The 144179-nt window shown below is 37.5% G+C and overlaps 1 long non-coding RNA gene across 1 annotated transcript; it reads right to left on the bottom strand.

Annotated features, from left to right (window-relative positions):
* Positions 1 to 74322: 74322 nt before the first annotated feature.
* LOC144456689 (uncharacterized) lies at positions 74323 to 143667 on the bottom strand. Its single transcript, XR_013485708.1, has 3 exons — positions 143514 to 143667; positions 138028 to 138104; positions 74323 to 74549 (listed from the first exon to the last, which is right to left on the bottom strand). It is a non-coding gene; the product is annotated as an uncharacterized LOC144456689 (long non-coding RNA).
* Positions 143668 to 144179: the final 512 nt, after the last annotated feature.

Genomic DNA, 144179 nt, shown 5'->3' with positions numbered 1-144179 from the left:
TTCATTTACTCCTTCATACAGACCTCCTAGCTCACGAGGTCATTGACTTAGACCCGGAAGGAACTTTAGAGGGCAGGAGTCTCACACTAATATATTTAGCTCTTTTGTCCATCCTTGATATTTATCATTCCTCTCATCTGGAATGCCTTGTCCTCTTTTTATCAAACCTCCATTCTCCTATTTAAAGCCAATCGACCAACAAGCATATTAAGTACTTATTATGTGGTAGGTCCATATTCCTAAGCGCTGGCAATATAAAGTACTAAGTACTGGTGATGTAAGGACAAAAATGGAATAGTCCAGTTGGCACCAGCATTTCCTTCAAATCCTGAATATGATGATCTAGGATCTAATTAAGAAATGCATATACCAGAAAACCTTCTACAGTTAGTATCTCCTAGGTTGAATCATTCCTCATCTCTTTGCCATTTAAAGATAATACTTACAATCTGTTAATCTGCTTCCATGTTATAGTCATTTTTTCATATCTTCTTCATTTATATATCTTGTTTCTACCATTGAAGGGCTAAGCTCCCTGATGCCAAGTAATTTCCTATTTCTTTTGTATGCAGTGTTCTGTCCACAGTAGAAGCTCAATAAATGTGGTTCAAGGATGAATAGAATAATTCACCAGGATTATTGTGATACAAAATTATTAATATGTATGCTATGGAAAATCTCTTTTTTCATATATTTTTTTAAAAACTGAATATACATGGATTTAATCTTTCTTATAAATAGATAATTCAAAACCAACTCTTGTGTCTACTAAGGTGATACCATTGTCACCTAATCCTGAGGGATTTTCTGGTTTGTGGTAAGATAAAAATTCATTGTAGCTCATTTAACATGCTGATTTAAAATATAATCTTCCCAGTGGTTGCCAAATAAGAACTTATGAAAGTCATATTACTGCCTCCAATGGTAATTATTATAATCCTCATCATTTTCCTAACATGAAGCTATATGCCCTGCCTGGCATCTCAGAGTACTTTGCTAGTTCTCTTCAGAAACCTATCATATTTGCTGATGTAATATAATGTGAAAATGTTAACTCTTCTCCTTGAATGCAAGTTTCATAAGGGAAGGAACTTCATGAATCTGCATATTCCACTGTTTCTTTTTAATTCTTGTTTTTGGGGAGAAGTTAGGAAAGGAAGAGTACGGTATCTGATTCTGTGATGTTTTTCAATAACACAGAATTCCCAGTGAAGATGCTCCATCTATCAATGCAGATCCACAACTGTGCAGGAATTTACAGCCTTAAAGAGTTCCCTAGAAGCACTGATAGGTAAGATTCTTCTAATCAGGTTCCTCTAGTCAGTATGTGTCAGCAATAACATTTGATCTCAGATGTCCCTGATTCTAAGTCTTTCTCTTGCTTTGCATATAACCAATCCTCAATAAATATTAGCTGAAAGAATAAATCAATACTCTGGAGCTCAATCCATGAAAAGCTATGCAAATTGCTGGGTCTTTTACTTCCCTCATGTGAAAAAAAACAAGGATGATAAATTGGCCTGTCCCAAAGATGCTTTCTGGATTAACCAACTAATGATGAGAACACAGTACAGTCTGGCACAGAATGAAGAGTTAGTTGTAATAATGCCTCAACTATTGATTTCCTTTATGACTTTGAATAACAACATGATTGTCTTTTTCATTTTCTAATCATCGGAATGGAGATGCTCTGTTGCACAGAGATATGATTGGGAGTAGCTAAGCAATCCTTATAGCTTTGCCAAGTGGGAGAGGTGAGCAATAAGGTAGAAGGGAGGGAGACAGCCTTAAAGAAGACAGCCCCTCTTTGTTCTAGTCAGCTTTACTTTGCAACTTACCACGGATATTGAACTCCTGCTAGAAACTTTTATATGGGAGCTCTGAATGTAAATTGAGCCTCTTCCCACATGCATAATATTTTTGTCCACACCTGTGGATAGAGATAATGCGTAGTGAGGATATAGATAGATAGATAGATAGATAGATAGATAGATAGATAGATAGATAGATAGATAGATAGATGTATATTACTGTGGTGAGCACCGCTTTCCTCTCAGTCCCCCAGGCTCACAACTTAAGTGTCTTCAGTTTCCCATTCTCTGATTCCACATAGCCAATAATTTGCCAAGGCTTGTAGATTTTACATTTCTAACATCTCTCACTTACACCCTCTTCTCTCCTCTGACATTGCCACTATTTGGGTGCAGACCCTCATCACCTCATACCTGGACTACTGCATACCTGGATTATTACATACCTTTTCCAACCTTCTGGTTGGTCTCCCTGCCTCAAGTTTCTGCCCAGTCAGCTATCAAAGTGATCTTCCTAAAGCACAGGACAGACCATGCCATCTCTCTTGTCAACAAATTCCAATGTCTTCACATTTCCTTAATGATCAATTATAAAATCTTGTTTTTAAAGCTTTTTATAACATGTCCCCTTCCTACCTCTTCAGTCTTCCTCAAACTTACTCCACTCCACACATTGATCCTGTAACACTGGTCTCCTCGCTATTTCTTGACACACTCTTTCTTCTGACCTTGTGCATTTTTCCTGTTTATACCCACTGCCTGCACCTCTCTCCTGCCTCACCTATGCTTTTTGGCTTTCCTGGTCTCCCTCAAGTCTCAGCTAAAATCCTAACTTCTTCAAGAAGCCTTTCCTCTAAGATTATCTCCAATTTATCCTGTTATCTTATTTGTCCCTAGTTGTTTATATTTTATCTTTCCCCATAGGTTGTGACCTTCTAAAGGCAGAATGTGTTTCTGCCTTTCTTTGTCTCCCTAGTGCTTAGCCCAGTGACTGGCACAGAATGGGTTCATAACAACTGCTTGTTGACTTGACAGTTCCTAAAGGTGTAGACATGTAACTTCAATAGGATTGATGAGCAACCTAGCCTAAACAATTTATTCACTCCTGGCCTTCCTCTTCATTTTAACCAAATCCCAATGACCCTAACAAACTCCATCACTTTTCTCTTAGTTATAGAGACTCATTGATTTTCAGTTCGAAAGTTTCTAAGAGATCCTCTGAGGCAACGGCTTCATTTTACAAATGTGAAAACTGGGGCTTTGAGAAATAATGGAACATGTCCAAAGTCACTCAGCCAAAAAGTACAGTCTCCCAAAGTCAGTCTAGTGGTCTTTCTTTTTGGTGTTATTATTTTTCACTTAACAATTAATCAATTTTTTCTTCCTCCCCTCACCACCATATTGAAAAGGAAAAAAAGGAAAAAGAAAAAAATTGTATAACAAGGATGCATAATCAAACAAAACAAATTCTTGCCTTTATCATGTCCTATAAATATATATCCATATATATGTATATACATACAGATATATGTATATAATTCTACACCAAGTCTATTACCTTTCTATCATGAAGCATACTTAATCTTCAGTCTTCTAGAATTATGACTAGTCATTCATTGATCAGACTTCTTAAGTATCTCAACCATTTGTCTTTACAATATTGTTACTATATAAATTATTATTATCCACATATCACACTACCTGCCTTCCTACATTTTACCTTATTAACAGTTAGCATTTACATAGCATTTTAAGGTTTTCTATCTGAATGTGCATGGCAACCTGCCCTGTGGAATTGTGAAGAAAACAATTTCTTTCTCTACTTTCTCTCTCTATCCCTCAGCAGAGCCAGGGATATGTTGGAATTCATATGAATTTCTTCATTAATTACTTCATAATCCTTGTTTTTTTTTCTGAGCTAATAAAATATAAGAGGGCAGAAGGGTACCAATACGACTTTTAGCCTAGACTTCATTTCCACACAATGTCTCATAACTCTACTATTCCCGATTCAAAACTATTTTACAGAACATAAATACTTCTCCTTTGTGTTACGTAGAGCATAAGAGCTGAGGATCTCCTCTCCACATTCCAATCTACATGTAACCACACCCTACTGCAGCAAAAGCAAAAAAGTTCAAATGGATGAATTACCTTTGGGACAGGGTCCAACCAAGATTGCTTCAAATAGCTCCTGTTGTGGTTACTTGCCTTTCCTGTATTTCATCTTCCTCTCTATTTGATTTCTTCCATTCTTTTCTCTTTAGCTGAGGAAATCTGAATTATTTCTAGAAAGTCATACTTGGTGGGCATAGGAATTAACTTTTTTTAAAATCAATGACTAAAAATAAACTATCATTTATCATCAATATTTCAAGTCTGTGCCTTGACTTCTCAAAATCACCAGAATCCTCTTAGGGTGGCTTCTTTAATGTGATCTTTTTTTTTTCTTTTCTTAGTCCCACCCCTTAAAAAGTAGAGAGGGAAACATTTTGAACTCTTTAATAAAAAAAAAATGAAATCATTGATTTCACAAGAACCTCAGGAGGCTGCCTGAACACATTTTAATGCTCCAATTTCAATAACAAATTACCGTACTAAGTGAAATCACAGCATGGATATTAGCTATTCCCATGAGAGTCTGACTTAACTACCTGTCTTGCCAGAAACCAGTTGGTCTGTTGCTGGGTAAATGAAACCAGTTGGGACAAAAGGTAATCATGGATAGCAATATCTTTTGGAATCATATATGTCTTCAGTGGAGTTCTGATGACTTTATATGGGAATAAGTCTTAGGTTATGTTTATATATGGTCAAAAGAAAACAAACAAAAACTAGGTACCAGCTATTAGGAAGTCCTATAGGTCAGTTCTGTAGCATTCATGATCAAATACGGATGATGGCATGATTGCAAAAAATAATTATAATAAGAACAATAATATTTATTGTTACTGATCATGAAGATAGTGGCAGTGGTTGGACCTTGCTAAGAAATAGGCCAAGTCTCTTTTCAATATTACCATCACCTCATCCATCTGAAGTGCCTTGACAATGACCCATTCACACTGGTCTTGCTAAGGTATTTAGTAACTCATGATAGCCTATATAGCTCAAGGTATTGATCCTTCTCAGGAATACTAAAGTCACCAAAAATGAAACTTTATTACAAAATTTCAGGACAGGGGAAGTGTTTGGAGGCAGGGGAATCTTTCTGGGGACTCTATATTTATACCACACAAATGATCAACTATTTTTTAAACTCCAAAAGCAGACCTTGAACAACAAAGACCCACATCATAGTCTATTGGGTGAGTTGGGTATAGACCCTGCTCAGTTCTCTGAGATACTGCCAATAATCATTCTACTGAAAAATCAGATTCACAGGCGAAAACAAAACTGGCATTTTCCCAGGTTGTCACAATGTACCCATTAAGAAAGGAAGGAATTAAAAAGTTACCCATAAGAGTGACATCTGGTAGCTTCCCCAAAAAAATAGATACATACATCTTCTAAGTGGAATTAAAAAAAAAAAGGAGAAGGAGTAAGATTGGGAATAGAGTACTAGAACAGAGAAAATAGAGCTTTAATACAACCTCTGGAGCTGATTCATTGGATGACATCAGATTTCATAACTGTTTTATCACATTTTACCCGTTAGTAAATTAAAAATAGTACTTGCTTCATAAGTCACAAGGGATAACTGAAATGACATTGTCTTTGAACTGATCAAACTGAAAGTTATAGAAATATATATCAAAATCAAAAGGAAAAATTATTTAAAATTTCAAAATGAATGTGGAACTGATACTTCCTGCGTAACTTTTTTTAATTTTAAATTTATGGAATAAAACAAGTATTTTCATAACATGGTACAAAAAAGGACAATTTTACATGAAACTGCAGATCTACTATGCACAACTTGCTATTCCTTTCAAATATACAACAAAATTATCATGTAATCTTTTTTCTTCTTTTCCTTCCCTTCTCCTTTCCCCAGAGATGGCTACCATTAGACACAAATAGGTGTGATATGTGTCTATGTCTGTATGTCTGTGTGTGTGTATACGTAAAATTATTCTATACATACCTTTATCAGTTCTTTCACTGGATGAGATAGCATCTTTCTTCAGAAGGCCTTTATTTAACTTATCTATTATTGAGAAATACAAAGTGAAAAGTGAACTTGAATATTTATTTCAGCTATTTTTATCGTATGTGTGTATTAATCACATGTGTGTGTTAATCCACAAGCATTTATTAAGCACCTATTATGCACTATGTGCAGTCACTGGGCTCAAATCAGAAATACAAAGGAAAAATATAGTCTCCACCCTTATGAAGCTGTCATTATCTTAATGGGGGAGACTATATATAAATGAATAGGTACATAGCCAATTATATACAAAGTAGATGGCAGGTAACATGAGAAGGGAAGGCTAGAGCAATTAGAACAACCAAGAAAGCCCTCCTGAAGAAGGTAGGATTTGAGTTGAGTCTTAAAGGAACTCATGGAGTTTTAGAGGTAAGTATGAGAAGAGTGAGATTCTGAGTCTAAGGGATAGCCAGTGCAAAAGCACAGAGACAGAAGATGAAGGGAGAGTAAATAGGTTAGTATAGCTGGACATAGAGCACATGGAAAGAAATAGAAGGAAAGAAGAGTGGAAAGCTAGGAAAGGACCAGACTGTGAAAAACTTTAAATGCCAAACAAAGTCCACTATATTTGATCCTGAAGGTAATAAGAAGGCACTTAAATTTATTGAGTACAAGGTACAGATGTACCAAGAAATAAGCAATGAATAGTTTATGAATTTCCTTGATAGCAAACGAGATCTAGAGCACATTATATTTCAAAGAGCAAAGGAGCTGTGTTTGCATCCAAGAATAATTTATCCAGCAAAGTTGAGAATAATCCTGAATGAAAAAAATAATGGACATTTGATGAACTGAAAGACTTTCAGGTATTTGTAACTAAAAGACCAGAACTCAATGGAAAATTCCTTATAAAAAATCCAGAAGAAATATAAGGAAAGCATTAAAGATTAATTATAAGGCAATAATTAACATCAAACTGTTTATTTATGACATATGAAAATGCTATCAATATTAGTAATAATTAGCAATTATTAGTAGTAATAGTATTCTTAAAAATGTTATCACTACTAAGGTAGTTTGAAAGAAAGGTTGGAGCTGAGCTGTGTATGATGAGGTGATTCTAAAAAACAAAATTGGGAAGGAAAAGGTTAAAAGGACAAATTATCTGATGAAAATGGGGCATGATAGGAAGATTAATATAGAGAAAACAAGTGGGGGTAGAGACGTGGTAATATTGGAATCTAACTCTCATCTGGGTTGAAGAGAAAAAAATGCATACATCTGAAAAGGTTTAGAAGTCTTCTGAACTTCTAGAGAGATGAGAAAACTGGGGGATAAAATGGGGGGGACTTTTAAAAAGGTATATAGATGAAGATTGGGAGGGTAAGGTGAATAGATAAGGGAGGAACTTTTAGAGGGATGGCTAAAATAAGGAATAAGAAGGTGAGGAGAGAAAGTAACAGGGATTGGAGTAAAAAGAGAGGCTAAGAAAGAGAACAGTGAGTAAAAATAAGATGTTTCACAAATTCATAAATAGCAATTATAACTTAGAATGTAAACTAGAAAAAAAGTCATTTGGAAAACCAGAAAGTCAAGAATATCAAAGGAAATAATGAAAAAAAGTATAAAGGAAAGAGGTTTAGCAGTACCAGATCTTAAACTGTATTATAAGGCAGTAAATATAGAAACTATCTGGTACTGGCTAAGAAATAGAAAGGTAAATCAATGGAAGAGAGTAGGCATACAATTTACAGCAGCAAGTAAACATAATAATTTTGTATTTGACAAGTATAAAGACTTAAGATTTTGGGATAGGAATTCAATATTTGGTAAAAATTGTTGGGGAAACTGGAAAGCAGTATGGCAGAAGCTGGGCATAGACCAATATCTTACACCATTTACCAAGATAAAGTCAAAATGATATGTGACCTAGTTACAAAGAGAGATTTACAAGAAAATTAGAAGAACACAGAACATATTACTTATCAGACTTAGGGATAGTGAACAATTTATAAATAAACAAAAGACAGAGAACAAAGTTAGGTGTAAAATTTATAATTTCAATTACATTAAATTAAAAAGGTTTTATATAAATAAAACAAATGTAGCCAAGATCAGAGGGAAAGCAAAAAATTTGAGGAAAATTTCTATAGACAGCTTATCAGATAAAAGGTCTCAATTCTCAAATATATAAAATGTCAAATCTGTAAGAATATCAGTCATTCCCCAATCAACAAAATGCATGCTCTAAATCATTATTGATTAGGGAAATGCAAATCAAAACAACCTTGAGATATCATTTTACACCTACCAGATTGACTAAAATGATGTAAGGGAAAAGTGACAAATGTTGTAGGGGATACGGAAAAATTGGGACACTAGTTCATTGTTGGTGGAATTGTGAACTGATCCAAACATTTTGGAGAGCAATCTGGAATTATGCCCAAAGAGTTATTAAACTACTTATACCCTTTGACCCATTTACCTATTTCTGAAGATAATTATGGAAAAAGAAAAACAACTTATATGTTCTAAAATGTTTATAGCACCTCTCTTTGTGGTAACAAAGAACTGGAAATTACAGAGATGCCCATTAATTGAGGAATGGCTAACCAAGTTGTGATATATGATTGTAATGGAATAATACTCCACTGTAAAAAAAAAAAAGACCTGCATGAAATAGTGGAGAGCATAATGAGTGGAACCAAAAGAACACTGTATACAGTAAAAGCAATATTGTTTTAAGAATGACTTTGAGTGAATAAGTTATTTTGACTATTATAAAAACTCAATTAATTATAAAGGACATATGAAGAAAGACACTATCTGCATCCAGAGAAAGAACTGATAAAATGAAGTATGTATAGAATAGTTTCATGTATATATACCTATTTTGGTCTAATGGTAGCCATCTCTAGGGTGGGTGCTGGGGGAAGGGAAGGAAAAAAAGAAATTTACGTGATAATTTTGTTGTATATCTGAAAGGAATAGCAGGTTGTGCATAGTAGATTTGCAGTTTTATGTACAATCATCTTTTTCTTTTACTGTGCTATGTTATGGAAAGCATACTTGCTTTCTATTCTATAAATTAAAAATTAAATTAAATTAAAAGATTTATGTGACAATATGGACAAAAGCTGCAGCAAATATCAAACTTGGGTAGATTGTGATTTTTACCTTTGGAGGGAAAACCCACATCAATCACAGATCTGTGGAATTATCTTTACAATATCCCTGTAAAACAGGTAGAGGTGTATGTGCTATTATTCCCATTTTACAGACTAGGAAACTAAAACTTAGAATAAATAATTTACCTAAGATCATAATTGGCAGCACAAGCTGCACTAGAAAGTACAGTTCTTCTGAGGGATGCTCACTCATTAGACATTGGTTACAGTAGAACCATCACATAGCTAGCTCTTCATCGGTGTTGTGCCATAGAAGGAATTATTCACAAGCCATCTACAGATCCTTTCTGATTTGTGACCTCTGAAATATGGGAAACAGTGTCCATTTTTACCATTAGAGACTTTCAGTCAGAGGCTGGAAGACCACTTATTAAGAATGTTATTCCTTTTGAGGTATGGGTGAGATGGGATGGCCACCAAGGTCCTTTCTGACTGATTCTGTGGCCTTGCTTTTTTCTAGTTTAACATCATGACTATGATTTCAGGCACAATCAGTTGTTCCATATGGATCTCTGCAATCTCAAACCAGGACTATTGATTTAGATCATTCTTGATGCTGGCCCTAGTCCTCTGAGTGGTAACCCCTGCCAGCTTTGGAATCAGAAAGACTTTTGTTCAAATCCTATCACTGATACTTATACATTATATAACTACTATCATGTCACTTAGGCTCTCTTAGCTTCATTTTTATCATCTGTAAAATGAGAGGGATTAGACTAAGTGACTGCTATGGTCTCTTCTGCCTCTATGTCTGTGAGAATAGATCTAGAACATTCTTTATGGAGACAGGATTGAAGATATGCAGCGGTTGGATATTTAAAAGACGCAGCTCGGTCTTGGCACAGACACCTCAGGTGACGACTCAGTCATAGATATGGCAGACATGTGTCTTTGGTTTCTCCTACTTCCAAACCAAAGTACATGGAAGCTGAACCAGTAACAGCTTTTGTCCTTTTACTTTCCATTAAAGATGCTATTACAGTTACCAGGTCTCTTCACAAATGGGGTGGAGAGGTGGGACAATGTCTCTATTATTCTGTCATTGTTTCTGATACTCAATCCTATGTGACCAATTAAAGACTGTTTAAGAAGCCAGAGGCTTCGATCCATAGTAAGGCAGTCTCCAAAAGCATCTGGCCTAGCTTCCACAGGCTCCAACCACAGGTGATAGTGATTGGGGTCAGGGGAATAGAAAATTCCTCACCCATGCTTCCATTACACACCCAGAGTACAGTTTGAAAGTACCACCAACATGCCCCCACGTCAGGCTAGCTGGTGTATTCTCACTGGGATGATGGGGCATCAAAATCCTTCCTTGCCAGTTGATGCTTTGCATCTGTATCCCTTCTAGGAGACAAGCTCCTTAAGGTAAGGAAGCGAGACTTACACGTCTTTGTTTCCCCTTCTAACGCCCTATACATTTTCAATTCAATTCATTAGTTCCTTGGCCTGCCCTTGTTTCATCATATCCTATGGATTATTTTTACAGTTGCAGTTTGCTTGACATTATGACCACCTCTTTTGCTTTGCTCCTTCAACTCATTTCCCTTGGCTTCCTTCATCTGCAAGGAAGAATTCCTTAAACAACCAGTCCTACCTCTATCCAGTGGGGAAAGGATCTTCCAGATAAGTCAATGCCAAAGCCTGGCTGGATGAAAAAGTAGTTGGGCAAGCCACTAACACAGCCCAACTACAAGTCCAAATGTTCTGAGATCCCCACTTGTCTGTTTGCTGTCATGGAGTCTCAGTCACCATGGGACTACAAATAGGGGAACAATAACACATTTTTGCTTTGTATTGACTACCCCTTTAAGAACAGAGCTTTACTCCAAAGAGTTAAAGGGGTCTAGTTCAATTCCAAATTTCTGTGACTGGTGATCTTTAGCCTTCTTTAAAGGCTAAGTGGCACAATAAAAAACATATCTAATACTCAGTCCAAGAATCAGGGTTCAAAGTTCCACTGTCTCTGCCTCTTACAACCTCTGTGCTCTTAGGCAAGTTACTACCCTTTTTTGGGAGCTCAGTTTCATTACCTGAAAAATGAGAGGACTGAACTAGATGGCCTGATACCTTTTAGTTCTAAATTTAAGATCCTATGTAATCACTGGCCCAATTTTCTAGGAAGTACATGGTTATTCAATTCTAATAGGTATGCTACATAGATTAGGAAAGACTTCAAGAAGTTATGAGTTTGCAACTATCCTAAAAGCAAAATAATTTTGAACATAAACACTGAGCTTCCCCAGGTGTTATTTTCCTTCTGTTTGTTTGTTTGTTTTCTTTTTCCTTAGAGCCGCCTTTCCCTTGTTTGGAGAATAGGCTGAAACATATGCTGACATTTTCTACCCAGCTTCATTTGCAAACTTCTTCATCAAATACCATATATTATTTTTCTTTTCATTGTTCAAAGGCTGCTCCAGAAGTTTGGAGAAGAAAAAAAAAGATATCTACTCATGAAACACTCTCTGTTTCTTATGGAAAACCAGACCCATGTAATAGCTATTTTAAGATGTCAAAGTTGCACAATCACATGCTTCAATTAACTATGTGAATTCCAATTTGAATTGAAGTATCATCTCTCAAGGACATAATCCATTCTACTAGGGTCACATTTGCTTTTCCATGAGAGCTAAAATGTCTCTCTGTCTCTTAAGGCCATTAAAGGTGATCTTATCCAATAAAAGTGGCTTTTTGTCTTTATCTAAACAAATTAAGCCTCCCTTTTACAGAATAGACCATTTGAAGTCATCAGTAAATAGAAAAATCATATCTGCAATTAAAAAAAACCTTATCAACTGAAAAGTCAAAATATTCAGGGAAGATTGCATTTGTCCTGATAGACCCTTTAAGGAACATGCCTATGTTTTGTTTTGTTTTTTAAATATACCAAATATCACCAATAGGAGCACTAGCTTAATGGAGTTGGTGTTGTTACTTTCACTCAAATGCAGCAACAATTTTTACATCATTTCATGGGACACTGTAATTTTCACCCTACAGTGCTCATGGTAAGTGTAAATAAACAGATCACAAGAAAGGTAATTACAGCTGAAGTACATGTAACTATTGCAGAAGATAAAGTAGAGGAATTCTATGAAGGCCAAGAGCCTCCAAATTAAGCCAATATACATAAGGACTTAATTGTGAAGATAAGCAAAGGAGGAAGTGGTAACACCGGGCAGTCGCTTGATTACCTCAAGCCTCATTTTGCTCTTCTATAAAGTGAAGCAGGTGGACCACATGTCCACCCACATCCTCAGCTTTAGATATCCTGTATTTGTGTTCCTTTGAAATGAAGAGGTTGAAGGGCCTTGACAAAGTTTATGGGCTACTCAGATGCTCTGCTACTATATATCAAGAATAATTCCTTCAAGATGACAGCTAGAAAGTGCTGCATTCAATAAGCACCAAATGCCATGACCAAAAAAGTTACTATAAACCTTTAATTTAATTTTAATTTTTTGAAACAGGATCTCTCTATGTAGCCCAGTCTGAAAGTAGAGCATCAGCTCAGTTCCAATTCACTCTGCATCTGTTGTTCTGTAAGTGGAACTCATTCCCTCTAATCTCATCACCATTCTGCTAATTCAAGCCTTGATTGATGCTACCTCCCTCAAGGCCCCTCTCCCATCTAATTGGAGGGCTGGAGGGTGGAATACCAATTCCTCCCACGGCCTTCCTTGATAGAGAGTAGACATTGGGCTTTAATTCACTCTACTATATCTGCCTCTCTGCCTGGTTTCAACTCCATGGAACAAGATGCCTCTCACAGGATAAGCTCATGACTTCTAAACTCACCATGATGCTACTAACTCAAACCTGGATTAACATTACTTCCCTTAGTCTCCTCTCCCCTTTGAAGGCTGGAAAGTAGAGTACCAAACTCCTCCCAATGCCTTCCTTTATAGAGACCAGAAACTGGACTCTCAGCTCACTCTTCTTTGCATCTCTACTTTGCCTGGTTTCAACTTTATGGAACATAATGCCCTCACACTAGGTCTCCCCTGCTCCCCCTTTCCTTTTGTGTTGTTTCCTCTCATTAGATTGTGAGCTCCATGAGGGCAGGGATTATGTCTTTCTGTTTATTAATTGCATCCCCAGAGCATACTTAGCACAGTGCCTGGCACATAGTAGGTACTTAATAAATGTTTGTTGGATTGGATTTGCTCCCACTACTCCTCCGCACAGCATCTTTGACCTACTCTATTTCTGATCCAGTTCCCCCCTCATTAGGCATCATGCTGGCCTCCTGCTCCTGGGGGCTTAATATACTGGGGCCAGACTTAGTACAGACACCTGACCATCTTTAGCCTGCTATAGCTCAGAATTCCCAAGCTCGAAAGATCCACCAACCCCAGCCTCCTCAGTATCAGGGATTATAGGTATGGGCTACCCTGCCGTCAAGAGGACTTTAAACAAATTAAAAACAAAAAAATGGAGAAGAAGGAAACTGCAAACATAAATAACAGAGAGCAGCAGCAGTTCTCACCTAAAAAGAAGAATATCAGTCAAGACAACAACAAAGAAAAGAGCCATTAATAAAGCCCATGGCTAGGGGCAGCCTAGATAGTGCAGTGGATGGAGCACCAGCCCTGAAGTTAGGAGGACCTGAGTTCAAATCTCATACATAATACTCACTAACTGTATGACCCTGGGCAAGTCACTTAATCCTGATTGCCTCACCAAAAATAAATAAAGCCCATGGCTTCAAGTTGTCTGTATATTCGTACATAACATATGCTTTATGAAATTCATAAACCAGAGATTCTAATGCAAAATATTTGACAGTTTCTTATGCTATCATAGAAGAAAAATAAAGATATGTGGGCTGGATGGAAATATAGTTAATATAATTAAGTTATATATTATATTATATATCATATCATATAATATAATATAGTTAAGTTAATATAATTCATTGTGACTGGTACAATGAATAGACACAAAAATAGTGATCAATATGTGGATGGAAAGGCTCTAAAAAAGAGTCCCAAAAACATGTTATTGGCCATGTGTTGTTCAACTGTTTTTAGCAATGCCTTTTATGAAGACATGTTTGCTGTATTTATAAAATGTACAGGTGACACAAGCAAAGAGGGAATGTTAATACACTGACTAACAGAGTTAGGGTTCAAAAAGATATCAGCCGTCCAAATTATTGATTAAAATCTAATAAAACAAAATTTAATAGGTAATTATGAAAAGTCTTGTGCCTGTTTGCAACAATCAGCTGTAAAACTACAGTAGATTAAACTCTTCTGGATAATAATAAGTCATGTGGGCAAAAATTTGGTTGCTACAGTAGACAAGAAGTAAACATGCAACAAGAGTGTGACATGGCAGCTGATATGCCCCCAGACTCAGGCCACTTTAATGAAGTTTGTCAATGTCCTTCCTAAAACGAACACAATGTGTGCAGCCCTCAGCCCCAGTCAAACTTCCTTTGAAGCACTGCCTGCATTTCTGGTTACTCTCTTTTAGGAAGATCATCGACAAACCAGACTGTATCTAGATGAGGGCTGCAAACTCCTGCCAGATAAGGACCAAATGAAGGAATTGAGGAGGTAGAATTAGGGATATTTAAAGAGAAGAAGGAGGAGGAGGAGGAGAAAGATGACAGAGGTTGTAAGAGAGCAGTGTTTAAGTATTTGAAGCGTAGATACCTGGAAGATGAATGAAGATGAATTAGGCTTGTTCTGCTTGACCCAGGAGGAAGATCTAGGAACAACAAGGGAAGCAGTGCAGAAAGGCAAGTGTAGACTTGATGAAAAGAAATGCTTCCTCGTAGTTTGATCTTTCAAAAGTGGAATCAGCTGTTTTAAGTGTGAGTCATTTTCCCTTTACTGAAGGCAATCCTTGACTGCACAAAGCCACTTTGTGGGGGTGCTGTAGAGGGAATTCCTATTCAGGTAAGTGATCTCTGAGGTCCTTTGGAAGATTCTTTCCATTTAGCAGAATTTACTCCTGAATTTTATCACTACAGAGTGAGCTGGTGATCTTTTGTTACCAAATGTCAATGTTTTATAAAACTCATTTTATTCCTTTCCTACATTGGTTGGAAAAAGAAAAACTGTTCAATTTTTCTCTGACAACTAGGTAGCTCCTGCTGTTGGTTAATTGCACCTTCTTCCCACCTGCTCATCAGAGGATTCATTGGATTAGAACAATTTGGAATTTAAAAAATAGAAGAGTGACTTTGGTGTTGAGAACACCCAGGAGCAGTTGGTAATCATCCTTACAACTGCCCCACAAAACTATATCTCTCTATTATAGTGTTTTTATTGTGTGGGAGAAAAAAAAATGAGCTTTGGTAGAAGGAAAAATTCCAGCAATTTATAAGATCTTCATGTGATCATTATCAATTGAGTTTTTGGTAATATATAGTAGATGGATTTTTAACACTCCCACAGGCACAGTGCTACCTAAACACTCACACACACACACACATACATACATACACACACGCATATTTCAGCAATGCTTAGGTTTGCTTTGGTTAGGACTGAAGAAATTGTATATACACACAGGGCCCTGAATTGCTAGTTTACAGTCACGAATACTTGCAAGTAGCATTGATTCTCAAAAAAGAATAATATTTTGAACCACCTCCAGTTTCTTAGCTACATTATCTCTTATGCATATATCTTTTTACATGTAGGTAACCACAGATGTACAGGTCATTTGGAATGATTATCTACCATATTAAAGTAAAAAGCATTTCAAGTTGCAAAGTTTGTTCATTTCCAGGAGAAATTCCAGGAGCTCTGATCTCCACCTGGCATTTATCAAGCACCTACCATGTGCTAGGTGCTTGTGCAAAGACAAAAAAAAACAAACAGATTTTAGAAACAGTCAAAACAAAAAATCGCCCATGACTTCAAAAAGCTTACATTCTCCTAAAGGGATACAATACACACACACACACACACACACACACACACACACAAAGATAGCTATTCTTACAGATATAAATATAGAAGCAGATATAGACATACATGTGTGCATATCTATACAGATGTAGATAATTGTGCATCTATAGCATATACATATATATATACATATGGAGGGAGAGAGAGAGAGAGGGAGAGAGCTATATAGAGAGCTATACAAAACAGCTATCATAAAAAAACACTCTGGTACTGAGCAACAGGGAATTAGATCAATGAAACAGAATTGATGGGATGGCCATTTAAGCAAATATGTTCCCAAAACTAGTGTTTGATAAACCTGTAGAAAATAAACATGGTAAAATTGGTACTTGGTAAAATTCAATCACAATTAACTTCATTATTGAGTTTAATGATTCCACTCTCTACTACTAATTAATTTTCTTTGGTGAGTTTATGTTTCCAGATTCAGCAAGAAGGGAAACCAGATGCCCAAGATCAAGTGAACTTTGTACCGACTGTGTAGTAATCTCTTCTGTTTGGGGTTATTCAGGCATTAAATAATGACAACAGTTTGGAGCAGATGTAGGAGACTTGATTAATGTTCATTCCACTCAATAACAGCTAAAGGAAATACACCGAAAATTTCCAAGAAAGGAGAAATTCCATACATATATTCAGGCCAAATGTGAAGTTTTAAGATCCCAAAGAGGATTTTAGAAACTGTGATAGTGATTTAAAATAAGGTTTTTAATGAATTCTTTATTTTTCCTCCTGAGAGAAGCTATAAAAAATGGGTTCTTTTAAAAAAAAATTGTATCAGCCTTTTCCTATTTCTCTATGCAACCATCTGGAAACCCTAACAATGCTTTGCTATTGTTAAGTTGTAAAACTTCAGCAAATTAAGGATTTTTAGAAACAAGAGACTTTAATGGATGATAACTCTAGTAGAAGTATAAACATCCATTTTCTATTATCAGAAATTCTTTATAATTCTGTCTTTAGGAGATATACTTAACCCCTGAAGATAATACTATGGAACTGAAAAGTTTCCACTGTTCTATGTGTAACTTTTTTTTTTATATAACAGGAAAGAAAGGAACAAAAGACTATTATTTGTAAACATTTAATGCTATTACCCCCAAGAAATCTTCCCAATATAGCAAGTTGTCCTTTTTCCAAGTAAATGGATATAGGAATAGAAAATGCCTGCCCCTTTCCCTAAGTATTGGTCTATGTAGGAATCTAATTTTCATAGAGAACTGTGCCTGTTTATTGTCCGGTTAGTGGAGTCATCTTGGAAAGCACAGACCTCTTCAGGGGGCTGGTAAGCATGCTCAGTATGCTTGGCTGACGAAGTCCCCATATGAAAGAAGCTGGGGAATATGCTTTTGACAAAGCATGATAACATGAAATGAAAGAACTGTGCTCCATGATCTGAAGCACATGTAATTCATTTTGATCTGCTGACCATGTGGTGAAGAAACTAACTGTGGACAAGCAACTGAGCCACAACGGGAGAGCATAAAAAGGTGCTTATCTTCTTTTCCTGCCTAGCTGTCTTCAAGTGCAAGGGCAAGGAATGCTATCAGCCTTTGAGGAAAGAGATTTGAGCCTTTATCTCCCCATCCCCATGAGCACATGGCCCTAGTATTGCTTCTGTCTTGGTTGTGTCTATTTTTTTTTCTTGCTTTTAGGCGAAAGAGAATTGGAGGTGGCTATGACCTTGTAAGTTTAGAAAAGTCAGGAGAGCAAGACACCAGAAGCTTGGGAGTTGGATTCTGTGCAAGTATTGGCCAAAAGCTAGATGGTGAGAATTTAGGTGCTCATACTGAAAAGGGTATCAGTACTGATAAAGTGTGAGTATCAAAGCTGATGAAGTCTTGCAGGATGATGAGTTTCCTAGCCATGAGGCTTTCTGGGAAACCTGATGGAGTCTAGTCTAAGAAGCTGAGATGGTGAGAACTAAAGGTCATGAATAGGATCTGGATAACCCTAAGTATAGTGCAACTGGATCACTGTGTCAATGAACAGCCTCTGAGCTATGGTACACTGACATCTCATTTTGTAGGATTCATCTGAATTTTTATACTTTTGTCCTGTTTTCAGGTGGGAAAAAAAATCCTTCCGAATTATCTAGTGCTTTTTATTCTGTTTTCAACTTGGGGCATTAAAGCTGTTGAATGAACATGTAAAAGATGACAATTAACATCTGAAATATATTCCATTTTACCTATCTTAGCCTCTGAACCAAAACTGCAGAATCTGGGCAGTGTAATATTTCACTTAAATTTCAAGGGATGGATCTAGAAATAGAAAGGAGTTTTGAGGCCAAGTAGGCATTCTACAGATGAAGAAACTGAGACCCAGAGAGATTAATTAAATACAGATCCAGCATTTGAATTCAGGTCCTGTGACTTCAAATTCAGCACTCTTCAACTGCATAGATGATGGCAATAAAATGGCATATATTTTACATGCAAAATTTTGCATTTCCAGGAGAAATGACATAGATCCTCATACACCTACGTGTGACTAGATGGTATTTTTTGAAGCTATAGCCTTTACTGATCAGATTTATCATTTCTGTGATATGTGTAAGGATAGGCGGAGGCTAGTAGAAAATTTGGTAAGATAGATGTCATCTACCTTTCATCTATCTATCAGATTCAACATATGTCATTTCTGTTATATCCATACAATCCCTTCTAGGAATTATTCTAGAAAGTTTTATGTTATACTTCTTCACATTGAGGGAAAAACCCTGCTTACCTATTAACATGTTTTAGAACAACAGATAAAGGAGGTGATGCTACTACTCACATTCAGCACATCTCTTAGTTGAAAGAGAAGCTGAAAGGCCTGCCAAAGGGTCAAGCTCAGAGCTGTGGCAGAAACAAATGATATTCTGATGCTAAAGTATATCATCAAGACCCTCAACAAGAAGACAGAGTTTGTTGAAAAGCCCTGGCATTCGAAGGACTCATAAATTAGCTTGTCAATGGAAAGCTAACCCTTGAAGTTATGAAAAGACTGGGCAACTTGCCTGTTTAGAAAAATCACCCCAAAGAAGGGCTCCATCAGACTATTCACCACAACCACGTATTACCTACAGGAGAGTCATTTGGACCTTCCAATGAGCAGGTAGCAAGAAATGATGGGCACCTGCCTCAATGAATGCTGAGCAAAAGAGACAAAACATGACTTACATAGAGATCTTCTGACCCGGAAACAAGAAGAAAGGAATGAGGAAGGAAGGAATGAAAAAACGAATGAAGGAACAAAGGAATGAAAGAAGGAAGAAAAAAATACACGGATTCAGGAGAGGGAGTGTTGCATGGGAAATCGGCTATTTGTGCTGAGTCAATCTAGGTGACTCTATTAAAATCTCATTTAAAACTCTGAGTGCATGGCTGCTATATAAGATGGTGGTGTGTATGTTCACTAATTCCATCTCCCATTATACTGTAATGAGGGAGTTGTTCAGTCATTTTTCATGACCCTATTTGGGGTTTTCTTGGCAAAGATACTAGAGTGGTTTGCCATTTCCTTCTCCAGTTCATTTTATAGATGAGTAAACTGAGGCAAACAGGATTAAGTGATTTGCCCAGGATTCCACAGATATTAAGTGCCTAAGACCAGATTTGAACTCAGGAAGATGAGTCTTTCTGACTCCAGACTCTATCCACTCTCACACCTGCCTGCCCCTCCCCCCATTCCATCTCCCCATAAATTACTGGAACAATCAAAATCTGGGACCAACCCAAATTGTCCTTCTGTTACATGGAAATTGATTACTCCTGTCTACAAAAAGCAGAATACAGATTAAATGCTGGCTAGTTCACCAACTTGTGCTGCCTTAGTGTATTAATAAATTCCTTCTGTCTTACTTCCTGGGTTTGCATTAATTGACTAGGGAAAGGCCCTAATCTAGGTTTCTTTTGACAGTCTTGTGAGAGGAACAGCAAGGAGTCTAATAGCATTTTATTGCAGAGTATATGAAAGGGTGTAAGGTCTAAGAAGATCAGAAAAGTAGAGCCACTGGAGTTAATCAAATAAGAATTTTATTGAATCTTTAGGAAGGTTAATTTGACAGCTGAGTAGAGTGGATAGACTAGAATCGGAAGAGATTTGAGGCACAGAGATCAGGTCCTTTAATATCTCAAACTACTTTCATTTCATGATTGTTTATTTCAGATAAAATTTATATCAATCTCATCAATGTTAAAAATCAGGCTCCAAAAATTTTAACTTACGTTGGGTACAAAAAAAACATTTACATTATAAGCTACTAGTAGGCAACTTAGAACTTATTTTCATAGAACAGGGTGATAGAATCTGGAGCAAAACAATGAGTTTGTAGAAACAGCATAAACTACCTACTTTGGTCCTCATTGCCTCTTGGTGAACAGGATTTATTTTTCAAACTTAGAAAAATATCTAAGAACATGCTGTCTTGTACAAGTATCAAATCCCTCAACTAGAAGACAACGGGGAGGGCAATCCCAACTTTGTCTTTAATATAAAAGGTCTTAAACTTAAAAACTAAGAAGAAGCCATACTTTCCTCCTTCCTCACTTTTCCACCTAGCATAAGTCTTCCCAGAAAGCCTTAAATGCAAAGAATTTGGGAAAAGTATATCCATGTAGTTCCTCACATGCAGACTGTGCACCCAAAACAGCACAACTAAGCAGGGAACAGGATCGAAGAAGCTGTTGTTATTGGTCATCATGTAATCTAAAAAATAAGCTATTTTACTGATTTTTCAACACAATGTGATTTATTTCTGGCATCAAATGTGAGCAAAGTGAACAGGAATTATCTTTATCATTTTAACATTATTAAAACACTCCAGGGTGCAAATTGAAAGGATTGCTGTTTTGTTGATAAATGAAACATAATAACAGCATGGATTGCAATGTACCTTTGTTTATTGTAATCATAGTTTTAAGAAACAAAAGGATATTGGGAGACTAGAACTTCTAAAGTTGAGATGATTGTAAGATTAGAGAATATTAAAGTTGTAAGACATCTTAGTGCACATCCTATGACCATAGGATCACAGATCATGGACCTTTGAGTAAAATGGGGTATAACTCCTCATTTTACAGATGAGGAAACTGAGGCTAGGAGAGCTTGAGTGACTTGCCTAGGGTCACACAGCTAGTAAGTGTCTAAAACAAGATTTGAACCTCAGGTCTAATCAACGTACTCATTTGAAAGAGATTGAGTCACTGAGATACAGATAGATTGAGTAATTTGTCCAAAGCTACAGAAGTAGCTCTGTGAAAACAAACTCTACACAAGTAAAAAAGTTGAAAATCAACTCTATATCTTCAAGAATTAGATTGAAAAATATTTAGAACTAGGACTTAGGAAGGAGCTAGAAAGAATAAAAAGGAAATATTGAAACTGAACAAAAATTAAATAAGAGGATTAAACGCCAAAGCACCTAATGATGGGTGCTCCCTCTTTTAACTCAAGTCTCCAACTCTCTGAGTATCTTAAGAATCCCAAACAGATGCTTCAAGGGAAATAATTTCCTTTTTTTTTTTTACCTCTTTTGGTCCCTTCTCTTTCCCTCTGCCTCCCTATCCCATTTCTTCTGGATCATGTGTATCTATGTAGCTGGGGGTTGAACTTGACAGAACACATTGACAGAGACCTCTGAGTTGGCTTAAAAACTAAATAAGAATTCTGCAGCTGCCCCCAAAGTCTCCTGGTAACCTCTTCTCTCTTATCAAATAGGTTTTCAGAGACTGGTACTGAAACACCCAGTGTTTGGAATTTCCAAATGCCTTAGGCTGAACTGAAATGAATTTTGTTTTAATTGATACAAAAATCATTTCAAAGGCATTGCTCATAGCAGGAGATTCCATTCCAGCAACAAGGTGGGTGTAGTAACTAAGAGCATAATCGCACCTTGGGAATTGGCCAGGCTTTGGTGAAAACTTCTAACAGTTAATCTAAAACCACCATACAGGATATGCGCTTTTTCTAAATAAGCAAAAGTAAATAAAATTCCCTTTGATGCTGTGTGGAAGCCATGAGAATATACATTAGCCTTGAATGAAAGTTCCCTATCTATAAGAAAGTGACAGATCTGCAATTCTCCTACAAAAGCAGAAGTGAAGTAAGCTAATATTTATCAATAATGACCATCCCAAAAGGTCACAACTAAAACAATTTCTGCTCTTTTTTTTTTGAGAAAAGGAAATCAAGAAGTGGAGAAGTGTTACATATCATTTATTTAGCTTTTGTGTGATATTATTTCATTTGCCTTCCTATTCATTTGTTCTCAAAATCAATTTTTTTTCTAGAAAAACAATTCCATTCATTTCTTTAAATCAATAGTTCTCACATTCCCGTTGGGTTCCTTTATGCTTTTTCAAGAGGCCTGAGAGATTTCCTGAATAGCACATAATTATGGCTGTTTAAATTAATCTGCTACCTATAATGTTTTGGTTATCATACAAACTATACCTAGTATATATATGGTAAATACTTTCTCAGAGATTGTATTCGGAACCAACATATCTCAGTGTCCATGAATTGTCTGTACAACAAATAATGTATATATGTATAAATGTATCTCTTAAGAAAATCTACCTGAAAAGTTTTAACAGTCAGTCTGATATGAAGAACATAGGCTATTATTCATTCAGCTCCTGTAAACTCTAAGGCAGGGGTGGGGCACCTGTGGTATTGAGGCCACATGTCCCTCAAATGCAGCCCTTTGACTAAATGGTTCAGACCCCAGGTTCTTATCCAAACTCCCACTTGCACTGGCAAGTTGGGTCCCCAAAGGAAAGCTACATCTTCTCTTTATTTATAGAGATTTTATAGGAAAGATTTATAAGGAAGCTTTTTGGGATTGGTTTGACATATACATATCTCAAGCATTTTATATATATATTATATATACACACATACATATATATGTATATATATATATATATATATATGCATATATATATATATATATATACACACACACATACAGATAGGTAGATTGATTGATAGATGATAGATAGACAGATAGATAGATAGATAGATAGATAGATAGATAGATAGATAGATAGATAGATAGATAGATAGGTGAAATGCTTGATTGAGGGAGATTGGACTAAGTTGATGTCATAGAAGTTGAGGAGGCTAAGGAACTGAGAGGCCAGGGAATTCAAAGAGGCCAAGGGTTGTTTTGAAGAAGAAAACTGTGAATCAGGTGCTGAACTTAAAGAATAAAAGAAAAAATGATCTAGAACAGAGATATCAAACACTTGGCCACTACCATGAGCTGGACAGCTTTACTCCCAGTGAACCAGATCAAGATGTTATTGGGAAATCTTTAATAAAATATGTTAAAATACAATACAACATAAAGAATGTTAATTTATAGTTTTATAAGTCAATATGTGGCCTACCGGGATCCATTTTTATTTGAGTTTGCCACCCCTGACCTAGAGGTACATAGAAGACAGCAACAAGGCTCTGGACAGGTTGGAGTGAACTTTAAAGGAAGAGATGTGGTGCTGAGTAACAGTAATAGAGGGAGTATCTGAAAGGGACATTAGGAAACAGAACAGGTCAATTCCTTCTCCTAGACCTATGTATCAGGGAGTAGAAAAGTAGGAGCAAGCAGCCTTGGAGAAGATGTCAAGAGATCCTGTGTCTTCAGGAGAAAGCAGGATTTTAATGTGCAGCAGAAAATATAAAGAATGTATGATTATAAGATCTTAGATTTTAGAACTGGAAGAAACCTTGAAGGTCATCTATTTCCACATTTTACAGATAAAGACTGAGGCCCCAAAAGATAACGTAATTTTGCCAAGATCATGCATAGGAAAGTGGCAGAACAAAGATTTGGACATAGGCTGTACATTTTTAAAACTAGTGATCCTTCCACACCATGACAAAGGTTTCAGAGAGCACAGTGGAAAGGGAGACTAGAGGAAGATAGTGATGGGAGAAGGGCTAAAGCGGAATTTACTATGGGGATGCAGACAGCAGCTACAGCCACTGAGTCTGCATCCAGTGTGGTTTTGGTCCTAAGGCCTTGGACTTCTTCAAACAGTTAAGAAGATGCCCAGGAAGAAGGACATAGTGACATAGGACCCTGGGAAAGTAGCAAGAAAGAGCAGGTTAGTTCAATGAGGGAAGCATACCCCTTAGGAGAGAAATCAATAGAGAACTGACAATAGACTTTGGGAAGGACTCAAGATCCCCATACTCCATCCAGGCTGAAAGGGAAGGAAAAGAAGAGAATAAGAACTTACATATTGCCTACTATGTGACAGGGACTGGGCTAAGTACTTTTTACAAATATTTTCTCATTTGATTCTCACAACTCTGTGAGGTAGGTGCTATTGTTAGCTTCATTTTACAGTTGAAGAAACTGAGGCAAACAGAGGTTAAGTGATTTGCCAAAAGGTTTTAATCATGTCCTTTCAGGTACTGACATCTGGAGCACAACCCTTGTTGCCCTTGCCAGTTTTTTCTCTGACCAGCTTCAAAATTGTACATTTTAGCAGGTTTACTGTCACTAGCAAATCTGAGAACTACTGATCCTTTCTTCTACAATTCACTTTTTAAGTCTATATATGCTAAAAGCTTAATTGCATGTGTACTTCCAAAGTCTATCCAAGATCAACCTATGTTATCTCTAGTTCCTTTTACATTTCTGTAGCAAAACTGGTACCTTTTCAAAATTAGGAATTATATTTGTATAGGGCTCTTTCACATGCATTTTCTCATTTGATCCTTACAGTATTCCTGTAAAATATGGTGGGCAGATATTATGCCCATTTACACATGTGATAGTTGAGCCACAGAAAAGTCAAATGGCTCATCTAATTTCCAAACCGACAACTCAACTAGCACAACTGGTTTCAACACATCAGCTCAGAGTGAGTACAAGTTATACATATGATTTCAATAAAAATCCAAAATATTGGTCATGTTTGTGTAGGAGAGAAGGTAATAGGGTGGAGGAAAGAAGCTGAGTAATACAAACCCTTAGCTCACTGACCCTCCCTGTGTCTTGTCTCTCGATCTGATTAGGACCTGCCATTCTTGGACCTCTACTCTTGCACCTGGATTTCCATTTATCTCAGTCCCTTGGGGTTCAACACTCCAGAGACACTAAAGTTCCTGACCCTGCCTGACCTTGGGTTATGTCCACTTGAATACCAATTTGGATCCTACTTAGCTTTCCCCAGGAGAAGATTCTGCTCCCCACCCAGTTCTAGTTCATCATTTTAATTGTCAGCACATGTCCACCCAGAGTGGAGGAGGACATCTAAGATCACAAAATTGGGTGGGAAAGAAGGATATTCAGATGCTGGATTTGGCAAAGATATTTGGCTTTCTCTGTTAATCCCTTGAGTTTATCCTGCACTGATTCAGAAATCTTGAGAGTCAGTCTGTGCCAGGGAACCTATACTGGAATGGGAGTGGGAAAGAGAACAACACCAGGGGTGGGGAACCTGCAGCCTCAAGGCCACATGTGGCCTTCTAGGTCCTTGGATGCAGCCTTTAGACCGAGTCCAAGTTTTACAGAACAAGTCCTTTTGTTAAAGGGATTTGTTCTGTGAAGTTTGGATTCAGTCAAAGGGCTGCACTTGAGGACCTAGAGGGCCACATGTGGACTCAAGGCTCTAGGTTTCCTACCCCTGACATAGACCTTAGGGCCTAGTGACAAGCAAGGTCAAGAGCCAGGTGCATAGCCACAGATCATGAGCGCTGGTAAAGCTAAAAGGCAGCTTAAAGCCCAGATAATAAGAAACAGGTTGGATGTCTGGGAAAGGGTAGTAATGGATACCCCCTCAGATATAGACCTATGCCACAGCCACAGATTCTCAGTGCTAAATATGGCACTGTTACCAGGGCATGGGAAATACAATTAGGGGATTTCCTGGAAGGTAGGCTCAAATCTTGGGTTTTAGCATTACAGACATAAGTGTCAGAGAATCCAAAAATACCTGCTGGATACTTCAGAAACTTCACCATCTATTAAAAGTTTGTGTCTTGATATAACACTGGTCTCCTTCAGTTTTTAAAAACTCTTCCCAATTAAGTAAGAGTCTTCAATGCCCAGGATTACATATCTCTATATGACCTGTTATGCATTACTATAAGTAAAGCCCACAAAGTTGAGTTTTTGGAATACATATTTAAGTACTTATGAGAACCTGGAAATCCCGTATTTGGAGACTGCCATATTAAACATAGTTATGTGCCACAGTAGTTTGTCAACTCAACATGGCAAATTTAAGTAGCAGGTTGTAAACTATTACACTGATTTGAAGGTTGTTCTCTTTGCACCATTTTGCTTGGGATCCTAGAATTTAAACTGTGATACACCATCGATGATGCTAACAGACAATGGTATTGTTGTTAATGCTACTGTATACTCAGATTTCATAAGAATTTGGGGTCTTTAGAGTCAGAAAAAGAAGCTATGTCCATATGCAAAGAGAAAGATGAAATAAAAGGTCCGTCAATGTGTCCACAACCATTATTTAGCCACCTCTTTAATCATTTTAATTTCTATTTAGGAAAATATATATGAGGGTCTTAATTGTTCATAATAGAATTGTTCTCTATGCCTTGCCCAGAAGAAATGAGACACGGGGGGAGGAGGGAACAAGATGGTTCCAAAGAAGTCCTAAGGCAATTTTCAGTTCTCTGATTTGGAGACATTCAAGGTGTACACATTTTGAAGACTCTCCACCCTGTTTTGTACATAGACATTTCAACCAATTGTTCTTTTGACTGCTAGGATTTGACTACTAAATCATATTTTAGTACCTAAGGTCTGTTGAAGAGGTCAAGATGTACTCAGAAGGCAGTAAATTACATTCCCAGGAATGATTTTTACTATTTGGGAGAAAAGAAACTAGACCTAGAATAGCCATATGGAGATTCAAGGACATGTTACTCACAAAAAAGTTATGGAATTGTCAGGATGTTTGAAAAACCTCATTCTACCCCAAATCTAGATACCTTTCTTTGTACATAGTTATCTTTCCATGACTGATTTTAAATTCTCATGCATGATGCTGATTCTTCACTAAGGATTTAATTTAATAAATTCAACAAGCATCTATTCAATTCCTAGTAGATACAAGGTATTCTGTGGGTGTTGCTAGGGATGTGTATGTGTGTATGTGTATGTATGTGCTAGGGATGTGTATGTGTGTGTGTGTGTATACATATATATGTGTATACATACACACACATATGTACAGGTTGCCTAGACAGCTAGGAAATGCAGTGGATAGAGCTCTAGACTCAGAGTCAGGAAGACCTGAATTGAATCCAGCCTCAGACTAGAAGTGTGACTCTTGGAAGGTGATTTAACCTCTGTCTGCCTCAGTTTTCTCAATTGGAAAAATGGAGAAAATAGTACATTGACCTCTTAGAGTTGTTGTGAGGATAAATAGAAATAATATTGTATAGTATTTTGCAAACTTTAAAGTGCTATAAAAATGTTGGCTATTATTATTATTGTTTTCATTCAAGAAGCTTACAATCTAACATGAGGGAAAAGACATACGCAAGTAACCAATATGCAAGGATAAGAGAGGTAAGTGTCAAGGTGAGCTACAAGCCAAATGCTATTAAAAATGTGAGGAGAAAGATGTCACTTTCAGCTAGGGTGACAATGAAAGCTTCATGCAGGAGGTAGCTCCAAAGTTGAACCTTGAAAGAAGGGAGAGAGACCTTGATAGGTAATTAATTCTAACCATTGGGCTGGAGGGGGTAGGGGAGACAGGGGAGAAAACACGAGTAAATACACCAAGACAGGAGAGGGCAGCATGAAATCAGAGTATATTTAGTAGCTCAGTTTGGCTGCAACAGAGGATGTGATGAAAAAAAAAAGTCAAGTAGAATCAGATTTCAGAGGACCTCAAAGGCCAAGATAGGCAAATATTTTATTTGGTAGATAAATGTGGGCCACTGAAAGTTTTGAATAGAGTACTACGATAAGGGCAGTGAGGTTACAGCAATGTGAAGGAGAGATTGATTAGAGGAAGGAAGACTACTTAAGAGACTGTAATAATTTATGACAGAAAAGAGGAACTAACTGACTGGGGTTGTAGCAGTGAGACTGGAAAGGAAGCAATCAAGGTAAAAGATACTGTGAAGGTAGAATTACTAGGATTTGATCACTTAATTAAGGGACTTAGAAAAACAGGGGAAACATAGATGATGGCATCATGAATTTAGAACTAGAAGGAACCTCAGAGGTGATTTTGTCCAACTGCCTCTTAAAAGCCTAGAGAGGTCAAGAGACCTAGGAAACTGGCCAGTGGTAGGATTTGAACCAGTCACTTCTGTCTCTAAACCCAGATCTATTACCCTCTTTTTATTAAACTACACTGCCTTCAAGGTGATTGCTGACAAAGATAAACCCAAGCATGGAGATGCATAGTTGGGGCATGGGGGAGTTGAAGGTGGGTGGAGCAATATAAATTTGGTAGTCATTTACATACAAGTGAGGATTAAAGCCATGGCAGTAGATGAGATCATCCAGCAGAGGAGTCAGTGGATGGAGAGAAAAGTCCTAAAAAGAGAACCTTGCAGGATGTTTACTTTTTTTTTTTTTGGCTAGGCAATTGGGGTTAAGTGACTTGCCCAGGGTCACACAGCTAGTACATGTCAAGTATTTGGTCTGAGGCCGGATTTGAACTCAGGTCCTCCTGACTTCAGGACCAGTTCTCTATCCACTGTGCCACCTTAGCTGCCCCTGGATGCTTACATTTTTTAACATGAAATTAACAAACATCAACTAGTTTGGATGAACATTCACGTTTAGAGATGACAGAAGGATAAGAAAACTGAGGATGGTTGTCAGAAAGGCTGGAGAAGAAGCATAAGAATGTATTGTTATAGGAGTCAAAGTAGGAAAGGACATCTCAGAGAAATTGGTCAACAGATGTGGCTAAAAGTACAAAGAGGAGGGGGGAAGAGTAGTTGAATTTGGTGGTGGCGTTGAGCAAATGATTAGTAACCATAGAGAGTATAATTTCATTGGCTATAATAAAGACTTCAGTTAGACTACAACAGGTTGAGGAGAAAGTGTGTGATGAGGAAAGGAGGGAGAACAGCAGCATAGAATATTCTTTCTAAAAGTAAGTGAAAAGGGTAGAAAACTGTTGAATGCAGCTATCAGAAAGGGCTTCCTGACCCTGACCCTGCTGACCTATGTTTGGAGCAGGTTGGAACCATTTGAAGCTAGTCTTGTGATATCTCTGGAAACTCCCTGTGCTGCATCTAGAGTCTGCTCTTCTGACCAGATGTCACCACTCCCTGAGACTTCCCTAGCCTTCTGTATGTTATGCAAAACAACTTATGCAACAGATTCATGAGGCTGTGCCTTCTATGAGATATTTAAACCACTGCCCTCTATGACCCTCCCAGGTACTCCAGTACTCCAGTGCTGTTGGTGTCACAAATTACAGTTCCCTTGCCTGGATTAAAGATCCTTCTCATTGCTACTTTGGTAGCTCTCTTTATTTTAAGCTGACAAAGAGAAATGGGATATCTTGAAAGCACAGTAGAATTAAGGAGAGTTTTGCTTTTCAAAGTTTTGGAGGTGACAAAATAGTGCAGTATATAAAGTGTTGAGTCTAGAATCAGGAAAATGTGAGTTTAAATTTGATTTCAGACACTTACCTATATTTACTTCCGTTTCCTCAACTGTAAAATGGGGATGAGAACAGTAACTACTTTGCAAGGTTATTGTAATGACAACAGCACCTACCTCTCAAGTGAAATAATATTTGTAAAGTACTTAGTAGAGTGCCTGGAACCTAATAGGCTCTCTATATATGCTTATTCCACCATCATTACCACTTCTTTTTATCATAGGATCATACATTTAGAGCTTGAACGGACCTTAGTGATTGTCCAAACCCCTACTGTTTTACAGATGAGGAAACTGAAAGGGTAAATGATTTGCCAAAAGTGTTACAAACACTTTTATTTTCTGATATGTGTTGATGTAAACTTATCAAAGGCAGAGACTCTGTCTGGTTTATCTCTGTATCTCTCCCAGTACGTATCATAATGAGTTTCACCTGCATTACAGGTGGTCAATGAATACTTTAATCTGAATTGAATTTCATATTCATATACTCCACATCCTCACCAGCAGCCTTCTCATCATAAACATGTCTCTGTTCTTTGGTCTTCTCTTCTGATGGGAGATTCTCTGGCATGGGCTACTATTTCACCCCCAAGCCATACTCCTGTACTTCATTCCTGGCTCCACTCCTCATTATTCAAACCTCTCCCCTATTTGCCTGTTGCCTTGCCCCTACTTGGATATCCTCCACTCTCCTTTCCCCCACCTTTCCAGGTCCCCTTTACGTGTTATCTTCCCCAATTAGAATAAACTAATTGTCTGGCACATAATAAGCACTTAATAAATGCTTGATCAATCTTCAAAAGTTTCTTGAATGAACGCTAAAACTCTAATATGTCCATTCTCTATTCCACCAAGAGTCTTGCTGTGAACATTTTCTGCTATAGCACCATTCAATTATCACTCATATTGGATAACTGGACAATTTTAGCCAGTCAGTCAATAAACACTTACTAAGTGCCTGCTATGTGCCAGGCACTATGCTAAGCACTAGAGATTTTAAAAGTAAATAAATAAATAAAAGATAAAAGTCACTTCCCTCAAAGAACTCACAATTTAATGAGGAGGAAAAGAAAAAGAAAGCAAGAGAAAACAGAGATCTGACAGCCTTACAGAGAGGATCCATAGGTTTAAAACCAACCCCAGACTCTAAAATATAATTGGAATTGTTTACTTCAATAAAGTTAGTGAACAGTTCAGAGAAGAACAAAACCATACCATGAAAACTACCTACACATTTTTAATGTTTACTATCCTCGAGTTACTATCAATTTGTCACTACCTTGTGATCATATCATAATGCTTTTCTGTATTGCACTAAATAAATCAAAGACAGATCTCTGTCTTGGACCCATTCCAAGAGGTGTTAGTTACCAAAATAATAAAAGCACTTTATTGCCAAAATAATAAAAGCACCTTATTATAAGGTGACAAGTTATAAATTGGCCTCATAGCCTGAATCTTGGTCAGTATTATGGGAAGACTGTTGAGAAGTCTTAAATAGTTAGCTTAAATCACATAATTCTATATTAACTTAGCTGTTCACAGGTACCTTTGTGAAAATCCTTTGAACTATAAACTAGGGAGGGTGGTTGGGAGAATAGACTGGTAAAATTGAATGACTTACAAATGATGTTTAGTAGTACTAAAATTAAATTCAATGGTTTGAATGGTGCTTTGTGCTTTATGACTGGAACAGAGCTATTTGCAAATATTTCCATACTAGCAAACAAAACTCAGTTCCTGAGTTCCTGCCAATTGTGCAGAATAATGTTGTCCAAATGGCCCTTATAATCATGTAGTTTACATTGTTATTGTCCTTTGGTTTCTTTGCCTCTGGAAAGGGGAAAAAACCTTTCAACCTGACAGCTCTTGCATTCATCTCTTTCCTAAGGGCTGAAGAAAGAGCTTGCTTGGAATACTATATGATTATCAAACCTCATTGCATGAGGAGGTGATCATATTAGCTAGCTGGCCATTTAGGTCAAATGGTATCTATGGGGGGGGGGAAACATTCTAGAGACTGAACAACAGGGTGTTTTGGTTAAACAATACAGATTTCTGTCCATCTAAACCTCATTCTATTCAACTCTTGCACATGTCCTTCCAAGAATTCTCTAATGTGCTTGGGAACCTCCCTTTGAGCTCTTGACACTGTGAAGATACTGAAAGAATATGTAAGCTCTCCACTGCTCTCCCTACACAATTGGCCCACCTATTTTTCTGGGTCTACCTATCTCTGATGACTCACTTTATCCTGCTGTACCAGAGCAATTCATGTTATGACCTAATAATACTAACTTCCTTTTGAGGTGACCACAATTTGAAATCTTCAGTATTTTATGACTTGTGCCTTCTAGACACACTAGAAGAATATGAATACTAATGCATATGGACCTCTGTTTCAGGGAGAAGGAGTAATTAGAAACTCTGCAAAATGTCATAACCCACTCACTTCCACTTGTTCAACTCTGGGCCCAGCTCATTGCCCATCTGTACTGTCTGTCCATGATACATGCACTGATGGACTGGTGCTATAGTCTGAATAACAGGCACTCTTCCATAACTCTTTTTTCCTGTGGATAGGGAGGCCTGATTCTTCTGAGTGATTGTTAATAGTTTGCAATTCTTCTGGAAACTGTTTGTTCAAATCCTTTGACCGTTTATCCACTGGGGAACAGTTCTTGCCCTTGTATATTTTCATTAATTCCCTAGATATAAGATCAAATCTTTATTTGTAAGCAAATACTACACAACATTGCAAGGAAATTTGATTATGACGAAAAAAACAAAACTGAAACCCTTAGATGACCAAAAATGAACCCAAGAGATGGTTGGAAATCATCTCAAAAGTCATTTACAGTCCCAAATATGAAGGTTTCTCTGACAGAAGCGCCTGCATAAGTCATGACTTTTTCTGGTCCTCCTCTGATGGTTAAAGAAGGGGTTGTTTTCTTCTCTCCATGCCATTCTTTATGGTTCTTCCCAGCTCCCTAGTTCCTGTATAGTCTGAAATAAGGAAAGCACAAGCTTCTAGGATTCATACCATCTTGTCTATTCAAGGCAAAACTCAAACCTCCAGAGTTCTCTTCTCTCTGGATGATTTAATTTACTCTCATTCCCTTTTTCTTTTCTTCTTTCTTCAATTATCATACATACTTCCATGTGAACACAATTTAGTCTTCTTGCTTACAGAAATAATAAACAAAAGGGTAAGGGGAAGAGAGCCCATTATCGGCTATAAAACTGGTATCACCACTGGAGACTGTCTGTTCATATCTTGTGACTATTTGTTGTGAACCACAAGCCCCATGAACCCCAATCTGGAACAGAGTTTGCTCTAAGAAAGAGACAAATGAAATTGGGGTACATATGTCCACAGTTTAATTTCTCAAAGTGGCTTGACATGCATTGCATAGGAGTTCAGTCCAAAACTGGGCCCCCCTAAGGGGCCAGTTCAGAACTGGCTCAGTTTAGGAGTTCCAGGTACAGCATTATATGCCCTTCGAAGAGTAGGTGTTCCCAAGGGGGTGCCAATCAACCATATTTGGTTGACATACTAGGAGGTGGGTGGGTTCCTTAGATCACTCAGTCCACAGGGGCCAATATCTCCTGCCATCAAAGGAAATGCCTCCCCCAATCTTGGAAGTCAGTCTCCACCTAAACCTGAGCAGATAAAACTTAGTCAGGCTTAGGCTGAAGTTTGACCAAGATAAGAAGATTCAATGCAATCTGATTATCAGAGATGTCCTTCTGAAGAACTTTGAAGCAGAAGGCTGGAAGGGTGGAGAGCTGAGTCTCCAGGACCCAGGTCACCAAGAGAAATCATTTTTAACATTGTCACTTGGAGAATGACTCGTATTCTTATAGATTTGGCAATGTTCTTTATATATTTAAGATATGAGGCTTTTGTCTGAGAAACTGTCTATAAAATTTTCCCCCTATTTTCTTCTTTTCTTCTGATTTTGGCTACATTTGTTTTATTTGTACAAAGCCTTTTTAATTTAATGTAATAATGTTTTAAGAATGACTTTGAGCAAATAAGTAATTTTTACTATTATAAATACCCAAATTAACTATGAACATATGAAGAAAGACACTTATCTACATCCAGAGAAAGAACTAATAGACGTATGTATAAAATAATTTTACATACACATATACACATATTTGTCTAATGGTAGCCATCTCTAGAAAGGAAAGGAAAAATTTACATGATAACTTTATTATATATTTAAAAGGAATAGCAAGTTGTACATAATAGATTTGCAGTTTCAAGTGTAATCACCTTTGTTTATTATACTGTGTTATGGAATGATTGTTTTATTCCATAAATTAAATTTTTTTTTAAACTAGGTTTTTACCTCTAAAAATAAACTGGTACCACCATTACTGAAACAGTAAAGTCAGGAAAGAAAACCAGCCTTGTGTGTTTTTTAGGGAGAGGGATCAAGGGAAGGTTGATGATATGGCTTTGGAACCATGTGTTATTCCCACCAGATGGAAAAATAAAAACTTTAAGATCAAAGTAAATTTTTGAGAAGGAGTAAGTATTCATAAAGGAGCTCACCCTATCTGAGGCTCCAGGACTCAATTCCTTTTTCAAAAATTTAAGAAAATAAAATGTTTGGGGAAAGAAAAATACACAGTCATTTTTTACAGGATCTCATTTTTCCATCTCCATTTAAAAATAAAATATATTTCAAAGGAAATTTATCATGCATAAGCTCAATCCTCAAAATATTATTTTTAAGACTTTATACACTAAATAAGGTTTATGAACTCATTTTTTTTATGTCCTGTACTCTTAAATCCAGGAATCGGTATTTTGCCAAACCTGAAGAGTAAAAGCAGAGGATAGGCTAAATTTATCATCCAGTTCAACTCACTAGCTCTTAATGTTGACAAAGGTCTGTCTGTAATCTCTACTAATACCCACGATGCCACAATGACAAGTAATAAACATTCATAAATATTTGTTACAAATTTATAGTGTAAGGAGGCAACTAGGTAGTAAAGTAGATAGAGCACCAGCCCTGGAGTCAGGAGAACCTGAGTTCAAATCGGGCCTCAGACACTTGACACTTACTAGCTGTGTGACTCTGGGCAAGTCACTTAATCCCAACTGCCTCACCAAAAAAAAAATGTGTGTGTGTGTGTGTGTGTGTATGCGTGTGTGTATTTAGGTTTTGAATATAGGATTTAAACAATGGGCACTATTGAACCATATTGAACATTCACTTATCTGACACCTTCCTGACACTGATTATATGCCATAGAAGAAATTTAAGGTCAGTTTAATGAACTATTAATACATAGAAAAATTGAGGTATGAAAATATCACTGAAAATTCAGAAATCTAATGAGCCTTTAACATCCTCATGGTAGTTATCCTGATCACCAAACAATTCAATATTTTTTTTAAAAGATCTATGATTTCCTCAATGTAGGCACTCTATCCTCTGATGCATATTATGACTCTTTCATGCCTTAGCTGAAAGTTTGATGAATTTCTATGGCCCAAAATATGTCATTACCAGTGACCAATCTTCAGGTAATGAACCTTTGTGAACTTAACTCAGTGTTTAGGCGATTTAAAATTGTCTATTTGAATTTAAAGTCTTTCCTGCTGGGTAGTTCCCAGACTGAATGATCCACTGGCAAAGACTTCAGGAATCTGAGGTCAACTCCATGCAATGATGAGGCACAATGAGATTTTAATGGTGAAATATAATTACTGACAAATGAAACTGTTATCATGTTAAGCTAAAAGTGTGAAGCAATCTTTTCTTTGGAACATTTCTATTTTCTAATTGCTGCTCTCATGTCACCAGGTCAAAATCCCTGTCGAATAAATGTTCTTATTATCACTGAGTCAAAATTATTTCAGGTAGGCAATTTTATTAAGTGATTTTGAGTATGATGATGCCTTTTTAAAATAAAATTTAAAAATACAAGGTACTTATTAATACATGCATACAAGGTACACATATCAGTATATGTTGACTGAGAAAATATATGAAGCCAGAAAAGTACTATGACTTCAATAGTGCTCTTCAAAGAACTTATATTTTATCAATTATGTCAGTACCTACTTACATTTGAAAACAATGGTAGATATATATGACATATTATTTATTCAGTCTTTAGAGCTATTTAGGTTATTTATTATGCTGAATCATGCTAGAGATTTTGTTAGAACTAAGTAAAGACCTAAATGGCAATACTTAATTCATATACGGATAAATGGATCCTTTGTAGTAACTCCCTGGCTCCCTGGCAGTCCTTGGCTCGCAGATTAGAAACTACTGAATATTATTAATCAAAGACTTTCAGGTGAAAACTTCTAGAGCTCAAGAGAGCTTAGCCTCCTGAGACTGTGCACAGTAAAGGGGCCAAATATGCAGTCATCCTTTCCAATTTATATGCCAGGGAAATGACATTTTCTGTAAACAGATCCTGTGTTTATTCCAACAATTCAATTCCATTTTAAGTGTTTGTCCTTTTGTGCATGAACTTATTAATCCAATGGCATTTTTCTCACGGGTTTAATTGCTTTCTAGATCTGTTTATGCCTGCTTCTATGATTTCTGCTACTAATTTGATTTGGTAACATGCTCCAATTTTATATCCTTTCAAAATGACCTAATCAGTGCCATTCTTTTCTACCTCACCATCATTAACAAGAATGGAGAAGAGTGGCTCAATGATTCCAATTACAAAAAGCCATAATGAGATGTTTTTGCTAAGGTTGCCCTGAGCTTTGGTCAGCCAGGGCCACAAATATAATGATCCTCCTCCAGTGCCACCTAGATAACCCTTTTGTGATAATTTTGCCAAATAATTTCTTCTTGAAAGTCTTAAATAACTTGTTATATTACCAAAAATCAGCGCATGTGACATGGCCCTGATGGAAGCTATACAATTGGCAAGAGCCAGGACTGATGTCCAATGATTGAGGAAACACTTGTAGAAAGACCAAGGCCAGTTTTATGTGTAGTTGGATAAGAGGTCACGTATGTGGGCCAGAAAATGAAACAGAAGATGAAATAGAAGGCCTCACATGTAGGTGGGATAATGGAATAGGAGGCTCCCCTGTCACTGAAAAAGAATGCCCTCACTTGCTCAAATGGTTGAAAGCTCTTTAACAAAAGGCGAGGTCTTTCATTCTGCAATTAGAGAAATTTAAAATGCAAATACACCTCGCAAAAGTAATATTCTATCTTAAATTTCTACTAAAGTTTTAATAATCTAATAAACATTTGTCCTTTAGAAATGGAATAAAGCTTTAAATATGTATGAATTATATCTTCCCTGAAATAATCTAATGATCAAGAGCAGTTTTCTGATAGAGAGACGATAATAGGTTCTTTAAAGGACAGAGGGCTGATATCATCTGTGGCAACAGGCTTTGCTGGAGTCATCCATAGGTAAACTTCATATTGTTATTTTTGAAAATTCATTTAGCAAATATTTTTAATTACCTATGGTTTAGAAAGCACTTTTAGGAAGTGAAGGTGAAAGATGAGGAGAAAAGGTAAACAAACAGGCTGAATTAGAAGAATGGGTAGAAGGTACAAAAAAACCAGATTTAGTCCTTATATGAGGAAAAATTCTGGCCCACATCTTCCTAAAAATTAGAGCCTTGCTAAAATAGAATAGAATGTCTTAGGAAGGAGAGGAGTCCCTGCCATTGTAGATATTCACAGACATATTTGATGAGGTACCTGTTGGATATGTTATAGGATTTAGAGGTGAAAAAGAAAAAAGGCGAGAAGGAAGGAAGGAAGGAAAGAAGGAAGAAAGGAAGGAACAAAGAAATAAGCATTTCCTATGTGCCAGGCACTTTACTAAGTCAATCAATAGGATATACATAAAAAGACAATTCAGTCTTAGGGGACTTACATTTAATATGGGGACACAACATATGTATGGGGACAGTGATCAGGGAAGGTTAGCTTGCTCTGGGAAGTAATGGGGATGGTAAGCGGAGCCACTGAATACAACTAATTGACATACCCTTTCCAAAAGCAATGGTGGTTTTGATTTTATTACTGTTTTCATCCAGAAAATGAGTGATAAAGGTAAGTGAAGAGGTTTCAGTCAGTCAACAACCATGTAACTGCCTACTACATTCCAGATATAGTTTGCCAGAAAGAAAGAAAGATGGTGGTGAAGTGACTGGGACAGTTTAGATTTGGTAAACTCTCACATATCAGAGCAAGGGCAAAAGCTTATTGATCATCAGATCAATAAACTGAGTCCCAAAGAGATTGATAATTGTAACTAACAATTACATAGCACCTTTAGGTTAGCAAAGATATGTGTATACATATACAATACAATCCCCACAAAAACTCTATGAGTTACATACTATCACTGTCTCCAATTTACAAATAAGGAAACTGAGGCTGAGAAAGATTAAATTAATTTCCTAGGATCACCCAGATAGTTAATGTCAGAGTCAGTATTCAAATCCAGATCTCTCCATGTCCAACCCTCTTTCCACTACACCTAAAAAAAACATTCTTGTTAAGCAATGGGGCATATTAGACAACTTATGAGGTGCCTTCCAATTCTGAGATTCTGTGATTCTGAAATGATGTCATGCCTATCCTCAAAGAGTTTAAACCCAGTTCACAAGTTTGCCCATATTTGGCCCTAAAAATTAATATGGAGTTAAGACAGTCTTCAAATAAACGTAAATTATGCTGTGATGCTCACCTCTTTCCTATTTGATTATAAGAAGTGGATTGAGTATTGCTACCACATTAGGGACCTGGCCCAGTTCCACATATACAGGTGCTGGAATGAGATAACATACATTACAAACAAGATAAGATTCAAAGCACAGCAATGTCCCCCAAATGTAATATCCATGGAATATAAGCCATCATTATGGCAGCATCAGTTCACTGAGCTAATCACAACTCACAAATGAAGGATTTTAGAATTTGGAAAATATTTTTTTCTGGCTCTGAGATTAGCCTGTCCTTAGATGAATAGAGCCATTGATAAGATGCATCAGTTGACAGTTTAATTCATACATCAGGTTAGGTCTGATATGACATCAGACTCTCTTCGCAATATGAAAAATGCAGTCATTCATGAGGATGTTTTGGTTGCTTGCTTTAATCCTTCAATGGATCTGTGATCTCACTGACATGTGCACTCCTTCCTTTGGTGATGATTGCACCCCATCTATGTTTTCTCATGTTGTGCAATCTTCATACACTTCCTCCCATCAACCCTCCCTAGGCAAACAACCCAATATGCTGGAGGACTTCTATGGCTTTTAACATTGTGTATGCACCAATGTGGCACTAAGTCTGCTGTTGTCTAACTACTTAACAGGATTTCATCCTTTTCCAATTACATATGTCTTTGAGGCTGTCTTTTACATCACTTCTTTCCCAAAAGTCATTGCTAACGGTACAATTTCTACCTACAATACATCTTTCCCTTGTCTTCTGGTTTGCCCATAATTTTGATTCTTCAAGGATTGTGAAGCTCTATAGTTCACATCTGTATAGCATCAAAAAGAGAATCCTCATATTAAGAGATAGGGCTTGTTTGTTAAAAGTACTGTACCATTCCCCAAGAGTCCTGCACTTATCCTTGCATTCAATTCTGAATCAAGTTCATTGTCCATTTGCAGGGCCTACCAATCCAAGATATATGAGATTGACTAACTCAGTGGATCCAGTTTTCTATCCAGCTGGAGCACTCCATAACCCATTACTCATACCCATTACTCATCCAATTGATTTTTGCTATTCAGATTGCTAAACCAATCTCCATTGAATAGCTATTGGACCCATTATGGAGACCCTGTAAGTATTATGGAACTTGATACAATCAGCACAATGATATTTAAAAACAGGAGCCTCTGAAGGATCCCATCATCACAGAGAATCCTTCTTGTATTTGGGCTCTTCTCAGCATGTTGTCTTCCATGACAATGATAAACATTTTTAGAAAGGGAAGAGGGAGAGGAAAGAAATTAAAGGAGCATTTATTTAGCACCTACTATGTGCTAAGCATTTACCAGTATTATTTCATCAGATCTTCATATAACCCTGGGAGGTAGGTGCTATTGTTATCCCCATTTTACAGTTAAGGAAATTGAGATAGACAGCAGTTAAGTGATTTGCCTAGGGTTACACAGTAACCTTAGTAAGTGTCTAAAATTGGATTTGAACTCGGTCTTTCTGAGTCCAGGCCCAATAATTGGTAGCCACCTAAATGCCTTATTTGAAATTGCTAATGAGAGCTCATTAAACACTTATCTTTAGGGCTGGATCTAGCAAAAAAAAAAAACCCTGTATAATCCAGACAAGCTTATTGTCTATTAATTACCAAAAAGAAAAATCTGACTCAGTATTATCTTCTATATCCTCTATACCTCCCAGCTGATTTCATGATTTATAACTATGAAGTTATGGCTTGCTATAGAAAATTATCTATTAAAGTCTGCCTTCTCCTTTCTCATAGTTTCATCATGAATACCTTTGATACATGTATAGATCATTCTCAAAAGGATTTTGTAGAAATGAGAAGACAGACAGATGAATCAGTCATAGAACATAGATACAGAGTTGGAAAGACTTTTTCCTTTATTTTGTTTCTCGCTGGTCCTCTGAATCAGATTCTACAGAGGGAATCTTAATTTGGAGTGCATGAACACATGTATCTGTGTGTGTATGCATGCATGTACATATGTATTGTGCACATACATGCATATGCTTGTGTATATGCATAATACACATACACATTTGTCTTCCATACAGCACACTCACTGACTTAAAAATAAATTATCTGACAACCCATGTTGTATAAACAAAACTGCTTCATAGGTTATCATGAAATGTCACTGCAAAAGATGAAGCCAGGAAAGGGAAGCTATACCAAGTCAAATACATATAGAATAACTTTATACACAATTATATATATATATATAGTTACATCTGTGTTACATATAACTATTATATCTATGTTATATATTATAACTAATATTATAGATAACTATTATAAATATGTAATAGTTATATGTCACTATTATATAGCTCTAGATATAGTACATATATAAATCTATATGTCCTCTGAATTGCTTTTTTTGGTAGTAATATGATCCCTAATTTCTCCTCTTTATCGAGTATTTTAGCACGTGCTCAGCACAGTGTCTGGTACATAGTAAGATCTTAATAAATTTGTGGTGCCTTTCCTTGTCTATCTTCCCCTCTTGAAAATTAATCCCTATAATTGTGTTGCCATCAGCATGGATTTCATCTATAGTAATTTGTCCTGGAACAGTTTGCCTTTCCAAACTTCATTTTTTTCAGTGTCAGTTCATGTTCACTCATGAAGTGGTTTTGTCTACACAACAAGAATATTCAGATGATTTCTCTTTATGTCAGTGAGTACACTGTGTGGAACTGAGGATCTTGACCCTCACCCTGACCTTGACCTGGTTAGTTTATTGTCTCATTGGAGAATGACCTAGGATCATCATTCTTACACTGCCATCAGAATTTAGACTCCGGATTTAATCTCTTACAATCTGATCATTCCTATAGTTGTTCTGTTTTTTTTTTAGATGAGCTATTTTCAGATCGTTTCATTATGTCACTCTGCTCTAGTCTGTGACTAAGCCAGCAAAGCAAGAAAGAGTTATCTTGTATATCTAGGACTGACCTAATAGCCAATATGGATTATTTCATCCAAATAATTCCAAGAAGTATTTGCCTTAATTATCTAGAGAAGAGGTTAAAATGGCTCCAGATTCATTTTGTAATTGAACAACCCTTTGTTTCCCTTTATCAGTGTAGATAAAGCCATGGATACATCTCAAGCCAATCTACTGATCCATATCCAATCAAAATGAGTTTAAGGCAACATTTTAAAAAAATTAGACTGGCAGAACAGATATTTGTTCCCCTTGAGATCCCCTTCCCTGAATATCATCTACATAACAATTCTCTCTCTGTCTCTGTCTCTATTTCTGTCTCTCTCTGTCTCTGTCTCTATTTCTGTCTCTCTCTCTCTCTCTCTCTCTCTCTCTCTCTCTCTCTCCCTCTCTCTGTCACATACACACACACACACACACACACAAAGAGCTTTGCTGAACTTCTTTTTCCTTTTTTAATTCTTTATTGAAATGTATGTCTCTGTGGGAGGGGTGAGAGAAGGAATAAAGTGGGAAATGCAAATGATATAGAAATAAAATATAGTAATAAAAATGTATTTAAAAATATGAGAGATATAAAAATAGTGAAATATGGGAGACATAAATAACAAACAGTTAAACGTCTCTTTTTTAAAGCTTCTCTTTGTTGTTGTTTTTTTTCTTTCCAAAATGTGCTCTATGCTAATGATACTTATGAGTTTGTGGTAAAATAATCCTGCCCAAAATTTGAAGGCACGCGGACAGTCATAGAGAGAATATGACCATGCTGTATACATCCATATAATTTTTGATATTGAAATTCTTGAAATAACATGTAGTCTTCAGGATCCTCTGTATGGAAAAGGAGCTCCAACAGTATTCATAATGTTTGACCCAGAGTTGGGATCTGAGAACCGAGAACAATAAAATTCTATGTAGTTTCTGTTGGCCCACAAGTTCTCTGTTGATTAGCTCAGTCAACTAAATAACAAAAGGTGGGTCCTCTTTGAATGAAACACGAGCTCAGAACTGGGGAGAAAATTGAAAGTCAGTGTGGGAGAAGATCCACTTGTGTGACCCTAGGCAAGCAACTTAACTTCTCCAGGCCTTGGTTTTCTTATCTGTGAAATGAAGAGATTAGACTAGAAAGTTTCTGAATCTCTTCCAGCTCTAAATAAATGAATTCAAGTGGCAGTTAGGAATGCAAAGTTATTGAGTAAGGATTTGTAAAGATAGACCCATGATGGACCTATCAGACACTTACTAGCTGTGTGACCATGGGCAAGTCATTTAACCCTGTTTTGCTCAGTTTCCTTATCTATAAAATGAGCTGAAGAAAGAAATGGCAAATCATTCCAGTATCTTTGTCAAGAAAACTCCAAATGTGGTCATGAAGAGTTGGATGTAAATGAACAGCAGCAACATTAACAACAATGCTGATTATTGTTGGAGGCTGCTGTAGTTGTCCACACAATAGGTGACTAGCCCCTGGAGTAGAAAAGTGGCCATTTGAATAAAGAATAATATAAAGAGTCCTGGGTTGAGAGTCAAGAAACTTGATTAACTTTGATGTGGCCAGCTCACTTTAACTGTTTTGTGTTGTTGTTGGGTTGGGGGTTTTTTTTGTTTTGTTTTTGTTTTGTTTTGGCCTTAGTTTCTTCATCTATTCCATAAAGATAATGCTACCTTATATATATATATATATATATTATAATGCAGTTCTGAGGAATAATAAAAATAGATCAGATGTGAAAGTGTTTTGAAATTTGGAACTTCTATTCTGACACAAAAGATTACCATTATTAGATTCCTAATTTACAGCCCTTAGAAGTGTGGAAGAACCTGCCTAGGAGAAAGAGAACCACCATTCAAAGACGATTCTGGAGAGAGGAAAGGTATAGGTGAGATATCTTTGTAAGGTGACTTTCTGTGAATTCAAGCTGGCCAAGACATAGTTTTCCTCTCCTCAATATTCCTACAATCTATATTTAAAAAGAGAAGTTCCTAAATGTTAAAGAGGACGGGCAAATTTTTAGTGAACTGATGTGCACTGAAGCCCTTGCCTGGATGCTGTCAAGCACTTTTTTTTTTCCCCAGAGAACAATGTGTTTCTACTACGCTTTGAAGGCTCTTGTTCCTGAAATGCCATCAGCAGCTCTTAAGGGCATGGATCGACTTCAGCCACATGTGTGTAATTGGGAATCACCCAGCCTAATTGCTTTTATACAGGGCTTCTTGCCCAAATGACTATATATAAATGTTACAGATGAATCACTTGATGCAGAATATCAAATTTCAATTAGGACACTGGGTAAGGGAATTCAGAAGGGAAAATCATTGCCTCTTTCTCAAACATCAGCTCTCCAGGAACATATGTTGATTACTACAAAATGGAAAGAAAAAACAAAAAGGAGGAGTGGGAAGCAAGTACCACGTACCTTCTAGTTACTCTTCTCCTAGCGTGTGCGCACGCGCGCGAGCACACACACACACACACACACACACACACACACACACACACACACACACACATCTTTGATTCTGTTCATCCCTGCAAGCTCTACTGATACAGTAGGTCAGAATACCTAGAGAGTATACACAGAGAAATCCTTCCATGTAGAGTGAAGTACAGGGAAGTCTATTGGACTTGGTATTACATGTATGTATTATGCATATATAATATATTATATATTGCATATTTAATTATATTATGTCATGTTACAATATATTTGCCATATTTATATATAATTGTATATTACATATAGGTATTTTATATAGACATTTATATAGGTATTATATATAGGAAGAAATGGGTTCAAATTCTTTCTCTGAGTGAATGAGTTCTGTGACCTTGGATATGTCACTTAACTTTTCTGATGTCCATTTTCCTCATTTATAGCACGAGTGAGTATCTGTAGGACCTGCTTCACAGTGGTACTGTAGTCAAGTGAAATAATGTGTATAAAGTGCTTTTTAAACCTTAAAGTGTTTTCTGTTAATATCAATTATTAGTCCTTCCCAGTATAATGTAAAATCTTGAAAGACAGGGGCTTTTAAATTTTTTTTGTTCTATATTTGTATTGCTAACTCCTAACATCATCTCTCATACACAGTAGGGTGCTTAATAAATGTTGTTTAATTAATAACAAAAAATTGTTGGATTAAATACCATGTGGATGGTTTTTACCAAGTCATGTGGACATGAACCCTATAGGAAGAAATTTATATGAAAATAATCTGAAATCCTTTCAGGGATTTAAAATATTTACAGTTAGGAAATGGAAGCCCACAGATGACCAGATAAGATGGAATCCATCACTAAGAAATAAAACTGTTCCAAATTCAACTTTCTTACTTTTCCTCATGCCATAAATTGAATGTGACAAATATTTATTAAGCACTGACTGTGTGCTAGGCACTATTTTATGTGGCCTTTATTTGAAAAATAGTGCTTATTCCATCCTTGAAGTGTTCATGATTTCAGTGATATAAGTACTTGTTCCACTAATGCAAACCAAAATCCTTTAATGCCTTAATAACTAGTCTTCATGAGTTACTGTGGCCCAAAAATGTAATTGCCAAGCAGCCAACCTTCCAGTGATATATTATACAATGATAGGTTATATTTGCATAGCATCTTAAGTGCTTTTTAGAGATTATTTCATTTGAACCTCAAAACAGTCCTGAGAAGTCAGAATAATAAGTATTGGGGGCAGCTAGGTGGCACAGTAGATAGAGCACCAGCCCTGAAGTCAGGAGGACTGAGTTCAAATCTGGCCTGAAACCCAACACTTGACGCTTACTAGCTGTGTGACCTTGGGCAAGTCACTTGACCCCAATCGCCTAGAAGTCAAAAAAAAAAAAGAATAAGTGTTAGAAACCTCATTTTTCAGATAGGAAAGCTAAAACTCAGAGAAGTCTAGTAACTTTGCCAAGGTCACAACTAATTCAGATCTTCTAACCCCAAGCCCCACTCACATTCTATTATCCTTTGGTGTTGCCAAATACTACATATTCTCTGCCTCAGGATTATATCCGTGTACTAACTACTCTGCCATTTAATGAAGAACATAGTTTATATCAATTACATCAGTAAGACTAATCTGAAAATTTGTTTGAGAGAAAAGAAAAAGGAATCTTTTTCTTTAAATAAAGGACATTAGAAAAAGTTTGTTAACATCAATTTTATTAACTTTAAGGAAACAATAAAGAAAATAGATGACCCCTACTTGTCACCCAAAATTAAATATATTCATCACCTGAAGATTCACATTTCCCTAAAAACTAAAAAAAAATATTTTAGTCTGATTATCTATATTCCCTTCTTTGCAAAAATCAGTATTTTCTTTACTGCAAAGAGAAAGAAAAAAGTCATAATGGAACTTGAGAAGCTGATGGGAAATGGAAAAAAATAATTATAAGTATTTTTATTCTTTATAGGTAATTTCACTTTTCAGATAACTTAATCAATGAACATTTGTTAAGCATCTGCTATGTGCTGGAAATTGCACTAGTTGCTGACAATTCAAAGACAAAAACAAAACCAGGTGCCAATTCTTCGGCATTCTAACTCCACAACATCTCTCGCATCCTTCTCCTTCGCCACCCACACAATCACCACCTTAGTTCATGTTTTCATCATCTGTAGCCTGGATTATTAAAATATCCTTCTGATTGATCTCCCCACCTCAAGTCTCTCCTCTCTACAATACATTCCTTACAACTGCCAAAGTGCTTTTCTGTAAGCACAAATCTGATCATATCATTTTCTGCCTCAATAAATTCTGATGGCTCCTAATCCTCTATATTCAAATACAAACTTTTCTATTTGACATTAAAGCCCTTCACAATCTGACTCCAACCTACTTTTCCAGCCAAACTGACTCTCTTGCCTTACCTTAGGAGGGTGATGTGGCAACAATGGGGCAGGCCATGTCAGATTATAAAGCCTGGCTTGAACTGACTAGATATCATACTAAGTGGTATTCTTACCAATCAAAAAAGTTTGGAGTCCCAAGCGAGAGTTCCAGAGTTAAGAAGGTTAAGTCACCTAGGAAACGGTCTTTGGTCTAGAAGACGCTGCACTGGGAGAAATAGAAAGATCTAGAGGTTCAGAGGGTACAGAGGTAGGCAGAGGGTTGGCAAGAAGATGGCCAGAATGGAATGGGTAGAAATTTTTGAGAGTAATATTTAAGCTCAATGTAATTGCAGAATATGCATGACTGTAGATTTGTCTGCTCCTCAATCCCAATACATTTCTCAGAGGGATTTGGGGACAAACTATAAAAAAGCAAGTGGGCTTTGCTGAATAGTGCTTAGAAAGTAATTTTTCATAGACAGCTATAGGATTAAGTGTACGTGAATGTCACGGGCACAAGACTTTTGAAGGTGAAAGTGACCTTCAAATGAAACTTAGTCACAATGGAAGAAAGGAATGCGTCAATCTTCCTCTGTTTTGGACACTCAAATAACAGCAGAAATCAACAGTTATGAGCAGCAGAGGAATCCTGGGCTTTGATGCATGCAGCGAAATGAATGAGTCCTCATCTAGCTGAGGCAATGCCAACATGAAGAATAACCCCCCGCAGCCACTTTGTCGTCACTTTTTCTATCCCTGACCTTCACCTTAAAAAGCACTGTGCCCAGTGATACCTATACCAAATCATCCCTTGACAATTCAACAGAAATTACTGTCTGCCCTCTAGGTCTCCAAAACCTTCTAGGAGATGTGGGCAGGGGTAAGGGAAGCAGGTATGTTCCCTCCCAGTCACCGATCCACTACAACAGGAAAATTGTCTGACAGAACTGTTAAGAATTATAATGGGCTGTCCCAGAGGTGATGGGGTCTCCCTTACTGAACATTTTCCAGTTGAGACCATATGACCAGTTTTGGGGGATGCTGTAGATGGAGATTCTTTGGTTACAAATGGGTTGCATGAGGGTGGACTATGAGGTTCCTTCTATTGATGAATAAGGTTAGCGTCTTTAATACATTTTAAAGTAATTAGAGAAAGATTATTTTAATCCAGTTAAGACCTGAATTTAAATCCTTCCTTATACACTTACTAGGTATGTAACTTTGGGCAAATCACTTTCCCTCTCTCAGACTCATTTTCCTCATCTGTTTAATGCAGATAATAATAGTACCTTCCTTAAAGATAAAATAATATATGTGAAATTTCTTTACAAACCTTACAATACTATATAAATGTTAGCTATGATTATTTTTATTGATACCCTTATTTCCATATCATCAATTATCCTATATCCATTATCCATGTTTGTGCCCGGAACTTACCACAGAAAAACAAAGGTTTTGCTTTGACATAAGAATGAACCGTTGACTTTATAATGTTAGGGAAGTGACTGAGTCTACTGTGTATTAATTCCTTGGCTTGGGTTCTTGATGCCTGGATCTCTCTTATCAGGCACTCCCATTCAGCCCTACATTTTCCCTCAGGACAAATTTCCAAGTATGATGCAATCTCCAAAGACCTTACCGTCACTTATTCAACTGAAGTCCTTTCAACTGTTCTGTGGGACATCTGAGCCTCTATTCAGACCTGTCTACAATAGGTCTCAAGGACATCAGTGGAAGCCATTGTCAGCCTACTTCTGTCTGTTCTGCCAAGTGAGGCCCAGGGCACTGGCTACCAAGCATGAGTTTATTAGGCACATTCAGGTAGCCTGGATCAGACAGAGGAAGTTAGAGGTGCTGATCACAGAGATGAAGTACAAAATCTACACAAAACAAAGCCAACACAAAGTAGAGACAGAGTACTAGGAAGACAAATGCCCAGGCATTAAGAACTCAATATTGCCTCTGGTCTTTCCAGGCAATGGTTGTTAATTAAAAACTATATTCTTTTATACCACCCTGTGGTAAGTATTGTTAATTCAATTTTTCATTTTAATGCAAAGGAGCTTATAATTCATACCATGTGGAAGAGTGGAAGAATGACTATACTTGGAGTTGAAAGAACATTAAGTTCCTGCCCTAACAAGTAATATTTCACTAACCTTGGACAAGTCAAAGGGATTATTAGTGTAGTGAGATTTTGTTGCTGGCAGGAATGCTTAGAAAAATGCAGGAATGTAGCACAAAGACCTCATTGCAGAGGCTACCAGCTCTGTCATCTCCACCTAGCCCTTTCATTCTTGCCTCAAAGTTGATTTTCATGACAACGAAAGGCATTAAGGTACTTGAAAAGAACTTTGACACTCCAAGTTTTGAAGAGACACCAATGGCTAGGAGTGTGACAAGGTTTGAAAGGCATTTATCAATCCAAAGAGACTGGGAATGGGAAAGGAGGCCTTTCATAGTATTCCCCCACCTCAACCATTAAATGCCTTCCCCTTTCAGATTGCCTTGCATATACCCACTAGCTATGTTATATATACACCTAGTGAATTGCATGTTGAAATTCCCCTTAAAAGATTAGCTCCTTGAAAGCAGAAACTGTTATACACACACACACACACACACACACACACACACACACACACACACACACACACACTCTACACATACACCTTATTGTAGTGCCAGGCACTGTAGTTGCTTAATAAATGCTTGTTGACTTCCCTGACTTACTGAGCCTAGCAAAAGGAAAAGCCATGCAAAATACGCATTTAAAGGTGACCACAGATATCTCTAGGTAACTGGCTTGGTACAGCTGGCTAGGTTATGTATCCATTTACTGCTCCTGTCTCCTGGTTAGCCTCTTCCCATCCAGAAGAAAGGTACGTGAGCTCCTTAGCTAGAAGCCCCAAAGATCATCTTTAACTTTTCTTTTAATGCAAACCCCAGCTCAAGCATCATAAAATTTAGAAGTAGAAGTTACCTCTGAGGTCATCCAGGGCAACAATCTGATTTCTAGGTGAGACAACAGATCCAGGCAAGTAAAACAACTTAACCAAGGTCACACAAGTAGTAAGTAGCAGAACTAGAATTCACATCTCAGTCTTCTGACTGCCCTCTCTAAGTCTCATTTTTCTCATCTATAAAATGGAGATAATTAATACATTTTCCACCTCACAGAGTTGTTGTGAAGATTAAATGAAATAACATTTATTTTGCAACCATAAGACATATTATAAATGTTAAACATCATTAAAGCACTGTGAGTTTTAAGCTAAGACTCTTAAATAACAGGATTATACTAAGTGACATCTAAGAATCTTTCCCCCTCTGAATTTTGTAATGCTATATTTTATTTGTTCTTTTGCCCAGCTTCAGAATGACTATTAATAGTTACAAATTTGGGGGCAGTTAGGTGGCGTAGTGGATAGAGCACCGGCCCTGGAGTCAGGAGGATCTGAGTTCAAATCCAGTCTCAGACACATGATACTCACTAGCTGTATGACTCTGGGCAAGTCACTTAACCCCAATTGCCTTGCCAAAAAAAAAAAATAGTAGTTTTAAAGTCATACAGTGAAGACATATTTCAGATTATATAGAAATGTTGAATTCTGAGCCCAACTCTACCTTATAACAGCCAGTGTGATCTTGAGCAACCACCTAATCTATCTGGACCTCAGTTTCCTCATCTGCAAAGTGGGAAGATTAGACTAGATGACCTCTAAAACCCATTCAATCTTTGGCATCCTATGACCCTTAGAGTAAAGGGCAGAGATGAGACATACATGCTGGAGCAGGCTTTAATATGGAACCAACATTTTCTGCCTCATGTCATTGAGTGGTAACACTTGTTTAAACTTGTGCCTTTCGTAGAACAAAAGGCAAGAAACATTTTTGTTCTCCTTGTGGCTTGGTAGCAAATGGCTTTTCCTGAATTTCAATGTACTATAAAGCGGCCGGAGGCAGGGAAGCCGCAAAAACTGCTTGAGTAACTGACCACATTCAAATTGATCATGCAGAACCTGAGTGCTTGAAGATGCATCATATTGATGAGAATTACCTACTTCTTCCTGCCTTCTTAATGGAAATTTGCATATCATTACCCAGAATGTGCGGGCATTACATTTTTTGTTATTAAAATCACTGTCACTTGGCAGACAGCCTTCTCCTACCCTGGCTGACTGATTCCACTACTTCATCTTCATGAATGCCAGGAAGACATTTAACTCAAGGAAAATCTCACTGGAAGAGATTTTTTATTATCTGATTTTAACAGATGAAGTGGTTACAAATGTATTGCATGCATGCTTTACGAGATGTTGGAAAGGATGAAGGCACATATAATCTGCCCATTCTTCTCTATAGGCACAAGCACATGAACTGCATTCATTGGCAAAGGATGAGAATTGTCAAAAGGCAAATGGCATCTTAGAATGTTACCTGGACTGTGTTCCCACCTGCTAAGCACTAGCTGATGATGAGAGTGAGAACCAAGGAGGGATGAATGAGTTTCAACTAGTTTCCTTCTGTTTTGTTTTGTTTTTTTTTTCAACTAAGCCTTCATCTAATAAGCTTGATTTAAAAAACTCCCTTCCTTCCCCTGTGTATCTTTGTCTGTTTAAATGCATTATTTCAGAAAACTTTCCCCTACTATACCTTCCCCCACCCCCATCCCATAAGAATTCTTAGTAAAGCTACAAAATTTCATTCTATGGAATCATAAAATAGTGGCTGTCAGGTAATTATAATTACAGTTACAGTTAATAGTCAGTAGAAATGATGAATAAGGTACTGAAAGTATCTTTCTAATAGAACAGAGTGGGGTGACTGGGGGGAAGGGAATCCCAGCTTTTGCTTGTCTTTCCTCTCAGCACGATGCTTTAAAAATCTTCTGACACTTGCTTTTATGTGCTGCGAATGTTTCCTTTAATCACTGTCCTTGAGTTTTCTTTTAAAACACCCTTCCTTGACATTGCTTCCAGAGAAAATGTGTCATGGTAGATGATGCATATAAAAAGAAAGTCCTTTAGAAGATTCTTCAAACACTGAGTTTTGCTTTAGAGCTTCCATCTAGAGGAAGAGAGATGTAATTAGAGATCTGCCATATCATAAACTCACCCTTTGCATAATTGGCCCAATTCTCCAACCTGAAGGCTTGGAATGGCTAAAATGACCTAAATATGTACTAGCATGACAAGTGCCCATATGAGTACGGAGTGAGAGGGATCTCTCTCTCCCTCCACTCAGGCAATGGGCCTAGTTTGTGATAGTTTATGCTTATATAGGACTTTACAATTTAAGAACAATTATTACAACAACCCTGTGCACAGGTACTACAAGTATTATTATCGAATCAGTTTTACAGAGGAGAAAACTAAGTCTCAAAAAGGTAAAATGACTTGAACAAAGTCACTATTTAATAAATAATAGACACAACTTGAACTTAGGTCTTCTGACTCCAGCTGCAGCTGATCCTGTGCCTAGAGCATATTTTTATTATGATTTCAGAGTTAGAGAAAGGCACTCATGCTAAGAAGTTCCTAATTTTTTTTTCATTTTCGTATTCAAAAATATTTATTTGTAAGTATTGGTTATCTATCACACTGCCCCTTCATTGAACAATTAAAAAAAAATTACATATTAGTTCTTATAACAAGCATGTGTAGACAAGCAAAACAAATTCCCATATTGGTTATGTTCAAAAATGGATGTTTCCTTCTCTCTTTTAAGCTCCTCACCTCTCTGGCAGAAGAGGTAGATGGTACGTTTCATCTTTAGTCCTTTGCACTCACAATTTTTCATCTAATATCATTTCTTTTTCTGGAGGCAGGGATAAGTGACTTACCCAGGGTCACAGAGCATCCAATTTAATTTCAATTGACACTTCATTTGCTTCTAGATATTTAGAAGGAGAAACAGTAATGTTCCTCTCCCTTTCCCCATCTCTCTTCACTTGAAACATATGCCCACCTCCGACTAGAAACATAAGCTCTTGAAAAATGGGACACAAATGGGTCATATGACTGGGTTGAGGATGCAGCTTTCTAATGCTAACTGAGCAGTATCCTCTTGACCAAACCTCACCCATTCTTTAATCAGCAGCAGCATCCTCCGATGACTGTCAAGTCTGACCTAGAATGTGTAACAGAAGGTGTAATTTCACCTCCAAGCTCAAAGGGAGTTGAGGAGTAGGCTACAGAGATTCTATCAAAAAGGATGGTGATGAAATGTGACCTGAATGAACTGGAAGTAGCGGGGAAGAACGTAGAGAAGAGACACATGGGCCTTCCTCTCTGTTCTTGTTTTCACCTACCTGTTCTGGAAGGCAGAGGAAAACTGAAACACAACACTTTCCTTTGTCTCTGGCTCCATGCCAGATGCTGAAGCTCCATTTTCAGAGCACTGTCTTCTAGGATGTTCCTCTGTTATAGTGGAAAAGTAGCCACCAGGAATGTATGGACTCTCTCTCTCTCTCTCTCTCTCACTCTCTCTCTCTCTCTCTCTCTCTCTCTCTCTCTCTCTCTCTCTCTCTCTCTCTCTCTCTCTCTCTCTCCCCTAACCTCCTTCTTATGCCTATTTTATTAAGTGGGTTTCAGTGTGTATTTCAGTCAAATCAGAACTTTAGTTGCCACTTTCTAAAAGGTCACAAGAGTTACTAGTTGAAAAGGAGACTCACTCAAACCCCCAAAATGTTCACCCTAATAATGATTATAACACTAGTCCTCCCAAATCTTCCATCCTCTAACTGATGTCTGAAATTCCACCATTAGAGGAATATTTTTTCTTTTAGCTTAAAACTCTATCCTCCATTGAAATATAAATTTTCCAGATACTATTAGTAATTTCTAACTTAGTATAAATGAGTTTATGCTGTACTTTCCTGAAAACACATTTTAACTGGAGGGATGTTTAAGGAAAGATAATAAAAGTAGTTGGGACAGATAGGTGGTAAAGTGGATAGAGTGTTGAGACTAGAGTCAGGAAAACTGAGTTCAAATCTGGCCTCAGATACTTACTAGCTGTGTGATCCTGGGCAAGTCACTTAGCCCTGTTTACTTTAGTTTGCTCATCTGTAAAATGAGTTGGAGAAGGTAATGGCAAACCACTCCAGTGTCTTTACCAAGAAAACCCCAAAAGGGGTCACAAAGACTAAAATGACTGAACAACAATAAGATTAAGAGTAGTTTTTGAGAAGATAATAAAGAGGCCTTATAGGAATTGGAAATGTTTAGAATGAGAAAGTTGTGATCCCAAACACCAATTTTGCCTTCCTCACAATACTCTGTAGAACCAGCCATGATGGTCAGAATATATAGTTGTTATCCATAGTATATAGCCCAAATTGGCATAAAGAATTGGGGTACAAGGATTTCCTGGGTTCACACCTTATCTTCCTTTTGCCAATTTGGGTTATGATCTGTGAACTTCCAGTGAGAAAGGGAGGGAGGAAGGAAGACTCCTAAAAGTCTTAGTGCACTTTTAAGTTTTAATAGCTTTACGTTTAATAGCTTGAAACAGCACTAAGATTTTTAGTGCACCCTCTAGAGCCTCCATTTAGCAAGAAGCTAAATTTTGTGATGGAAAGGACGATCAGCATGGTTTGGGATAGAAAACTTAATAAGAGCATCTCCTTTCAAAGTTTAACCATCTATGAAAATAGCTAAGTGAGGTCCAGTGTACCTGTCTGTTTCAACTATAGAAATGAAAGTGGCCCTTTTAAAAATGGAAACTGGTGGTAAAATTCACCACACCGGTTCATTTGTGTCCCTGGGGGTACAAAGCACCAGTCTGACCTTGGGGTACAGAGTTCCCAGAGCTCTGCTCACCAAATATTCTATATTGTCAGTCCTAGAAACATCCAGGTCTCTGGCCAACAGGGAAAGTGTGGGCAGCAGAGGCGACATCGGGAAAATCGCAGAGAGAAGAACATGCCCTTTGCTCAGTCTGTCACACAATATCTCAATAAGATCTAGGAGCCCCAACAAAGGCTGTCTTCCTGTTAACCTCTGCCCTTGCCTCCCAGATCCCTGTTTAAGAAAAATGCCCTGTTCTCCCTGTGATACTGACTGGGACAATTTCAGCTATTGAAAGAAAAACAAAAAACAAATTTGACCTTAGCTGAAGCCATGGGCACTCCTTCAAAATCTCGTAGACAGAACATTTTCCAAGGTGAACTTTTTTCCTGCAGCTGTGCTTCCCCCCTCACCCCGACCCCATCAGCGTTTCTTGAAAACCTCTAACCTTTTCTGTTGACAGGCTTGTTTAAGCTTGAAGGAAGTTTGCTTTCCAAAAGAAGCGAATACTCAAACTGGAAGGCCTTTGCTTCAAGAATAAGAAGCAAATGAGAGGGGGTGCTGTATTAGGAATTAGGAGGCAAAATGTTCTGCATGTTCCGTAGTAAGGAACAGCCTTTCTCAAATCCTTCCTGGTTTTTTTTCCTGATGGGAGACATTTGAATGGTGGCATGCTTTTACTGTTTTGCCACATTGGATGCTTCCACTCAGCTCTCCAACTTAAGGCTCCTTGGAGGCCTGCCAGCATTCAGTACCCTTTGCCAAAGCTGATCTATCTCAAAACTAACCTCCTTTTAGCCTTGGCACTGTCTGCCAAGCAGAGTTGATGAGAATGGGTCAGGGTGGGGAGAGGGTGAAGGAAGCTTCTTTAAGTCTGTGAAATCCACCATTTATATGCACACTGCATGATGGTCTTTGTTGTTGATATCTAAAGAAAGCATAAAAAAAAGGGCATCCATATAATGTGTGCACAGAGAGTATCTGTAAGCCCAATGTGATTTCAAATATACCACCATGCCTCACTTACCCCAGTGCCCCCCTATCATCCTTCCTAACTTGAAAATCCCAACATTAGTGCTAAGAATGGGGCATAGAAAAATACATACAGGGGCCCAATCTATAGGAGACCTCCTAATATTTTCAAGTTACTTAAGAATAGTCCTCTTTCCATTTCTTCCATCAAAGATGAGATCATTAATCAACTAAACCACAAGCACTTATTAAATGCCTACTATTTGCCAGGTACTGTGCTAGATGCTGAATATAAATACACATACATTAGATTAGTTAGATTAATTGGCATCTTGAGCCAAGGGAGGATGGTACACACGACTTAAATTTCAATGAGGTAAGCACTAAGCTGAATGCAGTGTAAGGACCCAAGGGGAGGAAGGCTGTATACTTAAGATCATACATCCAGAGCAGCAAGGAACCTACGACAACATCTAATTCAACTCCCTCCCCACCTCCCCATTTTACAGATGAGCAAACTAAGGCCAAGAATGTTATTTGACCAAGGTCACCTAGGGAGTATTAGAGGCAGGATTTAGGCCCTGGTTTGCCTACAGCTAACCCTAGAATTATTATATTTCTACAATCATAAAATTAGAAGGGACTTCCAAAGTCACTTAACCACTACCTTTTCAATTTAACAGATTAATAGGACTGAGGTCATGGCATCAGAGTTTATAACTAGAATGGTCCTTTACAGCCTTTGAGTCCAATCCCCTCATTTTACAGATGAGAAAATGAGGCCGAGAGAGCCTGAGTGAATTACCAAGAATGTCAGAGACAGGATGCAAGGCCTTGACTCCAAATCCGATGTTCTATACCCTGTATTTCCCTGCCTCTATTGTTTTCATTCAATTTGATTCAATTCAATGCTTATCACATTCCTGCTGCTTTTGAGACACTGAATCAGGTACTGTGGATACAGGGATAGGTAGAATGCATCCATGTTCTCAAGAAGCATACAATCCAATGGGGGAAAAGGGAGGGAGAAGATTCAGGAAAATAATTATGATACAAATGGGAGTGTAATGAGTGTAAAGGAAGAGTCTAGGTCTAGGCAATGAAGAATCTGAAGAAATTAAATTCACTTTCATCCCTGAGAGGCAGCAATGACTTCTGGAGAAGGTGGCACCAGAGCAGTGTCAGGGAAGGACTGTGAGTTCCTTGAAAGGACACATGGCAAATGGGCATAAGGAGAAAATAAGTATAAAAGTAAAAGACAACTACCTTCCTTTGTTAAAAGAGAAAGGCATGTGTTTTAAGACCAGAGGAATTTAAAAGGGCATTTCATTAAAATAAAGAGAAGGCAAGGCTCAAGATATCGGAACTATTCATCCTCACATCCAATTACCAGCATTTGAACACTGGTTCACTTAGGTAACAACTTCTCAGTGATCGAAACTACACAATGTGATTTATGGCACAAGAGAAAAGTCTTCTGGGTTGTTCCAAACAGGCCTAGTAAAATAAGTCATATAAATCTGAAAGAAAAGGCTGTGTACACTAAAACAGCCTACTGAATTGGTCATCAGCCATAGCAATGATACCCTTGTCTGTCTGCCTGATTTCAAATTCTAGTCTCGGGCTACTTCCTTTCACAAGTTTAACTGTCAAAGACAAAACATCAAATAGCAAGTGTGAACCTCTGTTAAACTTATTTTCTGGGTTTTGTATTTAAATAAGCTGCTTCTAACAATGGAGTGGTAGGTGAAAAAACATTAACCCCAGAAGAAGTTAATCCACATTTTAAAGGAAGAGGATACCACTGTAACTTAAAAAAGAAAGGAAATTTGAGAAATTATATCTTTCTTCTACATGATGATATTTCTAACAGTTTATTAGACTCTTACAAATATAAGTCTTCTTCTTCTCAAGCCTGGGACAGTTTTTCTGAGGGACAGCCTTATGACCAAAATTGGTGGGGTAAGTGACCTCTGATTGGCTGAGAGGATGCTGATCTAGATACCTTTGTAAGGAAGTCTTTTAGAAGACACACTTCAAGAGGGAATGACAATATATGTAGTCTAAGGAGAAGAGAACAGATTTTTGAAAGGCTATCAGGAGCACACAGAGTCACACACATATAATGGAACCAACTGTTTATCATGTCCTTTGATTTTCACACTTGCAACCACTGACAATGCTGAGAGCATACTTTTCCTACTTGTCTTGTCTTCAGACCCACTCAACCACATCTGCTCTCCAGGAGCACACTAGAAACCTCCAAGGTTTTCCCAGTGCACAACACTGAACCCCAGGAGGACCCTCCCCGGTTCCCTTTCCACACTCCCCATTCCTCTTGCCCCTGATGCTAACCTTCCTTGTAGTGCCTCTGAGTGCAAAGACTGTCCTAGCAATCACCGCAGCACACAACCACAGGAATGCAAAAGGGAGAGAATGCTAAGCAAACTCAAAGAAAATACAAATCACCACATTGAACTAGAGCCCTCCACTCTGTCTATCAACTTTTATGAATAATACGATTGGATTTAAACAGACCCATTGAACTTGCCACAGTGTCACATTAGCAATATGAATTTCCAAAGACGTGAAAAAGATAAGTTGGCCTGACAGAACTGTGGCCATCAATGGTTGCATTTTAACTGGCCTGGGAGGCTAATACCACTATCCCCTGCCATTTCCTAGCAAGGCCTGATCAGTGAACACCCACTGTATTCTAAAGGCCAAAACATACCACAGTGGCAAATATTACCCTGATAGGCATTCTTCCCCTCCAGCATGCAGAGCCCTGAGTCAGCCCCCTACAGACGTCTAGTTATTAGAAAATATATATTTGCTCAGCTCAGTCCTACTCTTCCTTTAAGGTGGTTTGAGCACTAGCTAGAGTTAGAGGACCTATGTTCAAATCCTACATCTGACACTTAATGCCTGTATGACCTTGGGCAAATCACTTAACCTCTCTGGGGTTTGGTTTCCTCATTTCTAAAATGAAAGAGTTGAATTAGATTGCCTCTGAGATCTCTTCTAGCTCTGGAGCTATAATCTGATTCCTCTTCTATTGTCCTAGGATCCTCCATGAAGCTTTCTCTCAACCAGAGGGCGATCTTATGAACTCCTTGTTTCATTGATTCTCCATACCATTCATCACTTACTTCCTTGTTCTGGTATTTGTCAATTCACCTACATGTCCTCTATCCCCAACCAGATTGTGAACATAATAGCCAAAACACAGGTTTTTAAACTTTATCTCAGAGTCTTGTAGATAATATGCCTTCAATAGATGTTGCTGTTGATGATAATAATGAGTCGGAAGAAGATGATGATATATAAACATTCATATATTATATCCTCCCATGGAGGGGAAGGTTTGTTGTACTTTATTTCAATTTAGTGTTCTTGATACCTCCTTCACACTTTTCTTCCTACTATCAAATTGTAATTGACAAAAGAAGAAACTCCAAGTAAGTCTTCAGTAAAGTATTTCTCCCACTCCCACTGAAATATCTTATGCCCTCAGACTAACTCTCTCTACCCTTCAAGGTGACAAAGTTCATTCATTAGTTTATGCTAATTTGCTAATGAGCAAAAGCCTTCAGCTATTCCTCAGACCTTTCCTCTACCTGAAATGCCCAAGTTCACTTTGCCACCCCATTAGTGAAAGAGTACAAATTTCAGACTGGAAAGATGGTAAAGTATAACCTTGACTCAAATGCGACCTGAGAAGTATTTAACTGTTTCCTATTTCATAATTGGGGGGGGGTATGTGGAGAATTGGGGAAGAGTGAAGCTCAAACCAGTGCTTTCATTTGGTATAAGGAAATCCTTATGAGGAAATGTTCTGTACTAAGGAGGCAAGGTAGGATTGGAGATCACCCTACAGAAAGTACATGCAGAATGGGAATTTCTTGCCCACAGAGCTACAGGTTCAGCAGGATACAGTCAACATAGAATGACATTCCAAGACCTGCTGCAACCCCAAGAATGCAGTGGATAGAGCACCAGGCCTGGAGTCAAGAAGATCTGAGTTCGAATCTGGCCTCAGATACCTACTTAGCTATGTGGCCCTGGGTAAGTCACTTAACTCTGTTTGCCTGTAAAATGAGCTGGAGAAGGAAATAGCAAACTACTCCAGAATTTCTGCCAAGAAAACCACAAATGGGGTCACGGAGAGTCAGACACAACTGAAAAATGACTGAACAACAACATCACACAGGCCAATAACTACAAGGTACTGACCACTGGCCACATTTTGTCCACAGTGCAACCCAAATGCTAGATTAATTTCTGTACTGGCAATAGGGTTGACTTTTGGCTCTGATGCACAGACAGGCCAAGAATCATAAGATGCAGATTGTAACCCCTGTGGACATCCCTGTAGAAGACTGCAAATAGTACCCAGGGAAGCTTGCAAAGTGGCTAAAGGAGGAGAGAGAGAATGTGGACATTATCAACTTTAGGGAAGAAAAGGCAGACACAGGCATGCTAACAGTCTTCCTGACTCTAAAATCAACTTTCTTTGGCCTTTCAAGATTTTCACACAGAGCAATAATTTGAGTGAAAAACAAGGCCACTCAAGCGCCAGACTATAAGATATGCTTTATTACCTCCAAATCCATCCCAGGTTCCATCAACTTCAGACCCTTTCAGAACACAAGGTTCATGAAAACCAGATGCCCTCCAGCTTCACTACGCACACTTACTTTCCTAGTTCTCTAGGAATTGATTTCTAGCTGCTTCTATTTTCATTCCTACACATCTATCTATAATAGCAGAACAATTTTAAAAAGAGAAACACTGTCTCAAAGTATTATTGAGGTAGCTAATGAACCAGGCAGTCTACAGCAAAGGAAGAAGATTGCAGGGAAAGGAGGATGTACAGCCCCCATTAAATACTGACCACTTTAACCACTCCACACCAATGGAACACACTAAGTGCCATAATGGAGCTATGTCATGGCCTAAAATAATGTACTGAAGTACTTTATATCCAACCAAAGCACTTTAAGCTTAATCTTTCTCATAGCTGCCATAATAACTAGTATTTTCAGTTGGCAGAATATTTATGTGATTAGTAGGAAAAAAAAACACGAATCAGAGACAGAAGACCTCCTATCTCTCTCTCCATTCCCACTCCCACCCCCAATCTTCTCCATCTTTTCTATGTGAAATTCCTTTCAGGAGCACAAAACTTTTTATTCAAGAACTAAAGATAAGGCTTGGATTCCAATTCCCCCTATGAGAAGCAGATCTGATGTAGTGGAAAGAGCATTAAGCAGGGACTCAGGAAGCCTGGTTTCTAGTCTTGATCCACTGAGCAGCTGTAGGGGCTTGAGCCAACTCTCTCAAAAAACAAAAAAAGTACACATGACACACTTTTAAGTTTATTATTAATTATTATTATTTATATTTTCTTCATGACTTTCTTAAGCCTAGACAATCAATTTACCAATTTTCAAAGTATAAATGCTCACACCAAAAATTTAACAATTGACTCTCCCAAACCTATACTCTATGAGAGCTGGCTCCAGCACACCACAGGGCTCAAATAAATCACTTCACTTTAGATATTAGAATGAAGGTTTTCTCTTCCTCAACCATTAAATGAGTTGGACTAGATTATCCCTAAGGATCATTAATTTGGCTTAGAGTATATCAGTCATATACCAGGACAATTAAATGCTACATAGCATGAGTCTGGATCCTGCTCACATAACAGAAAGAAGCCAAACCAACCTAGTTCCCTGTGACATGTCTGTGAAATAGAATACATAAGCTGACTGATTTGGAAGTGATTACTTCCTGTTGTATCCAGGGGGAATCTTTTCAGTAGCTCATCCTTGCTAAGGTATGTCTTTTCCTTCCCCTCTCTCCTACTTCCACCCCCACCAAAAAAGAAGGTTATAAGATGATCATTTGGTCTTATCTAACCAAGGAAGGGTGATGCAATAGAAAGACTGTGAAACTCCCATGCTTTACTTGCATTTAGGGGATCTGAGTCTAATGGTCCTAAGTCATAATGATGTGTGATAGCCATAGGGTTGTTCGGGGGCCAGAGATAAGAAGCTGTAGCTTCAAAACCATAACCTGAAAACCAATTCACAGAGGGAACATCAACTCTCAAAGGCTCTTAACCTTTTTCCCAAGAAAATGGGGAGAGGAATGGAGGTTAATGATTAAAGTGACTATATTATAATTGGGCAAACATAAGCTTCTTACAGATGATGGGAAAGTTGACTGGCGCTTTTGACAAAGAATACGTACGAAAAGTGTTGCAGAAGGACAAAAGCAGGGGAATCCTTCCAGCTATGAATCATGCTTTCTCTGGCTCCTTTCACATTCAAAATCTCTGCTAAACACCAGAAATCTTGCCTTTCAGATAAAAAAAAAAAGTATCTCCAATTGCACTGCTCTATCAGTCAGAGTTGTCTTGGTGGTGGTGGTGGTGGATTTTTTAGGCAATTGGAGTTAAGTGACTTGCCCAGGGTCAAACAGCTAGTAAGTGTCAAGTCGGATTTGAACTCAGGTCTTCCTGACTCCAAGGCCAGAGCTCTATCTGCTGCATCATTTAGCTGCCCTATCAGTCATAGTTCTAACCAGACATTATCTCTCACACTATTGGAGTGTGATTGTTGTTCATCCTTCCTTTTCAAAGAGGACCAATGATGTCACAGGCAATATCTTGACTTGTGTGAATTGGATTTAAATAAGGCAGAGTTGCACAAAGTCATCAGCCTCACTCTGTCTTCCAGAGTCATCAAAGTACAGTGGCTAGACAAATGTCAGGACAACTAGTGATGGCCCAGTGGATGACCTTAGCATCTTCCATGTCTGACCAAGCTCTAAGCTCATGGCCATTGGAACAAATTGTCTCATTTTCCAATTCCACCAGAGGAAGTCTTTACATGTTTTGAATAGATACCCCACTAACTTACCGATGGGTTTGAAGCCTATCAGTTACCCTCAACCTGGTTTAGAAGGTCTGGGGAGACAGTTTTACTGGGGTGTGTCTGTTGTGCATGCTGAAGCTTCTTGGAACCACAGGAGAGAGTGGTAGGATGGTAGAGCAGGCAAAAATGAACAGGATGTGGCCATAGTCAACAGAGTCAAAGGCAAATGACTAGAACCAGTGGTTGAGTTACTAAAGTCAAATCTCTGCGACCTGGTCATTAAATGTTCTAAAATCAAAGGCTGGTTGGATGGACTATGTAAAACTCCCAATCAGACAAATTTTGTCTTCTACACCCCTTCCTTCAAGTCTCTTCCATACCTTTGCCCCATCAAATTTTGACTTCAGGAAAAGATTTGATGTCCTTTACCCCAAATTATAGCTTTAAATTGACATCTTAACATGGAAATCTTGGTACCAGAAGACATCTTAGAGCAGGGGTAGGGAACCTGAGGCCACATGTGACCCCTAGGTTTTTAAGTGCAGTCATTTGACTGAATTCAAACTTCACAAAAGAACACGATTTGTTCTATGAAGTTTGGACTCAGTCAAAAGGCCACACTTGAGGACCTAGAGTGCCACATGTGGCCTCCAGGCCACAGGTTCCCTACCCCTGTCTTAGAGTTTATATAGTTCAGCCTCTTCATTTGACAGATGAGAAAACTGGGGCCTACAGACAATAAGGAACTCACGCAATGCCAAATATATAGAACATTTCCTGAGTTTCCTGAATCCCAATCTAATCTTTGTTTTACTTTACGTCAGCTGCCTCTCCCAGGAGTATTTATATTTTAAGCAGGGGTATGCTACCAAATGTTTAACAAGCAATTGGGAGGGCAGGTATGACATGCTTTTAAGGCTATTTTGCTTATTGACATTTCCTCCATCACTTTCTGAAATGACAAATTATAGCCCTAGAGATAAATCTGGTGCTGCCTGTTTTTTGTTTGGCCTTTGATCTAAGAATTGTTTTTACATTCTTAAATGCCCACATAGTTTGCCAACCCCTGTCAGACAATCAAAAAAAAAAATAAATCAAGACCTGATTTGTAGCATTTGCAGATTTCTGAGGAGTAAATGCCCACTAAAAATTTAACAATCAACTCTCACTAGGAGCTGATTATAAACCTTAACTATTAGTCTCAACTAAAAGAATTTGTCCTTATTAGAGGAATTTAGGGGCAGCTAGGTGGTATAGTGGATAGAGAATCTGGCCTGGAGTCAGGAAGACTCATCTTCCTGAGTTCAAATCTGGCCTCAGAGACTTACTGGTTATGTTACCATGGCCAGGGCACTTAACCCTGTTTGCCTCAGTTTTCTCACCTGTAAAATGAACTAAAAAAGGAAATGGCAAACCACTCTTGTACCTCTGCCAAGAAAATCCCAAGTGGAGTCCCAAAGAGTCAGACACACCACAAAAAACAACTGAACAACAAAAAAGAAATTTCAAACTAAACAGATTAGAGATAATTGAAATTCAAAAGTCCTTGGGGCCAACCCTTATCCCCCTCTGCCCCACCTCCCTCACCAATCCACTCAAATAAGGCCTGCTCAAATTGGGTTTTTTCTGGTTAGTACAAGAGGAGAGATTCTGAGTCAAGCAAAAGAGTCTCTAAACAGTTTGAGCTGTAAAGATCAGGTCATCCACACACTCTTTGTTTGTCCTCTCCATCTATTGGAGAGACGTAACAAATCCCCAAAGTTTTAACTAAAAATACAGTGAATTTGAAACTCCTCTTTTCTAGATGAGTCTTTAAAGTAGTCTGCCTGATTGGTGAAAGGTGCGGTGAAAGGTATTAGCTCCAAAAATCTAGCAATAAAAACCCATGTAAGGAGAAGGTTGGGCTATGGTAAATATTATATATATAATCTCTAAGGTCCCTTCCAGCTCTAACATTATATAAATCTTTAATACTATTTCCTCACCTATTGCTTTTTAAAAGCTGTAGACTACCTCCTGGCAGAAAGCCTTTGTGTTGTGTTGCTAACATCTTAAAAAAATTCTGGGATTCATCTTACAGCCTCTGCTGTTACAGAAATATGTTTTCTACTCTGCTATGGCAGCCTCTGAAATTCCCCTGGGGGAAGGTAATAAAGGCCTCCCTGAATGCCTACCCAATATCCTATTACCTTAGCAAGCTAAGTCCTTATTCAGGCAAACAACAAAGCTGAACAATTAATTAAACAATGTGCTGGAAAATCAGCCATCAATATTCCCATGGGCCACGGGTAAAATATAATGTTTAAGCTGCAGTACTGAATTGATGGCAAAATTCTGGGCCTGAATCTCATTAGAATTCTGCATGCAGCACTTAGAAAATATGTTACAAGCAAAATATTAAGTGTAGGCATTCCCTGAAATGCCTAAGTGTCATATCCACAATGCCTGAGTGTTATGAGAAATGTATAAAAGAGCCCAAGTGAAGTTCATTTTAAGTTTTGTTTAGAAATTGCATAAAATGCATAGTTATTTTACTTAATGATGTTTGTATTCACTGTGCAAGTGACTGGCATATCCTGTTAGTTATAGAATTGAATGTTAGACATCCATTCGTACAATTCTTTGGGCAACATATACAGAGCATCCCAGAAGTCTTAGTTCAATTTTAAGGTCTAAAACTTAAAAACTTACTTCCTGTAATGTTCATAAAAAGTTTTTTTTTCCAAAAACAACCCAGTGAAGTAGCTAATACAAGTATTACTGCAACCTATTTTTGTAGATAGGCACCTGAGGCTCTGAGAATTTGAGTAGTTTGAACAGGGTCATACAGATAACAGGTGAAAAGGGGAGCAAGGGAAAAATATGTGTATGTATGTATGTATGTATGTATACATATATATGTATGTATATACATATATATGTATGTATACATATATATGTATGTATATACACACACAGACATACATATACATATATATACACACACACAGACACACACACACATATGTGGGGGTGGGGGGAGAGAAAGAGACAGACAGACAGACAGAGACAGAGGAGACAGAGACAGAGAGAGAGTCTAGATATATGTGAGTCTACTACATGTGAGTATATGTGAGAGTCAGGATCTTCTGACTTCAAGTTCTGTGTTCTTTCTACTATGAAACACCAGTTATCTCCTTGATTATTTTGCTTGTTATCTGGTTTTCTGCGGTGTATATTATACACACATACATACATACATATGCATATATGTGTGTATATACAAATACATACATATATAAAAATACATATACACATATACACATATATACACACATAGATAGATAGATAGATATAGCTATGCAGCTTAGGAACTTTGGAAGGGCAAGTGAAAATTCATAGTCCACATTAACTCTAAAAGTCACTTACAATTAAGTGACTGAAACTATCTACAACCTAATGGCATAGAACAACCTTATCCATCAGTATTTTTGTTGATAGTACTTTCACATCAGCTAAAGTCTGCAGAGTAGAAAAGAAGCCAAACACAGGAATCTATGCTTCTGTTTGGTCCTCTATTGCCAAGGTGTTTTTCTCTTCATTTAAGTACTTCCCCTTTGATTGGAGCAAAAAGCACCAAGAAAGTCAATTCTGAGATCCCGATGTCCCCTGTGAAATGCAAATATACTTCTACAATCCAAGTCAATGCAGAAAGTCCTCAATTAAGTCATTTGTCTCCATAAGAAAACAGGAAACAAGAGTGCAGCGTAGATTTTTTTTCCTATCCTTTGCTTCTTGAAGAAGTTGAAGCTAGCTGAAGTTTAGTCTTTCATTTTGACAGGTAATCATTGAATTTTAGAGGAAGATTCAGTCAAGACGCAAGGTCAAATGACTTGCCGTCACCAGCTAGTAAGAAATAGAATAGCCAGGACCTTCAAACTCAGGTCCTCTAACTGCAAATCTAGCTCTTTTCCTTGTACTACTACACTGCCTCTCTCATGGATTGTCTCTAATTCCTAAATGACATCATGTTACTCTTCTCAAAATTCTATTTATCTTCTCAATCTGATTGCAATATTGAAGTAATTCATAGTAAATTTATAGGCAGCCTGGGGGTGGCAATGGGGATGGGGATAGAGATGGGGATGGGAATGGGGATAGAGATGGGGTGGGCGTGGGGATGGGGAGTAAATATTTTATCTACCCAATACAAAGCCCAAAGTCTCAGATCTAGGGGTAGGAGGAATATTGGAAATGTCCCACTTCACTATTATGGACATAACTAATAAAAGTAATCTATAAAGACACACTTGCATGTTGTATAGTGAAGAGAAGCCTTTTCTAGGAAAGTCTATGATAGATCCAGTCATATATGAATCATAGCATCTCAGAGTTTGGGGATACATTCCAGTTAGAGACCATCTGGTCCATCATCCTGCATCAATACTGAAATCCCTCATCCTTTATGTAATTCAAACAATGGGTTCATTGCTTTCCAAGGCAACACATTCTACTTTAGGATAGTTTTAATAATGTTAGAAAGTTTTTTCTTCTATTAAAATGAAATCTCTCTTTCTGTAATTTCCACTTATGGGTCCTCTGCCTTCCTCTTGGAGCAACATAAGTCCAAACTTTTTTATATCATATTTTTTCAAATATTTAAAAACAGTTATATTCCTGGTGTTCGCTCTTTTCCAGATTAGACATCCCCAATTCCCTCATATAAAAATGGTTACCAGAGTCTTTACCATTCTGGTCACCTTCCTTTGAAAGCAGTCCATTTTGTCAATATTCTTCTTAAAATGCAATAATTAAAACTGAATAAAATACTTTAGATATGGTATGCAACCAATACAAAATACAATGAGGCTATTAATTCCCTTCAGATACACACTATGCTTCTATTAGTGTAGCTAATATTTCAAATTTTCTCAAGAACTATGCCAAGAACTGGCTGATCTGGAGTTAACAGACAATCAGAACTCCCAGGTTTTTCTTACAAGAACTATTTTTTAAGCTTTCCCTACCAGCACAAGTGTGCAATGTATTTTTTTTTTTTAGTCTAAGTGGCAGCCTCTACCCCTGCTCCATTTACTCTTGTTAGTCTGGGCTCATTGTTCCAATGTGTCAAAACAGAAATCTGAGCCATTTAGTTCATGATAATATCTTCTAGAATAGGGGTTCTTAACCTTTTTGTGTCTTGGGCCCCTTTGCCAATCTGGTGAAGCCTATGGACCCCTTCTCAGAATAATGTTTTCAAATTCATAAAATAAAATACAGAGGGTTATAAAGGATACCATTTATAATGAAATGCAATTATGAAAATTTTTAAAAAAACAAGTTCATGGACCCCAGGTTAAGAATCCCTGCTCTAAACAAGTAGTCATCTTCTTGAATACCTCCAAGAAAGGGAAGTCACTACCTCATTAAGGAGATCATTCGATTATAAATCAACAGAAATTCTTTATTGTACTGAGCCCAAATATATCTCCTACTAACTTCCACCCACTGAACATAATTCTGGACTAGAGTCCTAGCAACAAGTCAAACTCATCATAATCCTGCGATACTGTGAACATGGTTATCATGTCTCATGATTTCATGTTTTGTTTTTAAATGGCATTAGCCTGGAATGACATTCTTTGGGAACAGATAGTAGTACCAGTCTTTAATGATCCTAAGTCTTCACAAACCTCCTTTCAGTCATTCATTATATTAAAAGTTTGCCAGAGGTTAATGTCAAGCTCACTAATTTGCAGGCTGAATTTTGCCTTCATACCAGTTTTAATGAGACATTTCTCTGTATCTAGTATCCCAGCCCCTGTCCCATTTTCCATGATTCTTCAATGACCATTAACAGTGTTTTTTCCATCATATAAACACTGTTTGCTACCCTCTTCCCTATTATTCTCCTCCTAAAAATTATTGCAACATCTCCTCCATATCATTCTTTATTCTAAGAAAAAATGCTTCACCCCAAAAATATATGCACAATACACTTTTAAGTTTAATCTACATTATTAATATTTTCTCCATCTCTTTCTTAAGTGTAGACAATCAGCAAAACAATAAATCAAGCCATGATTTGTAGCCTTAGTTAATTCCCAAGGTATAAATGTTCATACTGAAAATGTAACCACTGGCTTTCACAAGCCAATTTGAGCTGGCTCCAACATACCCCTGATTTGCCTGCTATCTCCCATGGTATCTGGACTCATATTTTACCTTGGAAATTTTCTTTATCCTTAAATTTCAGTTTAAAGTCTTTTTTTTAAATAAGGTATGTAAATGCCCTGTCAAAATAGTGTTTACAGATTTGATGGGATATGAAGAATCATCTCAACAAGGATTGGTTTAACAAATATTTATCAAGTGCCTACAAAGTGCAAAGCACTGTGGTAGATACAAAGAATATGAAGATAAATCAGCCCGAAAGCAAATGCTAGCCCTAGAAAGGACAAATCTATCATAAATGGGAGATCAGTGAAACGATAACCCCTTCCTACCTAGCCCTACCACCACCTTGTAACTATAAGACAGTACACCACCTGGTGTAGAGGTTTTTGAGATATGTTTATTTCTATGTGGACAGTTGAAAGGCAGAATTCAAAAAGTGAAGGAAGGAAGTTAGGAAGTTGTAAAGTTCAGATTAATATAAGTGTCTGTAGTTTATTTAAATCATGATGTATTTTGAAACAGTATCTTTCATTTTCACCTTCATTCAGTAAATGCATTCTCATATACATGAGTGATTAGCTGTTTTAGGTCAACATACAATTGGGGAAGGTAAAAAGGTCAAGTTAGAATGGGGGTAAAATGACCCAGGAGAATGATCACTTTTTTTTTTTTTGGTTAGGCAATGGGATTAAGTGACTTGCCCAGGTCACACAGCTAGTAAGTGTTACATGTCTGAGGCCAAATTTGAACTCAGGTCCTCCTGAATCCAGGGCCGGTGCTCTATCTACTGTGCCACCTAGCTGCCCCTGAGAATGATCACTTTTGATGGGACTGAATTATATACCCTTGGTAAGAGTTAGGGAGGCACTGAAAAGCAAATGGCAGGTCTTGTCTTTGCACGTGCAGAGGGGCCCCTGGATTTAAAGCTTTCAGGTCCTGCTGAAGCTAGTGGCTCAAGAACCAGAATACTCTCTGGTGATTTCACCAGATACAGCACATCAAGGGGCTATTTAACCACATTCCCTTAATATTAATGTAAAGCGAGTACTTCTATGACTTGAGCCTATGAAAATCTTCCTTATTTCTGTGGAAAGCATGGGACTAGGCTTTTCAGAAGGCCTGGGTGTCCTTTACATGGAAGAATCTCATGCCTATTATATAGCTCTGTATAGAGTATTTCTTCTCTTGCTCATTCGTCCCATTCTTCTACTTGCTCCCTTTGACATTGGGTTTTGTTGCTCTGTACCTCCTCATCGTTCTGGTTTCCTTCATAGATTATCCCTTCTATTGTCTATAGAAACATTTATCCTTTAACCTTTTTCCTTTAATGGGGAGAAATCAATACGTCAATAACACTGTGATATCCTCTAAGAGGATACTTCCTCCGGTGGTTGAAATTGAAATCCGTCCACACCTCATCTTGTACAACTCCTGTCCATGCCTTCTGGTAAATTCTTCACAGGGGCCATCCTCCAGAAATCTTAATTTTTCATGATTATCAATAGAGGATATATACTGGCCCTAGCAGAGCAGCTATCTCTTACTCTCACAATGTGATCAGACACCCTCCTTTTCTTGTCATACATTTTTTTGCACAGTTTTTCTTTAATAATATGCCTTAGCCTATTCATGCCCACCACACATCTTGTTTTGCCTTTGGGTAACACAGAACTCTAATTCTTTAGAGACTAGGGTAGTCTATGTTTTACAGCCATATGACATCACATGAGATGTTTGGTGTTACAAAAAAATGGGTCCCTGTTTTAGGGAGAAGATTGGGTCAAAACACTACATAATTTCCTAAAGGCAAGCCACTCCTCCTTTATTCCTCTTATTCAATTCTGGACCTAGTTTGCTATTAACCTCAGTGCCCAAAGTTGATAATAAACTGATATATGTGACATAGTATTGGAGGAGCCTTTAAAGTGGCATTTTTTTCCCTACCAAATCAAATGCTTTCTTAATTGTCAACAAAGTAAAAGCAAAATGAAATGCTCATTTGTTTGATTTTTTAGTCAAACATGATGGTCATCACCAGTAGGCTGGTTACCATGCAATGAATTTCTTGACCATGGAAGTGTATTAAAAAAAAAGTACAAAACACATAGGACATTGATCCTATGCATTCCCCTTCCACTTTTATATTAAAATGGTCAGAGTCCCAAAAGAGAACAGACAATGCTAACTAAGATTCACATAGTTTCTCAACTGTATAAACATTAATTTAATTATTAGTACTCTACATGTGAGATCTTTGTCCAGTAATTAATGACTTGACATACTGCTGAAGGTACTGAATCATATCAATAGTGACATTTTTTTGTATAAACCAAATTTGAAGTTGTATGATTCATGGTCAATTGATCAGCTTGTCTGCAATGAGCCTCTCTATACTAGTTCTCAGAACGATAGGCAAACATAGTGAATCATAGTGAGTGACAATTCTTAAAGCTTCTCTAATATGGTGGAAGCTGCTAGTTCTGCTAGGCCAGACTCAAAAACTTAGGGTCAGTTCCATGCCATACCATGGAATGAAGCATGGAAACAGGACTTTGTAGAAGCTAGCTTACTAAAAACACGCACATATTTAATAAGTGTATTAAGGAAGAAGACAAACATAGTACACTCAACCTGAAATCACTGGAGCAGTTCTCTGAATAGCCAAACAGCTCTTGGAGTTCCAGTTGAGTTACAGCACTTTGTGTGTCCTCCAGGGGGCACTCCACTCCTACTTCAACATCAAAATACCATTGACAACTGCTTCCTTATTGCTTGGTTCTGTTCCCACCATGACTTCTGGAGCAAGAAGAGATTAGGGGATCAATAGCTTGGGCTGTCTTTAAGATATCCTGGCCACTTCTTTCCTCTTTTGGACTTTCTAACCTCTGCTAAATATTGATAACATTCATTTGTACCATTATGACAAGCCTTCTTCATCCTTCAAAGAAAATGTAGGGAGACGATTGACCACCAATATCCCCAAACCTTTAACTCACTTTCTCCTTGCCACTTATCTCCCTTCATTCCATTCTTGATCTCATGATCATAGGATCATAGAGCTAGACCTGGAAAAGACCTCAGAGGCCATTGAATACAATCTTATTTCATAAATGAAGAAACTGAGGCACAGTTTCTTGATCTGACTCATTTGAGACGGCTTTATCCATTACCTCTACATAATTCCTAGCTTTTCTCCATGTCATACAGGAAATATACTTTACTAAATTTCATGAATGATCATTAGAAATTAATCATTATTTCTTCTCTTTTCCCTGAAAGCCCGTCTTCTGCTGTGTCAATGAAGAATGGAGGTGGGGATTATCAAACAATTTTTAAACCTTTAAAATTATTTATTTTAAATTTCCTTATAAATAAATATAGGCAAAAATCTACAATTCTATAGCTTATGGTAGCTAATTATATAACAAAATTCACATTTACATAGCACTTTCCTTACAAGTACACTATATGATTGTAAAAGTATTAGCATCTCCATTTTATAGGTGAGGAAACTGAGTCCCCGAAAGGTTAAATTCTTTGTTCATAGTTCCAAAGTGAGTGCCTGCTAGAGAAACTACTCAAAGCCCAACCCCAGTGTACTCATCTATACACCACACTTTCTTGAAATACTTAAGTACGTAAACTTAAGTCAAATGCTTTAACCTGAACTCAACCTGTCACCCACATACCCAGTTATCACAACACTGAACTTGAAATGACTATCAATTTTCATCTACTTATCAATGAAAGGAATTAGGGACATGAGAATCTGGAGAATATAATATTTGGGGTTTTAGTCTTTCAAAGCTTCTTAAATGGAAATGCATAATAACAATGGTTTAAGGGGTTCTCTAGTTAAGCATTAAAACAATATGCTACTAAGTAGGTCCAGTTTTAAATTACTCTTGGTAACAATAAGCATTAAATGCCTTTATAGGTAATACATAAGACCAAGTGCTTCTTTTACGGTCCTTTTTCTGGAGGTCATCTGTGTATTCTTTCAATTTGTATTGTTTCCTGTGTTCAGAAGTTCTGGGCAATTTCCTTGTATCATTTCTTTGCATTATGGGGTTTAGGTTTTTTGCTTTTGTTTTTTTTTTTTTACTTGTCATATTCTTCTAGGAAATCTATAGTCCTTAAATTGTCACTATGCACCCTTTCTATCATTTTGCTTGAATGGAGATTGTGTTTTCTTTTGACATTATTACTTTTTGCTTCTCTTCCATAGTGTCCTTTACTTCTTTGTATTTGCTTTCCTAATCAGCTATTCTCTTTCTTGTTTCTTTAGTAAGACTTGAAACTACAGGTTCAAGTTTTTCTATTCTGTCAATAATTTCTACTGTGGGGCCCTAAATTCTACTTTTACAATTCTTATTTCTCTTTTGAATCATGCAGGAACATTTTACTGTGGTTCCATGCTCTCTTGGGAATCCAAACGGTTCTCTGTCTCATCAGGTGCTTGTTCATTCCCCTCTGTCTTATAATAATTATTCATAGATTCCTGGACTCTTTTACCTGATCTGGAGTTCGTAATCCCTAATGTTATTAATAGCTTCTCTGTTGGTTTGTCTATTTATTTTCAAGGTCTTTATCTGAATTTTTTTTCTCTTGAGATCTCTGGCAATTTCATTCTTTTTTCCTTATATTCCTCTACTCACTTTCTGACTACCCCCCTCCTTTGATTCTAGTTGTCCTAGAAGCTGGACCTCAAAGCCATCTCAGACTCCAACATTTTACTGACCTCAGTCTCTGCCCCAAGTGATCTTCAAGGAGAGAAAACTGGCCCAAGTTGGATGTTGGACTCTTTCCCTCAGGTTTAGTGGAGTGACACAGAGCCACACACACATACACCTACAGTTCCCTCTGTTCCTAAGTTCTCTGGGTGAAGTCTCATGGCACAGAGCACTGCTGTGCTGCTGTCCCAACCTAAGCAAGTTTCTGTCTTTTTATTTTCCAGGGGGGAAGAGGAAGGGAAAAGTTTCATTCTGTATAGACCTGTCAGAGTGTGGTAGGTGGTGAGAAAGGGGTTCCTGAGTGAAGTTAGGGGTAGGGATTAGCCTTCTCTGTTTTCAGTTCACTGTATTGTTACCTTGTTAGGGTTCTTGATGTCATAGACTACTGAGGTAGGTGAAATTATTTTACCTCTTCCACATCATTCTTATTTTGAAGAGATATGAGAAGTCTTGAGCATCAAAGAAAATGTCTAGTCCTCCACCTTGTCAGTCATGTAGCCTGGATGTCTTCATCAGTTCTTTAAAGAGGTCATTAGACTTTCCTTGGCATTGTGTCAGGAACGCAAAAATCTTTATTAACAATGTAATAAGTCCTTATGGCATCTCTGTCAAAAATATGATAGTCTCTATGGGGAAATTAAAGCTCTAAAATGTTGTGACTTATTCCAAATCACTCACAGTCACTGGCAGGATGAAAAAACAGAACCAAAATCTTCTCTTTGTCTAAGCTACAGCTTGATGTACACTGACATGCTTCTTTGAGGTTGCATGAATTTTTGGAGTCTTGCTCCCTGTTCTAATGCCTTAATCGGCCACCAGACAGATACCCCATCCTTTTCCTCCTGTCAACCTTTAAAAATGCCTCTCTGCTTTCTGTGTCATAGAATTTGGGGATCACTCTGTTTGAAGAGTACGGAATGACTATATGAATCTTATCTTCTTGGAACTAGGACTTGGAGAGGGGCGATGGGAATATAAATCACTGCATTTATCCCTCCCTCTTACCCCCAACTTTATGTTTTTAGGCACAGTAAGTTAGATTTAAGTGAACATCGGAGGCATCCTTAAAGGGCAAAGAAGTCCAAAAGGGCAATTCCCTGGGGAGAAACGTAGAAGGAAAAGAGGAACAGCCTTATCTGATTTGCATTGTTGACCAAAGGGCTAGAGTGGCAGAAAGGGATTAAGGATGACTAGATATATGAATGAGCCTCAAGCATGTCTAACTCTCTGTCTCTGTGTCTCTGCCTCCCCTCCCCCACCCTGCTTCTCTCTCCCTCTCTCTCTCTCTCTCTCTCTCTCTCTCTCTCTCTCTCTCTCTCTCACTCTCTCCTCTCTTTCTTTCTCTTTCCTTTCTTCTCTCTCTCTCTCTCTCTCTCTCTCTCTCTCTCTCTCTCTCTCTCTCTCTCTCTCTCTCTCTCTCTCTCTCTCTCTCTCTCTCTCTCTCTCTCTCTCTCTCTCTCTCTCTCTCACACACACACACACACACACACACACACACACACACCCCACCTTGCAGTTCTACCTCTTCCTATCCATTACTCACCTCCCTAAGGCCTCTATCAATTGCCAACAGCAAAACCTCAGGATTTAAGGCACCTGCCTTGCGGAATCAATCATACCTTTGGGATGGCTTTGCTTGATTTTACACTCAGAAATTCTAATCTTTTCTCTCTCTCTTCTAGAAAGAGAAAAATCTTGCCACGAGGTCTCAGAGATGTTGAAAGTGATTCCAATTTGATACCTCAAGTGTAGGGTTAATGCAGAAGAGACATAGATGTCATTTTGTTATGTTCCTTTTGCCATCAAATCAATTCAGTATTCATTGCACACGTCCAATGTTTTGAGCGCTGTGCTAGGGGAAATATAAAGAGGAATCAAAATTCAAAGCCCCTGCTCTAGAGGAGTTTCCAGCAGAGTAGGCAAATAAAACATATACGCACATCACAGTAAAGGAGAGGAGAAAGACCATGTCCAGTTGGGGTACCAAAAGGATGGTAACAGGAAAAGTTAATAGACAATAGAAGTGCCTTTAGTGAGGAAGTGGAACCTTGGCTGGAGCCTGTGAAGGGATGATTCTCTAAGAGTCATTTTCACAGTAAAAGTTTGTTCAGTCTGAGCAACCACCTTCCTGTGACTGATACTATCTTATGAAATAGCTCTAAGCCCTTAGTTCCTATTTTTACCACTGAATTTGCCTGCAGTCACCTCTTTGTACTACTTCCATCATCTCCTTGCTTAGCAAATCCCCTAAGCTTGAACAAGAGATAAGATGTAGGTGAAAGGAGGAAGAAGTATTTGATATCCCAAGAACTCCCAAGAATTAAGATGGGACCAAGTGAATTCTTAGAACTCCAGAGCCTTAAACCAGAAAGTTAAGGTTTTCCTTTACATTCTTCTCCACTTTCTATCCCCAACGACACTTTATTTATATTCATATTTTCATTTGAAAGATAAATCAATGAAATTCTTCAGAAAAAAATGACAATTTTCAGAGAGTAATGCTATATGACATTGTCACCTACTACTTTCATACGTACTTTGCCAACTATAGGGGTTAAGAAGGTTTCCCAAATTCCTTTTTATTCTGAAGTCTAAGTTTTTATTTGAGACTGGGGAAATATATGGAATCTCATTTATACACTTACAATAACTATGTGCTGCTACTACTGGACAATAATCCACCTGCGTACAATCAAAGGCCAAGTTCCAGCACTATGATACTGACATTGAGAAGACAGATATGTCAGGAGACAATTTCACTGGGAAAGAAAAGCATAGTTCTGGGTTTTACAAATTCTATTGCTTTCATGATGGAGGAAGTGTTGGGGCAAAAACTCATTTTCTTTCTTTTTTGTTGTGAACTTAATCAATAAACATGAACACTTCAATATATAAGCAAAAAAAAAATCCAATATTGCCGATGAAACTGTCAACTTCTGTAATGTACAATATTAAGTTTAACAGGATAGCAACAAAATTGTCCTGTTTATGTCACCTCATCTGACTTCTTTTGGGGTATTTTTCTCTTTATGATGTAAAAAAAAAAATCTTTGAAAGACTATATGAAGCTGATCAAAAAAGTGATTAATCTTAACTTCAGGAAACAGATGTAGAAGCACACCCTCAACCTCTTGGCAGAGAGCTGAAAGTTTATTTTCCTCAATTTTGTCTTCTCTCACATTCTTCACATCAGTTAATAGGACATCAACAAAACACATTGTAACATGTATGAAGACCCATCATCTGGAGGAGTTGGACCTGTAAGATCCTTTCCAACTCCAAAACTGCTATGAAAAAAAATGGGAAAAAGTTTTGGTTTTGGAATCAAAGCATGGCTCTGCTACTTAGCTGTGGGACCTTCAGCAAATTATTTAACCTCTTTGTTATTTTATTTTCCTCATCTGTAAAACAGGAACAATAGTACCACCTACCTCATATAATTGCTGTCAGAACCAAATGAGAATGTATACAAAGAACTTTATAAACTATAAAATACAGTATTTGTGTAAGTCACTACATAATTACACACATGTATATAAACACACATATAAAGATGCAGGGCACTTGGGATCATGTTTGCCTTTTTATCTATAGGATAGCAGGAAGGGCAGATTGAGGGAGGTGGTGATCTAAAGCAAAACACTAGTGAGGAGGGAAAAGGAGAAAGAAGAAAGAAAAGCATAAACAGAGTTGGGGGAAAGATAACCCCATTTCAGAAAAATAAATTGAACAAGCCATCAATGAACTCCCTAAGAAAAAATCTCCAGGGCCAGATGGATTTACAAGTGAATTCCATCAAACAATTAAAGAACAATTAATTAACAAATCATCTATAAAAAATTATCTATAGGAATGACCACACGAGTCTAGCCCAAATGGGGCATTATTTATAGTCAATTCAAATAGGTTAAAAGAGGGCCTCTGGTATGAGAAATACCAAATTAGCCAGATATTGAGCTAAGGAACATAAATAAAAGATCAATCTCATGAAAAGTTATTGTGAGCAAGTCAGGGATTGAAAATTTTACCTTGATGACTTTGAGGAGTAGTGAGAATTAGTTCTCACTTGTACAGAAGGGTTTTTTTAAATTATTTCTATTCAGTTCAAATTAGAACTTAAACCCTAATGGTTTTGAGTGATCTTCAATTATTCCTACAATTTTAACGAAGAGAGGGAATATGAAAATGAAAATGAGAATATATTGGATATGGCCTCAAAGCTGTAACTAAGAATATATTTGATTAGGATAAAAATAATGGGGGAAGGGAGAGAACAATCCAACCATGGACATAATTATGTTGAGAGAGGGGGCTACCCAACTCTTGTCCCTTGGGGTCAAGCAGGTGGGGCAGGTAGGAAGCAAGAAGGATTATGTGTTGACAGGACCCAGGAGAGAGGGATGGCCTGGAGGAGACTCTTCCATATGTACTGGCAGAGGAAAACAAGAAAGGACATCTGGTTGCTGATGGAATTAAATGTACTCTTCGGTAAAGATGCACACCACCTGTTCCCCAACCAAAAACTTAGCCTAATTTACCCAGTGATAGTTATAGCTCTGCTAGCAATGGACTGCATTGTTATCTAAACACTGGCCTAACTAAATGATAGAGATTCATCAACAAGTAGGCTGCAAAGAAATGAAAAAATCACAAAATTTGATTTTTTTTTCACTTTGCAAATACTTTATTTAAAATTTTTGCATCCATATTCATTAGGGAAATTGCTCTATATTTTTTTTTATCTTTCTTGGCTCTTCCCAGTTTAGGCATCAGCACCATGTTTGTATCATAAAAACAATTTGGTAGGACTTCATCTTTGCTCATTTTCCCAAATCATCTATATAGATGATTTGTTAATTAATTGTTCTTTAATTGTTTGATGGAATTCACTTGTAAATCCATCTGGCCCTGGAGATTTTTTCTTAGGGAGTTCATTGATGGCTTGTTCAATTTATTTTTCTGAAATGGGGTTATCTTTCCCCCAACTCTGTTTATGCTTTTCTTTCTTCTTTCTCCTTTTCCCTCCTCACTAGTGTTTTGCTTTAGATCACCACCTCCCTCAATCTGCCCTTCCTGCTATCCACCCCCTCCCTTATCCTTTTCCCCTCCTACTTCCTATAAGGTAAGTTAGCTTTCTATACCTTAGTGTGTTATTCCTTCTTTGAGCCAAATCTGATGAGAGTAAGGTTCAAACAATACTCATCTCCCTCCCTTCTTTCCAAATTTGATTTTTAAAGATCTATTCAGATCAACTCAATCAATTGGCACATATATCACATATATGTATTATATTTAACGTATATCAAATGGTGATTTGGAATTTTTTCAGTTTTGAACTTAAAGATCTATCAACATTTAATCAATGTATAGTTTCTATTAACTAGAAAAGTCATGAATGATTCCTCCAAATTCATTTTGTAAATAAAAAGTTTAGTCAAAATCCCATTAGATTTACTTCCAAGTCCATGCTTTAACCATTCTACTATACTCTCTAATGCGCATATACACACACACCCACACACCCACCATAGTATTATAGCTAAGGCTAGCTATTAATATGTTATATCATGTTGCCTTTAAAAGATATGTAGTCTTAATATTTTCAATATATGTGCATCATAGTTAATATCACAAATATTTAAATAAATAATCTAAATATAGTTTAATATTATGAATTTATGATGGTTACCCTAATCTTAATCATTTGACTAGACGAGAAAATAATTTGAAAATAATGGAAGAACATACAACTTATTAGATGAAAAAAAGAAAGGAAGGAAAAGGTAAGACAGATGGTTTTCATTAAGAGTAGTAGAAGACTTGAAGAAGTGTGAAGATGACTCATAAACCAGAAAACAGTTTTTATGGTGTCAGCCTCATAGCTGATGATTTCAGTGATAACTAATGGGATGCACTTAGTGAACAAATTGTGGGGAATACTGTATTTTTTGCATTCAATTAATTACACTTCAATCTTTGACCTATTTTTAACAGCAACCACAGCTGCTTCTGTTCATAATAAATCTAGAAATAAACCTGATGCTGTGTCAGCTTTTTTGAGTCACAAACTTGGGTTCTGCTATCTATAAAGAAGGAAAAAAAATGTTTTATTATGTCACTGGTGCTGAAGAAGACAAGGTAAGACACAAAAATCACTGTCTTTCTATATATTCCAAGAACACATTTTAATCCTTAGCTAGGAGTTAGTAAAGATTGTTTAAATGAAATCCTCCCTCCAGGATTTTCCCAGCTTGAAAAGGATTGGAAAAAAAGGAATGAACTGTTGCTGAAGAAATCTTGATCTCTTAAAGGTTGAGATGTGTTTTACTAGTCATAGCATGTGAAGGTAAACATAGAAGGTATATATAATGTAATGAAGGTTCACACAGACATATGAAAAGATAAACAATCTGAAGCAGTAAATTCAGGATACTGACAGGAAGAACTGTAGCAGTAAGTAGAAGGGAAAGAATACTTTGACCCAGGCTGATCAGGTTAAGCTTCATGGAAGAGGTGAGTAATCTGAGGTGAGTCTTGAAGAATAGGAAGGATTTTTTTCTTTTTCTTTTTTTAATTTTATGTTTATATTCTAAACTTAAATACCTCTCAAAAATGAACATTTCCACATAAAAAGTAGACTAGAAAAAGAGGATTATACATGTAACAATCTCCATTACATACAGCTTGCTTTTCCTTGAATATTTAATAAATTCAACACGTAACTCTCAAAGCTCTCTTGCTTTCTGTGTTCCCTTTTGGCCTTCTTTCCAGTTTCTTCCATGCATATGTAAAAAGATATTTCAATTACCCTTTTTTCTTTCTTTTTATGACCCTATTTATTTCCCTCCTCTTCCTCATACCTTCTTCCTATATAATGTAACATTAAAGAAAGATAAAAAGACAGAGATAAAGAGTCAGAGAGATAGTGAGACAAATGAGCAGATACAGAGAGAGACACAGAGACAGGAACAGAGAGATAGACACACAGACATGAATTAACAGAAAGAGACAGAGAAATGAACAGGAAAGAGGAAAAGGAAGAGAGGAAAGGACACAGAGAGACAGACAGCACAAAGAAAGAGAATCCTTGAAATAAGTATGCATAATCAAGACAAATTCCTACATTGGCCATGTCTGATAATACATGTTTCATTCTACATCTTGAATGAATAGTTGGGATCCTGACCCCTGAGACTATGAGTTATGGGGCTGAGGTGGAGAGAGGACAGAGAGGGCAAAGGAGTGTAAACATCCACTAGTAGAGATATCTTACCAAGAGCTCCCCACATCAATGAAATCACAAACCTAGTCACTTTTCTTATCCCTATTGAAAGACGCCCAGTATCTAGAAATGAGTGTTTAGTCTCCTACCCTAGTCAAATTTCATCTGGACTAGTGTATCCAATTCTGGATTGGAACATGTTAAAAATGTCATTGATAAACAAGAAGACTTCCAGAAGAGGGGGACCAGATTGTGAGAGGATAAGAAATCATGCCTTCCACAAATTGGTTTATAGGAAAAGAGATTTTTAGCCTGGAGAAGATACGATTTAGTGGGGGACATGAGAATGGCTATCTTCACATATTTGAAGGGTTGTGGAAGACAAATTAAGTTTATTCTAGAACTTATTCTGAAGTTGTATGGACCAGAACTAAGAATTAGATCTCAGCAGTTATATGAAATGTCAATTCAATGTAAAGAAAAATGGTGAAAGGTTAGCCTAAATGACATCCAGGTCCTAACTTGACATAACTACATTCTCTCTATCTATTAATAACCCTTCAAGAACCAATTCAAATGCTACCTCCCCCAGGAAACCCACTCCACTTTCTCTCCATCAAAAAATTCTTCCTCCAAAAATTTCTCATGGAGCCTTGGACCTCTCCTCCATAAGTGATTACATTCTGCCTTATCATAGTTATTTGTATATATGTATCCTTTCAGCTCCCTCCCCCCACTAGACTATAAATTCTCTAAGGGTAAATGCTATTTTTATTTCCTTTTTTATATCCTCAACACCTGGTATGGTATCTTATACATAACAATGGGTATTTAATAAATGTTTGTTGAACAGGATAAACTCTATTTTGGTAAGTTGGATCACTTTATTTTACATTCAGTTAATGAACCTATGATCTAAAGGATTTCTTTTTCTTTTTTTTTCTTTTTTTTTTTTTTGCTTTTTGGTAAGGCAATCGGGGTTAAGTGACTTGCCTAGGGTCACACAGTTAGTAAGTATCAAGTGTCTGAGGCTGAATTTGAACTGAGGTCCTCCTGACTCCAAGGCTAGAGCTCTAACCACTGAGGCACCTAGCTGCCCTGCTCTAAAGGATTTCTAATTCTAATTCTTTTGTAAAAAGTAAAATTCTTTTACAATCACCCTTTAAAGTCAAATAGATTTTCATATAACATGCATGCTTAAATTAAAACAAACCTATAGTTTGGACCATCATCCTGAAGTAATTTCCTCTTGCTGCAATATAACACTAGCCCTTCCTCTCTAGGTCTCAGTAAAAACAGAGAACAACTCTCTGCTATAGCTAGCAGAGTAACTTGTCACATTTTGGGTTTTGTTTTTGTTTTTTAAACTCCTTAGCTGCTTTAAAATCCAGTAGGGTTCTTTAAACTTACTATTCTTTTTTTTTTTTTGTCTTGTGGATCCTCAGGAAAGAAAGATTAAAAAAAAAAGAAAATGATGCAAGGAATGGGTTTCCTAAAGAGAAAAAGGAGTATAATGGATAAGAAAAGTAATCATTGGCATAGAAAAAAATACAGAACTCACAGAAATGGAAGAGGAAGAAGAGAAACAAAAAGAAGAAAGAGGAAATAGACTGACCCAAAAACAAAAGAACAAGATAAGAGTATGAGAGAGCTGACAAGAGCAGCAAAAGTGTGATCAGGTACCCTGATAGCCAAAGCAAAACAATTACATCTAATGTATACGGCAAACATATTTACCATATTATAAGAGGAAAATATGAACCAAGGTGCAATGTCTTGAGTAAACTGAAGTCAAAGAAAGGGTAACATGAGGAACATAAGTAAGGGAAAATGTGATGACAATAATTAATAATTGATGTGAAACTTTTTAAGGTTTGCAAAGCCCTTTACATACTTTTTCTCATTTTATCCCCACCACCTATTTACACTGCTTTCATCTTCTCCTTGCTTAGCAGATCTCCTAAGCTTAAAAAAGAGATAAGAGGGTGGTGAAATGAGTTGGAGGCCTCCTAAGAACTTCCAAGAATCTAAAAAGAACCAAGCTAATCCTCAAAACCCCTCAGTGAGAATGGAGCTATAAATATTCTCTTCATTTTACAGATACAGAAATTCAAATTCATAGAGATTACGTGACATGGCCATACACAAAGATAGTGTCAAAAGCAAGATTTCAACTCATTTCTTCCTAATTTCAAGTCCAGCCCTTTATATAAGACCAAGTGTGTCTGGATTCTTAGCTGAGTAATTCAACAACTAATGTTTGTACTGTGCTAAGAGAAAATGAACCAGGAACGCTTATTTGTTGAGTGAGTCTTCACACTATTGTGTATCCCATCTAGGAAAATATAAGCTAAAAAAAATGTGCATTCAGAATTTATTTGAATTGAGATTTTTGTTAATTGCACTATGAATCTTTGGATTGAGGGTAGAAATCCCAGCAACCAGTAACTTCATTTGTAATTGCCCAGGGATTATAAAGCATTGAATTTAATAGACTACACAGCCAGAACTTGACACAATTCTCCAGCTGTTTGCTTTGTGCATAAACATTTAAATATATGTCAGGCTTAATTTCATTAGTGTTTTACTAGTTTATCAGCATATGGCATATTCTGAAAGAGAAAACATAGCATATTTGACCAGAAAGGTCTGGAAGGCGCATTTTTAAACTCTTAAGAACTCGCCCCAAGCTGCCCCTTCAGGCATCACTTTTCTTCACACACGGAATGGTCTAGTCAAAGTTACCTTCTTCCTGTTCTTCACATATGACACTCCATCTCCCACCTCCAAACATTTCTCCTGGCTCTCTCTCATATACAACAAATCACAAAAAGGGTGAAGGACCTACTCAAGGTCCCTCAGTTGGTAAGTGATAAAACTGGGGATGGGACATGACCATGGGGCTCTTGTTTATTGCTATGCCCAGGATTTATTTGACTATGCCCACAGTAGCTGGACAAATGTGAATGTGGCATCAATAAGAATCAGACAAATATTACTCAAGCTTGTGTTTCCATTATTAGCCTTTGGGGGAGATGGTGAAAACTTTGAAAGAAGACAAGGCATATAAACTACCGTTTGCAAATAAAATGAGACATCGCTAAAATATTATTTGCAACATAGAAAATAGGTCTATATTAGAACCCCTCAGATAGAGTTCAATAAGTAAAGTAAAAAAAAAATTCCCTCATAAAATATTTTACCTAAAAAGCAGTTCCGTGGTATATAAATAATCCAATGAGACAGTATAAATTACGTTACTACATATAGTCCATCCTGACAGAATGTAAGCTTTTGGAGGAACTCCTTGAGGAATTGTTGTTTTGTGCTTGTATCTCCAGAGGATGGCACAGAACCACATGCAGTGAAGGCACTTAATAAATTCTTGTTAGATTGGCACACTGTATTATTTCATCTTCATAGCCTCCACTCCAGAAAAAGACCCCCATTATGTTGCTGTCTAAATGAGAACCTTACCTTCCTATACTGAAGGATTTTCACATTCTAGTCTGTGCCTGCTATACATATTGCACCAAAAAAAAAGAGCAGTGATCATTCGTGCTTTGTTTAAAAATACCCAAGAAGGGCCTCTGGCTGCTGAGATCATTTGCATCTTTCCTGCACTACAAGAATTATGTACGCTGAGTTGGCACTTATCCAGAAGTAAACCATGATTAATTTAACTAAACCTGGATTCTTGAATCATTAGCAGTCACACTTTTCCCCTCCCCTAGCATCAGCATATCACATAGGAATCTACTCAGTAGTAAGTGCAGAATGCCTTCTGACTTCATAAAGAAAGTTGCTTGATTGGTAGCATTTGGGTACATAGAGTCCTTGTTGTCGTCTGATGTACACAGTGTACAATTTGTTACTCTGAGGAAGTACCAGTGAGAAGTAATGAGACTTCTGGTGCTCTCACCAACCAGACACACCCGAGAATCACTGACCATTCCTGTCAATCAAGCCACAGAGGGACGTATTTCCATATAGCTACGTGATCCAAGTGGCTTATTTGGCCAAGTTTCTTCCCATCATGCTGTTGTATATGTAACTGGATAGAATGAGAGGCATCAGGGCATGATGGAAAGATTATTTGACACAGTCATGATACCTGGGTTCTAGTCCTGACTCTGACACTACCTAGCTGAGTAACCTTGGGGAAGTCATTTGAACCCTGAATGCTGGGGTTCTGTTTCTTCATCGTCGTGTTGTGCTGTGGGGTGGTCATGAGTTTCCAGAAAGCTACCCCAGTTTGGGATTTCTTTATGAATCAATATTTATTCCAAACCATGGCTTATGGCTTGAAATGTTTATTTTAATTAGGTCAAGTAGAGGACAAATTAGATCAAAGCAAAAGACATTTAGTTCAAGAGATGAGTAAAATAAGTGACAAGAAAGATATCCCCCTTAAATACACTAGGGTACTCATTCTTATAGGTTATATTACTGTCATTGATTGGAGAGATACATATAAGAAGCATTTACAGCCAGAGAACTCTGCAATCCACTGAGGGGGCTTCCCTTGGGAGACGTTCATGGGCAGAGGCTACTTTCCACTAACATCCTAATTAGAACTTCTGACCAGATTTGATTTATGAGCTGCTTGCTTACTTGGCATGATGGATAGATTGGGTCAATGGCCCATAGTCACACAGTAAGGGAGTGTCACAATTGGAATATGAATACAGGTGTCCTGACTCTAATTCCAGTGCTCTTTCTGCAATGAGCCATGAGATGTTTTCAGCCTGAGAGTACCTTAAGAAGATGCATGTGAAAGTGGTGGCTATGCAGGCTTTTTGGAAGTGGGAAATGGATGATTAAAGAGGAAATCAGGGAGGCAGCATGGCATAGTGGGAAAAATATTGTCTCTGAAGCCAGAGGACCAGTGTTCAGATGAAACTTCTTACTGACTTGCCACTTGTGTGACCTTGGGCTAGGTCACTTAACTTCCCTGGGCCTTAACTTCAGTTTCCTCATCTTTAAAATAAGAGGTTTGGCTAGACATCTTTGAAGTGCAATCTAACCCTATAACTGTGATCCTATGATCTCAAAAACAAAGTCAATCTACACCTTAAATCTCACTAACTTCAATGAAAAAAAATGTGTTCTAAGTGAACATAGTGGGAAAATGTTGAAAAATATGATTAAAGATTAATTGCAAGAAATGAAAGAAGTCAGTTACTTATAGGCTATTAAAAAGCCACATTTATTTATAGGTATATGTGTGTGTGTGTGTGTATGAATATGTGTGTGTGCATGTACACACACACACATATATATGTTGAGTGAAAAGAGTTAGGAGATACTGGACATGATGAGCACCAGCATAGCAGATACATGCAAAAAAAAAAAGCCTTCCAATATCTTAATAAATGGGAAATTACTAGTTATTTGATATGGAAATTATTTGCTAAAAAGCCATCTGTGAACAGTCATGCAATTAACTTATTAGAGCAAAAGTTAAAAGCAATACCAAAGAAGAAGAAAAAGATAAAGATGAGAAAAATATATGGCATGCAATTACAACAGCTCCAATCTGACCTATACAAGAAAAGCTATTAGCACTGAAAATAGGAAATTGATTAAGAAAATGACATCAATACACATTATTACCACCTTCTTCAATAGTTTAATTGATGTAAAGCAACTGCCACGGTTTAAAAAAAAAGACTCACAAAATGCTAATACATCAAATAGCTGATCTTCTTGCCAATCAGAAGACACAGCAGCCAAAAGCAACACTGATCTGCAATATTAACTCATTTTCACGATCTTAAAGAGGAGAATTGTGGAAGATTGTAAGGAGTTTTATCTCATAAAACATCAGAAAGGAATGAAGGGAAAAACAGTCTACAGAAAGTTTGGCATGGGACAAGTGAAGCCAGATCATTCCCAAAGCATTTAAAGATCATAACAAGAAAATGAAAAATTGAACATGTCTGTCAACATTACTATAACAAATTATCTCCATCTTCAATGACAGTGTAACTACCACATTTGGGCTCTCAAGTTTCAGTCTCCTATATCCTATGAGGAAGTTGAAAAGTCACTAACAAAAAACAATAAGGGTTAAGAGCAGTTGATTCAGACCAAAGTATAAATAGAAGAAATCTGTACAGGAGATAACATAATTTTGAATGCATTGAGGAATTGATTCCAAGATAGAAAAAAAAGAACAATATTGAACAAATTCATATAAATATAGACGTGTGTGTGTGTATGTGTGTGTGTGTATACACACACACACAAAAGGGGTAACATGGTGTGGTGGATTGAGAACTGGTCTGACAGTCAGGAAAGTCCTGGATTCAAGTGTTGTTTCTGATGCATAATGGCAATGTTATCCAGGGCAAGTCACTTTCCCTTTCAACACTCTAAGACAATACATTGTATAGTTTAAGATGCTCACCTGCATCAGAAGAGGAAATTTCCTCAACTAAAATTTTCTTATATCAATTAAATCACAGGTCCAGCCACTATCTCTATATGTAATTCTCTCTAATATAAGATCCTCCTAAGAATTAACTATATTCATATGGTGGATGTCATCATGATCATGATGAGGATGAGGATGACATTAAAAGCTAGCATTTATATAGTGCTTTAAGGTTTGCAAAGCAAACTTTGCAAACTTCTAATTTATCCTTACAAGCACCATGGGAGGTAGATATTATTATCATCTCCATTTTCCAGTTGATGAAACTGAGGTAGACAAAAGTAAGTGATTTGCCCAGATTCACACACAGTAAATGTCTTGAGGCAGGATTAGAACTGAAGTCTTCCTAACTCCAGGTCCAGGACTAAATCCACCGTGCCACTTAACTGCCCTGATGAAACAGGAATAGGTAAGTTCCTACAAATTAGTTTCTGCAGAAGGGCACAATTTCATAATCAAATATTTGAAGAAAAAGTACAAAAAATTTAAGATTCCCACTGTACTTATAATTCTCTGATTACAAGAAGAGTATTTCATTGCATAGAGCAAAAATTTGGCCTTAAAGATAACTCTTCCAATAATTTCTCCCCTTGCTCACATTAAGATAATGGATGATTTGCTGGTAGATGAAATAACAGAGATAACTGTTTGATGATCTTCTGTTATGTCCAGTAAGTTATACAAATGTGAGGCATGTGTTCCTCAAAGCTCTTTGCCACTGATGTGGACAATGATTCTTGCAGAGTACAAATGACAGAGGAATTCCCAATAAATGGCTAAGTCCTCTAGTCTAAGTGTAAGATGCTCCTGTTCATTGATGACATTTTGCTGATTTCAATTAAAGAATCAGAACACTATGGAACCTCCTGAAAGAGATGAATGATCACTCAAAAGACTTCAGCCTAAAAATTCACAAAGGAACCTATTTTCTAGGCTATGAGTTGCAGTTGGATGGATAGTCCAATGAGTCAGTCAATAAGTAAGTTACTTAGTATATGTATCTTAGACAGACAAAAGGAAAAGACAGTGAGTTGGCTTCAGGATTAAAATATTAATGAAATGGATCATGTAAAATTTTACTTTTTTGATTTGTTCCCTGAAACAAAAATCCATTTTTTTTCTTTAACACCAATATTTTCCCAGCATTGTGATATGGATATGATAGATGGAATAGAATAATTTCCAAAGAAGTGCTTTTTTCTCTTCCTCAATGAGTTCAGTACCTGGATCATCATCTCTCCTCCCCAATCCCTGACTTCATCCTAGATAACTTTAACATGCATTATGATATTCTCCTAAATACCTTAACCTCCCAATGCCTCAACCTGCTCATTGCCCATGTCCTATTCATTGACCCAACTTGAGCCCCATTCAAAGATGATTTTACCCTTGATCTACAAATGTATCACTTCCATGTTCATGAACTCTAAAGTTCCATGATGTAATCACAATTTGTTGTCATTCCTCCTCTCCTTTTGCCTTGTAAAACCAAACCCAGTTCTTTGTCACACTGGGACCTTCAATCCCTCAACCTCTCAGTTCTCTCCCAGGCCATCTAGCTACACTCTCTTCCTTTCCCGACCTTTACCCGTTGATGAATCAGTTCATCTCTACACTGTCATCTTCTCTTGAGTCCCTGTCTATTATATTGCTGATCTTGCCCTGCCAAGCCTCAGCCTTATATTGATCCTATCATCTATTGCCTTCCCTCCTATGCAAGTGGAGGAACAAAGATGTAGAAAAATCACAAAATTGGAGACTGGTTCTACCACAAATTTATGTTTCATAACCTCATCTGGGCTCTCACTACATCAAGGCAATTCTTTAATATCTCTGTAATTAATTCACTGTCCCACTTACTACAGCTGCTCTTCCAAATATTTTCATACTTCCTCCAACCTTCCATGGCTTTCCATGTTCCCACCCTCTCACCTGAGAACTTTACCTTATATTTCACTGAAAAAAATTGAAGTCATTCACTGAGGGATCCTTCTTCTCTCTTCTTCCTCTTCATTTCTTTTTTTTTTCTTTTTGGTGAAGCAATTGGGGTTAAGTGACTTGCCCAGGGTCACACAGCTAGTAAGTGTCAAGTGTCTGAGGCCAGATTTGAACTCAGGTCCTCCTGACTCCAAGGCCAGACTTCTATCCACCGTACCACCTAGCTGCCCCTCTTCCTCTTCATTTCAAATCACACAGATGACTTCTACTACTATCTCTTCCTTAGTCCCTGTCTCACATGAAGAGATGATGCTTCTTCTTGCCCCAACTTACCACTCTACATGGATGTCGTCCCATTCTATCCTGTCTTTTCAAGAGATTGCTCCTCTATCATCCCTATACTTTCACTTATCTTCAACTTCTCCCTGTCTACTAGCTGTTTCCCTGCTGCCTTGATACTCTGTTATCTCCGGGTTTTCAGGACATTACTTTTTCTTAGTTGTCCTGCTACCTTCCTGATCACTCTTTGGTCTCTTTTGCTGGATCTTTACTCAGCATACTTTCTAACTGTGGGTAACTCACAAGGCTCTGTGCTGGGCCTTTTTCTCTTCTCCCTCTATACTATTTTACTTGGTGATCTCATTAGTTTCTAATTCAATTGTCATCTGTATGCCGACTTTCTCAAATCTATTTCTCCAGCCCTGCCCTCTCTCCTAACCTCTAGTCTTATATTTCCAATTGCCTATTAGATATCTCAAATTGAATGTCCTGTGGACATCTTAAACTCAATATGTCCAAAACTGAATTCATTATCTTTTCCCCTCAAATCCTCACCCCTTCCAAGCTTTGCTATTGAACTGGACTATGCCAATAGCCTACTGGTCAATCTGCCTTCTACAAGTCTCTCCCCAAGATAAAATCCTCTGTATTGCACTCAAACGCATAGCCAGAACCCCCACACCTTTCCAATCTTCTTCTGTCTTACATCTTCACACACACATACCCTTCAATCCAGGGACACTGGCCTCCTTGATATTCCTTAAACAAGATATTCCATTACCCAACTCATGACATTTTCATCCACTGTTCTCCATCTCTACCTCTCTGCTTCCTTGTCTTCCTTCAAGACCCAGCTAAAATCTTAGCTTCTATAGGAAGCTTCTCCATCCCTCTTAATTCTAATATCTTTGTTATTCCCTGCTTACCCTACATATTATCTATTTGTACATAGTTATTTGAATGTTTTCTTCCCCCCGTTAGATTATGAGCTCCTTGAGAGCAAGGACTATCTTTTGCCTATCTTTGTATACCTGTGACTTAGCATATTGCCTGGCACATGGGACATTTAATAAATATTTAATGACCAATTGAGAATCACATTTCCAGTTAACACAAAGGTCAATGAAGAGAGTGTAGTAGTCATAAAGAGCCTGTTGCATATTACCCACAAAGTTATGCTTGCAAAAAGTGACATAAAAGCTATCATCCTCTCCTCTCCAGCCATTTCTGACACAACCTACTCATGAACCTCTTCCTTGCCTTTCCCTGGAAGAACTTCCACCCTGAGAACCCTACTCTTCAAAAAGGTGATCTAGGGCCCTTATTTGAGGGAAACCTCAGCAATGCTTCATTTAATTCCTCTCTTATTGCTTCCCCCTTCATGTTACCTTCTAGTTCTAGAACTATGAACCATGATCAAATCAATCTCTCCATTGTTTCTGGAAGGGATGTGTTAACCTCACCCAGGAACTATCCCTAAACCAAGTTCCCGTCCTTGGATACTACACCTTTATGTACATTGTCTTCTCTGTTAATATGTTAAGTACTATCTTCTCCATTAGTTTCTTTAGGGAAAGGGACTATCTTTGCTCTTGTATTAATAGGCCTAGCACTTACCACAATATTTAATGAATACTTTTTTACTCATTCTCATGTAATTGGAAACAGAAGTGGGATGATCATAAGAATTAAAGATAACAGAAATACAGCCTGGGTTGTTACCTTTCAAAAAAAAAAAACTAGAGAGAGGGCAATAAGTGTTGCTCCCTTCTGGAAAATTTATGAGCATCTTGGATAAAATTGCCAGCATACGACTGATTAGAGTATGATTTGTTCTGTTACAGAGAATAATCATAAAAATCCATTAAACTATATATAACCTATAGTATTTTCCTGTGTGGGCCAAAATATCTGGAAGAAATTTATTGTCAACTCATCACAGATAATGAAGATAGATATGGTGATATTATCTAGAACTTAGCATAGTGCCTGGCACATAGTAGGTATAAATAGGAATAAATGTTGATTGATTAATTGATCACAGATAAACAAGAGATAATCCAAAAATAATCTGACTAGGATCAAGTTTGCTTTTTAAACAGCTTCCCTTTTTCTTCAGTTACAAGTCCCCCCCAAATCCCTGATATTTGGGTTAGGTTGAGTGAATTCCTTTCATTTTCCATCGTTCTGCTAACACTATGGCCAGGTTGATTACTTTGGACATTCATTTAGCAAGACTGGAGAAAGCAGGGTGGAACTGGCAACCCTGGCCCTGGATTTGGGCCATTAACACTTAAATCTCTATACTCTGTGTTTTAAAAATGAAACATTTGTAATAAAAATCAATCAAATGTAAAAGTTTTAAATGATCCTGCAGTTTTAAATCAAGTAGAAAGGGATATGCCTGAAATGTTTAACAAATACTTTTAGCATTCTTAGCTATCTGACAAAAAGAAGCACTCAAGATTCTCAAATTTCAATCCTGAGGTCTGAAATCTAAGAATTGGAAAATTGCATTTTTTGCCTATAAACATTTGATTTCTACATAATATAAAATAATGTAACATAACATAACATGACAGTATAACATAACAATTAGATAGAATGTAATGTAATATAACAATATAACGTAATGTGATATAGCATGACATAATGAAAAGATGGGACATTATATAACATAAAAAATATAATCTAGCATAACATAGAACAGAACAAAACAGAATAGTAACCATCCCATGGAACACGTATGACAGAAGGCCTGTACCGAGCCTTTTTTATAGGGGGCCCTACTGATAAAGGCCACATGCAATCAAAGGCGTCTAGTTGGTTCCCCACTTGCTCCATCCCCTGGGTCAGGGGAGCAGTGTCAAAGAAAACTGGACATTGAGCATAAAGCCCACTTCATAATCAGTGAACCTGAAAGGGAGAGAGCACCTCAGCTCTCACTTTGTCTTCCTCAGCTTAAGGTTTCTGTCAGTTAATAGTATTATTGCATATGAATACTTAGGAAACAAAGTAAGCTTTTAAAAACAAAAGTAGGTGCTTTCCAAGTACAAAGCAAAGGGGTAGGGAGTGTCAAAGTCAACAAATGGCCCACCATACAAGGGTAGGGAGGAAGAAAGGTCACCTGTCTCTGTTTCCAGATTTGAATCATCCTTGTTGCCTTAGGTCAGGACTCCCTGCCTCTGTTCACAATTTTCCATGTGTTCTCCATGGCTCCACACCTGAATCTCCTGCTCACTAAGGAGTCAGCTTTCTTCTCCCTCCCACTTGTTTATCTGCCTTTGCTTAATGGGTTTCCTTGACTCCCACCCATAAGGTCTACTCCAGTTTAGTTGGAGAAAAGAATTAATGAAGATGTGTAATATTAGATAAGGCAGAAAAGATAAGGTGGTACCAGACTGTGAAAGGATTTACATTCCAGGTAGAGGAGTTGGAAAGTTGTTTGATTGGCATTGAATATTTGTGAGCTGAAGAGGGATATAAGAAAATCTCTGGATATGGGAAATCAGTCCAACGACAGATTGAATCCATCCACATGGATTCGAATGGGGAGAGAATAGAGGCAATAAGACCTATAATGAGGTTATTGAAATTATTCAGGCAAGTGGTCACAGTGAGGTTCCATGCTAGGATAATGGCAATGTAACAGATTCAAGAGATGTAGCAAGTGTAGTATGGTAACCAATTGGTTATAACAAGGGAGAGACAGAGAAAAATCCAAGATAATATCTATCCATTTAAGCACAAATTTTGAAATCAGAAGGAGTAGCAGGTTTAATGGGACAGATAATAAGATTGGCTTTAAATATATATGCTGAGTAAGAAATGATGGTGAGCCATTCAGGAGAAGCCCTGCAGGTGGCTAAACTTGCAGGTCTGGAGCTCAGAGAATAGTCATCTCTATATCCCCAGCACTTAGCACAATATTTGGCATATAGTAGGCACTAAAATTGTTGTTGACTGACTGACTGACACAAAGTTGGACCTCATTTGCATGGAGGCCTTAGTTAAAAGTTTTTGAGTGAATGAGCTTGCCAAGAGAAAGTATAAAGAAAGAAGAGACAGCTAAAGACAAATCCTTAGGGAACACACACAGTAAGGAGTTGGAAAGAAAGAGAACGAGGAGCCCAGCAATGAAAACACTGTAGCCCTACTATGGCATGACCAACTCATTCAGGCAGTGTAGCCCTTGAGCATGGAATCTGACATGGCACCTGTGCTACTCTGTGCTGGCTCAGTCTCTCCCAACCCATATTCACAAGGGCTAATATGGGGAGGGAAGGTCTCAAAGATGAGGCTGTCTACAGCCAGAACATTACAACTCACTCTCAAGGTCTTACAATTCAACCCTGATGTTGGGGGAGGAAAGCAGAAACAGATACATACCTTCACCACTCCAACTGCTCAGCCCTCCAGGTGTGCCTCACCTGCCACAGGCGGTATTCTGGGTTCACTGGGTCCAAAATCTGTTCAGAGCCTGGGAAAACCTTTTGCCAATAACTAGTAGCCAGACCCACCTATTTTTCCTTTGCTCCATGTCCAAACTTTGTAGCAGAAATATAAAGGGTGGAATAGCACAACATAATATAATATAAAATATAACATAACACAATACAACAATATAACATAACCCAAAAGAATACAGTATAACAACATAATATAACATAGCATAACTATGTCACTTTAGAGAAAAGATCAGGTTAAAAGATCAGTAAACCATACCCATTACATGAATAGAACATCTTTCCACAACTTCAGAAGCTAACTGTACTCTTTAAAACGTTTAAATAAGACTTGTCTTGCTAAGTCTTTCATAATGACTTTTCATCTGCGACAAGAAACCATTATAAAAAGGACAGAATGGGCTTGGCATTGACCTAAACCTGGGACAGAAAAAAAAATTCCATTGAAACAATTAATGAAGACCACACAATGAAAGGGCATAGGATTATGGAAACTGATATCATTACCAACCATGATGACTAAACATGTCTTCTCCCAACCCCATCCCAGAAGAAACCATTTTCAGTTTGTGGTCATCCAAATGTCATGAAGTTGAACCTTTTGTTAATTCATGCACTAAATATTGGACATACCATATATTCTGGCATTAGCCTAGTATTATCTTTATTTATAAGATTACTGTTATCTTGGTGTCACACTCTTTAATTTTGTTATACACGAATAGATTTGTTGTATGGAGGCATTTGCAGTAGAACTCAAGGGGTGAATCTATTTTATGACCAGCAGAACTAGAATTGTTATAATTACATTCCTTCTATCAATTCACCACTCTTCTTCTAGAAACATTAAGCCACTCCACAATCAACACTAAGAGAAAATATGTTTAGATAAAGATATTTTGGAAAATTTAGCAAATGAACTGTAAGTTAAAACATGCAAAAATATGGGGGGGGGAGGTTTACCAACAGTGGCCTCATAATTTCTTTAATTTATTCAGTAATGTCCCTTTCCATGGAGAAAAATAAGAATAAATTATTGTCTTTTGTAAAAAAAAATAGGTTTTCATTTTTTCTAAACTGCCCTTAAATGACTCCTTCTGTTTTACTATAAATTGTGGCAATTAGCGTTTGAAAATACTGTACTGAGTAAAATTTATTCTGGGGTCTGACAGCAAGAACTTTAACTACAGTCATTTATCTTTATATGAACCAAAAAGCATGAACCTCAATATAAAATAAACAAATTTTCAAATAAAAAAGAGGCTGTTTGCTGTATGCCAGTAATTTTTCAGTTTTTTTTCTTCAAAACTTCAATGTTCTCCTTTGCCTATCAAAAGTTCTGCTCAACAGATACACATACACGGAGATTCACATAATGATTCACACATTCTCACTCCCAACAGGAGTTCTGGGTTCCCAAGCAAAAAAAAAAAAAGAAAAAAATTTCAGAAAGAATTTCTTAGCTGCCAAACAAACAGATCCTCCACCAGACATTGATACTACTTGCTTACCCACCCTCTCATCACCTTTTCATGACCCACCACTACAACCTGCTCAAAATGCATAGAGTAGCAATTTCCTGGGCTAACTTCTGTTTGAGGTTGCCAGAATCAACTAAAAAACAACTTTCAATCAGAAAACTCATGCCTATCATGTATGTTGTGATTTCCTTTACAATAATGAAAAACATCCCGAGGCTATAATTACCCCAGTAGAATGGAAAGCAAGTTGAAAAAAAAGAAATGTAAGGAAAGGGAAGGTGACAGAGCCAAAGGAAAGAGAGGAAAGAACACAGAGCATCTGAGAAGCCAAGCAAATCCTGGAATGAGAAGCCTATGGTTAGGAGATGGCCATCAGTCCACTTTACCTGAGTGCTACACAAATGATGAGGTAAAGATGTACATGTCTACATACCAGCCCTCATGTAATTCTAAAACCCAGGCCTCCAACCCATCACTAGGGTTCATGATGTGGTCCATAGTAAGGATATTTATTCTAATGTTCTAAATTGTCTCATTTCCCGTGATCTCTTAGAGTTCTCAGGAAGAGACTACCTGGGGGCCTCAAACCATAGTCTGAGAAACATCTTACTGGTCCTACCATGAATATGCAGGAGCAGGGGTTCCTGACTTTCCCCCTTGCTGTATCATCAGTACATTGCACCTTCTTTCCTTTAAGTCAGGGGTTCTTACCTTGGGGTCCAATTTCAGAAGGCCTGTGTTTTTGAACATGGAAAAAAGTACATTTTTATTTTCACTAACCTCTAACTGAAATTTAGGATTTTTTGCCAATTATTTTAAAATATTATTCTGAAAAGAAGACTATAAGATTCACCAGACTTCCAAGGGAGTCCATGGAAGAAAAAAGGTTAAGAATACCCATTTTAAGTAATCGCTTTTAAATTTCAATAATATTATAGCAGGGCCCTCCTAAAAAAGGGTCAGAATGATATATGTATGGATCCCTCATAATGATATATAAACTCTTTGACTGATTCAACGGGAATTTGTAAGCATCTATACTATGTTAGTTACTGAAAGCAATACTGGGGTAGGAAGGCATAGAGGGGGAAGGCAATAGTCCCCATCTGAAGACGTTTATAATCTAGCAATAGAAATAAGGCTTGCACACAAATAAATACTGAAATACAAATTATCATGTTGTAAGTTTATAAGAAGGGTATTTAGTGCTTTGAGATCAGAATAGGCTTGATTAACTTCCATTTGGAGGAAGGAAACAGGAGTCAAGAAAGTTTTCATGAAAAAAGATGATATTTTATCTGGGCTTTGAAAGCTAAATAGGTTGTCAGAAAGTAGGTAAAGAGATGGGATGGCCAAAATCACTAAAATAGTGGGTCTCTAGATATATTTCCTATATCTGGAAATATAGGAAATACCCAAACCTGTGGTTCTCAAAGAGTGTGTTGTACGTAGCAAACTAGTGTATCATGAGTTTTGCTAGGCTGCCATGAATTGAGTAGAGCTTACACTAAATAACAACTAGCATTTTTTTAGTGCCTTAAGGTTTTTAAAACACCTTACATATATTATCTCATTTGAAATATCGTTTGCATTCACGAGTCTCCTGATTCTCCTGGTTTTTCCCAAACAGTAGACCCAGGTTCCTCACCAAAAAAGAATTATATAGGTTATAAACAAAAAGAATCTGAGAACCACTTATCTAAATATAAGCATGGGGCCAAGAAAACAAGGGACATGTTTGGAAAAGTCACAGAAATGAAAGAGAAATCAATAAATTATCTAGCCTGCTGTTTCCCATCCAGTGTGTCTTGACACATTAATATGCTGTAAAGTTGTTCTGGTGTATCATAATGTCTTTGGTTTTCTTATACCCAGCAGCTGCCTTCCTGCAACATAGCCAGCTTCTAACAATCACTTTACCCAATGCTCAGCCTAGAGCCTGAAACCAAAAGCTTACATATACTTTTGAAATCCTTAGTATAAGCAAATTGGTCCAGAAAAATCAAGAAGTCCAAACAAACAAACAAAAACCACTTTGTTGTTATTCAGTCATATCCTAATCTTCATGACCCTGTATGGGGTTTTCTTGGCAAAGATACTGGAGTGGTTTGCCATTTCCTTCTTCTGCGGATTAAGGCAAAAAGAGGTTAAGTGACTTGCCCAGAGTAACACAGCTAGTGAGTGTCTGAGGCCACACCAGGCCCAGAGCTCTATCCACTGAGCCATCTAGCTGCCTCTTTCCTCAACTAAACAAAGATAATAAAGAGGATTTGAAATCTTGTTTCAAAAGTATATCCTGAGTGTTGAAAAGGAGTCATTTGTTGTTTATATACATCCCAGCAGGTGGTTTTTTTTTTAACGGAGAAAACTATTCTCATGTCCTAAAGATGTATATTAAACTATGAAGTGGCATTAGTTATACAGTTAATCATAACACGGTTAAGCTTTAAGATCTTAGAACACATAACCGCTCATGTGAAATCATTTCTCTTACATATTAGACTGCTTTGGTTAAGGAGAAGCAATCTATTGAAAAGCATATATTAAGTGCCTATTATGAGCTGGGCACTGTGCTAAACTAAGAACTACAGATAAAGTCATATCAAGTTAACAAACATTTATTAAATGATTACTATGTGCCAGGCACTTCAATGAGTGCCGAGAATAAAAGAAAGACAAAGACAGTACTCCCCTCAGAGTTCACAGTCTAATGGGAGAGGTAATGCACAAAGAACTATGCACTCTCTCTCTCTCTCTCTCTCTCTCTCTCTCTCTCTCTCTCTCTCTCTCTCTCTCTCTCTTTCTCCTCTCTCTCTCTCCCCCTCTCCTCTCTTTCCTTTCTCTTTCCTCCCTCTCTCTTTCCTTTCTCTCTCTCTCTCTCTCTCTCTCTCTCTCTCTCTCTCTCTCTCTCTATATATATATATATATATATATATGCACACACACACATGTACGTACATATATGCACACACACATATGTATGTGTGTGTGTGTGTGTGTGTGTATATGATATTCTGAGATAACCTCAGAAGGGAAGGTATTGGCATTAAAAGGGAATCAGGAAATATTTCATGTAGAAAGTACGATTTTAGCTGAGACTTGAAGGAAGCCAGATTATCCAGGAGCTGGAGATGAGGAGGGAGAACATTCAAGGCAAGAAGGACAACTAGTGAAAATGCCTAGAATAGGGAGATGGAACATCTTGTTTGAGGAATAGCAAGGAGGTCAGAGTCACTGGATTGCAGCATATGTGTTCTGGAGTAAGGTGTAAGAATACTAGAAAGATAGGAAGGGGCCAAGTTACAAAGGGCTTTGAAAGCCAAACAGAGGAAATTATATTTGAACCTGGAAGTAAAAGGGAACCACTGAATAGAGAATAACATGGTCAGATCTGCACTTTAGGGAGATCACTTTGATAGCTGTCCAGAGTATGTACTGAAGTGGAGAGAGACTTTTGGCAGGAGGACCATCCAGCAGGCTATTGCAATAGTCTAAGTGTGCATCTATAGTCATATGAAAAAATGCTCTAAATCATTATTGATTAGAGAAATGCAAATCAAAACAACTCTGAGGTACCACATCACACCTATCAGATTGGCCAACATGACAAAACAGGGAAATGATAAATGTTGGAGAAGACACGGGAAAATTGGAACACTAATGCATTGTTGATGGAGCTGTGAAATGATCCAACCATTTTGGAGAGCAATTTGGAACTATGCCCAAAGAGCTATAAAAAATGTGCATACTCTTTGACCCAGCAATAGCACTTTTAGGGCTGTATCTCAAAGAGATCATACAAATGGGAAAAGGACCCACATGTACAAAAATATTTATAGCAACTCTTTTTGTGGTGGCAAAGAATTGGAAATCGAGGGGGATGCCCATCAACTGGGGAATGGCTGAGCAAGTTGTGGTATATGAATGTAATGGAATACTATTGTGCTATAAGAAATGATGAACAGGCTGACTTCAGAAAAACCTGGAAAGACTTGTATGGTCTGATGCTGAGTGAAGTGAGCAGAACCAAGAGGACTTTGTACACAATAACAGCCATGTTATGCGATGACTAATATTGTTAAACTGAACCCTCCTCAGCATTACAAGGATCTAAGACATCTGCAGAGGCCTCGGGATGGAAAATGCTGTCCACCTCCAAAGAAAGAACTATGAAAGTCACTATCACTTATTTTTACCTTCTGTTGAGTTTTGTTTCATCTTTCTGATGGTTCCTCCTATTGGTTTTAATTTTTACTTACAACTTCACTAATGTGAAAATATATTTAATAGGAATGTAAATGTAAAGCCTATATCAGATTGTGTGCTGTCTTGGGGAGGGTGGGGGGGGGGAGGGAGAGAAAAATTTTCAACTCAAAAGCATGTGGAAATGATTGTTGATATATCAAAATAAATTAATAAAATTTTAAAAAAATATTCTAAGTGTGAAGTGATGAGCACCTGTTCTTTGGTGGAAGCAGCGTCAGAGGGTAGAATGAGGCATGTACCAGAGATGTTGTAAAGATAAAATTGACAAGGGGCAGCTAGGTGGTACAGTGAATAGAGCACTAGCCCTGAAGTCAGGAGCACCTGAGTTCAAATTTGGCCTCAGACTAGACACTTACTAGGTGTGTGACCCTGGCCAGGTCACTTAATCCCAATTGCCTAAAAATTAAAAAAAAAATAGAAAATTTTTAAAAAGATAGAATTGACAAGACCTACAGAAGCAAAAATCAAACAATCTGAATCCCCATGGCTCTTACATTCTAATGGGAGATGTAATACACAGATACATAGGTATTACACAGGTACACAGAAAAATATATGGAAATTACATACAAAATGAATACAGTATAGTTTTGGCAGGGAAAGCATTAACATTTGGAAGAATTAAGACATGCTTCATATTGTAGATCACATCTTAGCTATGTTTTGAAGGTAACCAAGGACTCCAAGAGGCAAAGATGAGGAGGGAGTACTTTCTAGGCATGGGAGAGAGCCAGTGCAAAGACACAGTGACAGGAGATGGATTGTTGTGTAGTAGGAACAGCAGGTAGGTCAGCATGACTATATCATAGAGTGTATGGAATGGAGTAATTTATAAGAAGACTGGGGAAAAATAGGGATTAATCAAATTGTGAAAAGCTGTAAGTGCCAAACCCAGAAATTCATTTTTGTTCCTAATGGCAATAGGGAGCCACAGGAGTTTATTGAGTAGTTGAGTGATCCAACCCATGTTTCAGAAAAATCACGTTGGTGTTGTGTAGAGGATGGATTGCAATAGGGACACTGGAAGAAGGGAGACCAAATAGGTGGCTATTTGGTGGCAGTAGTCCAAGTGAGAGATGATGTGAGCCTGAAGTATTGTGGTAACTGTCTGGGTGGAAAAAAAGAAATGTATATCAGAAAAGTTGTGGAGATAGAAACAACAAAAGTTGCCAGCAGATTGGATATGTGGGGTGGATGAGAGTGAGTAGTTAAGGATGATACTTGGGCTCCTATGTAATTGGAAGGGTGGTACCCTCTACAGAAATAGGAAAGTATTTCTTTTTCATGCAAGACTCTTTCTAAGAAATTAAGTGACTTGATAATTCTCTGTCAATAATATCCAAGTTCACACAATAATTAGCAGAAACAAAACTAGAATCCAGATTTCCTGACCTCAGCACCAAAGTTCACACACACACACACACACACACACACACACAAACACTCCAAATATTTCTCCTGAACTCTGAAATGACAACATTCCAGGGAGTTTTCTGTACTTTCTGAACTTATGAGGTTATTAGTTTTACTGCCTGCACTAGTCACTGAGTACCTTCAAGAGCACTGAGCACTTCAAGAGCACTTGGTTACCTGAAGAGATTATAACTGACGGTGACAGGACATTTTTGAATACCTCTGCAGTCAAAGAGCCTTCTCTTCAACATGTGGTTAGCCAACAATAACCAGTTATAGAATATCTACATGTGCTCAACAGTCTGTCTCTCACTTCCTTTACATGTCATCATAATTCTCCTAGAAGGAGCTCCTTAGCATCCTCCACATGGAGACATGTCCTCTCAGAATTTTGGAAATGCTCCAGATCCCCATTACATATGTTTCTATATCTGACCCCTTTACTGAGCTCTATCCCCACAAATCCAATCACCTATAAAGCTTATCCATTCATATAAGACAACATTACTAATTCAGTATATCCCAAGTCAAACTCATTATCTTTCCCATTAAATTCCTTCTATTTCTTTTGTCCTACTACAATTCACCCATTTTTCTATGTTGGAAAACTGATTATTATCTTAGATTGTTCTTTCCCTTACCTGTCATAATGAAATAATTACCAATTCTGTTATTTGTAAACCTATAACATCTCTTATATCTTCCCCATTGCCATCTTCCTAGTATAGACCTTCACTACCACTTGCCTGAACTATTTTAATAACCTCCTTACAGGTATTATTATTTCTCTTCCTCCTCCTCCTCCTCCTCCTCCTCCTCCTCCTCTTCCTCCCCCTTCTTCTTCTTCTTCTTCTTCTTCTTCTTCTTCTTCTTCTTCTTCTTCTTCTTGTTCTCTCTCTCCCTCCCTCTCTCTCTCTTTCTCTCTCCCTCTCTCTCTCCCCCTTCCTCCCTCTCTCCCCCTCCCTCCCTCTCTCCCTCTCTCTCTCTCTCTCTCTCTCTCTCTCTCTCTCTCTCTCTCTCTCTCTCTCTCTCTCTCTCTCTCTCTCTGTCTCCCAATCCATCTATCCTATTGCAGCTGGAATGTTTTCCATTTCCCATACATATGGTTACCTCCACTCTCTTTCAAAAATGTTCATGCCAACCAAGTAAATTTCCAACTCCTCTTCCTGGCATATAAATTCCTGCACAAACTGGTCCTGTCCTTCCTTTCCTGCATTTCCTCATTTCACCACCATACATTCTAATCTCCAGTTTAAGTGGATCGTTGTCTTCTGGCTGAACACCCTGTGTTTTACCTCCTCTGGGGCTTTGCTCATCATTTTCCCTTTGCCTAGGATTTCCTCCCTCTCATTCTTCACCCATTGAATTCCTTCCTTTAAAAATTAACTGTAGGGGAAGGTAGGTAGTGCAGTAGATAGAGCACCAGCCCTAGAATCAGGAGGACCTGAGTTCAAATCTGGTCTCAGACCAAACACTTGACACTAGCTGTGTGACCCTGGGCAAGTCACTTAACCTCAATTGCCTAGCAAAAAAAAAAATTAACTGTAATGCCAGGACTTCTATAAAAAGTTCCCTGGTTTTTCCTATTACCAATGGCCTTCCCTCAAGAATTTCACTTACATAGCACCTTATTTTCATATTTCTTATGTACGTACAGCCTACTATTATATATTTTATTTTCCTATATTTATGTCTGAGATTCCTAATAGACTATAAGCTTGATATATATGTATTGAATTATTGGATTGTTTGGGTCTATTTATTAAAACTTTGGCAATAAATATGTAATATTATGATGAGATATATTTGAACATTCATTCAACAATATTTGTAAAGTAATTATTAGATGTAAGACATTATGGTAAACTCTGTAAATGCTAAAGATATAAATAAGGTATGGTTCCTTCAAAGAGCTTATAGACTAATAGAGATGACCAGAATAATTTTGTTTATGAATTATTCTAATAATAGTAAAGAATTGTAAGTAGCACAAGAGAGGTACAAAGTATTAATGGAGTTCCAAGGAGGGAGAGACCATTAAAACTTGTGCTTATGTACTGAAGTAAAGTGAGACAGATTTAAGCTGAACATAAAGACTGTTTCTGCCAATTAGAGCTTACCAACAATGGAATGAGTTGCCATGTGAGATTGTGACCTGTCTCTGAAATGTGCAGGCAGAGGCTAGACAACCATCTGTCATGGATGCTATAGAGGTGATTTCTACATAGGATGGAAGGTTGAATCTAACCTCAAAATTCCCCTTCAATTCTTAGAGTCTATAACTTCCAATAGGATGCTTGGGTAAGATTATAGAGGCTTTGAAAGAGATTTGTGGTGAGTCTTCCAGTTTGCCTTTCCTAACCCCTCTTAATTCTAGTGCCTTCCCTCTGTTAATTATTTCCTATTTATCCTGCAGACAGCTTGTTTGTACATATTTATTTGCTTGTTGTCTCCCCCATTACATTGTAAATTATCTCGAGGGTAGGGACTTTTTGCCTCTTTCTGTATCCCAAGTGCTTATCACAGCATTTAGCAAACAGTAGGTGCTTCATAAATGTTTATTAATGGATTCACTAGAAACTTAAGCTATGTAGAAGAGAAGACAGATTGGAAAAGTAAATGAAAGCCAATTTGTGGAGGTCCTGAATGTTCAGTTAAGGAATGTAGACTTTATCAAGTATGCACTAGGAAGCCATCAGAAATTGTTTTGGCAGAGGAGTGATGTGATCAGAGCTATGCTTTATCAATCAATCAATCAACAAGCATTTATTATGTGCCTATTATATGCCAAGCAATGAGCTAGGCATTGAAAGATAAATGTGGCAAGGATATGCGAGACTGATTAGAGGTATAAAAGGCTGGAGGCAAAGAGCAGTTAATAATTATAGTATTCTGTATGAAAGCTAACAAAAAAAAATGGAGGTGGAAATGGAAAGGGAAGGAGAAGTTATCTTAATGGTAGTGTAAAGGAAGTTTTAATAATGAAACTTCATTTGCTATCATCCTTTCCTTTCTTGGAGAAGTCTGATTAATCTCCAAGAGGTAATAATAATGTTATAAAAGTATATTCAATAAGGGCCCATTTTACTGTCCTTCCCATGAATAAAGTATGTTGTGCTGAGGCATGAAGTGTTACACTTATCTCATAAGGTTCTTATGAAGTTCAAGTGAATTATGAAACTGAAAAGTGCTATACAAAAGTAATATATTGCTTTCATTATTATTGAATAAAGACTACTCAGCAGGATGGCGTGGTGCAAAGAGTTCCAGATGATTTCAGTAGCCTAGCATCTACCACCAGTTAGCTGTGTGATCGGAGTAAGTCACTTAAACTTTTCTAAGCCTCAAGTTTCTCATGTATAAAATGAGGAAATGTGAATAGGTGATCTCTGAGATCCAATTTTCCACTCTAATATTTTATAAGATCATAAGATTATATATTCAGAGCTTAGCAGAATATCAGCAGTTATCTATATCAGAGTATCAGTACAAACCATTCATTTTACAGATGGCAAACTGAGACCCATAGAGGTTAAGTAGTTTGCCCAATGTCACACAGATACCAAGTAGACGATCCAACATTTCACCCCAGCTCTCTGATTCCATAGCTGGCATCCTTTCCATCATACCACATTCCTTTGCCTTTCTAAATAATTCTGGTGGTTAGAGTTACTTTTCCAGTGTAATGTTAGATTTTCTTTGAACTATCCATACGCTCTTCTTGAAATACTATTCCCATACATTTCACATTTATGAAATAATTGGTCAGGATTGGGAACAGAGGCTGTGGCTATTAAAATTGTTATTATTGCTGCTGATGTTGCTGTTTTTGGTTTTTGGCCAGCAAATTTGCCTATATAGTGATTGAACCCATGAACTTGACCTCATATATAGCATACCCTGAGCTATTTTTTGTTGTTTGTTGTTCGGTCACTTTAGTTGTGTCCAATTTCATGACCCCATCTGGGGGGGTTTTTGGCAAAGATACTGGGGTGGTTTTCCATTTGCTTCTCTAGCTCATTTTACAGATGAGGAAACTGAAGCAAACGAGTTAAGTGACTTGCCCAGGGTCACACAACTGTTCAGTGTGTGAGGCCAGACTTTAACTCAGGTCTTCCTGACTTCAGGCCCAGCTCTCTATCCACTGAATGATCTTGCTGCCCCAACTGAACTAACAACCAAAATATTAAGGAAGGGGTGATGAGGACGTGAATTAGGGTATAACCAAACTCTCAATTTACAGAAGAAAAACTTACAGAGATGAAATGACTTGATCAAGATCACACAGACTCTAAGTGGCAAGATCAGGACTTGAACCAAAGTCTTTTCTCCAATTCTAGTTCCCCTCCTACCTCCCTACAATTTAAAAAAAAAAGTGCCATGAGGGTCTTACTGAATTCTGCCATATTTAGTTTCATGCTTTTCTGTCAGAATACTGGTCAACAAGTAACAAATGTAACTTATATTAAATGCAGGTACCTTTTTAGCTCAATACTCCTTTCCCTGTTGCATATAATGCTTTCTAATATACATATTGAAGTCATTCTGTAGTTTTGGCAGACTCTGCTTTGACTCACACTGCTCCATCTGGATTTTCCTGGGTTAGTTTCAAGAGTTAACATTTCTTAGACTAACTACTTGCTGCCATAGTATTTTTCCTCTTCATTAATTCAATTCAAGGCAATTCAGCAACATTTATAGTATCTATCTATCTATCTATCTATCTATCTATCTATATATATATATGCATATGCACACAAATTTAAGATAGAAAGACAGATGAATAGATAATTAGATAGATACATAGATAGATAGGTAGACAGACAGGTAGATAGATGGATATGGGACAGACAGTACAGAGAGATACCAAGTTGGTTCTCACATGAAACAGGAAAAGCACAGTGGACTGAATTGCTTTTGAGACATTCCAAAGCCCCTTCATTAATACCAAACTTCTCCCTGAATCAAAGGAATATAAAAGGAATGCCAATATCTCCCTAATAATTTTGTATGGATTTGTGCTGTGAAAAGCTACAGTCTCTGAAGATTAAAAATGAGTGTCACTCAGGAGACAATGGATAGATGTACGGTGGGTGTGAGGAGGCTGCAATATAATAAATAAGAAATGATAGGAAAAAAATAAAGTAAAAGATGTCATATGGCAAATGTATGACCAAAAAAGAAAATGGAATGATTACAAGGCAAAATCAAAAGATAATGTATATTATCTGTGTTCCAACCAACATTCTTATGATGTCAGGAGAAAATAAGCAAGGTCCCCAGGCACTGGGTAGACTATCGTTGGTGAATTTATGAGACATTATGTATGAGAATCACATAGCACAGGCAGACATGGATATACATCAATCTGTAAAATTGAAGGAAACATCCAAATTACCAAGTTCATCAATCTATTTAAGTAATTGATCACATGCAAGGCACTGTTAAAGGAGCAGTCTGTCTGATGATGCCATTCTCTAATATTGCACAATTATCCAGTATCATTTTTTAGCTTTCTTAAAGTATCACTTTATTTCATATATTTCATCTGCACTAGTTTTGGTCATCTCACTTTTACCTGACACAGAGCAGATATTTGGTTTCTTAACATTGTCCAATTCCTACCTCACACATTTTTACCCTTTAATGTTGTTTTAGTAGAAAAATTGCTTAATGTTAAAATTTCAAAATCATCCATCCATATCACTAGCTCACTGGATTTCTGCTTGTCTTCCCATGCATATATTGTTTATTTCAAATGAGATACGTGACGTTAAATCACTTTTTTTTATTCCAAACATTGTTTTTAAATGTAAGTAGTTCAAATTAACATTAAGTGCCAATCCTCCCAAAAAAAATTTTTTATATTTATACTGAGATAGTTTGTAGGTAATGCTTATGAATTAATTTATTTATACTGGGATAATTTGTAGGTAATGCTTATGAATTAATGATGTCACAACTCCCAGTACAAGCACAACCATCATACAATTGCTGAACATTTTAAAAAATGAAAAAAAAAATACTGCATCCCACTGTTCTTACTGCTCACTGATCATTTAAAGGGAAAAAAATTAACTTCAACAAACAAACCACCACCCTAAAAGGTCTTTTCCAATAAGTAATCTCCAATCCATACATCAGTCATACAAGATTCCTTAAAAGATCACTTCCCAGAGGGAATAGACTAAGCATTGTACATAAGGCTTCTGTGGAAGAAGATTGTGAGAAAGGGGGCAGTGGAAGATAAAAGGAATAGCACCAGTTAATGATAAGGAAATCACATATGTGACTTTGACGGGTGTGGACTAGAGATGCAGTCAGAAGGTGAATTTGGGGAGGAAGAATTGAGAAATTTAATGGTGCACAATCCCCAGGCCTAGTACCATTCTGGATTCTACTCCTGGATTAAAAGAAGAAGGACCAAAAACAATTAAGGAGGACAGAAAGATTACAAGAGAGAAAGAGAACATGGGCTGATCACAAGGTGAGAACATGGGATAACAAAAAATCAGTGTTCCATTGGTACCTTGGAGATGTTTTAAGGAAGTGAGGAAGGATTCTATATCATTCTGGTGGATCTCCTGTTATGAATTTTTGTATGTAATATGTCAAGTATGTAAATGAGTCAGGCAGGATGGATTAGTTTCAATTTGCATTGTTGGAAGGAACTCCTGAATTGATATCACAGATTCATTTGAGTATTTCAACATAAAGGGATTAAGGAGGATTGAGAAGGATTAGGGAGTAAAACCTAAAGAAATAGACCCAAGAAGAAAAAGGAGAAGGTAATCAGCAAGGTAATTAAATGAAGGTAAGTGAAACAATTAGAGGGTAAAGGCAATCTATAGAAGAGACTGATGGAAGGAGCAAATTGATAAGACAGAAGGTTGCTGAAAGGCTAAGGAGAAGGTGGGCGTAGCTGTGGATTTGTTATTGAGGCTAAGGAAAGGAGGTTGAGTGGGACTGTCAAGTTATAAACATGAGATAATTGACTTTAAGAATTTTAACCAGGTTCTCAGGTCCTAAGTCTTAGGAGGTTCTCTGATATAGTAAGGAGTATATATAGATACTAGCTATCATTATCATCATCATCGTCATTGTCATCATCTTGAATACATGCTCTTGAAAAGCAACAAACTTTTCTGATGTATCTGAATGGAGAGAAACTATCCACTTTTAAGGATTCTCATGGGTTTAAATGACTGCCGGAAGGAATCTAAAAAATATTCAATTTGTTTAAGATCAATGTGGCTATATAAGGAGCTCACTAACTAAAATTGATCTTAAAGAGAAATGTAAAAAAGATAGAAGCAAGGTCAGGTAACAAAGGATGAATATAAAAGCATGGCACAGTCTTATGAATAGGACTGCCGAGAATGATAAAGCTCAGAAATTATCTAAAATTGGTGAGAGAATAGAAGGGCAGCAAAAGAGGGGTTTTTAGCTATGTACAGGAGAAAAAAGTGATAGAAAAGAGATAGAGCTGTGTTTTTGCCTTTTTTTAAAGAAATCTCTTGTGCTTAGCAGTCTGGTACCTAATAAGTATTTAATAAATGTCTGTTGATTGATTGATGACTCCATCAACACAAGTCAGAAGCATTGTGATGTAGCAGCCAAAAAAACTAATTTGATCTTGGCCTACAAGGAAAGGCATCTGGCCCAGGAGTATGGATGGGATAATTCCACTGTATCTTTCCTTTATCAGCCCACATTTGGATTACCTTCATTTTGTGTGCTACTATTGATGAAAAATATGGATGAGCTGGAGAGTGTCCAGAAGAGGTCAACCAGTATGGGGAAGAGCCTTGAGTCCATCCAAAGGATGGGTTCAAGAACTTAGCATGTTTAGACTAAAGAAAAGAAGATTCAGAGAGGACATTATTGCTATCTTGAAAGAACTGAAGGACTCTCATGTGGAAAAAGGATTAAACTTGACTCCAGAAAACAGAACCAGAAACAATGATGAAAGTACTAAAGAATCACATTTAGTCTTGATGTCAGGAAAAACTTTCTAATATAGTCAACCCTCAACTTTTGCTGGGTTAATATTCCTAGAAAATGGCACGAAAGACAAAAACACAAATGTTGTCGATACATTGAATGTGTGGGAAATAGGGGTTCAGGTTCCCACAACCACCAAAAACTGTAAATCTTTCACTAGATTATTGAAAACACACCTTTCTGCATAGAATTCTTTATAACAAATATTAATTCTGATTAACATGAACTTTTCCTAATATAGTAACCATGAATTAATCCATAAAATGCAATACACAAAATAAAACTGGTAGGACACGCAAAACATTTTTTCTTGTTGGCAATTCCCTAAATTAATTCTAGGACCTTCTTTGCTAGCATCTTAATTAAAAAACAAAACAGGGGCAGCTAGGTGGCACAGTGGATAGAGCTCTGGCCTTGGAGTCAGGAGGACCTGAGTTCAAATTCAACCTCAGACATGACACTTACTAGCTGTGTGACCCTGGGCAAGTCATTTATCCCTGATTGCCTCACCAAAAAAAAAAAAGGCAAAAAAATGAATAGAACTAACACATTGACTTCAGTCAATACTCATTTTTCTTAAGACATGAACTCCACGTGCCATAAATACTCTACAGCAAATAAAATTCTTAAAACTAAAACATTTTTCTCTTGAATCTTAGCCTTCCACTGTGATGGGAGGACATTGCACTATATACTATACTGCTGTAAACCTCTCTACTTTGGCTGCCCTCTGAAAACCAAGGGAGATGCTATTGGGACTTTAGTTGCTGCTACTGAAAGACACTAAGACTAGCAAGGTCTTGACATAATCTCCAACAGCTTTCCTTCACTATTGGTGGATGACATTGAAGATCATGAAGAACACACCAGCTTGAAATACTTTCCTTCTTTCTGCAGATGATTTGTGAACACCAGACTCGTGGCCTACAGCAGATGCAGACATTCCAGCACAAAGTTTATCTAACACCTTTATTTTCTGACTAAGCCTTATCACTGACTTTGCACACTTGGACTTAGAGCCCAGGGCATTTGTACTACACTTTGGGGGCAGAATTGCATCACAAAACTTGAGTTTTAAAGTCAAATAATGAAAATGTGCAACGAATGTACAGGGAGCTCTTGATAACAGTGGGATGAATGAGACCAGTGAAGCACCCAGTAGAATATGAGCTGCTACAAAAACTTACATGCATTGCACCTCTCCTTTTGTTTTCTCTACTGTACTTAGCCTGAAATGTGTGCCCATTAACAACACAAATGCTTGAAGTCATTGAAAGTTAAACTCACAAATGTTGAGGATTGACTGCAATTAGAGCTGTCCAAAAGTAGACTATGCTACCTCAAGAGCTAATGGGTTCCTCCTCCTTGGAGATCTCTAAGCAGAGCCAAACAAGCATTTGTAAGTGGGAATTACTCTCATATGGACATGGACTGGATGGTGACAGAAGTCTCTTCCAACTTCCAAACTCTGTGGAGTTTGGACTCCAAACTCCTGACTCCAAACACTTTTAATACACTTTTCTATATCATACTCATTTCCACAACCAATGGCTGTATATATTACATCTATAGAACTCAATTTCCAATCAGCTTTCATAGCATATCACTTTGCAAAATTCTAAATAATATGCAAAGCAAATCAACTTGCTTACTTTAGAATTTCAGTGATTCACGAAATTCTACTTCTACTTCTAATCAACTCAACTTGTTATAGTAAGGTTACAATTGATCGAGGTCCCTTGAAATCAAGATTCCAATAATAAACCAAACCTTGAATAAATACTTATTTAGCTTTTCATTTGTAGCACTTGGCACATCTTCTCTCACATAGGAGCCCTGAGAAAAACTCCTTGAAGTTCAAAGCACAATGTGGCTCAGTACCCACTCAAAGCTACAATTGCTGAGCCCCCATCGATGTGTTTGCTATTACTAGTCAGCCAAAATTACAAATATTAATTCATAATCAAGAACTTTTACTAATGCAACATGGCAAATAAAATGCCAAGAAACATAGAATAATATAAACATAAAATGTGTTCTCTCACAGGTTTCCACAACTCTAGTAGGGGAAGGGAATGAAGAGAACACTTGTAACCAGTGAACATGCATGGAAGACATTCACCAGGAATATGTGTGGCTAGGGCACATGTATAGAGGACATTTGTCAATGAATTACAAGTGGTCATGGGAACACGCATTTCTGACAATGCCAGGCTATGATTATCGTCTAATGATGTCACCTGATGCTGGGCATCAGTTGCTTCATTAGTATTGAGAATGCAGTCTCTTCAGGCATCCCATCTTAGTGCTAGGTATTTTGTCCAATTTTGTGGCGTTGGTAGGGATTAAGTGGCAGAGTGGACATTCCAATGCAGGTCATGGGATCTTAAAACCAGAGCTCTAAAGGCCCCTAGACATCCTCTAGAACAGCCTTCTTGTTTCATAAATGAGGAAAGAAGTCCAAAGAGGTCAAGTGACTTGCCAGAGGTCATATAGGCAGTAAGTAGTAGAGCTGGGATTTGAATTCAGGTCCTGTGATTCCAAATTCAGCTCTTTCCATTATACCACACTGCCTCCTTGCTTTCAAGTTTGGTCATCTTTCCACCTCACCATGATGCTTCCATGAAATTATATTATAATTTGTATCTAATTACTGATATATTTAGTCTATACTACTTAGCTATTAGTTATCAGCACCTTACTATTATATTTAATACAGAGTACAATTTCATATACTGAGAGGCAGCCTGACATAATAGAAAAAATGATGAACTCAGACCTGAGTTCAAATCATGACTTTGCCACTCATTGCCAGTGTGACCATTGGCAAGTAACATCTCTCGGCCTCAATTCTTCATCTGTCAAAATGAGGTAGTTGAACTATGTAGATGAACTATGAGGTTCTTTCCAGTTTTAGATCTGCAGTCTTCACAATTTCCATTATGTTCCCTACTGAACTGTAAATTCTCTGAGCTCAAGGACTGTGTCCTATTTCATCCTTATATTCCCAATATATAACAGTCCTTTATACATAGTTGCCCAACAATGTAATGAAACAAACATTGATTAAGTAACGTAACTGGGTCTTGAACCCAGGACCATTGATCTCAAGCTACTGTTCTTTCTGAAGAAGCAGAACCTATATGGGGGAGGGGGGGGCAAGGGAAGTGGTTTCTCAATGATCAAGATTTTCAGAAGTGTGTGTGCCATTTTCAATCCTTCCCTGTATGCACATTCATCAGCAGCTCTGCCACTTATTGGCCTTGAGTCAATCATTTCATTCCTCTTGTCTATAAATGAGGAAACTGGGCTAGATGCCTCTGAGACCTCTTCTAACTCTAGATTTAGGATCTTATGATGATAAATAGATAATATTTAAGTTACCATCCAGCTCAAAATCCTAGGATACACCCTATGATTGTTGTTGTTCAGTTGTGACTAACTCTTTGTGATTCTATTTTGGGGTTTTCTTGGCAAGGATGCTAGGATGGTTTGCCATGTCCTTCTCCTGCTCATTTTACACATGAGGAACTGAGGCAAACAGGGTTAAGTGACTTTCCCAGAGTCACATAGCTAGTAAGTTAGTCTGAGACCAGATTTGAACTCATGAAGAGTCTTCCTAATTCCAAGCCTAGTGCTCTATCTACTGCATCACCTAGCTGCCATACCCTTTGGTACCAAGGGCCTGTACAAAGAAGTTGTCAGTGGAGAGAGGAGGGAATAATGCGAGCAAAGTTTCAGAGCAGGAACCAATAGGACATGGGAACTGTTTGGATGTGAGATGTGAGGGAGAGGGAAGAATCAAAGATAAATCTCAGTTGGTCAGCCACGTGACAAAAAGTGAATGGTGGTGTCACAGAAATGGTGAAAGGTGTAATGGTAAAACTAGCCCACACAACTGTCTAATTATCACAAATTCCAAATAAATGATATCCAAATGAATGATGTTTTACTATAATTCCACCCCAAGTGACAAAATACCATTGAAAACACTAAAGTGCAACCGTTCTAAAAAAATCAAGTAGGACTTGTCACTAGCTGACAGAAATAAGCACAAAGTATCTAGGAAAGGTCAATCAGCAGAAATTAAACTGTGGGAGAAGAAGGAAAGAAACAAACAGATGGTAAATGTCAAAATGGAAAATTCCTTTATTTATGAATGTTAGGAAATTTTTAAAAATAATAATAGAATTTAAGTTTACTTTGGGGGGAAGAGGGGCCTGTTCTGTTTAACTCATATTTAAAACCAAATATAATTATAACCAGAAATTCTAAGAGACAACAAATTAGGCCTTATTGCCCAATTGTGTAAGTAAAAATATGGTTTCATTAAATTTTAAAATGTACCTCCTCCAAAGCATGAGTCACTGGCTTCCTGCAGTAGAGATAACAATCCTTGAGTTACCACATCACTCACTCAGATGACATGATTACTCATATAAAAGAGTCTAAAACAACAGTTTTGAGTTTGAATAGCCAAGAGGATTCTGGATTTACCCCCTCATTGCTGATCTCCTCACACTGCTCCTGAGAGAGAAGTAACATGACAGTGGGCTATGGCTTGGACTTGGAATCATGAAGTCCTAGACTCAAGGAAAACGGACAGACTGCATATAGCATAAATATACCATTTCCACGAGTCCAGTAGTCTGCCTGTCTACTTTCCTTCTATATTAGCAGGGTCACCAGGCCCTTCCAACCAGAGAAGGAATATGGAGTCCTTAATAGATCTAGGAAATGTGACTAGGTAGTTCTGTGTGTAGCCTCTTTGCAGTTCCATATGATAGGCACAGATTTTAACTGTCCACCTGCCCCATACCATCAAGGGATCACAACTGTCATCCAAGGTCCCTCAGTCACAAGACCTGTACCTCTGAACTTGGAAGAACTTGAGGACCTTATCATAGTGGCCATGTCCTCTACTCACTTGGCTAATAAAATCTTTCTTTAGTTATCTACAGTGATGGGTGGGAGGGGATGTCAGGGAAGGATTGACAGGGGAGAAGAGGACTAACAATATTCATGATGGGAATAGTCTCTATCATTGATCTCTTAAATGTGCCCCAAACGAGTTTACCACAGCACATCACATTAGGGAATAGTGCAGGGGTGGGGAAGCTGTGGCCTCAAGGCCACATGTGGCTAAGTCCTCAAGTGTGGCCCTTTGACTGTTCAAAGGCTTTCAAGGACTTCATGTGGCCTCGAAGCCACAGGTTCCCCACCCCTGGAACAGCTCATTAAAACCTTTCTGAATAAAACTTAACAGAAGATTGTAAGTGGAGTGTAGCGACACATTGCTTGCTACTGTAGAGACTGATGTATCACTTGAGTTCGAGAGTTCTGAATTGTAGGAAGGCTCAAACTTTTCTGATATCTGTACTAAAACCAACAAAAATATAGCTATCCCTCTGCAATGTGGGGAAAGGCTATGTGGAAGTGGAGGGGAAGAACCAAGCTGACTAAGGAGGGGTAAACTATCCCAGGTCAGAATAGGAATGTGTTTCAGGATCTGTACTGGTCAGCAGTGGGCTTGGGCTCAGGAGTGGCCACAGCACTTTCAGCCTGTGTGAAATGGGGAGACCCAGTCTCAAAAAAAAAAAAAAAGACAACTTGCGGCAATACATGCTTACATGGTGTTAAGGAATTAGAAGGGAGAAAACTTTAACAATGACGAGGTTAAAAAGAATTGGTCAATTCTTACAATGTTGTATATGTTTCTTTCCCCTTTCCCCTCACTTGTTTTTGTTTGTTTGTTTGTTTGTTTTTAGGCAATTGGGGTTAGGTGACTTGCCCAGGGTCACACAGCGAGTAAGTGTCAAGTGTTTGGTCTGAGGCCACATTTGAACTCAGGTACTCCTGACTTCAGGGCCATTGCTTTATCCACTGTGCCACCTAGCTGCCCCCCCTCACTTGTTAATACACTTGAGAGGTACAAACTTTATTTGCAGACAAAAACTCACATAAACACCAAGATATTGACAAGCACCACTTTCTGAAGTGGGGGAGAAAATACTGGGAACAAAGGGACTACCCAAAAATGGAGAATGGCTGAACAAATTGTAGTATATGAATATAATGAAATACTAAGTACAATGTGATTAATGAAAATGAGGAATTCAGAAGCACATGTAAAGCCATCTAGGAGGTAATACAGAATGAAGTAAGTAGAATCAGAGGAACAACATACTTCTCGACTAGACTACCATAAATGCAAACAACTAAAAAGTGATTAAATTCTAAGAAATTGTTATGACAAATTTTGGTCCAGGAGAACACATGCAACTCTCCTTTGTAGCTAGCTGGCAAACTACTCTCCAGTGCAGATCCTCTGCCATTTGGCTTTCCTTAACCGTTTTTTGGCTTTTGTTTTCCTTTATTACAAGGGATGTTCAACATTTGGGTGAAGAGGAAGGAATATAAAATCAAAAGGCATCAATAAGTTTTCCATTGTTTAAAAAAAAACATACTTTTGATAGAAAGGAAAATATTGCTGACAGCAAACCAAGGAATATAGATAAGAGGAAAAGATAAAGAAGATTCTGTAGATCTTTAAGAGCATGCATATGTTTAAGATATTTATATTTAATCTAGCCTGAAGGCAGAAAAAATATACTTAAAGTTTATCACAGATAGCAAAAGGCATTCTATTGGAATAGACAGCATGTTCCAAAAGTCTTAGTGCAGTTTCAATCTATTAAATCTTAAAACTGCACTAAGACTTTTAGGCCAACCCTGTACATAGTAACTGTTTTTGGTAGTGGCTGGTCTAACAGAGAGGCAGAAAGATGAAATAAACTGCCTCAAACTAAAATATGGCAAACAGTATAGAGGAGATTTGAATGTGCTTTTGTATCAAATATTCTTTGGAAAGAAGAAGTTAAGAAGAAATGTGGTTTCTTCTGTAAACATTAAAATATCTTCTTTCATAAATATTCTGACTAAATAGCCAAATCCAAGTTGGGTGAATTAATTGCCAAGTTTAATTTTTTCTTTTAATACCTCATACAGTAGTATATTGCAATTTTCACTCTGTTCAAATGGTAAAGTGCAAAAAAAGATGTACAAGAGTAAAAATTTAGATATGTGAACTTTGAACTTCTTTTACATTGTGCAGATCATTTGATAGGTGCCAGATTACCAACTGATTCTTTTCTTCAAAGTTCTTAATCAGCTGACTTTCTTGGAATTCTCTTCATGACCATGGCTGCTGCCCTCCTACACAATCAGTGAACTCCAGGTCTTTGTTGAATCACTTGTCATTCATGCACTAACATCTCATTTGGATATATAGCATAAACATATCTATTATAAGGGAAGGGAGGATGTCATAGGGAGACATTAGTAAAAGCTGAGGATCTACAGAAGCTAAAGGCAACTAGACGGTAGGTCTGGACCTGAATTCAAATCTAGTTTTAGACACTTACTAGCTTTGTGACTTTGAGTAAGTCCCTAAATTTCTGTTTGCCTCAGTTTCCTAAACTATGAGGATAATAGCAGCACCTAACTTCCAGGGTTATTGTGAGGACCAAACAAGATAATACCTGTAGAGTACTTAGAACAATGCCTAACACATGGTAGGTATTATATAAATGCTATTATTACTACTATTACTATTATTTTTATTTTGTTACTATTATATTTATTATAATATATAAGTTTAATATTAAGTATGTCATATTATAAGATTATTATATATTATATTACTACATATTATTGTATTATATAAATAATATATTTATATCTATTTGATATGTTATATTTTATTACTGTCACTAATATAATTACTGCTGCTATTATTATTATTATCATACAAAGATAAATAGGAAAGCTTTCAGGTGTGGAAATAGACATTCCTTCCTTAGAAAGGGTCAGAGGCTTGAATTCTTTAATTGCATATGAAGAAGCCAACAAGATAATGAACATGCAACCAACACAGACTGCATTTACATAGCTGTCCTTAGCCATTTATCTGTATGAGATTCCCAAAGGAATATGACAGGGGGGAAATACTGAACACTGCAAAGAAACATGGGGCTGTTTACAGAGTGAAGGACTTTTGAGTAGGTTGAATTTGTTGAAAAGGATAGATGAGTCTTTCTCCATCTCCTTCCCAAAAGTGACTAGCTACCCCAAAGCTGTGGCTCTGAGGGAGTCAAACAGAAGATGTTTCTGCCTCTTCTAAACTAAGGGTCATTTCCTTAGCTGAAAGAGTTTTTATAGAACTCCAGATGGAAATAATATGGCAACACTCCGGATGAAGAGAGGGCAGTCTTTCTCACCCCATTCAGTGACTGAAAATGGAAAAAGACTACAGCTGCCCATTAAAGGGCATGCCCAGATGGATAGCAAAGTGGCTGGTAGCTGCTAGCTAGCCCTCTGGAGAGAAAAAGGACATCAAGGCCCTGCAGTGCTAGATCTCTGTGTTGCCTTAGCCTTGGTCTCCCCTATATCAGAGGACTACAAGCACTATTCTTTGGATTCCTTCTCACTCTTTTCCCTCTTCCTGAATTCTGGATTTATCTGTGAGAAAGCGTACCCCTCAAATTGAAGGGATATAATTTGTATTTCTTCTTTTTGCCATGCCATTTGAGTGAATGTCTTTGCTAAAGATCTGAGTCTACTGACAAGCTAGAATCCTGGGAAGCCACCCCTATGGGTACCCAACTGGCCAGTGTGGGTTGGGCAAGTTATCCCCAAGGGTTGCATTATATAAGTAAATACAAAAACTATACAGAGTAATTTCAAGAAAAGATGGTAATAATAACTGGGATGATCAGAAAAGGCCCAATATAGGAAGTGACACCTGCACTGTGCTTTGAAGAAAGCTAGAGATTCTTCTGGCTTTACAGCCAACTTTCACTTTCCACGACTAGGGAGAACATGTATAGAATGAGAAGGGGGGGGGGCATGAAATTCATGTAGAAGCACCAATTTAATTTCACCCGTAGTTTCTACCACCTTTTTCATTCAACCTTTTCAGCCAAATTTCTAGGAAGTAGAAAATGGAATAGTTTGAATTCTACCACCTTGACCTTCCCCTGTCAGCCTGTAAGTAAAGGTGCTAATGAGTTCTCGAATGGTCCATAAAGAAGGAAGAAAACAAAATTAAAAAGAGCTGGAAAGTCTAGGAATTAAGTAGTCAACCCTAAATCAGAGGCAGTGAACTCTACTCATCAGAGTGCTATAAAAGGAACATAATACCAGGAGGAAGCAATTTCCTGCCACACTGAAAAGCCAGATTTCCCCCCCAGTTTCTTTTCTCATTTTCTCACAAGAGCAATGAGAACCCCCTCTACTGCACGTTACAGGGTGGACTATAGACTTCAAAAATTCCAAACAAATTAATTCAACAGCATGTATGGGCAGAGCACTGTGAGGCACTGGTAAGAAGCACAAACCGACATTAAATCATAGGGTTTAGAATTAGAAGAGAATGATTTTATGTATATGTACATATTTGTGTCTAATGGTAGCCATCTCTAGGGCAGGGAGGGGGGAAGGGAAGAAAAAAGGAGAAAAAAGAAATTTACATGTTAATTTAATTATATACTTAGAAGAAATAAGCTGTACATAATAGATTTGCAGTTTCATGTGCAATCATCTTATATTATACTATGTTATGGAAATGCTTGTTTTATTCCATAAATTAAAAATTAAATTAAAAAAAAAAGAAGAGACTTTAGGCATCCTTGAGTCAAACCCCCTTAATTCATTGATGAGAAAATTCCCACAAGAAGGAGCACAACTTGTCCAATCTTACCCAGCAAAGACGTGGAGCCAGACTCTGAACCCAGTTCTCCTGACTCAAGGGGAGAATTTGGAGTTTGTAAGACACATACACATATAACTATTCTAAAGGTTAGAATGTGACTAAATGCATAAATCTTATATCTAGATCTGGAAAGGAGCTCAGAGGTCATCTAGTCCAATCTCTTCCTTCTACAAATGAAGAAACTGAAGCTAAAAACCACAATAAAGTGACTTACTTAAGGTCATACAGATAGTAAGTCACAGAGTAACGATTCACATACAAATTCTTTAGCCTCCAATCCAGCAATCCAGGGTTCCTTCCACTACACTGTGCTGCCATCATATATATATATATATATATATATATATATATATATATATATATATATATATATATATATATATATATATATATATATCTAGATAGATAGATAGATAGATCAGAAATTATATAGGAAGGGACCATGGATTCAAGGAGAGATAGACTTCTTGCTGGAGGGTTGAAGGAAGAGCTTATGGAGGAAGTGGCAGTGACACTGAGCCTTGATGGAAAAGAAACATTTCAACAGAGACATATGGAGGAAGTTCATTTCAGACATGTGACACAGGATAAAAGAAGGAGAAAAGGAAGATGGGGGCAGAATGAGATCAGGGAAAGGCAGAGTAAACAGTCTGATTGAAACACGGAGGGTTTGAAGGAAAATTATGTGAAATAGAGTAGGGTGGAGCCATATTGTGAAGGGCATTCAGCCAAGCTAAGGAGTTTATATTTCATTCAGTAGACAATAGGGAAGTCAATGAAAGTTTTTGAGTAAGGAAGTATCAACATCATCAACATCATTGTCATAGTTCATATGTATTTTTACAGTATTTAAAGCCTACAAAGTTTTTGATATGAATTATCTTACTTGACCCTCATAACAGTCCCATCATGCATTATTAGCTCTATTTTATAGATGAGGAAATGAAGGTTCAGAGTAGTATAGTGACTTATCCAAGATCATACAGCTAGTAAGCAGAAAAGTCAAGCGTAAAACCCAGATCACCTGCCTCCGAACACAATGCACTTACCACTTCCCCCCCCCCCAATATTGAGACATGGTCTGGGTTATGGATTAAGAAGGTTACTTTAGCAGCTATATGAAGGATGGATGAGAGTAAATCTTAGAGCACTAATCAAGAGGCTATTACAATAGGCAAAAGACCGTGATAACAGCGGTCTGAACTAAGGTGTTGACAATGAAAAGAGAAAGGAAAGGCAGATGTTTTGCTATTCTATACTTAACAAACAACAATTATCATAAACAGTCCATATCCAAAGAAGAAGAGAAAATAGTATTGTGCATGAAATGAAATGGGAATCTCTGTTACAAAGAGCTTGCTTTTTAAAATATATAATAAATTAAACATGTTCATTTTAAAGCTGCCCAACTTGTCTCTATCTCCCTCCAAACTTTCCTCTCTTTTCTGTTGGCCTCCTGGATGCTCCTCAGACAAGATGCTCAATCCCTGCCTCTGGGCATTCTCTCTGACTGCTGCCTCCCCTACACTTAGAATACTCAGACTTGCCCTTCTCCATTCCAACTTTTGACTTTCCCCAGCTTCCTTTAAGTCCTAACTAAAATCCCATCTTCTAAAGGAAGCCTTCCTCAGCCCATCTTAATTCTAGTGTCTTCCCTCTGTTATTTATTTTCTATTTATCTTATATATATGGCATGTTTTTCATATATTTGCTTGCATGTTTTCTCCCCCATCAATTTGTAAGCTCCTTGAAGGCAGGGTCTGTCTTGTGCTTTTTTTGTTCTTATATCCCTAGCATTTAGCATAGTGATATTTCTAAAGGAATTATAAAAACCTTTTTTAAAAAGATAGTGGAGGGGGCAGCTAGGTGGCGCAGTGGATAGAGCACCAGCCCTGAAGTCAGGAGGACCTGAGTTCAAATCCAGCCTCATACCAAACACTTGACAATTAACCTAGTAATAGCTGTGTGACCCTGGGCAAGTCACTTAACCCCAACTGCCTAAAAGAAAAAAAAAGTAGTGGAGTTATGAGTATTCCAATTTGTCTGATCTAAATACCTCCATGTCTCTCACCAAAAATCCCTTATAGTTTGGTTTTCTCTAGTGTGTTCTAGCCTCAAAGTAAATGGAAAACATCTGATCATCTCCTCTAGAAGATATAAAGTCAGACTCCCTGCAGCAGTGTGTAATGCACCCAGAAGTTCTCTAGTGGCCCAAAGCAGTTAATAACCTTTTATTTAGTATCTAACTTAATAGCATAAAGTGACTCAGATCATAGGGAGAATTGAGATCTAGCACAGGCAAGGTAATTTCTCCCAGAACTTAATGTTTAAAATGTATACACAAATATTCAATTCCTATACCCCACTTCTTTTTGATAAGCAACTAAAAAAGCATAATTAATTCAAAGGATATGCACTAAATGCTTCCTGCATGCAAGGCACTGTGCTGAGTGCTGCATGGGGTACAAAAATGAATGACACACATGAGGAAACATTAGTTCTGAAGTCCTAGGAGATCCTATTCAATTTTTCTATTTAACGCTGTTGATTCCTGCCTTTGGAAACACAGCCAAAACCCTAACAGGACTCATGTCTCCCTGAGTACAGATTCAAGCTTATATTTCCTGCTTGGCTACGTGTTGTTGCATTGTTTTAATTATGTCACAGATGTTTAATGGAGGCACAGAGTTTAAAATGGCCATGGTATTTAGGGAACATAAGCTTTGCATTTTATTTTCATCGACGTTCTTGTTAGGTATGAGCATAGGCATAGCAGAAATTAGTGCTTTTAAGTCCTTACTATAAAAGTAGAATTTCACAAATCTGGGGCAAAAATTCAAATGGACTTGCTTCAGTTTTCTATTTTCATGCTTCCTCTTCTGCTTTACAATGGGGAGCAAGAAAATTCTTGTTTGGGGAACAAATTACACATAGAAATGAGTTCTCTCTACAGTAAGGCTTGGGGGAAAGGAGGGCACAGTTCTGCCGGAAGATCTTGAAACAAATTTTTGTTCATTATAACTCACTTACCCCTGACCTAGCTCTTCTACAACCTTTCCATCCTCATTTATTCATTCAACAAACAATTAAGTACCTATTGTATGCAGATGGTTTGTGCTGAAAACACAAAGACAAAAAATTAAATAGTTGCTGCACCCATGAGCTTACATTCTCCTGGGGATGAAATAACATATCTGCAAGCAAGTAAATTCAAACGTGTGTGTGTGTGTGTGTGTGTGTGTGTGTGTGTGTGTGTGGTGTGTGTGTAATTATGGAATGGGGGCTGGGAAAAATAACAGTTGGAGGATGAAGAAAGACCTTTTGTAGGAGGTGTTAAAGGGTAGATATGGGGAGAAAGAGTATTCCATGTGTGGGGGATAACCTGTACATTACACAGAGATGGGAGGTGGAGTGTCTTGTACAAGAAACAACAAGTAGGCCAATTTGTTTAAAACACATTGTTCAAGAGATGTGTGTGATTAATCTGGCAAGATAGCCAGAGTGAGAATGTGTATGTTTTTAAATACCAAATAAAGGCACTTATATTTTACCCTAAAGAGACTAGAGAGGCACTGAGAATTCTTGAGTAGGGAAGTAACATGGCTGGATCAATGTTTTAGGAATATCAATTTGACAGAAGTATGGATGATGGATTGGAGTGGGAGCAAAGCTGGACAGGAGATCACTTTAAATGTGGATTGCAATAGTTCAAACCAAAGGGCCTAACTTTTGGTGGTGGCCATGTTAGTGGAGAGAAGACGACAGATATGAGAGGAAGAATTCACATGATTTAGAAACTTGGATATGGGAGAGGGACGGAAAGAAAAGACTCAAAGATGACTGCTAGGTATAAGCCTGGATGACTGGAAAGATGACACTAGCTATCCTTTCCAGAAATAGGGAAATTGGGGGGAAAGGTGAATTTAAGGAGAAAGAGAAGGAGTCCTGTTTTCAACAAGCTAAATTTGAAATGCCTATGGAACATCTAAGTTAAGAAGTTTAGCAGGCAACTGATGATGCAAGGATAGAGTTTAGATGAGAGCTAGATAGTTAATTTGGATATTGTCTGTATAAATATGATAATTGAAGCCACAGAGCCTGATGAGATAACCAATTGAGAATGTAGGGTAAAAAGAGAAAAGGACCGTGTCAGAACCTTGGGGTACATGTGCACATAGGAAGTGGGAGATAGATAAGGATCTTGCAAAGGAAACTTAAGAGGTGTAGTCAGACAGATAAAAGGAGGACAAGGGGAGAGTCAAGTCACAAAAATTCAGGAAAGAGAAAGTACCCAGGAGAAAGGGAGTGTTCAACAACCATCAAATGTGACAGAGGGCTCAAGAAGTATGAAAACCAAGAAAAGCCTATTGGATTTGGTTATAAGATCATTGGTTACCTTGGAGAGAGAAGTTTCATTCAAGAAATAAGTCAGATATCAGATTTTAAGGTATCAAGAAATAAATTAAAGGGACCTGAGAAAGTGGAGAAAACAAGTATACAAAGTTTTTCCTAGGTATTTGACTGTGAAAGAGGGGAAAGACAGAGAAAAATATAACTTGATTAGATAAAAGGGTCAAGTAAAAGGTCTCTAAGGATGAGATAGATTGTTATACATATGTAGAGAGCCAGAAAGGATCCAGTGGAAGGAGAGATTGAAAGTTAATCAACAATATCATGTAGAATCCCCCATCTTAGGCTTAAACAAAAGGTACATGGAAGACACAGTGTCCAACACTTAGGAGCAGCTAGAAGGCACAATAGACAAAACACAAAGTCAGGAATCCAGAAGATCTGAGTTCAAATGTGACCTCAAAAACTAACTGGGTCATCTTGAACAAGCCATTTAACCTCTCTTTGCCTCAGTTTCCTTACTTCTAAAATGGGATTAATATCAGCACCTACCTTCCAGAACTGTTGTGAAGATCAAACAAGATAATTGTATAGTGCTTGCCACATAGTAAGCACTATGTAATGTTAACTGTTATTATTAGGAACATCACACTTCTGCTATATTCTGCCATAGTCAGAACAGTTAGAGTATGATGCTCATTTCTGGGGGTCATATTTTCAGAAGGACATTGATAAGTTAAAGGCTGTGTAAAGAAGGAAAGCCAGGCAGGTATAAGGTATCAAGATCACATGATAATGCAATATTCACTTTGGTTGAAGGAATTTTAGATATTTAGCCTAGAGGAGAGGAGACTCATGGAAATATGACAGTCATCTTCAAGGATTTTAAGGGTTGCAATTTGTTTAAAAAGAAAAAAAAAGGTTAGACTTGATCTTGTTGGCTCCAGTGAAGTGTTGAAGTAGCAAGAGGAAATTTGAGCCTTCATGTACAGTACATGTGACAAGTGTCCCCACACATAGATGAGTACAGTGGGCAAGGGAAGATTCTATTTCTACTAGGCTTTATTCTCACTGGACCATATGTTTGCATTAGCCCTCTGGAAATTTCCCATTTCCTCTCTCTAGCCCATATTTTCTTCACAAATAATCTCAGCTTCAAGTTCATAGTAAAACAATGTTATTAAGTTAGTAAAAGCATGGTAAAATTAAAGTGTGTGAAATATATCTATCATGCAAAAATGGCAGAGTAGAAAAAAGCAGTCCAGTCCAGCTCTCTTCCCCACAGCTACTCCAAAAAATTCTGGAAAACTAAATAGTAATGTATAAATCAAAGGGTGATTCCAAAGCATCTGCAGGCAAAGCCACCAAGAAAAATAAAAAAAACACCTTTGACACAAGAAGGTCACAGAGAACACAGAATATCTGGAAGACATGAAGTAAGAACTTTTTTTTTGAGTAAGTTAAAAGCATTTTATAAGTGAGATCAGAATGCTGAAGGAAAAACATGGAACAGAATGAAGAGCTTTGGAGGAAATATTTGGAAGGAGAATTAACAGATTAGTACAAAAGCTATAAAACCATACTCAAGTAACAGACTCTTTGAAAAATTAGAATGGACCAAATAGAAGTTAATCACTCCATGAGACAAAAAGAAATACTAAAACAAATTGAAAAATTGAAAAACAAAGAAGAAAATGTAAGTTATCATATGTATACATATATCAATATGTGTTTATATAAGTATGTACATGTATATATATTAATGACCTAGAAAAAAATCAAGGAGAGAGAATTTAAGAGTCATTGTACTACCTGAAAACAAAGACCTAAACAAAAATAAGTCCTAAACTTCACCTGTCAAGAAATCATGCCCATAAAAGTAGAAAGAATCTAACACCAGTCATGTTTTAAAAGAAATTCCCAAGGGCAGCTAGATGGCACAGTGGATAAAGCTCCAGCCTTGGAGTCAGGGGGACTTGAGTTCAAATCCAGCCTCAGACACTTGACACTTACTAGCTGTGTGACCCTGGGCAAGTCACTTAACCCCGATTGCCTCACCAAAAATAATAATAATAAATTTTTAAAATAAATAAAAGAAATTCCCAAATGAAAACTCTCATGAAAGTTATGGTCAAAATTGAGAAATTCTGAGTCAAAGACAAAATATTATAAGCAAAAAAAAAAGTTCAATTATTAAAGAGCCACAGTCACACAAGACTCAGCAGTTAACACTATAAGAGAGTGGAATACAATATTCCAAAAGTCAAAAGATATAGAGTTACAACCAAGAATAATTTACCCAATTCCTGAAAGAAAAAATAAAAAGATTTTTATAAAATATAAGATTTCTAGCATTCCTAATGAAAAGACTAAAGCAATATAAAACAATTTAATATAAATATAGGATTAAATAAAAGTATAAAAACATATACAATGAAGCAAACAGAAAAGTGTCTCCTCAGTGCCCTAATATCATCAGGGATCATAGAGAGAATTAAATAAGACAGAATTCTTGGAAATGATTTTGTTATATTTTGATGATCTTAAAAGATGAAAAGAAAGTGAGTGAAAAAGAAATATTCCTTAAAGGGAAGAAAGAAAAGAGTAAAGTAACTTATGTGTACAAGCAGAAAACTATAGAGAATGAAGGGTTAGGGGATGTGATATTTGTACTTAAGTTTCCTCTGATATGGTCAAAGGTAGGTAAAACATATACAGAAACAGAATTGAATGGAGAAATATACTTCACAGGAAAATGGGAGGTAATGTGGAGTAGGATAAGGAGGAATAAGAAGAATGATACATTCAGGAAGGGATTCATCGTAAGAAAGAAAAAAGCAATGTAAGAGGGTAGACCATAGTGAGGTTTTAAAAGAAAAGAAAGAAAGAATAAGAAAATGTGGTTGAAATCTGGATGAGAGAAAGAGGACAGGCAGTAGAAGTACATTACATCAAATAAAGAGCACTGGTGTTGAGCCCCTTTCTTCTCTGTAACTACCCTCTTCTTTATAAAGTAAGGGTGGGCAAGACAGAAAGGAAAAAAGTACAAGAGAATAGACTGGAGGGAAATACAAAATTAATGGTCATGACTGTAAATATGAATGGAATGAACTCATCTATAAAATGGAAGAAGATAGAAAAATGGATTAGAAAGCTGAATTCAACAATATGTTATTTAAAAGAAATATACTAGAAACAAAGATTCACACAGAGTTAAAATAAAAGGCTAAAGTAAAATCTATCATCCTTCAGTTGAATGCCAAAATGAAGGGATTACAATTATGATCTCAAAAAAAGGTAATAGAAAATACAGACTTAATTAAAAGAAATAAATAGGGAAACTATATTATTCTGAGAAGTACCATAGACCATGAATAAATGTCAGTACTTAACATACATGTATTCAGTTGTATAGGACATAAATATTAATGGAACTGTTAAATGTTAAAGGCATAAATAAAAAGAAAAACTATAATAGTGGGACCTTAATGTACCCATTTCAGACATAAACAACTTTTAAAATAAAGCAAAACAAGAAAGAAGCTAAGGACCTGAATAGAATTTTAGAAATGGCAATGATAGACATCCTATAATTATTGAATAATAGAAAGGAGTGTATATGAGTACAGTATATACATATGTGTGTGTGTTTATGGGCATGCATAAACAAAATTACTCAAGCAAAATTCCCATAGTGACTATCTCCTCTCCCCCACAAAAAAAAGTGCAAGTGAAGAGACAGACAGAAAAAAAGCAAGTATTGGCATGTAAAAAATATCACAAATAAATGCAAAAAAAAATTATTTACTGACCAAAATGCAGTAAAATTATACTTTTAAATTATTAATATGTCAAACACTAATAATAATTCCAAAGAATTAGTGGGTCAAAGAACAAATCATAGAAATAATGATAATTTCATTTAAAGATGACAATGAAAAATAATCAAAATTTATAGTTTGCAGCCAAAGAAATCCTTATGGGACAATTTATGTCTCCAAACACTTATCAAAAACAGAAAGCAAAGTTCTGTGGATTGGGCATATGACTGACAAACACCTAGAAAACTAATTAGAGAATTCAAAAATTGAAAGTAAAAACTCAATTAAATTAATAAATAAAACTAAGAGTTATTGTTAAAAAGAACAATGAATTAATTAGCAACTTTAAAATTTTAAAAATAAAGGAGAAATCAAATTATAAGTATCAAAAGTTAAAAAGGAGAATTTACAACAAATGAAGAAGAAATAAAGGAAATTATTAGGTACTATTTTGTCAGTGCATGTACCAATATAACCAACAAATTAAAATGAATGAAAATTTATAAAAACATAAACTTAACAGAACAACAAAAAGATTTAAATAACACAATCACAGAAAAAGAAATTGAATATACTATAAATATCACCCCCCCCAAAAAAAAAGGACCAGATGGATTTGATTCTAGCAACCATTCAAATAACAACTGGTTCTAATATTACCTAAACTATTTAAAAAATAATAGGAAAAGAAGGGGTTTTAACTAATTCTTTCTATGATATGCAAATGATCTACTTAAAAACCACAGAGAATCAAGAAAGATGACTATCAACCATTATCCTTAATGAACTTTGATGCAAAATTTTTAAATAAAATATTAGTAAAGAAGCTACTACAACGTATCACAAAGATTATACTATACAACCGGGTTGTATTTATACCAGGAAAACTGTGTTGGTTCAATATTGGGGAAACCATCCAACATCTTAGGCCATAATAATAACATGGACAAAAATCACATGATTATATCCATGTTGTTGTTTAGTCATTTTTCAGTCATGCCTGACTTTTTGTGAACCCTTTTGGAGTTTTCTTGGAAAAGATACTGGAATGGTTTACTATTTCCTTCTCAAGCTCATTTTACAGATGAGGAAACTGAGCTGAACAGGGTTAAGTGTCTTGCCCAAGGTCACACAGCTAGTCAGTGTCTGAGACTGGATTTGACCTCAGGGAAAGAAGTCTTCCTGACTCAAGCGAGGGCACTCTCTCCACTGAGCCATCTAGCTGTCCTGATTACATCAATAGATGTATAAAAAACTCTTGACAATATAACAGCATTCATTTTGTTGTTGATGTTGTTTTTTAATCACTGGAAAATAGAGGAATAAATGATCCTTACCTTAATATGATAAATATTATCTATCTAAAACCCAGAGTAAAGCAGGCAGAAGCAGAACAATTTATATAAATAACAACAGACACCTTTATATAAATAAAGACAGACACCTTCGAAGGACAGCCAACCACATTTCCAGAGGACTGATGCTGAAGCATGCTACCAGTTTTATGACAGACAGATGACAGATTCAAGAAGCAGAATGAGGCAATTCTTTTTTGAGAAAGTCAATGTGGGAAATTATTTTGCTTGACTATGCATATTTGTTATAAGGGCTTTCTCTTTTTTTTCCACAATGGCGGCAGCAGGGTAGGAAAAAAGTGCATAGGAGTGAAAATCAATTTTTAGTAATTAAAAATACTCATTTAATCTTTAAAATAAATAACCATATGTATCATAGGATACAATATTCCTGTCACTTCTCAGCTCCAGTCTCTCCCTTTCAGACTTTATTCTCACTGTAGTGTTGTCAACTTGGAAACTTCACTGTCTTTTAGTCACTTCAGTCTCTTAATAAAGGAAGAGTAAGATACATAAAATTTACTCAAACTGAGATACCACATAAGAATTGGGAGGGCTACAGAAGCTTCAATCGATGCTCTTGGTCGTAACTGCAAGGGCAAACTGGACATCAAAATTTCTAACTCCATAGTCCTCTGGCTCCAAGGTCCGAGAAATTCCAAGGCTACTTTAATCAACCGGTTCTGATCAGATACACCAAATGCTCCCAGGGTGCTCCCCGACTGGAACAAATCCAGTGCTACATTGTGGTGCAAGCCATCATTTCCTTTTTCTCCCTAAACCTCCTTGTGCCACTCAAGTCTTGGTTTGTTCTTCATCCACACCACGCCACTAATTATGAGTGTCCTCCTCCGAGACTCTGCCCTGGGCCCTTTTTTTCTCTTCTTTCTATACTTCCTCACTTAATGATCTCATCATTTCCTATGAGTTTAATGATCATCTCTGTGTGGATAATTCACAGCCCTAGTTTCTCTCCTGAGCCACAGCCACATATCATCTTTTGAACATATCAACTAGATGCCCCAAAGGAGTTTCAAACTCAACTTGTACAAAACAGAACTCATTATTTTTTCCCAAAACACTTCTGCATTCTGAATTTCCCTATCACTGTCAAGCCACCACCATCATCCCAATCACCCAGGCCCACAACCTCAGTGTCATCCTCAGTTACTCATTCTCACCCATCCCACATATCCAATTTATTGCCGAATCTTGTCATTGCTAATGCCATAGCATCTCTTGTATATGTTCCCTTCTCCCCCTCACACAGTCACAACCATAGTTAAGGTCCACATAACTTCTCACTTGACGTATTGCAACAACACTTTAACTGGTATTCCTTCCTAAAGTCTCTCCCCACTCCAATCTATGTTCCATTCAGCTGCCCAGGTGTTTTTTTTATTTAATTTAATTTGCTTTATTCTGAACTTAAGAGATGAAACAAGCATTTCCATAACACAGCAGAATAGGGGGAAAAAGATGATTGTACATGAAACTGTAAATTTATTATGCACAACTTGCTATTCCTTTTAAATATATAATAAAGTTATCATGTAACTTTTTTCTCCTCTCCTCCCACCCCTTGCCCTAGAGATGGATACCATTAGGTATAAATATGTGTGTATGTGTGTATATACACATACATACATATATATATATATATATATATATATATATGTATATGTATATGTGTGTGTGCATGTGTGTGTGTGTGTGTGTGTGTGTAAAGCCATACTATATATACTTCTATTAATCAGTTCCTTCTTGAATGCAGATAGTATCTTCCTTCATATGTCCTTTGGAATTAATTTGGGTATTTACAATAGTCAAAACGATTTATTCAGTATGACTATGAAGACCGTCAATGTGCTCCAGTGGTTCCTTGTCACCACTGGGATCAAATCTAAACTCCTCTATTTGGCATTTAAAATTCTTACAAACTTGCATCCTTCTGCCTTTCCTGTTGCCTTACACTTTACTGCCTTCCAAACACTACAATCTGTTACCCTGTCACCTATGTCTGGAATGCTCTACTCTCTCACCTTCACCTCTGATTTTCTTTAAGAATCATCGTAAGTCCCACTTTCTTCAGGAAGCCTTTCCTGGTCCCCCTAGCTATTACCCTCTTATGTTACCTTCCATCTATTTTGTTTATTAATAATATTATAATAATATTAATAAATACAATAACTGTATATTATATAATAATAATAATATATAAAAGAGCATGAGGTAGCAGACAGAACATCAATTACATTTTATCAAAGGACTTGGATTGCTACCTTTGTGAAACTAGGAAAATCTTTACCACTCTGGTACTATTTTTTCTTTTGTAAAACATGAATTGGTTGGACATGGCACAGCAGATAGAGTGCCAGCCCTGGAGTCAGAAGGACTTGAGTTCAAATCAGGCCTCAGATACTTACTAGCTGTGTGACCCTGGGCAAGTCGCTTAACCCTGTTTACCTCAGTTTCCTCATCTGTAAAATGAGCTGGTAAAGAAAATGGCAAACCATTTGAGTATCTTTGCCAAGAAACCCCAAGCAAGCACACAAAGAGTCAGACACAACTAATCAACAACAACAAAAGAAGATTAGATGATTCTAAGGACACTTCTAGCTCTAATAAATTAATTAGTTGTGAAATATTAAAAACTAAAAATGGTTTAGGAAGCTGCCTTTCCCAGGTAATAACTGCCTTCATTGTGGTAACCCAGAAGAGTGTCTACCGGTGAAAATATTTTGGATTATTGGGAAGGTGAAAATAACACTGGTTAATGTCTACCCAGATTCCCTCCTGCCTTCCATAAGGTCATTCTTGGGTCACTAATGCTATAAAAATATGAGTCAAATAAAATCTAGGAGTCATCTTTGACTCTTACATCTCCCTCAATCTGTCCATCCAGTTAATTTCCAGATCTTGTCAATTCTCCCTCCCAAATCTCTTGCATGTCCATCTCCCACTCTCCATTTAGGACCTCGCCCTTTTGTGTCTGATCTGTTACAATAGACTCCTAATTACTTTCTTGTATCCCCCCTCCAAACTATCCTCCACACACCTGTCAGAGCAGTGTCCTGAACTATAGATGTCCTACCCTCTACTCAAAAAATACTTTACTGTCACCTCTACAATGAAATAGAAACTTCTCAGCCTGGCATTTCAAACCCTCCACAATATGGCTCCCACCTACCTTTCCTGTCTACTTTATATTACTTCTCTCCTTTCATTCCCCCTCCCAGTAAAATTGGCCTGCTACTTAACTCCTTCTATGAAATATTCCCTCTCCCACCTCCACACCTTTGCTCAAGTGGTTCCCCAAGTCAGTAATGCCCTTCCTCCTCATCTGCACCTCATAAGATCCCCAGCTTCCTTCAAAACAGAACTAAGGGGGCAACTAGGCAGTGCAGTCGATAGAGTACTGGCTCTGGAGTCAGGAAGACCCAAGTTCAAATCCGGCCTCAGATATATGATATTCATTAGCTGTGTTACCCTGGGCATGTCACTTAACCCCATCGCCTTGACAAAAAAAAAATAAATAAATAAACCAGAACTAAGGTGCCATTTCCTACAGGATACCTTTCCTGATCCACCACCCCCTGAGAAGTTAGTCCTTTTTCCCCTCACAAAATAACTTTTAAAAGTTGTGTAATATTTTATATTCACTCACCTGTGTACATGTTTTATCTATCCCTACCCCTTCAGGAGAAAATAAGACCTCTAAAGGCAGGAATTGTTTTGAGTTGGGCTTTGTACCCCTAGAGCTTAGCACAGTTGCTCTTGCATTGAATTAAACTGATAAGATTTTGTCTCTCACTAATGATAATGTAGGCTAGTAGGTGGTGCAGTGGATAAAGTGCTGGCCCTGGAGTTAACCTGAGTTCAAATCTGGCCTCAAACACTTACTAGCAGTGTGACCTTGGGTAAATCACTTAACCTTGTTTGCCTCAGTTCTTCACCTATAAAATGAGCTAGAGAAGAAAATAGCAAACTATTCTAATATCTTTGCCAAGAAAACCCCAAACGGGGTCATGAAAAATTGTACAGGACTAAGGAATAACTTACAGTGTGATATTTTCTCTACTGCCATGCCCTGGTCCATTTCTTCTTTCTTATAATTTCTCTTTTAAAATAAAAAAAAACTCTCATACACTATCTCTCTTAGATTTCTATTCTACAGGCTAAACATCACCAGTTCTTTCAAACGCTTCAAATTATATCAAGCTTTGAAGTCCCCTTACCCTTCTTCAGGATACAGTCTCACTGTCAATGACAATCTTAAAATATGGTGCTCAGACCTGAAAGCCATATTCTAAATATGGTCTAACCAGGCCAAAGTACAAACTATTGCTCCTTTGAACTGACAAACTATTACCAATTTGAGCTGACACTATACTTTTATTAATGCCTCCTAAAATTACACTAGCCTTTTTCAGCAATGACATATGACAATAAAGATTTATATTAAGCTTATTATCTGGTAAAACTACAAAAACGATTTTTCATGAAATTCTGCCAATTCAGGTGTTTCCTATCCTGTACTTGTGCAGGTTTTTTTAAATTAATTTTTAATCTAAATGTAGAATTAAAAATGTATTCCTCTTAATTTTCATCTTCTTGGTTCAAGCCCATCATTCTAGCTTAGAAAGATCACTTGTAATTCTGATTCTATCATCTATCATATTAGTTATCTTGCCCATTTTTGTGACATCTGCCAATGTGATAAATCTACATTCTGTCTCCTCATCAAGTCACTGGAAAAAATGTCCTACAGAAGAGGGTCAACAATGGAATTATGTGCTACAAAGTTCTTCCCATCTCCAGGGAAGATGGCTGATTTATTCTTTAATTTATCCAAATTTATCCAAAGCAAGATGCTGAGTGGGATAAAAAGCTGAATATCATTCTTGCCCTCAAGGAACTTATAAACTTGTAGGATGTCTCTTTCCTTTTTTGTGTCATGGGCCCTTCTGACAATCTAGTGAAGTCAATGGACTTCTCAGAAGATTAGATAGATAGATAGATAGATAGATAGATAGATAGATAGATAGATAGATAGATAGACAGACAGATAGATGGATAGATGGATGGATGGATGGATGGATGGATGGATGGATGAATGGATGGATGGATGGATGGATACATACATACATACATACATACATACATACATACATACATACATACATAAATATATACATATATTTTGGTAAGGCAATTGGGGTTAAGTGACTTGCCCAGAATCACACAGCTAGTGAGTATTATGTGTCTGAGGTCTGATTCGAACTCACATTCTCCTGACTCTAAGACCAGTACTCTATCTATTGCACCACCTAGCTTCCCTCTTCGGGATAATTTTTTTAAATGAATAAAATAAAATGTGTAATAGTTCAATGGAAACCAATTATATTGAAATATAGTTATGAAAATATTTTAAAACAAGTTCACAGAACCCAAGTTAAGAACCCCTAAATTCTAGTACAGGACTCAGAGCTAGGAATCCTGGCATGTACAGCAAATTTAGTTGGAGTATGAGGGACTGGTGTCTCATGGACATACTGGAGCCAAGTTGAAGATGTTGACAAAACTTGGAGACTAAAGTTAGTCATGGACTGAACTTAGTGCAGAGGAGGAAAAGTGATCTCTCATCTACCAGAGGTGAAAACAATAAGGGTCCAGGCAGAATGGAGTGAACTTTAAAAGAGGAGAAGTGGCAGAGGGGCGGACAGTCAGGAGCAAGAAGCATGCCAACTCCTTTGGGACTACGTTACAAGGAGTTTGAAAGAAGGAGAAGCCAACCTTGCAGAAGTTGGTGAAAGATGTAGTGTCCTTAGGAGGATGATAGGTTTCAGGGGCTGTGAGAATATGGAATAATTATGAAAGAAAGAGCTCAAAGGTGAAAAAGAGTTGGTTGATAAGTGAAGAGGGTTCCCAAGAACATACAGGAAAGGCAAAGCCAAGGAAGATAGGGATTAAGGAAGATTCAGGATGAGATGGATAAACATGAGTAGAAAGAAATATCAGGGAAAGGGGATATTGCAAAAGGAGGGTAGATGGGTAATCCTTAGAAAAGACAGTCCAACAGTAACCAGTTTCTCCCCCAGTGTCCACCAACATCTACTCAGCACACTGTTGTTGTTGTTGTGTGTCCTTACGTTTTCAAAGAGGACCAATGACATCATGGGGTGATATCTTGATTTGTGCATAAACTAGATTTAAATAAGACCAAGTTGCACAAAGTTGTTAGCCTCACTCTCCCTTCCAGAGTCATCGAAGTCAGGCAAGACAAAAGTCAGGACAGCTGTCGATGGCACAGGGTGTAGTGGATGACCTCGACATCTTTGATGTCTTACCAAGCTCCAATTGTTTCATGGTGCCTACTTCAGCCACCTCCTGGCTGTAGGAACAAATTGTTCTCAACCACCTATTCTGCCAGGAGAAGTCTTCACATGCTTGGGGTAGACACCCCCCTAATTCACTGGCAGGTTTGAGGCCTGTCAGTTACTCTCAGCCTGGTTTAGCCCATCTGCTGAGGAAGTTTACTGGGGTGTGGCTGCTGTGGCTACAGCCTCTTGCAGCCACCAATGAAAGTCAGGTGAAGGTAGACACCAAAGGTGGATGAGCAGCCCTGCAAAGGGCTTGGCAAGCCCTCACGGCCAGAGGGGCTGGCTCTCCTTGAATGCCTAGTACACTCCCCCCCAGCACACTGGTTCTCTCTTGGAGTGCCTTCTTCCCAAACCTCTAAGCTTAGGGGTGGAGCAGTACTCTCCTAGCACCCTACAAGTAGGCCAAAGCAGAGGTAAAACCCAAGTTCCATACCCTGGTTAAATCTCTGAGAAGAAATAAGCCCTATACAGAAATGTTGCCTTCATTGACTAACATTTTTAAAATATATCACAATCTCTATATTAATTGTAGTCAGAAATTCACATTTGAGAAGTACATAAAGGAAACATGAAGTTCTATCAAGGTTCAGAGGTAGAAGACATAACTCTTGGCTTTGGGGATCAAGAAAAACTTTATTATAGTGGTAGCAATTGATCTTGATCTTTTTTTTTTTTGAGACTGAGTGTGTCTCCCAATCTTATCCAGAATGGAAATTCCAGGACCCCTTATAACCAAATCCCAATGCCCATCCACATAGAAGCTTTCATCTGCTGTATTTTTCTAACCTGAACAGGCTCGCCCCTCGTTAAGCAGCTTGGTTAAGCAGCTCCCATTCCAGGAGGCTTACTATATTGGTGCTAGTTACTGCAGACTTCTGATCAGCTTTTAGACCAACTGTGGCTCAGAACTCTGGACCTCCAGTGATCCACCAGCCTCAGTCTCCCCATAAAAGCCTAGCTTTGATCTGCATCTTGAAATATGATAGAACTGAAACAAAGACAGCTGAGAGTGGGAGGATGCTTCAGGCAGAGGGAAGAGCAGGAGCAAAGGTACCAGGAAGGACAAAGACACATTATGTCTGGAGCACAATGTGGATGACTGGGTAGCTAGGTGGCACCATAGATCGAGTTCCAGGCCTGAAATCAAGAAGACTCACCTTCCTGGGTTCAAATCTGGCCTCAGATATTGACTAGCTGTGTGAGTGTGGGCAGATCACTTAACCCAGTTTGTCTCGATTTCCTCATCTGTAAAATTAGCTGGAGAAGGAAATAAACCACTCCAATATCTGCCAAGAAAACCCCAAATGGGGTCAGGGAAGAAGTGGACATAACTAAAACCAATAACAACATAATGTGTATAAAAGGGAGCAGTGTGACATCAAACTGGAAAGTTAGGTTGAATGCTCAGATGAGTTTGGTCTTTACTCAAAAGATAATTCAGAGGATTCAAAGGTTTTAAGAAAAGAAGTGATATCACAAGAGCTGTGCTTTAGGAAGATTAATCTGTCAGTGCTATATAAATTGTATTAGAACCAAACCCCATTGAATAGGGAGAAACAAGTCTGCAGGCTCTTGCAGCCACCGTGGTGAGATATAATGAGAATCAGTGATAATAGTGGAGCTGCAGCATGCTTCAGTGGGAAGAGGGGAGGAATCAGGACCAAGATTTTAATTTCCAACCTTTCTAATTACTACCTATGTGAGCGAGGCACGTGAGCTCTCTGGGACTCAGTTTCCTCTTCTGAAAAATGGGGTGGATGGACTTGAGATCTCCAGAAGCCCCTTCCGGTGCTAAGACATAAAACATACTTTGGATATTGAACCAACAAGATTTGGCAACTGATCAGATTCATAGAGAGGACAGCCGGAAACAATGAAAGCTGTTAATGTTACCTAGGGGGTCATTTCGCATAGAAGGATTAGCAGAGAAATTCAGGGAACTCTGAGTGCTTTGTTTCACTTGTTTGACACTTCCTTCTTTTCAGTCAATTACCATATTCAGTGGGTTCTGCCTTTGCAACTTTGTCAGCTCCTCACTACTACAGCTATCATCCTCATTCAGATCTGGATTGCCACCAGCCTAGACTATTGTGATCCTGCCCATCATGAGACTTCCTGCTTCCAATCTCTTCTCACAACAATCCATCCTTCCTAACAGACTGAACTTCCTTACCTATAGGTTTGATCATGTTTCAGTTTTGTTCAAAATTCTTTAATGGATCCCTATTGTGTGGTATTGACATTTCATTTTTGGCATTCAAAACATATTTTAACCTGATACTGCCTACCTCTTCATCTTTATCTCATACTACTGATTTCTGTCCATTCTATATTCCAGACAAACTAGACCATTCACTGACCCCTTGTTGTCCTGCGTATTCATGCCTGAGCTTTCCTTCACATACTTTTATAACCTTGTCCCTCCAGCCACTTAAATTCGTAGTCCATCTTTTAAAATCAATGTGAATGTCATCTCTTTCAAGAACTCCATTTCTTACTTGATAATGACCTTACCAAAGCAAAAAAATAAAGCAACCAAAAAAAACCCTTCCATAGTTTTTTATTTGGTACTCTCTTGTTAAATTAGCATACATTTTAAAAACTGTACATAATAAAAGTTCACAGTTTCCCATACAGTTTCTCTCTCTCTCTCTCTCTCTCTCTCTCTCTCTCTCTCTCTCTCTCTCTCTCTCTCTCTCTCTCTCTCTCTCTCTCTCTCTGGCTACGCAATGGGGTTAAGTGACTTGCCCAGGGTCATACAACTAGTAGGGGTTATATGTCTGAGGCCACATTTGAACTCAGGTCCTCATGAATTCAGGGCTAGTGCTCTATCCTCTGTGCCACCTAGCTGCCCCTATACAGTTCTCTCTTAATCACATCACATGACTTTGTATTAGAGCTATCTGTTTATAGGTCATATTCCCCCTCCTGGATTTATGCTATATGTGAACAAAGACTATCATCTTATGTAAACTTTTCATCTCATCTAGTTGTTAAAATAAGACCATGCACATGGTAGCTATTTAATAAATGTAGTTGAATCAATTGAAGTGAAAAGGAGGAATCATCACAGAACAAGTGTTCAAAACCTTTGGATTTTGTAACATAGAAATTAAAGTAGAAAGTAAACAAAACTTTGTTATATGGTCTATTCTTGTTGTTTAATCATTTTTCATTTGTGTCTGACTCTTCCTGACTCCATTGCAGGTTTTCTTGGCAGAGATACTGGAGTGGTTTGCCATTTCCTTCTCCAGATTATTTTACAGATGAGGAAACTGAGGCAAACAAGGTTAAGTGACTTGCCCAGGGTCACACGGCTAGTTCAGTGCCTAAGGTCACACTTGAACTCAGATCCTCCTGATTCCTGGCCCAGCATTCTACCCACTGTGCCATTTAGCTACCTATAGGTGTAGGGGAAGAATTTATTGGCTGATGGATTGTGTAGATGAGGCTCAAAGTTTTTTACTTGTTTTTAAATACCCCCTGGCTGAGCCACCTCCTTCCTTCCCTTGCAGTGACACCCAGACCCTGTTCCAGCACTTCCAAAAATCTTCATCGTGTCTTCAAAAAGAGCAGCGTGGGTATTTGTTAGAGACTTAAAGTAAGTAGAAGAGTTAATCAAGTGCCTACTACATGCCAGGCACTGTGACAAGTACTAGAGGTAGAAAGTAAAAGCAAATGCAATCCCAGGCTTTAGAGAGCTTACATTCTTATGAGAAAAATAACGTGGGGTAGCTGAATGGTGCAGTAGATAGACCACTGGGCCTGGAGTCAAGAAGACTCCTCTTCCTGTGTTCAGATCTGGCCTCAGACTATTACTAGTGTGTGACCCTGGGCAAGTCACTCGACCCTGTTTGCCTCAGTTTCCTCATCTGTAAAATGAGCTGGAGAAGGAAATGGCAAACACCTATGTCTTTGCAAAGAAAACCCCAAGTGAGGCCACTAAGAAATGGTCACAACTGAACAACAACAACAAATACAGAGGATATGGAAGGTAGCCTTAGAAGAGAAGATACTCATATAGTAGCTAGGAGTGAGAAATAGGAAAGTGGAAGATAGAACCACTTTTATTTCTACTTTACAAAATCCAAAGTTGCCATCTGCTTTTTATGATTTCTCTTTATGCTCTATTCAGGTTTACCTTTCTCTCCTTTGACTTCAGATACCATTCTTCACTTATCCATCCCCAATCTCAAGGGCAGATATCCTTCTGTGACTCTGAAATGAACATTTTACACTTTGTCAAATTCACTGGTCTAATTTTCTCATTCTTTTAGAAAAAAAATCATTTCCTCTAGAAGAAGGATGTTAGGATATTGTTTTTGACTTGCCTATCATACCACAACCTGAGGTTACACAGTTCACCTGTTTCTTCTCACTAAAGGACAAAATGTCCCTTTAATAAGTTCAACGTTGCTTCATCCTACTCCGCGTGGTATCTAGTAGGCACGTGGAACAGCCCAGCCTAGCATGACCTCCATATCACATTGCACCAGCAATTTACAGATCTGGTAATTACCCAGATGATCACACATCCATTTCATGAGTACGAGTGCACTCAAGCTTCTGAAGGGAGAAAAATATTAGCTGATGCTTAAATATACCTGATAAAAAGTACAAATTTACACATACAGATTATTCGGAATCAGGCACAATCTAAATAAGGATGTATGAGTAATCTGGAAAAATATCTTAGGATCCTTCCCCTACATGGGAGAAGAGTAAGCGAGGGCCAGCACTGTAAGAAACATCCTGCTGTGCAAACTGGAATCTCTATAGTGTCCATTAGCACAGGATGATAAGCTTTGTACCAATAGTAAATAGAGAAAAGGACCCTATGAGACACCATTGCTCCACTTATTTGTTCCTTTGTGCCTATACTGAGGGGTCTTTTCTTTTATTATAAATTCTTGAAGGAGAGAAATCTTGTTTTACACACCTTAATTTTCCTCCTACCAATTTTCTAGTTCTTTGAAATCAGAAAAACTAAGTGGCCTAAGGCAATCAACATTTTATACTAATTGATCTCAAATTGATTGAAGACTGGCAACTTTTTAGGAGATATTATAGCACGCATATATTTATCCCATCTCCCTTGCATGAGAAATTAATATCACCTGGGTAATTACCAGATCTGTAAATTGCTGATGCAATGTGATGTGGACTAGGCTGTTCCATGTGCCTACTAGACGCCACACAGGGTAGGATGAAGCAAAGTTGAACATGTTAAAGGACATTTTGTCCTTTAGTGAGAAGAAACAGGTGAACTGTGTAACCTCAGGTTGTGGTATGATAGGCAAATAAAAAATAATATACTAGGGATTCTTAGAATTAAAATGAAGAGCTAAGATAGCTCCTCTTATTGAAAAGGAGATGGGCAGGACATTATAGAACCAAAAGAAGCTCTGTCTGTGTGTGTGTGTGTGTGTGTGTGTGTGTGTGTGTGTGTGTGCGCAAACTGTCACTTGAAAAAAGGTTTAGCTTCACAAATTTTTGAGAGATGAACATTAAAATGACTTTAAGATATCATTTATGACCCATCAAATTGGCAATAATAACAACAAACCCTCAGAGTCACAATGCTCATTAGTGAGAGATTTGCAGAGAAAAAGGTACATTTATATGTTGCTGGTGAAATTACAAATTGGTGGAATTTGAGGGGGAGAACAATCTGTTATATTTGTGCTACAAAAAAAAAAAGAGTCACAAAGACAGCTTTTGACCTGTTCCCTTAATCTGCTTTAGTAATCTTGGCTAGACAAGAATCAGACAAGTAAATAACTTGAAGCAAAATATCTTTATTAGACTTATTTTTGTGTTTATTTTTTAAAACACACAAGCAAAAGCTTAAGGGCACTCATGAGCAGGAGTGAAAAACAGAATATCAAGAAAAGAAGGGTTTGTCCCCCCCAAAAAAAAAAGATTAAATTGCGTCTGAGTCACCAAAAGGGAAAATGGATTTCAGTTGCTGAGCAGAGGGAGGGAAATGTAGGAGGGGAGGGAGCCTCTGGGTTTGGGGCATTATGGTCTTCAAGTCACAGTATTAAAAGAAGGGGTCAACAATGTTTTTTCTCAAGAACGCCATCAGACCTGACAACACCAAATTCTGCTGAGAATGAGAATGCTTGGTTCCTTCATTACCTCTATACTGGGATTGCTCATGGAAGCAAGAGAGGTTCATGGGTTTTATGGAAAGGGAGTTTGGCTTCACTGAGGTGAATCTGACTACTTTTCCATTTCTGATGTCACAAGGAATAAGATGTCAGGGAGTGGCCAAAGAAAGCTCCTACTTGAAAAAAAAAAAAGGAGAGAAAATGTGGAAAGTGTAAGTCAGAAGCTAGGGGTGGGACATATCTAGAACAGAAGTGTCCTTCTATAGGTGGACTTCAGAAATCTTAGGGAAAACACCCAAAACAATGTAATTTTTTAAATCTATCACACCTGATACTCTGATTATTGGAAAGATAACCTGAATGCCATTGTAAAGAAAAAAAAGACATATAATTCAATCAATCAATATTATTTATTATTGCAAAGAACTGAAATATTCAACAATTGGTAGATAACTGAATCAACCACAGTATATGAATGTTTTGAAATATTATAATGCCAATTAGAAATAAGGAATGGGAAGAATATTTTTTTTAAATGTGAAGCAACAGAAGGTAACACACAAACCAAACAGTATGTAATCTGAATATGGCTATACATAAAAAGAAGAAATATGTATATAACTATAGAAATAATGTGCCAAGAAAAGAAGGGAAGGAAATAAAAAACAAATAGCTAATAAGCTGCTATAAACATGTTATTCATTGCTTATAACTCATTTGCAACTATAGTTACAAATGTTTGTTTGTAACTAATTGCAAATATATATTTTAATTTTGTTGTTTTAAGTTGTGCATGATAAATTATTAAAATTTTTTAAAGTATCATAGCTCTGGTTCTAATTTAAGATTTCTTTTGGTCACCCCCCCCATTCTGTGTGTGTGTGTGTGTGTGTGTGTGTGTGTGTGTGTGTGTGTGTGTTTTAGTGCAGTATTGCTGCATGGTAACATGCCTGACAGAGTAAGGGATACAACCCCACATGCACACATATACACGCAAACACACATAGATGGACCAAAGTTTCTTAATTCTTAAGGCCTCACAATTTATAGCCTAATCTATGAAGCATACATTGCTGACCATAGCTCTAGGTTAATTAAAAACAATTGAATCCATCCCCCCTTGTGATTAATTTTAAGAGGAAAAATGCAAGCAAAGATATATTCGATATTTTTTGTATAATGTTTGCTCAAACATTATGATTCTAGAGATCTTTAATGTACAGATTGCAATTTCTGTCCACGTGACAAGAAAGGATGTGATATAGCCATTACTAACATGAGCACGTTAGTAAAATATTAATTCGATATGATCTAAAATGAAGAGATTGGACTAGACATTTTCTTTGGTCTGTTCCAGCTCCATCAGTTCCATCAACAAGAGAAGAAAAACACTTCAGCTGAAAAGGGAAGGATCTATACTCTGACTACAAGCAGAGACAGTGCCCATGGATTGTATGTCTGTCTCACAGCAGAAAGGCCAAGAGAGCTGCCACATATGAACCTAAGAAAGAAGCCGATATTCACATTCCCATTTCCTATACCATTTCTCTTTTTTTTTTTTTTTTGCTCTCTCCCCACCCTTAAACCTCAGCTTCTCTTCCCCCATACTCATTAGTGTGGTAATCTGGACTATTACTCTACTTAGGTCAGCTGGGTGGTACAGTGGATAGAGAGCTGGGCCTAGAGTCAGGAAGACCTGAATTCAAGACACTTACTAGGTATATGACCCTGGAAAAGTCACTTAACCCCCATTTGACTCAGTTTCCCCATCTATAAAATAGGGACAGTAATAGCACCTATCTCCAAGGTTGTTGTAAGGACTAAATGAGATAACTGCAAAATGCTTAGCACAGTACCTGGCACATGTGGTAAGTGCTATATAAATGTTAGTTATTATTATTATTATTACTTGAAGAGGCAGAATGGAGTGAATTCAGGAAAATATTAATTTGAATACCACTTCAGTGGGATTTACTTTGGGATCCTGGGCAAATCACTAAGTCTCCCTAAACCTCAGTTTTTCAATCTGTAAAATGGGGGGGGAAATAGCACCTCATGAGTTTTTATAAGGATAAAATGGGGTAATTTATATAAAGTGCTTGACATACCTCAAAGAACTATACAAGTATGAGCTACGCATCAGTATTATGATAACTGATATAGCATAGTATGACTGGACAGCTAGGTGGCACCATAGTGGATAGAGTGCCAGGCCTGGAGTCAAGAAGACTAATCTTACTTGAGCTCAAATCCTACCTCAGACACCTATGACACCCTGGACAAGTCACTTAACCCTGTTTGCCTCAGTTCCTCATCTGTAAAATGAGAAGGAAATGTTAAACCACTCCACTATTTTTTGCCAAGAAAATCCAAAATGGGATCATGAAGAGTCAGACACAACTGAAAGAGTATGACAAGACCTAGACTCTGCCTTGTCATACTCTGAAGAAGGATGTTAGGACTTACGGAGATAAAATTAGGGCCTTGGAGCAGCCTACCTTATTGACAAAGGGCAGCTAAGTCCCGATCTTGCTGGGCCAGAAGCAATCTGACCTAGGAACTGTTTAAGGCAGGGGTGTGGAACCTGCAGCCTCCAGGCCACATGTGGCCACATGTGGTCCTTAAATGTGGCCCTCTTACTGAATCCCAACTTCACAGAACAAATCCCTTCAATAAAAGGATTTGTTTTTAAACTTATTCCTAAACTTTAAGGGGATATCCAGCAGCAGAACAATGATAATAAAGTCAATGGGTTATTAAGAGTCCATGTCTACATGGCTCACAAGAAGCACATTGTTTCATTTATGTAATTAGGAGATTGAAATACAGGGCATCTGAGGCCACTTTCAGTTCTAGGTATACGATCCTAACATCTTAAGGCACAGCTATGATCAAAGTACCTGGTTCTGATAGGTAGATAGCAACCATTGTTGGAATAGCAGTCCTGGAGCCCTGTTATCAGGGAAAGTAGCTGAATAATCAGTTAGTAAAATGGCATTGATTAAGAGCCTACTAGGTGCCAGGCCCCATGCTAAGCTCTGAGGATACAAAGAAAGGCAACAATGTGGTGAACAAAACTGGATAGGATGGTCAGGAATAATAAGAAGTCCATTGGAGAATTAAGAAAAGTAAGTGGGGACCAAACAAAAATCATCACAAAAAAAAATGGACTCAGGGCTTCTGTAGGGAACAAGTCAGTTTGTTTCATTGGGACAGGATGCTTTCTATATTCTTTTCAGTGTCTTAAAAAGCCAACAGGCTCTGGACATGAAACAGCCCTTACTGGAGAAAGGAATTATCTGTTATAAATTACTTTATGTGTAAAGTATTTTTCTATAGTAAACTTGTGACAAGCAGGATTCTAGGAAACACTGCCCTCGGGTAGAATGCCTGTGAATAATGAATCATCCAAGAGAGCTGGGAGAAAGTGGGTCAAAAGATCATTATCAAGATGGCAGACTTCCAGAATCTATTGCCCAGTTCAGCTTGCTGTGATTAGATTCATTTAACTTACCGGACTTCTCAGGGGAGAGATTCAAGGCAGCCATGTGACTTTTGCTATGTCCCATCTTCCAGTTACATAGGGACATAAAAATGACAAAAGAATTCCAAGGAAGAGTTTAGTAAATAGCTCACAATATGCAGAGTTTTCCAAACTGTAGGGTTCACACTCCTGTGGAGGGAAAGAAATCAGGCCAAGAGATAATAGCTAAAATTATTTTATATGTTAAAAATACAACTAACATAATTGCATTGACTTTTTTCAATGAAAACAAAGTTCAAAATAAGGTCAACAAAAATTAAACACAATAAATTTCTTCCAACTGACAATGACTATAGGACAGCAACCATTTTAATGTAGTAGGTACAAAGTGAAATTTAAGTACCAAATCTCAATGATATGACAGTGATCTATCACTGTCACCATCAATCAGCATAAGCTAATAACACATATGAATTATGTGATTATGCTGCTTGTTACATTTAAATATGATAACAATATTCACTAGAAGTTAAAAGCAGCATAATAGCTGTTATTGTGTATAGATTCATTCATTATCATAAGTAAAATATAATAATATGGTCTGTAAAAAAACCATAGCTTTTTAAAGATTAAAATGATTTGAGAACAGTCACAGACAATTTGAAATTTTTAACAATTGAATTGAAATGTAATTGT

This window comes from Phascolarctos cinereus, unplaced genomic scaffold, assembly GCF_003287225.1.
Source record: "Phascolarctos cinereus isolate Bilbo 61053 unplaced genomic scaffold, phaCin_HiC Scaffold_4;HRSCAF=312, whole genome shotgun sequence".
NCBI classification, from domain to species: domain Eukaryota; kingdom Metazoa; phylum Chordata; class Mammalia; order Diprotodontia; family Phascolarctidae; genus Phascolarctos; species Phascolarctos cinereus.
Note: the sequence above shows the minus strand (reverse complement) of the source record. Positions and strands in the feature narration are given on the sequence as shown.